This window comes from Quercus robur, chromosome 9, assembly GCF_932294415.1.
Source record: "Quercus robur chromosome 9, dhQueRobu3.1, whole genome shotgun sequence".
NCBI classification, from domain to species: Eukaryota; Viridiplantae; Streptophyta; class Magnoliopsida; order Fagales; family Fagaceae; genus Quercus; species Quercus robur.
In genome coordinates, this window is record NC_065542.1 from 55,932,025 (window position 1) to 56,076,203 (window position 144,179).

The window sequence follows — 144,179 nt, forward strand, 5'->3', positions numbered from 1 at the left end:
CAAAGGCGCTCAAGATGGTTCCCCATTTAGCTATTCTCCCAGTGTAGTCGGCGCTACGGAGGACTGATTTCAATGGAAGTTGGGTTAGCACAACCACTGTATGCGCCTGAAAATAGTGGGGAAGCTTCTTTGTAGCTTGCACGACAGCCAATATTGCCTTTTCGAGGGGGAGGTACCGGGTCTCTGCCTCCTGTAGCGACTTGCTTACGTAATACACGGGCCGTTGCGTGCCGTTGTCCTCTCGGATCAGTACTAGGCTAACCGCATGATCGGCGACTGCGATGTATGCATAGAGTACCTCGTCGGCCTCGGGACTGGACATGATCGGAGGTCGGGCGAGATATTCCTTGAGCTGTTGGAATGCTACGTCACACTCCTCAGTCCACTCGAAACCCTTCCACTTGTGCAATAGGAGGAAAAAAGGTCTGCATCTGTCCGCCGAGCGGGAGATGAAACGGTTCAAAGCTGCTATCATGCCGGTAAGCTTTTGGACTTCTTTCGGATTCCGAGGAGGTTGCATACTATGAATGGCTCTTATTTGGTCAGGGTTAACTTCGATCCCCCGGTGGGTTACCATGTAGCCAAGGAATTTCCCCGATCCCACTCCAAATGAGCATTTGGATGCGTTCAGTCGTAGCTTGTACCTTCTCAGAATGTGAAACACCTCGCCAAGGTCCCTGATGTGGTCGGTCACCAATTTACTCTTTACTACCATATCGTCTATATACACCTCGACAGTTTTTCCCATCTGTTGTTCAAACATCCTAGTCATCATCCTTTGATAGGTCGACCCGGCATTCTTCAGGCCAAAAGGCATCACCTTGTAATGATAGTTGCCAATTGGGGTGACAAAGGCAGTTTTTTCCTGGTCTTCCGTGGCCAAGGATATCTGATGGTAGCCCTGGAAAGCGTCCAAGAAACTCATTCGGGGATGGCCGACAGTTACGTCGACCAGTCGGTCTATCCTCGGCATTGGGAAAGGATCCTTCGGGCAGGCCTTGTTTAAGTCCGTGAAGTCCACACAGACTCGCCATTTCCCGCTCTTCTTCTTCACCACGACTGTGTTCGCCAACCATTCGGGGTAAAAGACTTCCTTGATAGCCCCAGCTCTTTTCAATTTTGCCACTTCTTCCCTCACAGCGTCTGCATGCTCCCTTGACGGGCGCCGAGGAGGCTGCTTCTTTGGGGTAATAGCCGGATTAACATTGAGGTGATGGCGTATTAGGTCTGAGTCAACCCCAGGGGCTTCATAAGGATTCCAAGCGAATACGTCCTCGTTTCGACGCAAAAAATTAATTAGTGCCGACTTCTCCTGTGCTGGAAGCTCCGAGCCAATCTGGAAAAATCTCTCGGGGTCTGATCCGACGAGCACTTTCTCCAGCTCTTCACAGTTCACCTCCATGGCCGGCCCTTCATTACCCGTAGCTAGGACCGGGGTCCTTGATTGCTATAAGGTATTCCCGGCTGAAGTGGAGGGTCCGTTGCTTGATTGTCGAGCTATTACCGATACCATGCATTGCCTGGCCATTCCTTGATCCCCCACTATCTCTTTGATTCGGCTCTCTGACGGATATTTCACTTTCTGGTGCAGGGTAGACGACACGGCCCCTAGTGTATGAAGCCATGGCCGTGCCACAATAGCTGTGTAGGGTGAGTATGCGTCCACAACAATGAAGTCCACTTCCATTATTTCTATGTCTGTTTGCACTGGCAACCTAATCATGCCTTTAGGGATAACGATTTTTCCCTCAAAGCTAAGCAGGGGGGAATCGTATGGCGACAGGTCTTCCTGCTTCAAGTTCAGCCCCCTATACAAGTCTGGGTACATCACCTCCACGGCGCTGCCCTGATCAACTAACACCCTTTTCACGTCATAACCTCCTATTCTGAGCGTCACGACTAGGGCATCCTCGTGGGGTTGAATAGTTCCCTCCTTGTCCTCCTCCGTGAACCCAATTAATGGCGGGGCCCTCCCTCTAGCACTCCTGGACTCCCGTCCACCTGGCTCTGTCGGGGACTTACCCACTGACATTACTCTGTACGGGCCGGAACCGGTTCTCCCAGGTGTGGCAAGAATGACATTTATCGTGCCTATTGGTGGCCTCATGGCGCTCTGCCTAGTATCGACATTTGATTGCTCAGGGCGTTGCAACAGATGCCTTAGCTTTCCTTCTCGGACAAGCCGATCCAAATAGTTTTTCAGGTTCCTGCATTCGTCAGTAACGTGACCAGGCTCTTGGTGATACGCACAATATAAATTCTGATTGCGTCTTGAGGAGTCGCCTGCCATCTTATTCGGCCATTAGAAAAAGGGTTCGTGCTTTATTTTCTCCATGATCTCGTGTAATGGCTCTCGGAACACAGCGTGGACTACCTGAGCCCCTGTAGATCCCGATTGTTCCGTATAATCTCTTCTCGGCTTATTGCTGCTACTGAAACGGTCCGACCTGAAGTCCCTTCTCTCCTGAGGGACAAACTTCGCCTTTCCCTTCCCTGTTTGCTGGTCCTCTTCGACCCTTTTATACTTGTCTATCCTGTCCATGAGTTGCCGAACGCTGGTGGCTGGCTTCCCAGTAAGAGACTTTCTTAAGCCATGCTCTGTCGGCAAGCCCCTTTTAAAGGCACTGATAGCGACGTCATCGTGACTTCCTTCTACCTCGTTGTGCATCTCCCAATATCTGTCCGAGTAGGCCTTCAGCGTTTCTCCTTCTCGCATGGACAGGGATAAAAGGGAATCGAGGGGCCGAGGGACTCTAGTGCTGGTGATGAAGCGGGAGCCAAAAGCCTGCGTCAACTGTTTAAAGGAGTCTATGGAGTTTGGTGGGAGGGCATCAAACCATCTCATGGCCAAGGGCCCCAGGCTGGATGGAAACACTTTACACATTAACGCCTCGTCCCTGGAGTGGACAGCCATCCTTTGGTTGAACTGGCTCACGTGCTCCACTGGGTCAGTTCGACCATTGTACAGAGTAAACGTTGGCTGATTAAATCGCCGAGGGAGCACCGCCCGCTCTATTCTACGGGTAAATGGCGACTGGGAGATTCGATCCAGGGCCTTGCTCATGGCGTCATTGACCAAGCCTTGGTAAGGTGGGCTTTTGCGGCCGCGTTTGTGAGGCCTCTCTTCCTCATAGGAGAACGTCTCGCTCGGAGGGGTCCTCGTCCTTCGTCTGTATTCATCATCCTCACCACTGCTAGTATCCGAAATGGGCAAAGGATGTTTTTGCTGGGCTCGACGCAGCCTTTTCTTCAAATCTTCAATCTCTTGCTGTAGAGCCTTCTGCTCGTTGTGCTGGTGGGACGCATGATCTTTCCCTTTCGAGCGACTTCTACTCGTGTGAGAGGTGTTCACACTGCCCTTTCGTTGATCATTTTGGTCCTTCGCTCGTTCAAGGTTTACAAAGTTGTCCTGTCGTTGAGATTCTGTACGTCCAGTTTGGCGCGAACCTGATCCTTCCATCCCTTGCTGTTTCACTTGTCGAGACACAAGTTCTCCCCACAGACGGCGCCAATTGTAGGGGCACGATTTTGGGGTTCAGGCCCAATAGGCAGGAGATTCTGGCCTAAAAGTCCCTTAACAATGAATTTGTAGAGAGTAAGTTACAGAACTAGGTCTTTGACAGAGGAAACGCAGTTACGACCATGCCATGCAACCAGTTGGTCGTAAGGATATCCCTTCAAACCTTTGGAGTAATGGTCCCTGGGGATGTTTCATATACTTCTATCTCTTTTCTCTTTCTCTATCTTTCTCTATCTTTCTCTTCCTTCCTTTCCTTCTTTCAGCTTGTGATCCCCTTTCTATGGGGATCTTCTTCTCTTATATAGCATTCTTCCTAAGATCATGACCCTACACTTGTCAACCATCTGACCCTCCACTTGAGTGCCTGTCCCATAGGTTATCCTTCCTCTTTTCTGTGAGTTGCACTGGCCAAGGTGATTCTGCGTTCCTGTCCCTTCCACATTAATGCGGCTGGAAAAGTAGTTCCTTGGCATTTAATGCGGCAGTTGTGGTTGCCCCCCCCCCCCTTTCCTGGACGTCACGCTTTACTCCTTCGTATTGGGTGACCTTTCGCCAGGTATGGAGTGAGAATTTGACACTTACTTGGCGAGTCCGAGGAGGTACTCCTCCTCGGACGCCCCTTAGCAAGCCCGGCCCATCATGGTTAGGATGGGATATCCTACGCCCATGCCTTCTCTTCTTATCGTGATTGGGCTTGGTACATGAACTACGACCCAACATCAGCTGACAGATTTTACCCCCCACAATGTGTAGTAGTGGTACACTCTTGGTTGCTCCAGAAGCTTATAAACCTTGAGTGGGAGGGTTCTCTAACCGATGTGGGACAAAGGTGAGCCTAGGTGTCAATCACTTCATGGCAAAAATCCCCCAACCACACTCGGGGACGAGGACAAAACCGTGAGGGACTGGCTCCCCAAAGCGGACAAAAGCCTTCTAATGTCCCCACAATAACATTATTCATATTTTTGTTACTCTTATCTCATCATTCTTTGTTTCCACTTATCTCTTATCAATATATATATACATATATATTTTTTCTTTTTCCCTTTTTTTTTCTTTTTTTCTTTTGTCAGTAGAAAGAAATTTATATATATATATATATATAAGCAAAAACCTCATGCGGGAGAGCATGAGATTCTACCATGTGCCGCTTTGTATAAGTAGTATTCCATTTAGCCTTTCACCTCACTCCATCTTCTTATCAATGACCAGTTTAAGCCATAAACAGAGAAGATTAAGAGATTTGGCTCCACCACTTTTTCCAACTTTTTGAACACTTCCACTTTAATTTACATCAATTTCAAAAATGAAAGATTTTATTTTATTTTTTTTTTTTTTTGGTATTCAATGTTAGTTTTTCATGTTATGACACCTGTTATTTTATATATTCTAGTTTCACAAAATATTGAAGGGCCGAGAGAGAGAGAGAGAGAGAGAGAGAGAGAGAGAGAGAGAGAGAGAGAGAGAGAGAGAGAGAGAGAGAGAGAGAGAGAGAGAGAGAGAGAGAGAGAGAGAGAGAGAGAAGTAATTGGCTTTGGTTGGTTTTAGATGCATATGATCTAAACCTCTCAACAACACTATCAAAGCTTGATATAGTGCTTCAACAACATTTGAAGTTTCTAAAAGGTATGTTTAGGGAAGACATAGAGTTTTTGTATGTGTTATTTGTGTTTATTTTTATTTTTGGGAAGTGCTTAATTCTTATAAGTGATTGAGGTACTTAGATGCATGTAAAATTAAACTTAAGATATGAAATAGTATAATTTTATATTTCTCTGCTTAATTGTTGTCGTAGTTTTAATCTCTTGACATGTATATTTAATTTTGCAAATTAAAAATGACAGGCCAAAAAAAATGTATTGACCCCTTTGGTAACTTAATCAATTAATTAGCCGAGTGAAATTAATTAGATTCAATTACATGCAATAAGCATGGTAGCATAAACAAATCACCAACTAAGTTAAATGTAGCGGAAAATAAATTTGACACAAGTAATTTATTTACGAATGGGGGAAAACCATCGAGGCAAAACCCTACTGGGTGAATTTAAGGTCACCACTCCCAAAAATCCACTATTATCAAAACAAACAGTTACAAGTAAAATGAATCTTAGTACCTAATATCAACCTACAGTTAAACCCTTACCCTAATACTCAATTGGACTTATGATGTAGCGGCAATTCTCTCATTTCAATGCACGAATCCTAGTTCGTGACTAACCAATGATGCATGAATCCCAGCACGTGACTGGCACACCAATTTGAGAAGGATTGTTGGTTGCAAAGTTCTTCAATTCATCAACGATGAAGATCAAGAAGCTCCTTGGTCACAAAACCCTTGGCGCAAAGATGCAGTAGCTTCTATAGAGAGAAAGATGAACTAGGGAAAATTGTCTCCGGTTATAATATGCATGTAACGACAAGTGTAACAACCTAGTAACGGTCCTTAAAATAATCCTTATATATGTTTAGGGTTGTGAGAAAAGAAACCCTCCACAAATACACATAGATATGCGTGAAATCAAATTTGGAAGTTTTGATTTCGTAATTCTCGATAGATACAGCTTCTATCAAGTTGCTGTCAAGATCCATCATTAAATCTCAATAACTATGAATCTGTCGAGCTATCTGTAGAGTTTTAATGAATAGCTTTTCTTCACTTGTTTCTTGGACAGATTTGCATGACTTCAATATTAAACTTGAATTCTTATTCTTTGAAGTATTAAACTCATCTTAGATCTACCCAATTACAAGTAAAATGTGTTTTGTCAAAGAATTAGCTAATTTATATAACATATATATCTAACAAGTCTCACATATGTCCTAACAAAAAATTAAAAATCTTAAATCTTAAATGTTCAGCATTCAAAAGTTCACGTGTTTTCTTTATATATAAAAAAAAGAAATAATAAGAATTTTTATATTGAAAACATCAAATGTAAGAATCAACTATACATGTACACTTGTTTCTCAAAAAAAAAAAAAAAAAAAAATATATATATATATATATATATATATATACACACATGTACACTTCATAAAAAAAATTCAATAGCCATGTAGTGGCATTTTTAGGGTCTAATTAATTATAGTTACTTATATATGGATATATTGTATTACAATATTAATTAACTAGACCCATTATTTACTCATTTTTATTTTGAGTTTAGTGAAATAATATTGAGATATGTTTTAGAATCTAACAAAAATTTGAAAGAAATAAACTTAGAAATTCTTTTAAAAATAATAAATTACTCTTTTAATCAATTTTTTTATTAAATTAAAAATGATTCAACTAAAATATAAGAATATTTTAAAGAGTTTATATAAGAATTTGTGTAAAAATATTTCAATATGTAAAAACTCATGTATAGTAGATAATAAATTAATAAGCACGCGTATGCACAGGACTTCCACTGGTTGTAATATAATTGATGGTCAACCTTTTCCACTGCATGGTAATGGTTTCCGCGGTCCATCTTGGCGACGCTTTACAGTGTTGAAAATGACTAGTCATGACTTAATGGGTTTTTTTATCTAAAAAAAAAAAAAAACCCGACAAACTTTTATTGAGGGGACGTCTCCAACCACATAAGTACATCAGCATTCTGTCTTCTCATAGAAATCCCAGCTACGACGGAGCACAGACAGATATAGGACGTTGGATAATTCATATCGGAGATTCTCTTGGAAATGACTTTGAATTTTGATTACGTTCGATTTGATATTGGATTAAAAAGTATTTTTATTTATTTATTATTTAGTTTATATTTGTTATTATTTATAAGTTTTATTATATCTTTTGGTATTACATATATGTCTCACTATACTATTTTAACTATTTTTTAGTTTTATGTACAATATTTTCAATAAAAAATGTTCAATTTCAATTAATAAGCTGTCCTAAACCAACTCTTAGGTTACGTTTGGTAAAAATTATTTTTGTCAGCTTATTTTTACTATTTAGTTTATTTTTTTACTATTCATAGGTCTCACTGCACTTTTTGTTACTATTCATGGATCCTACTGTATTATTTCAGTTAATTTTTACATTTATTTACAATACTTTCATTACAAAGTTTTCAGTTTCAGCAAAATAAGCGGACCTTAAACGGATCCTTACTGTGTGTTCGACTCCAAATTAAAAGCCAGTTTATTTTACTATTTAACTTATTTTTACTAGTATTCATGGGCCCTATTGCATTTTTTGGTACTATTCATGGGTTCAATTGTACTATTTTAGCTAATTTTTACCTTTATTTATAGTACTTTCAGCAAAAAGTTTTCAATTTCAGCAAAATAAGCAGATCTCAAATAGACCCTTAGCATGTGTTTGGCTCCAAATTAAAAAGTCAAACTTATTTTATTATTCAGCTTATTTTTGTTACTATTTATGAGCTTCATTGCACTTTTTGCACTATTCATGGATCTTACTGTACTATTTCAGCCAACTTTTACCTTTATTTATAGTATTTTTAGCTAAAAGTTTTCAGTTTCAGCAAAATAAATAGATCTCAAACAGACCCTTATCTCTAAAATTCAACTCCACCCTTCATTTCTTCTCGAGATCTACCTCGTGCAGAGTCTATGACCATCCCTAACCTCTTCTTGACCTCATGACAATATCAATTAAGTTTTCAATTTTCTTTAGAATTTTCTCTTCAAAAGTAGGGCCATTTGGTTCACTGTTTTTGTCAAAAAAAAAAAAAAAAAAAAAACACTTGTGATTTCAAAACAAGACATTTTCGTTGTTTTTTTTTTCCCCAAAAAACACATTTGCGATTTCAAAACCAGATATTTTCCAATTTTGGATATTTATTAAGATTTTCAAACAGCGAGATTGCATATTTTCAAATAGCACCAAAAAGCTTATCTCGACATTGGACCATTTGAGGTGAATTTCCAAAACACACGGTTGCTTTCCATGTTACCATCCCTAACCTCTTCTAGACCTCATGTCAATATCAATTAAGTTTTCAATTTTCTTTAGAATTTTCTCTTCAAAAGTAGGGCCATTTGGTTCAATTTTCTTTAGAAATACTGAATGATTGTATTGTATTTCTCTAGTAATAGAATATACATAAGTGCCTTTATATAGGAAGCAGAGTGTGCAGTACAAGTAAGTGTGCTATACAAGTAAACAAGGTGGGCCCAAAACCCACATACCCTAATACACGTTAACAACCCCCCTCAAACTCAAGGTGGATGTGAGACCAACTTGAGGTTGTCAACCAAAGTGCGAAGACGTCCCTTAGGATGTGACTTGGTGAAGATATCTGCAAGTTGATCTTTAGAAGAAACTGAGATCAGCTTGAGAGCACCATGGACAAGATGATAACGGATAAAATGACAATCGATCTCGATGTGTTTAGTCCCTTCATGGAAGACATCATTGTGAGCAATATGAATGGCACTTTGGTTGTCACAATAAAGAACAGTAGCAGAGGATATGGATACACCTAAGTCTTTGAGAAGCCACCATAGTCAAAGGAGCTCAGATGTGGTATCAGTAAGGGCACGATATTCTGCTTCAGTACTGGAGCGGGCCACATGAGTTTGTTTCTTACTTCGCCAAGAAATCAGAGAAGAACCAAGAAGAAAGCAATAACCAGTGGTGGACCTGCGATCAGTGGGATCTCCTGCCCAATCAGTATCAGAAAATGCACGGAGAACAAGAAGAGACTGAGCAGAGTAGAAAATACCATGGAAGAGAGTGCCCTTTAGGTATCGAAGAATGCGTAGAACAGCAGCATAGTGAGTCGATCGTGGAGCAGACAGATACTGACTCACCTGGTGAATAGCATAGAAAATGTCTGGATGAGTGACAGTGAGATAAACTAGGCTGCCAACCAAGCGTCTGTAAAGAGAGGGATTAGACAACGGTTTCCCCCCTGACGGAGTCAGATGCGCATTAAGCTCAACTGGAGTGTCAACAGTCTTGCTATCAGTGAGTCCAGCTCGAGACAAGAGTTCAGAAGCATACTTGGCTTGAGTAATATAAAGTCCATCTGTAGAATGAGTGATTTCAAGACCCAAGAAGTAGCTGAGATGTCCAAGATCTTTCATCTTAAACTGCTGACTGAGAAAACCCTTGAGTTCTTGAATGCCACTAAAGTCATCACCAGTTATGATCATATCATCCACATATAGGAGAAGTAAAATAGTGCCTTTGTCAGTCCGACGAAGAAATAAGGCAGAATCATAATGACTGGCCATGTAACCTAAGCGAGAGATGGTAGAGCTGAATTTGGCAAACCAAGCTTGTGGAGCTTGTTTAAAGCCATAAAGAGCACGCCGAAGGTAACAAACCTTATTTGATTCAACAGAGAGACCAGGAGGAGGTTGCATATAAACTTCTTCACTTAAATCCCCATTAAAGAATGCATTTTTGACATCCATCTGAAAAACGTCCCATTTTCTGGCAGCAGCAACATCTAAGAGAGCTCGAACAAATGATATACGAGCAACCAGAACAAAGGTCTCTTCATAATCAATCTCATACTCTTGTGTAAAACCTTTTGCAATAAGACGAACTTTGTAGCGCTCAATAGACCTATCAGAGCGAGTCTTAATATTGTAGATTCACTTACAACCAACCACAAATTTCCCAGGGGGGAGAGTCACCAAATCCCAAGTATGGTTTTTAGATAATGCATCAAGTTCCTCTTTCATTGCAATCTGCCACAAAGGGTCAGTGGAAGCCTCACGATAGGTGTGAGGCTCATGCAGTGTAGCAAGGGCAGTGTAATAATGATAATCAAGTAAATGTGTAGGAATGGATCTTACCCGAGTTGAGTGATGAGGTGGAATGTCTTGTGCAAGATCTTCAGGCGGAGCATGAGCAGGGGACCCAAGCTCAGGGTTGGGTAGCTCATCTTCAACCTGTGCATCTTCCACCTGTTCATTAAAAGGTGAACTAGGAAAGGGATCAAAGGTATCTGGTGGTTGGACAGAGAAGTCTATAGGAGGATCAGGAGCAACTACAGGAGGATCAGAAGCAGTTACAGAAGGAATATGTGCCTCATCTGGAAAAAGATCTAAAACAAAGGAGGAAGATAGGGAGGCACGAAAGTGAGAGAGCTCGACAAAGGAGCGATGTTCCCAAAAGACAACATTGCGGGAGATACGAAGACGATGAGAGACAGGATCATAACACCGATACCCCTTTTGAGTTTCGCCGTAGCCAAGAAAACAACAAAGCCTTGACCGAGGCTCAAGTTTGTTATGCTCATGTGGCTGAAGAAGAACGAAACAAGCAGAACCGAAGGAGCGAAGGTGGTGATAGTCTGGAGGTGACCTAAAAAGGCGCTCATATGGAGTTTGATTTTGAATAACAGGACTTGGAATGCGATTAATAGCATGAACAGCATGAAAGACAGCTTCACTCTAAAAAGGAGCAGGAACTTTAGCAGAGAGAAGAAGAGCACGAACAGTGTCAAGAATATGACGAAGTTTTCGTTTGGCTCTACCATTTTGCTGAGAGGTACCTGGACAAGTTAGTTGATGAACAGTGCCATAGGAATGCAAAACAGCTTGGAAAGCATATTGAGTGTACTCAAGAGCATTATCAGATCGAAAAATTTTGATACGTTTGGAAAATTGAGTTTCAACCATTTTTGCAAAATTAGAATATACTTGCAATAACTCAGAACGATGTTTCATATTAAAAATCCAGCTATAGCGAGAGTAATCATCAACAAAGACAACAAAATATCGAGACCCACCAATACTAGAGACAGAGGAAGGCCCCCAAACATCAGAATGAATAAGGTCAAAGATATCAGTGGATATTGATTCACTAGTATTGAAAGGCAAAGCTGGTTGTTTTCCTAATTGATATGAAACACAATCAAAATTTTCTGTAGACACTGAACCTAACAAACCTCTAGAAGCCAATTGTTGTACATGAGAGGAAGATGCGTGACCAAGTCGAGCATGCCAAAGTGCAAGGGAAGGAGTAGAAGAAACTGCAGTAGCTGTAACAACAGAAACAGGAGCAACAGGTGGAAGACGAAGGTTGTCCACGGGAAACATATGTCCAACTCTGGGACCGGTCCCAAGCTCCTGTCCCGTCCTTGGATCTTGCACAATACACCCAGAATAATCAAAGATAATGTAATAACCTAACTCAGTTAATTGTCCCACAAAAAATAAATTGTAAGAAAGGTCAGGAACATTAAAGACACCAGGAACCGAGAGATTGGAGGTCAAAATGGAACCTATATTATGACCAGACATAGTTGAACCATTTGCTTTGTGAATATTAAGAGGGTGTGGTGCAGGTTTAAGTTCAGAAAATAAGGACGAGTGAGGAGTCATGTGATTGCAACAAGCAGAATCCATAAGCCAAGAGGAAGGAGACATATCAGATAAAGCTGAGAGAGAAGAGGAATAAGATGCATTACCAACCATACGAATGACATTGACGATGATATTTTTAAGGTCATCTGTGGACATGGTGAAAGTGCGTCCTGAAGATTTAAACTGTGCAGAGATGGGAGCCATTGGTTGGACACTCTTGGTGTTAGCAACAGTAGCAATGGAAATTGACACAGCTGATTTGTTGCGATGATAGCAAGTCTCAATATTGTAGCCAAAACGTTTGCAAAAATTGCAAAAACGTTTGCTGGATTGTCGGCGACGATTATTGCAACAAGAAGAAGACCTGTCCTTATTTTTCATTTAGAAGCAAAATATGCAGAAATGGACTGCAAAAATGAAATCTATGCGAAAAACTGGGTAAGGAGCACCTGGACCGCAAAAAGTCAACTTTGAGAAAAGTCAACGGTCAAAGTCAAAGTCAATGGTCAACAACTATGATGACGTTAGCAGGATGACGTAAGCTGAAGACCTCAGCTAGGCTGATGTGGATGATGACGTCAGCAGGTGCATAGAGGCACGTGGAGCGCGTGAGGCGCGTGAGTGAATCTCGCCGGAACTTTGGTCGGCGCGTGAGGGCGCGTGGAGAGTACGATGAGGCCGATTTTTCTCTGGTTATGTAGATCAGAGAAAGAAGATTCCGATGACGGCGGAGGTGAGTTGATCGGAGCAATACTGATGGCGCATGAGGCATGTGGACAAGCTACGGAATCTTTGATTGGCGCGTGGAAGGGTGTGAATGGTCAGCTGGTGATGATTCCAGCGGATTTGTGTAGATCGGTTGAAGATCTACCCGATGATAGGTCTTATGTCTTAATCGAAGATCCGGTGTGGAAGATCCGACGGAAGCAGTGATCTTGGTGGCGGTGATCGAGCTTCTGGCGGTGAAGATTCAACCTTTGCATCTCTGACGGCGGTGGAACAGTCAGGAGAGGGCACAGAAAAGGTTTACTGACCGATGAAGTCGAGGCAACGGAAAATACCAACGAAGACAGGACTGCAAGACACAAGAAAATTAGAGCGATGGCTCTGATACCATGTTAGAAATACTGAATGATTGTATTGTATTTCTCTAGTAATAGAATATACATAAGTGCCTTTATATAGGAGGTAGAGTGTGCAGTACAAGTAAGTGTGCTATACAAGTAAACAAGGTGGGCCTAAAGCCCACATACCCTAATACACGTTAACAATCTCGACATTGGACCATTTGAGGTGAATTTCCAAAACACACGGTTGCTTTCCATGTTACCATCCCTAACCTCTTCTAGACCTCATGTCAATATCAATTAAGTTTTCAATTTTCTTTAGAATTTTCTCTTCAAAAGTAGGGCCATTTGGTTCACTATTTTTGTCCCCAAAAAAAAAAACACTTGTGATTTCAAAACTGGATATTTTCATCGTTTTTTTCCCAAAAAAAACACATTTGCGATTTCAAAACTGGATATTTTCCAATTTTGGATATTTGTTAAGATTTTCAAACAACGAGATTGCACATTTTCAAATAGCACCAAAAAGCTTATCTCAGTATTGGACCATTTGAGTTGTATTTCCAAAACGCACGATTGCTTTCCATTTTACCATCCCTAACCTCTTCTAGACCTGCATGTCAATATCAATTAAGTTTTCAATTTTCTTTAGAATTTTCGCTTCAAAAGTAGGGCCATTTGGTTCACTATTTTTGTTAAAAAAAAAAAAACACTTGTGATTTCAAAACAAGATATTTTCATCGTTTTTTCCCCCAAAGAAAAAACACATTTGCAATTTCAAAACCAGATATTTTCCAATTTTGGATATTAATTTGTTAAGATTTTCAAACAGCGAGATTGCACATTTTCAAATAGCACCAAAAAGCTTATCTCGATATTGGACCATTTGAGGTGCATTTCCAAAACGCATGGTTGCTTTCCATGCTACCAACTTACCATTGATTATTTTGCATATTGTCCCCACATTATCCTTAGCCTAAGATGGCGTTTAGATGTCTGTCTTAAGAAAGGAATGAGTCACAAAATGAATTGTAAGCCCCAATACCTTCCTATTTATTGCACATACTAACTATTCTAATATATAAGAAAATTTTTTACATACTGCTGATGTGATGAGCAGTTACTGGTAAATAAAAAAAGTGATATTAATGGTTGGTTCAGATGAAAACCAATAAAAAGTTGATCACAACATTAGTTTGTAAAAATGTTACAAAATAGTTTGTGACTGGTGTAACATTACTCAATACAGTTTTCAATACATAAACTGGAAGCAATATTAATTTAAAGTATACAATAATACAATCCTAAGAACAAGCTGCATGAGGCAATAAAGGAAGATACCCATATAATATGCATACAAAGATAACATGGAAGTACATATGAGAAACAATACGAGGAAGTCTTATTCTCCCGAACTTTTATAGTGCACAACATATTGTGCTTATTAGCATACAAATATAACATACGATGAGTACATATTATCAATAGTACAAAGGAAGTCCTACACTTCCGAATAACTTTTATTTTACACAGCATATTGTGCTTATTCTTCTTCTTCTTCTGGTTTTTTTGCTAAAACATATTGTTCTATTTCATATGCATCATGCTATAGTCTTTTTTTCTAGCTCCCCCAGGGTAAGATATGCATCAATTTCTGTGGTTACATCAATTCCAAACTGAAGCATTGCATTTGGATCAGGAACATCTGCATTGAGTTTCTCATATATTAAAGTCCAACGGACCAAACACCCCTCATCCTTTGGAGTGGCTTGAACAATAAATTTGAAACTCTGGTAAGACTCCTTGAGTACTCCTCCAATTACATTGTATGTAACTAGGGATGGCAAATTGGTGGGTTTGGAGTGGGCATAATTGGGTTGGATATGTAAAACTCATTTACCCATTAATACCCATTTAACTAATTGCTTTTAACCCAAATCTAACCCAACCCAATTATTATGGGTAAACTCCAACCCACCCAATTACCCAATTATCAAAATTACCAAAATGCCACTAAAGTGAAAATGACCAAATTACTCTAAAATCTTAAAAAATGACCAAAATCACTCTATCACCAAAAAAAAAAAAAAAAAAAAAAAAAAAAAAAAAAAAAAAATCATAAATAAATAGAGAAATTGTCAAATTCATTTCAAATTATTAAAAAAATCAACGGTTAATAAGCAAATTTATACTCAAAAGGATATCATTTTTGAAACAAGCAGAATTTCAATATTCATAAAAAAAAAAAAAAAAAAAACTCAATCACAATGATAAATACATGCTAAATGTGCATAATTAGATTTGAGCTATGCTTTTTGTGGAAGTGATTCTTGGTAAAATTCTCGCAAGCCGCCTCAATCTCGGTGAGTTGTTCCGGCGACCCGAACTTGGGATCGAACTCCCAAACTTGTCGTCCTACGTGACCGTTCAGCGTCCTCAGCTAGTGGCGACGCTACTCAGAGTCCAGGGTGTTCCTAGGAACACCCTGACTTGAAAAAAAAAAAATATATATATATATAATAATAATTTAAATTTTTTTATTTGTTTACCCTTAAAAAAAATAGGAACACCCTCAAACAATATTAGGAACACCCTCAAAATTTTTATGCCAAACAAATTTTGAACTAAAATCTATAAAATAAAAAAATAAAAAATTGTAACAGAGAATCTGAAAAGAAAAAAAAAAGGGCCAAAATCATCAGTTTTTGTCATCACAGCCACTCACCACCACATCGCTGGTCACTTCCATGTCTCCAGCCACTTCCATTTGGTCAATCATAGTCTCCCCACCTGCTTCAGCTTCTTCTTCCTCGCCTTTTCTTCTCCGTTCTCTGTTTTTCTTCAACTTTTTCGCTTCTCTGTTCTTTGGTATTTCTAGTTTTGAATGCCAATTGTCGTGTATTGTTTTGTACACTAGAGTCCCACTCCCCACGTGAATACTGAAGTCATTAAATGAGTCAAAAGTCTTTAACTTTTGCACATTGATTTTTATTTCTTTTGTTTTTTCATTACTGCATTTAGTAAGTACATGTACTTGGTAATATTATTAAACTACAACTCTTCTTAAAAAAAAATTATTATACAACCATAATTATTACTAATATTTAAAGGAATTATTATGTCAGACTTTAAAATCATTTTATATTTTTAAGAGAATATATAAAATTTTTAAGAGAATATATATATTTAGTGGTAATTTCAAAACGGTACACCGGTATTAACCGGTATTGAAATATTTCGTTTCTCTAGCTAAACCAAAATGGCCTCCGGTATGATATCGGAGACGCAAGGGTGTGTGCACACATGAGGTATGTGCTAGTGTGTGCTAATGCATAGTGGGGTGTATGCTAGACTGTTAGTAGTTAGTAAAAAAAATTAATGAAGCAACTAAACATCAATAATTAATAATTTAATTAATTAATACATTATAAAAGACAAACAAATTAAATTATGTTAGGCTAAACAACAATTAATAATTTAATAATTAATGAAACAACAATACAACAAATTATAGTTTATAAAAGAAAAACAAATTTATGAAACAACTAAACAACAATAATTAATAATTTTATTAATATTTCAAATAAACTTATAGTTTATTGTACAGGTACTTTTGTTCATTTCTTTTCTTTTCATTTTTTTTTCCTTTTAAGGTTTTTCAGTGTACAAAATGCAAATTTGTTTTGGTTTTAAGAACATTTTTTTTTTAAGCACAAACTTCATGCTGGCCAAATCTTGAATTTCAGTCGGTATTTACCAAAACGTCCCCAAAACAGACTGAAATTACCCGAAATTTTTTCAAAGTATAATAGGAACACCCTAGACAAAATTCCTAGAGTCGCCACTGTCCTCAGCCATGGACTCCCTCCCTCAGCGATCTTCAGCTTCCACATTTTCAGCTACTATGCACAACGCAACAAACAATTAGCAGTGCAACTCAGAGAAACAAAATTTCGAGAGTGTAAAAAAGAAATTGACAATGGAGAGTTTTGCATTTTACTTTCCAGTAATTGAAAACGGAATGTGCATGTGAATGAGAGAGAAGAAATATCGAGAGAAAGTTAAGAGTGTTTGGTTCTCGAGAAAATGAAAGAAAGAAAATGCGAGAGAGAGAGAGAGAGAGAGAGAGAGAGAGAGAGAGAGAAAGAAAGAAAGAGGAAAAAAAAGAAAACGCTGGGTTTTTTTTTTTGGGTGGGAAGGGTTGTGTTGAATTTGGATGTATTGTTTTTGGGTTAAATGGGCTTCAATGAGTTTTTAGTTTAAACCCAATAATTATTGGATCTAATTGGATTGATGCCCATTTAACCCAACTAATAATTGGGTGGGTTTGGGTTTAATTAGAGTAGATGGGTGGGTTTGGGTGGGCAAATGGGTTTGAACTTACTTTACCATCCCTATATGTAACTGACTGGTTTTCATTATCCACCTTTTCAAGTATCTCCCTAGACATTACAGCTTTCCCATCTACATCTCAAACAAAAACAATTAATTGTAAAAACATCAAAACAAGAATGGACATGATATTAAACTTCAAACTTTTTTATTCTTGTTCACTTTAAAACTCAATTTGTAAAGGAAATTGAAAATAGACAAAAGACTGTTTTCAGTTTCTAGTTTTCAAAGCCAATGAAAGCATGAGTCTGATTTAATGAATCTATCTCAATTAATGAGTTAGCGCCAAGGTTCGAATCCTAGTAACAACATATTTCAATTTTCTCTATTTTTTTCTTCAAATTTTTTTATTTTTGAATTTCAACTAACCAAACATGTTTTTTTTTTTCAAAAATATAAGAATTTTTTTTTCTATTCCCAAAAATAAGTTTTTGAAAATAGAAAACAAAAGCTATTACCAAACATAACCTTAGTTTTTGCTCATATGTGTTTAATTAGTTGAAAGGATAAAAAAGTAAAGGAATAGAAAACTCTTTTATTAGATTGGGATAAAAAAATTAGATGATAGAAAATGTAACTTGTATAAACTTACTCTCATGTCCCTATTACATAATAATAATAATAATAATAACCCCAATTACATAAAATAATAATAATAATAATTTTAGTGGAAAGTTTTGTTCAATGAGGGAGGAGACAGGTAATCGATTTTTGTTCTAGATAGTACTCATTTTAAGCAGCAAAAATTCTCTTTAGAGAGTTATTCTCGTCGATGGTTGCTCTAAAGAAACAGTCAACCAAGTAAAGTTTCAGCTTTCCATTTACATAAAAATGCTGGGTGTGTTTTAACAGTTATAAACATGATAATTTTCTCCTTGTACACTTCCTTTACCTGTGAGATTAATCATCGAAGTATATCACAGAGATGTATATATTTATATCTTTAGGATTATCCATCTGTATGTGTAAAATTCAGTTATCTTCTTGTCATTTATTCCCCTTCTAAAATGATAGAACTAGACCCAATATTCCTACAAACTCACATGTTCTATAAATTTGATCTTAGGACCTCCCACGAGTGGTATATCAAAGTGCTGTTTGGTCTACATTTGATGACCTGCAGTCAGATTATGACTTAGCATCTATGGTTTTATTATGTTGCCTTCATCTCTCCCTCTATAGGAGGGAGGGGAAAGTCTTCATGGACGTGTGTTTACTATTTGTTGTTGTAATAATTAAGTAATTGAGAAGTTGCTTCTTTTGATTTGTTTATGTGGGTGCCCATTTTAGACTTGGACTTGGAGGACCAAATGTACTTAAAATATGGCAATCATGCCCGGCGTGCTTGCTCGCTGTGACAGGCTTTAAGGGAAAGAAGAAAAAATAAAATGAAAGGAAGAAAAAGACAGCTCAAACGCCTTTATTTTTTGTCAAGTTCACATACTATAGTCTTTCTATGCCTAATGCCTTCAAGGTTTTAGAACATAGAGGCTGGTTTTGGTATGATGGCATTTTATGTCACTTATGTTTTCAATGCTTTGGGGTAGTGCGTTTGTATTATCTCCCAAAAGCTATGTCCATGTGGGGTACAAAATACAAATAAGCTAAGCCAAGGAAACTGCAATGTTCCAACCTTTCATCCAAATAAATTAAAAAAAGGAAAGTGCAGTGTGTGGTACTGCTTTGGAGTAAATGTTGGGTAGGTAAATTTACTTAACTCTATTAAAATAAAGACAGGATTATAGCCAATTCAAGCATGGAGCATTACATCAAGAACGTGTTCAATAGTCGATCTGTGGTTTAGGTAAAATATAATGATATACTTAGTGTTTTTTTTAAAAGAATATACTTATTATGTTGATCTTACTTATAAGTCAAAAGAAATTGAATGATTTAATGTGACAAGCCGGGCTAACCCATTTTTCATTGGTCAAAAAAAAAAAAAAAAAAAAAAAAAATTCAATAATGTGATTTCTTGATTCCATATGTATTTAGATTACATTTTGTCAATACGTAGGATGTGATAGTCATGGTTTAATTTTGGTAGAATATATTTATTGAATCATTCTTTATAAAATCATTTTGCATTTCTCATATCCTGAATCATTTCAGAACATGCTAGGTTTATAAGATTCGGACGTTCAATGAAATGATTTAGATCATGGCATGTGAAATTTATGTCATGTCATTTAACTTCAAGCATGTGAAATGATAATTACTAGTTTTAAGCATGTGCTCATGTGTGTGCTTAGAAGCTTTTTTTTTTTTTTTTTCCCTAAAGGTTAATAATTTTTATTAATCATAATTCGGAGTTGCAACATTCTTCAATCACAAAAAAACCTAAATGTGTGATGAGATTTATGCATTTGTCGGTAAAATAATTTTTATTATATAAATCTCACTATACCCCTAGATATTCTTATGATTGAAGAATACAGTAACCCCAAATTATTATTAATGAAAATTATTAACTTTTAAAAAGAAAAAAAAAATAGAAAAGCTTCTAAGCACGTTCATTTCAATCATTAAAAAACTTAGGGTTGTGATGAGGTTGCGCAATAAAATTTACATCCACATAATATACATTGAAAAAGAAGATCTGTAACTCAATATTCCTCATCACCACACAGAGTACCACAATGTTGTTGGTTAAGAATTTCCGTGCGATCAAGGCTCCATCATTTAGGATAAAATTTGTGAAGCATTAACAAAGTTGAAATAGTTTTAAGTAATTTTTGGGTCTCTTTCAAGGAAACTGCGCTTATAAACCAAGCCAAAACTATCTTTTCCCAAGCTTGTTAATTACTAAAAAGTAATCTATCTTGTCTCTGAAATGATCTAAAAAGTTTGGATTTGGCAACTGGCCTACGTTTGAGCTTTGCGATGATGATGAGTTTCTTGTTCAGTCACTTGTGATGGGATTTGGTTAGTTGGTTTCCATCTAAGTTCTCTTATTAATGTATTTTTTCTCTCTAATTTGTGAAATTTACTCTGAATGCTTTAGGGATTGTATTTGTTAAGTGGAACTTTGAATTCAAAACTTTGTGAATTTGGTGAAAGTGTAGATGGTCTTATGCGTATGATGATAAACTAGGCTTTAGGTACGCCATTGCTTTATTGGTTTTGTTGGAAGTGCTTACGAGTCCTGAGGGCACATTCAATGCAAAAGAGAATTGGAAATCAGCTTTTTGGATTACACTCGCAGGAATCAGTTGTGATAACAATGTTCATTGCTTTTGACTTTTATGTTATGGTTGATAATGTCGTGGGCATCATTTTAGCTGCTAAATTCAATTGGGTCTTCAATTATTTTTATTTTCAACTCACTAGAAAATTTGGTATTCACAATTTGGCACATAATGTGAATTAGAATGTTCACCTGTGCATTTTATAGTGGTGGAAGGTTTCTGCAAGTGTTTGTCACAATTGGACATTAATGTAATGGAGAACTTTTTTTTTTTTTTTTTGCATGCTTTCTAACATAATTAACTTTACTCCATCTCCTGTATAAAACCTTGACATTGAAGGACTTCTGGGAATATCTATTTGAATGTAAAAATGTTGACTTGGTGTAGTTGTTGAGTTTGAATGATCTGATTATTTTTATTGATTAGTCTATGAGTCTGTAAACTTTAGGAGCAACACCAAGATCTTTGGGTTCCAACATCAAAGTTCAGAGTTGTCAAAATATGACTTGATTATTGATATTCAGTTATACTACTGGCTGACGACAATAGCAAAAACATTTTATTTTTGTGCGTAGTATCATGTAATGTCTAAATTTTGGAGATACTACTGCTATATGTGTTGGGCTTATGCCCTCATTGAATTCTCAAGTCTGACATATTTTGAGATTTAATTTGGGTTCTTTTAAAACTAATGTGGCGGTACAGGTGTCATGGATAGAAACCAACTTTGTAATTTACCCAAAATAAAAATAAAAGAACGGGATAAATAATTCCTTATATATATATTGTCATTTTTTGCAATTTACACCTAAAATCATAATTTTGATAAGTTCTTACGAAACACTCAGTTTTTTCGAAAAGCAATGTCTAACACCTTTTACCAAACATTATGCTTTTTTTCTTTTTTTTTTGGGTAGACGAAAGATTCACTCATTCATTAATATGTAAACAGTCATAATGCAAAGCTTCTACAATAGGTGGGGGCTCATCCTCCATCCAATACAAAACATCCACAATGTTCCTAGCAAATCTAGCTAAGGAATGAGCCACCATGTTCCCTTCCCTTTTAACACAGCTAATACCAACAGATTACCAACCCAAAGAATAAGATCTAATGTCATCAACTACATTATGCTTTTAAAATAAATAAAAAACACAATTTCATACAACACTTTTTAAAACTACCACACTTTCAAAAACCACAATTTCAAAAAGCTGAACCAAACTCACTCATAGTTAATGTAAGAGACTTTCAATACCTAAACCCAAAAATATAGTGGCAGAGAAATTAATTATGGTTTTAGAAATCAATCAGTCAAATGAGAACCAACTACCGATTTAGTTTTTAAAACCCATGAAATTGGAAAACTCATTTCATTACTCAGAACCAACCCAACCCCATTCAATCTAGATGGTTTGCTAAACCAAGAATGGGTTTTCCCCTATAAAAATTTGAGCAAAAAATATAGCTGATAGTCTTCATTCTCTTTCATCACTACCGAACGCTAGAAGATGGCGTTTGGTGTTGAAACATTCCAACGTTTGGTTGTATATCACACAAGGGAATCAAATGCTGGAGGAATTTGGCTTCCCACACAATCCCTTTTATGTGAGAATGTGGATTCCCTTTTTAAAACATGAGTATCCACATTCCTACTTGAAAAAATTTACATTTTTTTTTTATAAACTGACAATTTTGCCCATTTCTTTCTACCATTTAACCAATATAAATAAAGTTAAAAAAATAATTATTATTATAAATTGACAATTTAAATAATTATTTTTGTATTATACATATCATTAAGAAAATTTTGTTCTATAATTTTATTGAATTTTTCAAAAATTTTATATTATATTATATTTCATTTAATTTATTTGGAGGAAGATAAAATAAAAATAAAACTTGATACGAATCAAAAGTTTGGGAAAATTAATAATTCTTATAGGATTCATACAAATATATCAAATATAAGCATCGCATATTCTCAAGATTCTTATTAGATTCCTAATTAAACCAAACATAAAAATAGTCATATTCTCAAGCATCCAAATTGCTAGCCATCACATTCCATGGAATATGAATATGACGAGAGTAATATAGATTCCCCTAAACCAAATGCCATTGAAAGCTTCGAGTCGTTTGCCACCAGTAACCTATCAATTTTCTTCCACCATCTTGGACAACATTGTGTTCCCACCATTGACTAAATGTTGCCTAACCACCTCTACCGTCGACTCCCCACCCAATTTTGGTCAAAGAGGATTAGAGGAGAGAGAGAAGGAGAGAGTCAAAGAGATTATGTTTTATTAGTTATTATTTTTTAAAATAAGTACTAGGAGGATTTGCATTGCTAGATGAATCTCCACCTTAAGATCTCTTACCCTAATCTCCACAAATCCTACCATTGGTTAAAATATGTGAAAGACCGCTCACAGCCCACTTGTTTTTGGTTGGGTCAAATCTGCATGAACCAATGGAGTCATGTTGGAACCTCTCATAATGGTGATTCAACTGATTGTATTTTCACCATAAATCAAGGGTGTTACATGGAGTTGCCAATTATTTTGTTGACTAGAAAAAAATAAGAAAATCATAATTGAAATAAACATCTTTATTGAATAATTTAAAAAATAAATGCTTGTTGAAGTAACTATAAACTTTACATGGCTTTGATCTAGATACAATCTAATAGAAAAATACATGGCTAAGAGTCCTAGTTACATTCTATAAAGATAAAATTACATGGATAAGAACTAATCAAGAACCATTGATCTAAATTCAGAGGCTAAGTTGCTAGATGAAAAGGAGTTAGGCACTTGGCTTGTTTGGTGAAACTGGTCTTCTAGGCTATAACAGCTAATGATCACATTACATCATCCGTATAACCAAATATTTAATCAATCAATTGCATGTTATTGCTTGAAAGTAATTGTGATATGCAATCTTGCTTGAAATTAAATGTTTGCGCACAATGAGAAACCCTAATGTCATTACGTTCATTATCTTATTTAGATTGAAAGATAAAATCTAGTGATTGTGTGTGATTGGTGAGATTCCTAGATTTAAGCAACTTGGAAAAATAACATGGTGACTGTGTGTGATTAGTATTACCCTAGATCTAGCATATGAACATGTTACAAGACATTAAGAACTAACATTTTATTTCATGATTTTGACTAAATTTAAGATCAAATTCTAGTGTATGCATGAATATGTGAAGAACAAATATGAACATTCAAGATTAAATTAACAGCCTAACATGCTTTGATCCTAATATTCATTACAAATGCATAGACAAACATGTTTTTTTAAAGACAGCTAACCAGCTTCCTCATCAAAACATGAAGAAACAATAAAGTTTTAAGAGATAGGCAGAAAAGAACTCACTTAATACCTTAAATCTCAGAAGAATACGACAAACTTTTTCTACTTCCCTTAGAATTCTTGGAAGAGAGGGGTGCCTTGAATTGGTTTAAAATAATCTATTAATAGTGGAGGGAGGAAGATTCTGGAGAGGGAATGCATTAGAGTTGGGGTTCATAAAAGTAGCGGAGGGAAAAGGAGAGGGGGAAAATTGAAATGGTATTGTTGTCAATATATTAATCGATGTCTGTCTTAAGAACACTAGACCGAAGGAATGAGTCACAAAGTGAATTATAAGCCCCAATACATTCCCATTTATTGCACATATTAACCATTCTAATGCATAAGAAAAATGCTAGAGATATAAATTTTTTTACAAAATTTTTTACATATTGCTAATGTTGTGAGAGGTTATTGGTAAATAAAAAAGTGATGTTAGTAGTTGGCTCAGATGAAAATCAATAAAAAGTTGACCACATGCAACATCAATTTGTAAAAATGTTATAAAATAGTTTGTGACTGTAGTATTAATACTTAATACAGTTTTCAATACATAAACCGAAAGCATTATTAATTTAATGTATACAATATTACAATCCTGAGAACAAGCTGCATGAGGCAATAAAGGAAGATGCCCACATAATATGCATATAAAGATAACATGACAGTACATGTGAGAAACAATACGAGGAAGTCTTATTCTCCCGAACTTTTATAGTACACAACATATTGTGCTTATTAGCATAGAAACATAACATACGATGAGTACAGATTATCAATAATACAAAGGAAGTCTTATACTCCCGACCTTTTATTTTACATAGCATATTGTGCTTATTCTTCTTCTTCTTCTTCTGGGTTAAAACATATTATGCTATTTCATATGCATCATGCCATAGTCTTTTTTTCCAGCTCCTCCTGGGTAAGATATGCATCGATTTCTGTGGTCACATCAATTCCAAACTGAAGCATTGCATTTGGATCAGGAACATCTACATTTAGTTTCTCATATATTAAAGTCCAACGGACCAAACTCCCCTCATCCTTTGGAATGGCTTGCACAATGAATTTGAAACTCTGGTAAGTCTCCTTGAGTACTCCTCCAATCACATTGTATGTGACAGACTGGTTTTCATTATCCACCTTTTCAAGTATCTCCCTAGACATTACAGCTTTCCCATCTACAGTCTCAAACAAAAACAATCAATTGTAAAAACATCAAGACAAGAACGAACATGATAAACTTCACCCTTTTATATTCTTGTTAACTTTAATAAATATATAATAATGTAGTTTTCCATACATGTTAGACACGTTTTAAACATACTGCTGGCCAAATACATACATATATAATAAAAGTAAAAACCCACACAACACACACTTCTCAATCAAATCCGTATAGATCAAGGATATATAAAAATAAAATTATAAATATATGCTATAATAATACAGTATATATAAAAATACTGGTAAGAGAGAGAATTGTTTTAGGGATGGTAGTAGAGTGTATATATAAAAAATATAAATTATAAATATGATATTTATAACATAGATTAAATTATATGTAAATAAATTAAATATATATTAAATCAAAGATATCTATAAACATTTGGGGTTGAACAGGACATGGTGAGCAAAGGGCAAAGGAAAATCTCCAAGGAAACCTCACTTTCTCAGAGACAAAAGGCATTCCCAAATAGTTTGTTCAGGTTTGTTTTTAGACTCATTATCATTTGCTCTTTCACCTTTGCGACTTCTTGTCCTTTTCTCAGATTCAACTGTGGTTACGTTTGATGAAGTTCTTCGGATTAAAGTTGACTAAAAATGTGTAGAAGAGGAGAATGTATATTATACAACGTAAAAGCTTTTCATGCAACCTTGACATGTAAAACGTTGAAGAATCTAAAGATACATGATGAAGAAGATGAACAACAAATTAAAAATCTTAGTTATCTTACCAATGACAAAATACCAGCACGTGACAGAGCCCTCTCCTCCCCATTCACCTTCTTTTAAATCAATTTTCTGAAAATACTTGGGGCAAATTTTGGCTGTCTCATGTATTCTCTTGCTGTTAACCTCGTGGAACTTATAAGCAGGAGCCTTAGCCGCAACTTCAGTCTCTAGCCTACCGAATACAGGCATTTTTTTTTTCCAAGTTAATGGTAGCAGCTAGGAACTCAATTCTAAAGTTTTGTTTTTAAAAAAATAGTATATCAAATATCGGGTCTGATCCAATGTTTATATAGAAGACAAAAAAGAGAATGATGAAACTAAAAAAACAAAAGAGTGAGGACCCTTTTTCCTTTTTAGGCGGCTGTGGAAATCTTGATTTAACAGTCTAACTACTCTAGCGTCTGTTCAGTACCCTTTTTTACAAAGTCAAAGTCTAATTCTACCAGTCTCCTTCGTCGTTTCCGTCAATAGATCTCTTTCATCGTTTTCTATTTTTAAATTCTTAAAACTACTGAAAGTTTTAAGAGGTGGCGAAAATTTTCCGCCGGCACTTTATCTTTTGTTTGTTTAGGGATGGAAAACGGTGGAATACTCCTTTGAAACATGGAAAAGTGTGGAATTTTCCGCCCCTCAAGACATGATCATGGTGATTGATGGTTGTAAAATATAGTGGGTATCACACTATCTAAGGGAAATGTTAATATTATCACCTATTAATAAATTACTTTATGTCATATCATTGTATTGTATTTTATATCAGATATTTTTATAAAAAATTTAGGTTATATTTGGTAATAATCTTTGTTTTCAATTTTCAAAAGCTTGTTTTTAAGAATATAAAGAAAAAACAATTTTCTTATATTTTTTAAATAAAAAACATGTTTGGTTAGTTGAAATTAAAAAGATAGTTTTTTGAAGAAAAAATAGAAAATACTAAAATATGTTGTTATTAGGATTTGAACTTTAATGTTAACTCATTAAATGAGCTAGATTCATTTTATTAAATGCATGTTTTCATTCACTTTTGAAAATTAGAAACTAAAAACAACATTTTGCATGTTTTTAGTTTCCTTCAAAAATTGAGTTTTGAAAATAGTTTTTGTTTTTTGCCCATTTTGAGTTGCCAAACAAGTTTTTTAGTCTCAAAAATAGAAAATTGCTTTTGAAAACAGAAAATAAGGAGAAAAAACAGTTACCAAACATACCTTAGTTTTATTAGCTTTACACTCTATAAAATTAGTCAAAAAACTGATATAAACTACAATGATGTAACATAAAGTAGTTTCTTAGGGAAATGATCCTAGATATTTTGATCGTTTTCAAACATTAATTGCAATGGAGAAAATTGTTTGCCCTTTAAGATTGATTGACTGACGCAGGGGATGGAAAAAAAAAAGTTTTCACTCATGCATATTTGATTTAAATGATAGACAAGTGAAGGGATATGATCCGGGTGATTGATTGTTGTGAAATATATTATTGTAGACACCTTATTTTGTGGTTGTGCCCGCAATTATGCATCATTGCCTATTACATAAAGGAAATGTTTTGCTGCATACACGTATGCAACAATTGTTGTTTATAGGTTTATGCGGCTGCAAAAAGAAAGGGACAAGTGTTTAAGAGTCTTGCTAATAATATGTACATTGCACATAACCCTTGAACACATGTTGCTTTCTTTTTGCTGCCACATAACAATGTATGCAACAAAACCTTTCCCATTTCACAAATAGTCATTGAAATTTTTATTTTTATTTTTCAAACATCAAATCCTTAATGTACTAATAGTTTTCAAATATTAATTGCAATGGAGAAAATTGTCCACCCCTCAAGATTGATTGACCAACACTTTAGGCTGTGTTTGGTTGGGATGGAAAAATGTGTGTGATATAAAATAGTGAGGTGATAAAAAAATTTAGGGTATGTTTGTGTGGGGGAGTGGACCTATATCTGCCCCGAAGAACTTAACCCAAAAAGGAAGTCCTGAGAAACCCCATCCGCGGAATGGGCCAAACCTAGGGGCCGATGAGGGATAAAAGGACCTCCTATTAAAAAGAGATCATTTGGGCCCACTACAAAGGTAATTCGTGAAACCCATCTTCCAGAGGAAACATGGCCTAGCCGAGAAGCGGTCATTCTTTCACCAAGGACACCCTTTAGTCACCTACTTTCTCGGGGAGCACGTTGAAGAAAACACAAAGCCCAATGTAATAGTCACCTCCGCATTAAGGGCTTTCCTCACCTAACGTTAGCCACATTGAATGTTGAATGAATGGCCTGGACAATGGAAACACCCACAAAAATCTATCTTCATGATCAAGAAATGGCAGGAGAAGATGCTGATGTGACAAATATCCCCCTAAATCCAACTAAGAGCTGGTTAGCTAGAAGAAGAGGAGGATAGCTAGAAAAGAAAGAGGAGAGCAACAGGAAGGGAGATCTAGAAAAAATCAAAGGAATAACAAGAGAGAGAAAGTGAGAAGAATCTTCACTTATATCTATCCTTTAAAACCTCTGTTTCTACACTGAGAATATGGTTTCTACCCATATAAAGCCTTAATTCAATTATATTTGTCGCCAATTATCTTTGTGATCTTCCCCTTGTGGATTTTCATCTCCCATCCTCAAGAAATTAGTTGTGTTGATCCTGAATTCAAAGCCAGTTATTGTAGCTTTGTGTTTTTGACCCCCCACAGTTTGGTAACTATTTTTTTCCCAGTTTTCTATTTTCAAAATTTGTTTTCTATTTTCTAGACTTGAAAACTTTTTTGGTAATTGAAAACAAATAGGAAAAAAAAAAAAAAAACAGTTTCCACATCTAAATTTAGAAAGGAAACTATAAACAAGCAAATAGGTGTTTTTAATTTTCAATTTCCAAGGGAGCTTGAAAACGCAAAGTGAACAAGTGTAACTATGCACTTAAGTGAAGTTCAAGCTTCAAATCTTGGTGGGAACAAAAAAAATAAAACCAAAATCTTTACATTAAAATTTTGATTTTGAAAATAGAAGAGTACTATTTTTTTTTATTTCTGTTACTAAAAACAAGTTTCTAAAAACCAAAAAGCAAAAAACAAAAGTAATTACCAAACATAACCTTAGTTTTCGCTCATGTGTTTGTTGAACGGATGAAAAAGTAAAAGAATAAAAAAATCTTGTTGGAATGGGAAGAAAAAATAAAATGATAGAAAATATAACGTGTATAAATTTACTCTTATGTCCCTATCACATAAATAATAATAATAATAATAATAATAATAATAAAATAATAACCCCAATTACATATAATAATAATAATAATAATTTTAATGGAAAGTTTTGTTCAATGAGGGAGGAGACAGGTGATCGATTTTTGTTCTAGATAGTACTCACTTTAAGCAGCAGAAATTCTCTTTAGAGAGTTATTCTCATTGATGGTTGCTCTAAAGAAACAGTCAACCAAGTAAAGTTTCAGCTTTCCATTTACCATGATCTTATAACTTTATTTTCTATTCTAAGTTTCACGTGAACTTCTGATTCATCTACGTTTCCCAAACTCTAGTTATACTAACAGCTCAAGGAACAAACGTAAACAAATAGTTCAAAAATTATTAAGCCCCAACATTAGTAAATCCTCGAGTACTGTCAATTTGAACCTCTCGACAATTTGCTTCCAAAAGGCACAGGATGTAAACCCGAAGGCAACAACAAAAATTTGCATCCATAATCAGCAGTACCTAAAATGCAGTACCCAAAGGCAACTGAATCCCATTTTTTCGGTACTAAACCTTACATACCACTCTGGTCAGTGGTCACAACAAAAATGTGGGTAAGTCTAAAATCATATTTTGCCACCTTAACCGAAATTCAAAATAATAACGTTAAAATATTCAGTCTAAATTTATATGGTACATATAAAGCCTTGCCTCTTTAACCCTGGGCAACCCTATGCTCTCCGGTTTATCCATGTGCTTCATACACTTGGTGATTGATTAAATTCCTCTCTATTTTTTCTTTTTCCTTTTAATGCAAGTACTGAACTTTGCGCTGACTGGACCACATCAGATTATCGCTACAGTTGAGATGAGACTGACACTGGAAGAGGATGGTGTGAAGAGTGGAGAGAGCAGAAAATATCAGAATACACAGGCTTGGAAAATAATGGCTTTTACAATTGTAAGTCCTTAATTCAATTATCACGGTATGTATAACAGCTTTTACTTCACAGCACAGAAATTCCAGAAGAAATGCAGAGCTTTGAGTCAGCAACACAGCTAATTACGCTGTCACCCTTCCACCAGTCAGTGATTTCAATCGGCATGGAAATAAGGTGTTCAATATAAGCCCACTTCAAGAAATTTTGATAACCAAACACACGCTCTCTCATTCCCACCACAGATAAACTAGCAACTTTGTTTTTAACTTTTGTGATGTAATTGCCTAAAACAATTAAAAAACAGAAACAGATAGACAGAGATAACTGAAGGATATTTGCACTTACTATGTCCGACAAATTTTTGCCAGTCTCGGCATCCCATAATCTAACAGAATGATCCCATGATGCAGAATATATTGTTTCCTGCTGTGGCCGTACCACAGAAGATGCGCAATGTGTATGGCCTACAAGTGTAGACACAGCCTCCGCCCTAAAACATAATGATAACAAAAATTACTTTCCACGAAACATATAATTGGAGGGTAACATCTTAAACTCAACCTATTTATGAAAAGATTGTTAAAAAGGACAAAATCTACCTAAATCAAAGAACAAAAAGGCAAACAAACAAAATAATGAATGAAATTATAATCAGAGTTCAACATGTAAGAATGTTCTACAGCTCTATCGTCTTTGCTAAAAAAAAAAAAAAAAAAAAAAAGAATGTTCTACAGCTTTCCACAAGAAATAGTTTCTTTACAACTATATCAATGAAAATACTAGCCTTTCAATGATTAAGTGACATCTCTCTAATTTGTGAAATTTACTCTGAATGCTTTAGGGACAGTATTTGTTTGGTGGTACTTTGAATATAAAACTTTGTGAATTTGGTGAAAGTGCAGATGGTCTTATGTGTATGATGATAAACTAGGCTTTAGGTACGCTATTGCTTTACTGGTCTTGTTGGAAGTGCTTACAAGTCCTGAGGTCACATTCAGTGCAAAAGAGAATTGGAAATCAGCTTATTGGATTACATTCGTAGGAATCAGTTGTGATAACTTATGTTCATTGCTTTTGACTTTTATGTTATGGTTGATAATGTCGTGGGCATCATTTTAGCTACTAAATTCAATTGGGTCTTCAATTATTTTTATTTTCAATTGTTTAGAAAATTTGGTATTCGCAATTTGGCACATAATGTGAATTGGAATGTTCATCTGTGCATTCTATAGTGGTGGAAGAGTTCTGCAACTATTTGTCACAATTGGAAATTAATGTAATGGAGAACATTTTATTTTATTTTTTGCATGCTTTCTAACATAATTAACTTTACTCTATCTCTTGTATAAAACCTTGACATTGAAGGACTTCTAGGAATATCTATTTGAATGTAAAAATGTTGACTTGGTGTAGTTGTTGAGGGTTTGAATGATCTGATTATTTTTATTGATTAGTCTATGAGTCTGTAAACTTTAGAAGCAACACCAAGATTTTTGGGTTCTAACATTAAGGTTCAGAGTTGTCAAAATATGACTTGATTATTGATATTCAGTTATACTACTGGCTGAGAACAAAAGCAAAAACATTTTATTTTTAAGCATAGTATCATGTAATGTCTAAATTTTGGAGATTCTACTTCTATATGTGTTGGGCTTATGTCCTCATAGGATTCTCCGGTTTGACATATTTTGATTATGTTTTTATTTCATAGATTTGGCTGTTTTTACTTAGTTCCTTTTTTTCCCCTTACTAGGGAGATAGATTAAAGGGAATAGAGAATTAAGTTATCTTTGTGTTTAAGAAATTCTGTTAAGAGAAAAGATAGTGTGGTCTAACCGTCTAAGGATGTTGAGTACTGTTAATCAGAAATTGATTATTGGAAACATTGATAGCTTTAGCTCTTTCATGTCTTGTTATTTAATTGGGGTTGTTCAACAATTGATAGTATCAAGATATGATATTTTGCACTCAATCTTGAATTTTATTTCCTTCTTGTTAAACGTTAGAACTTAGTAAAAAAAATTAATATTTAAAATTTGCTTGAAATAAAAATCTAATGCATGTCAAGTAGATGGTAACTTAGAACATTGATCTTCTATGGATTGCTTTGGCTGATGAAAATTCCGAGGTTCCTTTGGCTTTCCTCGGTGAGATAATAGCTTCAAAAACTTGTAGTGAACTTATAATGAACACATTTCAGCCTATGCTGACATATATCTTTGTTAGTGTTTCAAGGAATGATATATTGCTAAGGGAATTTTATTCTTTTTCATGTAGAAGCTTAATTAGATGGAGCTAATAATGAGACTTGACCAGTACAAGGAAATCTCTTAGTCGTGAGACTGAAGTTGCTATCTTTGGGCTTTATGGTTTTGATCTAGACAATCATATTCACATATGGTTTACATGTAGTATGAAGATATTATTGATATAAACTCTTACTTTTTTTGTTTATATATATATATATATATATATATATCATTGTATAAGGAACAATGCAGATGTTTATATGTGAGCGTCAAGTCCACCGAAAAGGCCATTCTTTCTCTTTCTCTTCGATTATACACATTTTCTAAATGTTTTGTTAGCAATTGCGATGTTCGCCTTTTTGGCTAAAACAAGAATATCCTGAACCACAGATCGGTACTTTTGCATCAATTCCATTGCTCTACTATAAATTTTGCAGGTTGTCATAACCTTGTCATGGTGTTTTGCATTTTGATTGCTCCAAATGCACAAAGCAACAATCGCAAAAATTTCAGCCAAGTGGTCTTCTTTTATTTGGAAAATGCCAATCATTAGATGACATAAAGGCACAAATATTTCCCCACAAACTTTTATTAGATCTTTTAAAAATTTTATTAACACAGTTTTAACTAGAAGATTTTTTAATTAATTGAAAATTTTAATATTAAAGTTTCATTTAAAGCAAACTATTTTAGTAATTTCATTTAACATATATTTAATATAAAAGAAAAAGAAAAGAGGAAACCATCGTTTCAACTTGGACTTTACAAAATATTGTTAAAGTGTTGGGCTAACTTAATTGAATTTGAAATTATTCCAACTTTTAGAAGCACGTACATGTGCTAGGTCAATGGGCCTAAGCATACATGTTGTCCCAACCATCACCGTTAGCATCAAGCTTAGCCCAATCAAAATCAAGGCCAAGAAAAGCTTGGGATTTTTGTGATCATCATCATCACTGTCAATATGGGTGTTTGAGTTATTTCAAGGTTTTAGGGATATTTTACTCCTTTTAAATGTTTTTGAGGGGTATTTTGGCTATTTACTAACTTGCACCCAACACCTTGATCAGACTGATGTCAACTTTCCAATATGTTCTCGGGAAACAAATGGAATAACAAAAGAATTAGAAAATTTTGCAGATTGAAGGGGAAAAGTACTAAAATTTATAATATGAAACTAAGGATATACAATTTTTTTTAAGATTTCGAGGGAATTTTGATAATTTTTTAGGTTTCGGGGGTATTACAATTTTTTTTAGGTTATAAGGGTATTTCAGTCATTTTTTAGGTTTCAAGGTCATTCCGATAATTTTTTAGATTTCAAGGTCATTCAGTCATTTTTTAGAATTTGAAGGCATTCTGGTAATTTTAGAGAGTTTCAGGGTATTTTGGTTACTTTATAAGTTTCGAGGGTATTTTTGTCATTTTTTAGGTTTTGGGGGGTATTTTTGTTATATATATTCGTTGATTATTGGATGGATTGGGTTAGGTTGGATACGGTTATATCATATGTGATATTGGTAATGCTTAATGTGACAATTGAACTGTCAAATGTGAGTAAAAAAAAAAACAACTACAAAATATGACAAAAATACAATTATATATGATGTTGAAATTGCTTAGTACCCGTTTGGATACAGTTCATATTTATCAGCGTTTGCATTTTGGCGTTTTCTTTTTTTTTTTTTTTTTTTTTTTTGGAGAAGAGCGTTTCACATGAGATTATGCTTTTCCAATGGGTCCTGTGCACTGTTCATGGGACCTACAAGTACTTTATTAAAAAAAAAACTTTAAAACTGGATCCCACAATACTATTCACACATTTAAAAATTATTTTGCTACAATGTTTTCAGTTTTTAGCAAAATAAGCGGTATCCAAACATACCCTTAATGTGACGATAGAATCATCAAATGTGAGTAAAAAATAAAATAAAATAAAAAAACCACTAAATGTGACAAAAGTATGGTCAGTTGTAATATTGATACTACCCAATGTAACCCTAAAACAGTTTTGTTATAGTATTTGTAAGGACTCGATTCGTAACGACCCAAAATGATGTTGGGTTCGCACGTAAAAAGGCTCAAACAATATCATTTATAGAGCGTGGGTTTGAAAGGCTAAGTTTTGGTCACCAAACGGTGGATAGTCGTGGTGTACATATAGAATTAAATCGTGTTCTCTCGAGGAGTCTTTCTCCTGGAGGCGGGCTAGGAGGCTCTAGTTCTTGGCCTTTTTTCCCCGCCCCTTCCTTGGTGCATCAACTTTCACATTATATAGCCATTCTTGGTTGATCTTAGCCCTCCACTTGTTGATCAGGCAGGTGCCTACTTCAGTACCCGTCCCATCAGTTGTTCCTCCTTACTTTTTGTTAGTTGCGATGATCGAAGTCACCCTGTCCAGGCGTCTTTTCTCATTAACATGGTTAGGACGTTGGCGGGTGCATTTAATGCGGAGGGGACATATTTACCCTGAACCAGTTTCGCACCGTACCCCCACGTGGGCCCCATTCTACTCGCATCTCCTTCAGGGGGCTTTTTGGGGGCAGCCTTCAACGAGACGTTGCTCTTCCCTTTGAAGTCTTGGAGTGCCGAGGACAAAGTCATCCTCGGTTGTGTCCCCGGCATTTCGACCTTTCTCCATTCGTCCTTGACAAATACCCTCCTCGGCACGGGCCTTAGGCCCTATTAGAGCGTGGGCCGAATCATAAGTTCCCTGGCCCCACAACAATCCCTCAAAATCCTGCTATTCGGCTCCTCGGACGGATAGGAGAGTTTTGATGACATCAGATATCTGTCAATGCCTATCAATCCTTATCACCTATCGGTTCCCGAGACTTTTCATCTGCCCGAGACACGTTCTTGGAGACTTTGGAAGGTGAAGCGTGGCCTCATGAAATGCGGGCGGCTCTGTGTTTCCCACGTTCTACGGCATGATGGAGATCTAACGGTGGAGATTCCTTGGCCTTTATGGGCGGGAAAATTCGTGCAGTTACTCTCAATAGGAAACATAAATGTTTTTTGGAACGGATTTGTCTCTTCAGTTTTGCACTTAAGAGTTCTAGCGCGTATACCCTGGGTTCATCTGAACTTTCGTCCAAACTCAAGTCTATCTCCAGCACAAAAAGCCTGTCCGAAGCGTCTTTCCTCTTTTCTGTAAGTTCCTTGCCTCCATTAACTCGTGCTTTTTCTTTTTTGGGTTTATTTTTCTTTGGTTCCCTTTCTTCTCCCGTCGCTGGTTGAGTTTGTTTAGTAAATCGTAGAGATGGCTAAATTGAGACTGAGGAAATTAGTCGATACTGAAGAGGCGATGAAAAAGTTCATCGCCGATTATAGGATTCCTCCTAACGTAAGTCTGAGGCATTGTAAGATGGGGGAGTGGTACTATATGAGGGAAACGGGCGAGGTGGTAATTCTCCTCCTCGCCTTTGTAGAGGGGGGTATGAGAATCCCTATGGGGCCGCTAACGAAGGGTTACCTCAGGCACTTCCGATTAGCCCCCACCCAGTGCATCGGCAACATGTTTAGGATTTTGGGTTGTGTGGATGCTTTAAATGAAAAGATGGGGCTAAGACTGACCCACCATGACGTAAATTGGTGCTATAATCTCCAAAATTTGAAGGGGAAATCCTACTACATGAAGACGAGAGACGAGAGGGTTCGACTAATTCAATGCCTCCCTGATTCCAACAAGGGATTAAACAAGGATTTCCTTATCATCTCCGGTGAATGGCATGATGGCACTCCGTGCCCCATGGTAGAAGGAGAACCAGGTGGGGTATAGGGAATGGAAGGGCGCCGACCCTTTGCGCTATTCTAATCTGATGTGGTTCGGTAACTAACCATGCGTATGTGTTTTTTTTTTTTTTTTTTGCAGATCCACACGCTTTTCAACGGCATTTTCACCTAGTTAACTGGGTTAACTTAGAGACTGTTCTACAAGCGGCAGTTTTCGTAAATGATGGAGATGGTCAAGTCCGAGCTGCTCACAAAATATTAGGGTACGCTCCCCTTCAGAAGTCATTTGCCGACCCTAGGCACGTGATCAGCGCCAGCCGTCCTCGGCTTCCAAAAATTACCGTGGTCGAGTTAGGATTTTTAATCTCCGAAGGATCATCTGTCCCAGAGGGCATCCCACTGGTGGACCTCTCCTCATCTCATCAAGGAGCGGAGGACGAAGGCGAATTAGATCAGTCCGAGGAGGGATTTGGGGTGTTTGACCTAGCCGACCAATTCGAGGATCCTTCTGGTGATATAGGTGACCCAGCCTTGTCAGAGGCAGAATTGTCATCAGTAGGCACATCTTCCCAAGCCGAGATTAGACTTAAGAGAAAGCCCCCGACCAGCTTATTCGACGTCCTCGAGGGTCAACCGGGGAAGGGTGCGCAGGGAACGCCGCAATCCAATGCTTCGCCCCCACCACCTCAGCCCCAGACTATCCAGACTAGGTCATCTTCCACAAAGTCACAGCCACAATCCCCCCGCTCCAAACTTCCTGCTCCTCCCCAACCAACTCTGCCTCCTCGGCCGGAGAGCACTGATTCAAAGAGAAAGAGGAGTCCCAAGGGCAAGGAAACTTTGGATGGGGGAAAATCCCAACCTTCTAAGGAGAGGGAGGAAGCCCCGCGTGCGAAACAATTGAAGATTGGGCACCAAAGCAAGGGTAAAGAGACCGAAGCCCAATCTTCCCAAGGCAAGGGAAAGGGGATCAAGGCCCAATCCTTGCCAAGCGCCTGGCTTCCCGCCCCAATGCTCCACGGGGGGCCACTGCTGGAAACTGCGTCCATGAGAGACCTTGGAGATGGCGAGGGTGGTTATGTGGCAGACGCACTAGGGAGAACCATGCTACTTCCCATCGACGTGGATGGGTTGAAGAAAATGAGAATGCAGGAGGTTTTCCTCAGTACGAAGAGGTACTTGGGCATGGTAAGGCTCTTGAAACCTAAAACTTTATTAATTCTTACTCCGGTCTGTCATTCATGATGTATTTATCTCCCTTGATAGGCTCTCCAGGCCACCTATAGGACGGAGGAGGTAGTGAACAAGCAGAGTAAGACGGCCGAGAATGAACGCTCCAAGTGCTTAGAGGCCACGCGGACTCTCAAAGCTTCCGAGGACGACCTCGCCAAGGCCAAGGCTGCCTTAACAGAAGCTATTCGAGATAGGGATAGCGCCTCGGCGGGTTTAGCTGGCGCCCAAAAACAGGCCGAGGACCAAATAAAACGTCTGCTTGAAGCCGAGGATCAGTTGCGAATAGCCAAGGAGCAGATCAGTGATTTAAATAAAAGACTGATCTTGGTAGAGAATGACAAAGGTGTGGCGGAGTATGCCCGGGACGAAACCATGAGGGCCAAGCGAGAGGCTGAGTTGACTAGAAACGAGGCTGAGGCTGCCAAGGAAACGGCTGAGGATGAGGGTTACAACGCGGGGGTAGCTGACACCCAAGCCTCCCTTAAAGCCCAAATTCCCGGAGTATGCAGGCTTTATTGCTCCCAGGTTTGGGAAAAGGCCTTGAAGCGAGCTAGGGTGGACGCCTCGTCTGATTTGTGGAGAGCGGAGAACATATTCTACCCTACAGCCATCCGTGAGGCCACCTCCACTAGCTCCGAGGCTGTGAGCGACCAACATGAGGGAGGGGTCACTCAGTCGGCAGTTGTACAGGTCGGTGCCTCTCCTGGCGAGCCGCTTAAAGGGGGAGAGCTTTAGGATGTGATAGAAGCATCTGAGCGTATGGATCTCGAGGTACCCAAAGAGGTTCCTGAGCCTGTGGTCGGCACTCAGATGCCTAATGCCGAAGAGCCAACCATACTTGCCCAGCCCCTACAGGCAATTCCCCTTGCTGTGGTCCCCAAGAGCACCAACACCGATCCTGCTCAGTCTTCCCCAGAAGGGACTGTTCTCTAGGGCGCCGAAGCTGATCCCGTTCCGCCTTCCCAGGATGTGGCTGACGCAGAATTGAAGAAGTAGAAACCCCGGCCAGGCTCCGTATTTGTTTTTAGTTTAATGATTAACTAGTTTCCCTTTTTTTTTTTTTTTTTTTTTATTGACACAACTTTGTAGTCTGCTGGTAGTTTGAACCTGTTGACCACATATATGAAATTCTTTTCTTCCTTTTTCCTTTTGGTTACTTGTTAGTTGCCCTCATCGATACTTACTACTGTTTATGATTTCTGAACTAATTATCGTAACATGTATGCATGGTTGCACATATGACATGTTTAGGACCCTGTTTCAGAATACTAGCACGCCCGCCCCCATAGGGTATTGAATTCGTGTTTGGTCCTATTTCAGCGGGTACATAGGCATCACCTAAAATGTCATATGTGCCATTAGTACCAACTTGGTGTCCAAATTTCCTTTAAGCAGTTGGTTTCCCCATAGGTTTGAGTCCGAGGACCATGCAATACCTTGGTTCTGTCAAAAACTTGATTTTCAAGTAGTTGGTTTCGCCATAGGTTTGAGTTCGAGGACCATGCAATACCTTGGTTCTGTCCAAAACTTGATTTTTAAGTAGTTGGTTTCCCCATAGGTTTGAGTCCGAGGACCATGCAATACCTTGGTTCTATCCAAAACTCAGTTTTTAAGTAGTTGGTTTCCCCATAGGTTTGAGTCCAAGGACCATGCAATACTTTGGTTCTATCCAAAACTTGATTTTTAAGTAGTTGGTTTCCCTATAGGTTTGAGTCCGAGGACCATGCAATACCTTGGTTCTGTCAAAAACTCAGTTTTTAAGTAGTTGGTTTCCCCATAGGTTTGAGTCCGAGGACCATGCAATACCTTGGTTCTGTCCAAAACTTAGTTTTTAAGTAGTTGGTTTCCCTATAGGTTTGAGTCCGAGGACCATGCAATACCTTGGTTCTGTCAAAAACTTAGTTTTTAAGTAGTTGATTTCCCAATAGGTTTGAGTCCGAGGACCATGCAATACCTTGGTTCTGTCCAAAACTTAGTTTTTAAGTAGTTGGTTTCCCCATAGGTTTGAGTCCGAGGACCATGCAATACCTTGGTTCTGTCCAAAACTTGATTTTTAAGTAGTTGGGGGAATTAACCTCTCGGCTATGGCGTGGGACCTTGGTTTAGGGGGGTTAGCTCCTCGGGTAAGCCCCTAGAACCATTCGTGCTGCTAACGCTACGAATCGTAGCCCCTAGTGAAGAAACGTAGCCCCTAGTGGAACTTTACGCTAGAACACTACATCCGGCTGTTGGAAATGATGTGAGGGATTGTCTCAACCCACCACCTGTGCCAAGACACAAGCCTTCCCCACAGACGGTGCCAATTGTAAGGACTCGATTCGTAATGACCCAAAATGATGTTGGGTTCACACGTAAAAAGGCCCAAACAATATCATTTATAGAGCGTGGGTTTGAAAGGCTAAGCCTTGGTCACCAGACGGTGGATAGTCGTGGTGTACATATAGAATTAAATTGTGTTCGCTCGAGGAGTCTTTCTCCTGGAGGTGGGCTAGGAGGCTCTAGTTCTTAACCTTTTTTCCCCGCCCCTTCCTTGGTGCATCAACCTTCACATTATATAGTCCTTCTTGGTTGATCTTAGCCCTCCACTTGTCGATCAGGTAGGTGCCTACTTCAGTACCCGTCCCATCAGTTGTCCCTCCTTACTTTTTGTTAGTTGCGATGATCGAAGTCACCCTGTCCAGGCGTCTTTTCTCATTAACATGGTCAAGACGTTGGCGGGTGCATTTAATGCGAAGGGGACGTATTTACCTTGAACCAGTTTCGCACCGTACCCCTACGTGGGCCCCGTTCTACTCTCATCTCCTTCAGGGGGCTTTTTGGGGGCAGCCCTCAACGAGATGTTGCTCTTCCCTTTGAAGTCTTGGAGTGCCGAGGATAGGGTCATCCTCGGCTGTGTCCCCGACATTTCGGCCTTTCCCCATTCGTCCTCGGCTAATACCCTCCTCGGCACGGGCCCTGGGCCCTATTAGAGCGTGGGTCGGATCATAAGTTCCTTGGCCCCACAGTATTGTATGTATATAATAGTAGGCCAGTTTACAATTTGCACCCAACACCCTAATTAAATTGATTCAGACTTACCAATATGTTCTCGGAAAACAATGGAATAACAAAAGAATTAGAAATGAAATAACAAGAGATGAGACTTGATGCAAAGAGATTATGATTGAAATGATAAACTTCGAACAGAGAGAGAGAGAGAGAGAGAGAGAGAGAGAGAGAGAGAGAGAGAGAGAGAGAGAGAGAGAGAGAGAGAGAGCCATGTCTTTAACATGAATTGAAGGGTTTAAGGATTTTAGTAATTTAATAAATAAATAAAATTGCGTGCAATGGTTCAGACATCGAATTTTGCTACTTAACTACTAAAGGGATTTTCATTTTTATTTATTATTTATTTGTGTTTTTTATGTGTGCATCTCCTTCCTGGTAAGGACAAAATTATTTTGTTTAAATTTTTTAAAAGGGCTAGGTTGTTCGTTTTTGGTAAAATTAGTTAATTAAGCTTAATTGTTTTTAACTTTACTATTAGTAATTTTTGTTGTTGGGCTAATTTTTTTTAGTGTATATTTTGTTTTAGATTTTAAATCTATAAATTTTTTTTAATAGCTTTTAAAATGAGAAAAATGCTAAAGTTACAATTTTTTTTACAAATTTCTATTGTGATGAGTGATTATTAGTAAGTAAAAAAGTGATGTCAGTGATAGGCCTAAATGTAAATCAGTAAGAATTTACTATCTCAAAAGTTTTGTAAAATTATTGTAGAAAAGTTTGTGGACTGTTTGAAGTCGGGCCATCAAAACTATCAGGAATTAGGGCATGTGTACGCATGAATCAAGGGTGTGTGCGCACCCTCAAAAGATGCATATGTAGGCCAATTTTCTGGGCAATGGAACTTCGTTTTTAAGGGCCCAAAACATCATTCTTTGATGTGAGCCAGCCCCTAGACCCTTGGGAATATCCAAAGACCATTAACAAGCCTAGAAAACCCTAATTTTAACTTATAAATACTCATCTTATATCTCCAATCAAAACCCTAGCTAGAGAGAGTGATTTTTTGGCCTCCATCTTCTCTAAAACCCTATTTTCTCTTTTCAAATCCCTAACACAACACCTTTGCACATTTTTAACAAATAAAAAAGCTCTTTTTAGTTAGTTCCATGGCAGAAAGTTTGTTTTCCAAATTTTTTTCTAAAACCTTTTCAAAATCTTTTGTTCTTGAGTTTTGATTACTAACCATTGTTGTATTCTTTAATTATTCTTGTTCCTTCAATCTAATATTTGTGTTGTAGGCATTGAGGGGTCGGTTAAACTATCTCAAATTTGTGATTCTAAAGCAAGGTGAGTCTCTTTTCCATGGTTTCTCACTTTGCTAAATAGGATTCACATGGTTCCTTGTTTGATGTTATCATAAGTGTTCTTATCATGTTTGATTGATGTTATGATGTTTTTGATATGTTGTAATCTAATTTTAGGTTGTTTATAATTTGTTCTTGTTGTTCTTGGTTTGTTATTTTAGTTTTATGTAAAGTTTAACATGTTTATTTATTTAATGTAGTCTAGTTTAATTCTTTGATTTTGTTTCTAAATTATCTGTTTATGATGATGTTTGTTTTATTTGCTTCATGTTAGTTTAGTGTTTAGGGTTCTAACATGCTTGTTTGATCTCACATGTTATATCTTTGTTTGATTAATTTCTAAAAATGTAATTTTTTGGATCTATGCTAAAGGATGCATATGCATCCATCGGGTATGTGTGCGCATGGTTTAACCATGCATACGCATAGTTGAGTATGCGTGCGCATCCTGAACCCAGGTTAGGGAAAAATTCTTATTGTTGTTTATTTAGTTATTTTTCACATGATATTTGATTATGTTTAACTATGTTTAGGTTAATTAATTGTGTTTAATTATTTTTCATGTTTGTTTGAATCTTTTTGCCATTTTTGGTTTAATTTATAATCTTTTTGCCATGTTTAGTTTATTATGCTGATCTTACTTAAATGGGAGATTTATTTTCCATCATAATTTTCATTAAGGACATCTATTAATGAACCATTTCAAGAAACTTTTTTATATAGAAAATTGAAGAAGCTAAAAAAAAAAAAAAATTAATTGCTTTTTTTTATTTTTCCCATAAAAAGTTCCTAAGGGGTGACTCTTAATAAAATCCATGTTAAAAAACTTTGAAACCAATAGGTCCATCCTCACCATTAACAACGATGCCATCCAACCAATCATGATCCTTCAACTTAAAGTTGTCAAATGTGACCATATTAGGGGCTCAAATCCGTCTATATGGCATGAAGTCAAAATAGCGTGCAAGCTTTATTACATTCAATCAAATGGAGATTGATCTGAGTTCTCCATATAAAGGAGACAAACGACATTATTGAACTATAAGCTCCTTGCATATGCAAGCTTATTGAAAACAAATACTTTTGGAAAGCAAGGTTTATATTTTTGTTTGGGATTGATAGAGTTTGGAAGCAAGGCGTGGAGTGAGAAGAACTTCAAGGGGAGTTGCCTTAGGTAAGGTAATGCCCAACCCTTCCGTCATGTCTACCAGCATATTTGATGGTGTCATGAACTCAAATCCCTGAAGCAAGCGAGCTAGTGCCAAGTAAGATACTTGCAATGCAAATGTGTAACCTGGACAGGCTCGTCTCCCAGACCCAAATGGTATGAACTCAAAATGTTGACCTGAAGCATCTATACTTGCATGGCTTGTGAGGAACCTCTCTGGTAGAAACTTTTCTGGGTCCTCCCAAATTCTTGGATCTCGGTGCAACTTCCACACATTAACAAGCAAACGAGTACCCTTTGGGACGTAATAGCCACAAACATGACAATCCTCCATGGCCTCATGTGGAACTGATAGGGGGCTTGGTGGGTACAAGCGCAATGTTTCCTTCACTATGGCTTGGAGGTAAACTAGATCTTTGATATCATGGTCGTCCACCCACCTGTCTCTACCAACCTTGAGATTGAGCTCTTCCTGAGCTTGCTTCAAAGCGTGCTTGTTATTCAATAATATGGACAGGAGCCATGTCAAGTTTAGAGATGTAGTGTCAGAGCCAGCCAAGATGAGATTCTACAACATGAAATTGAGGCCACACTTAATTAGAATTGCACTGGTTATTAGTTATTATACACGGAGTATGTAACAAAATTTTTCCCTTATTAGAAAGCAATGTTTCTTTATAGGGTATAATATTCTTTGTAAATAAAAGAAAGTACTATCATTATATGATAAATTAGAATGAACACGGGTCAAAGTCACTAAATATATATACCCAATTGATTTTAGGTGTAGAAAGGGTTCAACCTATATCTCTTATTCGACAATGTAAAAAAATTTACCAATTGAGTCAACTGTAACCAAAAAAACAAAATAAAAACATGGTTGATTAATTAAGTAGTGCGATAAATGACTATAACTTACCATTGCTGTTGCTTTTATAATGGTTTCACGTGTATGGCCAAATGCATCATCCTCAATTTCGGATAACATGACATCGATGAAGTCCGGCTTGTCGGTTGGTTCACTACCCTTCAGCCTTCTCATACTATGTTCTTCAACCCAACTTCCTGCTACAGAGTCCAATTCCCTTGCAATACGCTTCATAGATTTTACTTGGCCCAGCAAATCAAAACATCCTAGAAATGGAATCAGATCCGAAATGATAGGGACACCAGCTGCGTACATGAAGGCTTTAATATTTTTCCCAATACGTTGTGCCTCTTCATCATTTCCATGATTGAAGCTATCAAAATATCTCTTCCCTGCAATCATTTTAGTAATAATATTAAAGGTTAGGCGCTCAACCCACTCACTAATCACCACGTTGGCTTGGTTGCCCTCGTTGCTCTTGCAGAGAGTGTACAAATCTTTAATCACAGTTTCCACCTCGAATACTTGCACATTCTTTAGTGTTTCAAGCCGACGACTAGAGAGGAGTTCTAGCTTGGTTAGCTTTCGCATCATGTGCCAATATTTTCCATAACTGGAAAAACCAAATACTGCATAGTTGTAGCCAAGGTGCTTTCCTTGGCTAGACATTGGACGTGCAGCAAAAGCCTTGTCATTTGTAGTGAAGCACTCCTTGACTGCCTCATGACTGCTAATCACAAGTGCAGGTTTCATGCCAAGTCTGATCATGAAGATGGGACCATCTTTATCAGCCATAGCACCTAAGGTTCGTGCAATTGGGTTTTGGCCGCGTAGTTTATGAAGGTGACCTATGATTGGCAAGGCACCTGATGGCTCTGGAGCCAACATACCCTTAATTTTGCGACTACCAATTCTCACCCTCCATTGATTGTACAATAGAGCCAATACAAAAAACCCCGCAATTGCAAGTAGATGGGAAGTAATTTCCATGATGTCCTCAAACCTGAGGGAATGGAGAATACTATGAACTTTTCACCCACAACTTGGTAGTATTTTATAATGGTGAGAAAAAAATCACGGGCTGATTTTTGTCACTCACGTTGCTTGACTGGTCATAGTTGTAGACCTTTCCTTTTTTGCTGAAAGTCATAGTTGTGGACTTGTTCGGCGCTCAACTGTCATGGCAGGAGATTTGTATTCGTCAAAGTTATAAATTTTTTTTTTTGCTGAAAGCCGTAGTTGTAGACTTGCACTGCCTCTCAACGGTCATGGTGTTGAGTTTCTTGATTTGGGTTCTCATCCTATTTAATTATGTTAAATATATTAACAAGGCACTATACCATGTTATAAAATTCTTTTTTTTGCTGAAAGCCATAGTTGTAGACTTGCACTGCCTCTCAAATGTCATGGTGTTGAGTTTCTTGACTTGGGTTCTCATCCTACTTAATTATGTTAAATATATTAACAACGCACTATACCATGTTTTATATACTAGAGAGGATGCAGAAGGGGAAATATAGAATAGGAACACCGAGAACACAAGGGTTATGTGGTTCTGTCTTGTTGGTCTACGTCTATAAAGGAAACCCTTAAAGACTACATCTTTATTGTATAAGAGTGTAGTACAATAACTTGTTTTACAATGATCTATAACATGAGTATATATAGACGATTAAACCCTAAATTACTAGTAAAAGTAGGAGTGAGTTTGGGCCTATTACATTGGGCTAGCTAATATGTCTAATATATTTTTAACAAATTGGAATGGATGATGTCAAGAGCTCATATATTTTAGGTGGTCTTGACTTGCCAAAAAAAAAAAAGTATATGTATACTTGGAAAAACATTATATACCAAAGCAACTAAAGTAATCTAATCTATTTTAACCATTTTAATAAAATATTAAATATCTTAACTTGAGAATCACAAGAATTTGAGTTCAATAAAAATAAGAGTAATGCTACGTTCATAACATTTTTCACAATAAATCCCATATAGTAACTAGTAAGCAATTACTAATTCTAATTAGCAATTAATATTGACACCACTTTTAACCCACTAATAACATTTCATCACATAAGATTTATAGTGAAAATATTGTAGATATAATATTACTCTAAAATAACTTTGCTCCCTCAAACAAAATCCTTAACCCCTTAAATAAATAAATAAAAGGTTTAAATAATAACAATAAAAATTAGTCCAAATAACAACAAAGATAACTAAGGGTGACTCTAGAATTTTTTTAAGGTGGTCACTAAGAAATTTAAGTTATACAAAATCTCATAAAGAGATAACTTATATGTATCAACATCACCAAAAAAGAAAACAAGTTACAATTTCTTTATACTAACAAAGAGACAAAGAGAAAAGGGACTTATAACAAATGAAGTGAGAACTAAGAATGCTAAGAAGAGAGTAATAAAGTGAGAGATTCTGAAATGATAATAGAGAAGAGAAAAAAAAAAATATATATATATATATATATTTATATATATTTATATATATTGCTACAAATGGGAGTTCAGTTGCTGAAGAGAGAAAAATTGTTTTGATTGCAAAACCAAAGAAAGCATGACTACTATCACCACCAAGGAAATAAAATTATATATTATTTTTATTGAATGGGTGAACGAGTTACAAATTTGAATGATTACAGGTTTTTTTTTTTTTTTGGTTCACTTATTGTTTGGTTGTCTAGTCTTGTTTTTGTTTGGGTTATTTTTGTTGTTATTTAAGCTAATTTTTATTGATATTATTTAAGCCCTTTTTTGTTTGTTTGTTTGGTTAAGGGGTTAAGGATTATATCTGTTTGGAGGGTTAGCATTTGTTATGAATTTATTGTAACAATATTGTGAATATAACATTATTCTTATTTTTGTTATGAATTTATGTTTGGAGGGCTAGGATTTTTATTCTTATTCTTCGTTTCCACTTATCTCTTATCAATATATATATATATATATATATATATATATATAGCAGAAATCACATTCGGGCGAGCATGAAATTCTACCATGTGGCGCTTTGTATGAGTGGTATTCCATTTAGCCTTTCACCTCACCCCATCTTCTTATCAATGAATAGTTCAATTTAACATAGATTAAATATATATATATTAAATTAAAGATATCTATAAACATTTGGGGTTGAACAGGACATGGTGAGCAAAGGGCTAAGGAAAATCTCCAAGGAAACCTCACTTTCTCTGAGACAAAAGGCATTCCCATGGTTTGTTCAGGTTTGCTTTTAGACTCAATATCATTTGCTCTTTTACCTTTGTGACTTCTTGTCCTTTTCTCAGATTCAATTTTGGTTATGTTTGATGAAGTTCTTCGGATTTGTTGGATTATCAATAAAATTTTTCAGATTTTGGGCTTGGGCTATTTTTAATTTTTGTTCTAATATATATATATATATATATATATAATCGAAGCCTCTGAAGCTCTCATAATTTTCCACGTCAGCACAATATTAAATAAAAAAAAAAAAAAAAAAAAAAACTTACGCAAAATTAGAGAAGCCCTAAATTTAAATTCGATTGGCCTCTCTCACAAAAAGAAAAGGAGAACACGCACACTACTCCTAACGCAAAAACCCTAGAATGCCTAATTTTTTTCAAGGAGACCATAAGGAGCTTCTATGCTAGAGCCTATCCTACGCCTTGGTTTTTGTTGCATCCTCAACTCCTGCTTAACCAGGTAGAGCCTTTTCATTCAACCATACAACTGTTGAGTTTTTTGTGAGTTTGTGCATGGTGGTGGTGGTCTTGTAATTGTGGGATTATATTGTTTTTTACTTTTATTTTTTGGGATTTAATCTTTGAGATGATTCATAATTTACTTTGTTGTACACGGATGTGTTGATGTATGTGGTGGTGGTGGTCTTGTAATTGTGGGGTTATATTGTTTATTATTATTATTTTTTTTTTTTTTTGGATTTTATCTTTAAGATGATTTACAATTTATAGTTATTTGAATTGTGGGATTAATTCTTTGATTTTTTAGGATTTTTTATGTTCGTGAACTATATTGTTTTAACAATATTAAACATGTACTTTGGTATCAACTAGGATTTTGACATTCACCTATTAGCCAGTGTGAGATGAAAAGGAAAATACAAAAGAAAACTGTAGGGAGAGAAAGAAGGAAAAATATTCATAAAATATTTGGTATTAGCCTTTAGTTACTTACCATTTGGTATTTGCTTGTGAAATTATTGTAGAGCATTATATCACTTTAATTTATGGCTGTTCAATACTATCTCCAAACCAATTCACAGCTATTCAATTTATAATTCTTTGTACATTTGTGTTGTTCCTTCCCTGCAACAAATTTAAAACAACAGATTTCAATGAATACCAAAAAGCAACAAATTTAATTCTTTCTACATTCATTTGATGTTTTAAAGCAGGTTTAATTTTTAATTTTTGTTCTTCCATTCACTTTTATTTAGATTCGAATGGAGGAAAAGATTGAAGAGAAAGACAATAAAAAACCTGAGCATCTAACACTAAAAGCACAATTGGTATCAAGGCCAGTTTGTGCAGTTAGTTGCAGCCTAATTCATTGGGGAAGCTACCTAAACAGCTTTTGGAGTTTTAAAATCAATGGGTGTCAAATTGCTTCCTACTTTAGGATCCTCTCGAATTGATGTAATATTAAATAATAATTGATTGAGATCAAAGTATGAATCCCTTTACTGTTTATATATATGTGTGTGTGTATTATGTATTGTGTAATGCTTGAGTTCTAAAGATCTAATTTATTATAATTTTGTATAGATTATAAACCACCAGCTTTATGCTTTAACTTCCTTATTATCTGAATCAAATCAGGTACTATATTTATAGCTTTTAAATTGCATCTTTAATAGCTCTGGACTCTTACTGTGTTAGTCTTGATTGTTTCATTTGACTTGAATTGTCTTTTGCGTTGCTTTAAAATTTTTTTTGTATTTTTAGAACCAATTTTGTAGTCAACATATGATCTCTGAGTTAATTACAGTTTAATTGGACTGTAGTGAAAATTGGAGTTCTTATAAAATAAAAAGAATAGAAGAAGAAAAACATTTTGAATTGGACTATGCTTAAAAAATTGGTCAGATAAGGGTAAGTATGTTATGGAAATATTCTTAGATAAGCACATATTTCTATGATTACATTATATGGCAGATACATTACAAGGCTTTTGTTTTTAAACTATTGATCACTGTGTGTGATAGATCTCTCTATTGAATTGGCTTTTACATGTAATTTCTTCCTTCTAATTTGATATACAATTTAAAGAATCTATGTGCAAAAAGTGCCTGAGACCATCTATCAAGTTACATATTAGATGAAAAGGACGAATAGATTCTCTATTATTATTATTATTATTATTATTATTATTATTATTATTATTATTATAAGTTCCTCTCAATGCAAATTTAGCATTGGATTTTGTAGTTGGAAGAGTGGAAAAGAAGACTAGCTTATTGGAAGCATGGTAGTACTGAAGGAGTATATTCCATCTCATTCTTTATTGTGATGTCTTTGTGATCTTCTTTCAAAGCAAAGTTGGTAATATCATATTAAATTGGTACTTTTCTGTAGAGTTTTCTGATCTGTTAGATAGAGAGGTTTTTCTGTGCTTTCTGTCTAATTTATTGGTCTCTGTGATGTTTCTAGCAAGATGGTTTTCCTTTATTGGTGACTTTTATTGGCTTTACTTACACTAAGTTTTGTTTCTATGCCTGTTAATCAAATAGTTCGATGAAAGCAATAGACAATTTAAATAGAATTTCATAGTGGGTTTGTGTGATTGTGTATGAAATTGTAATTTTAAGATAGATTTTTTTGATTTTGATTGCTTGAATTTATTTTTCCTAAAGTAAATGTATCAAAACAATATTTTTTGGGTTATTGGTATTGTTGGGTTCCTTAGAATAATGGTTAGAACTCTAAGCCATATGGTTGTGGTTGTAAGAAAATGTTTGCTCTACTCTCTGCCCTCTACAACACTCTAATATGTAACATTGGTTACACATTTTGGATTGGATATTAGCTTTAGGATGTTGATTATAATGACAGAATTTTGTATAACCTTATACACATTTTTATGCAATGACCACATGGCACTTCTTAAAACTTTTGAAGGATAGAAGGATGCAAACCGTGATGAAAAGAGTCATGTTACCTTGCAAATGACAAAGGATATGAGAATGCAATTTGTAAATCTATTTAGCATTGGCTTTGTAAACAGATTGATGAGTGCTAATGTAAGTTCTTTAAGATTTTCAAGTTTTAAAGCATTTGATTTGATAAAATCTTATAGTTACTAAACACTTTCTCATGCATCGCCCAAGTTAGCAACTAGTCATTTTGAATACGAAAGCAAATCCCTATTATATATAATTTTTCTCATTTCAAACCACCTAGATAGAATTTTAGTTTTAAGGCGATAACTTTAAGTAATATATATAGAATTTTTTTTCTAAATAACAATAAATATTAAAAAATTTAGTTAATTGTCACGTTTCAAAACAATTTTGAAAACTAGCATCTCGAGTGTCTAAAACTCGAGTTCCAAGATAAAACTCGAGTTTTTAAGTCTCGATTTGTAAGTGGATAAAGAAAAAAATCAGGCTGAAAATCAAGTTTTAAACACTCGATTTCCATTAATTGAGTAAAAACGCCGCTATAGGTCTATAAAACGTCACTATATGGCTTAAAAACGCCACTATAGGACCCCTAAACCTGTACTTTAAAAAAATTTTGCAGGAAAACGCCGCTATAGGGCTTAAAAACGTCACTGTAAGGCTTAAAAATGCCACTATAGGTGAAATTTTTTTGCATGGAAATCGCGTTTTAAAGACTCGAGATCTATGTGGCATTTTCACACTCCCAAAATGAGTCTTTTGGACTCGAGTTATAATATGGATCTCGAGTTTCTAAAACTCGAGATATTAGTTTCCTTAATTCTTTGAAAACGTTCCTAACTTACTATTTTGAATGACTGATGGATGATGTTATGCACAATACCTCAATATATATATATATATATATATATTCGGTTTATTTGTGTGATTTTCACTTAATTTTGTGTTATATATTGTTTTTTGCTAATAAAAAAAAACTTAAAAATAAAATCCTTCACAAGTAATAGGCAAATTCACTTAAAATCAAATTAAGAATAGACTTTTAAACAACAATTGTATATAAAGCACATATTATGCAAAACATAAAATAAATTTATTTATCTTAAATATGACCTGTGATAATAAGTTTAAGGTTAAAAGAGAGAAAAAAAGGGTTTGATGAAACTTGTTGACAAGAGCTACAATATTATTTTTTTGATAAGTGCATGTATTAAAGTGACTAGTTGAAAAATATACTTTTTGAGAGAGAGAGAGAGAGGAGTATTTTCTTTTGGGTTCCATTCAAGTTGAATTTTTTTAATGTAATCTATTGGTTCTAGGAATCGAGTAACTTCTAGTTTAAAAGTTATATTTTTTTTAGTTTTTACTATTTCCCATTGTAGGTAGTACATGTCGAAACCATCTCGATGAGTACAAAATGACATTGGTTACCATTTTTTTTTCAATAATGCTACGAACTCGAATTTTTTGACAATAAATTTCGCAATTGTTAAAGTGATTGACTGTAAATAATGGAGGCATATGACACTCATGCATGTACACACAACTTCAGCAATGATGAAATTTGTTTTGAAAAACATAAAAACTGTGTTAACCACATTACTTCTTCTTTTTTTCTTTTTTCTTTTTTTGCCTTAACCAATTTCTAAGAAATTAAATTTATCAAAAGGAACGAATATATTTTATTTCAGATATTATATAAGACAATTGGCAGTTTTTCATAAATAGATAAAGAAATTAAGCATTGTATTAACACTGAGAGTTGACGATGGTACTTAAATAACAGAGATGGTGATGATAATAACATCAACAAAAGTATTAATAATACCAATAACAAATTAACAACAACACAACATAAGAATTAAAGAAATCATTAAGTTCTTAGGGTTTATTATTTATTGTGATAATGAATATATAAATAGTGGTTTTGAGTAATTGTAGTATTAGCAATTGTTGTTGCAGTAGTAGTACTGCTAATAACATTAATTAAATAATAAAGAAATATCTATCATTCAAATTCTCCCAGCCTCAACTATCGATGTATCAAAAATAATAATAGGAATGATGATAACAACAACAAAAACATAAAAATTACAATATTACTAAATTCATAGGGTTTATTATTTACTATGATAATGAAAATGTAAATAGTGGTTTGGAGTAATTGTTGTAGTAGTTGCAAAAATAATGATTATGATTATACTTAAATAAAAAATAAGATTACTAATTATTATTATAGTTCTAAGTTCTAACTGCTTCTAATACTAATACTAATAATACTACTAAGTACTAACAACAACAATAATAATTACAACAATAACAACAACAATAAGATATTTATTATTCTATGAATTCTAGTTAATTCAATTGGTAAAATTTTTGATGGTTGAATAAAAGAGATCTGAGGTTCAATTATCTCCTACACCAAAAATCTATTGGTATCTTGGTCCGATAATAAATGGCTATCATTAGAAGCGGCCGTCATAGGTTGAAACTCTCTCAAAAAAATATTTATCATCTATATATATATATATATAACCGAAGCCTCTACTGGCACCACAATTTTCCACGTCAGCATAATATTTAAAAAATAAAAAATAAAAATAAAAACATTATAACACCTCAAAACCCTAGCAACCTAACACCTCAAAATACTAGCAACCTTACCCCTCTCTCAAGTTAAGAAATATAAAGCCACAGTTTCTGCAAACTCTCTCTCTCCAAACGTAAATATCAAATTCAACCCCTTTAATTTCTCTTTATACTTTTGAGGCTTCTATAGAGTTATAGTGAGTTATGCTGATTTTGTTTTTTTTTTTTTTTTTTGTGTATAGATGGTCATAATACTCCGGTATTCCAAGAAAAGTTTGTGTTTTCGTTAATTGAAGGCCTTAGAGAGATAAGTGTTGCACTTTGGAACAGCAATACAAAAGACGATTTTATTGGCAGCGGAAAGTAATTACTTTGTCTCATATTTTTGTTTTTTGAATTGATTTTGTGTGCTTTTTAGACCCTTTTGGATCAATTTTGTTAATTGGGTGTTTTTTTTTTTTTTTTTTTTTTTTTTTGATAGGGTCCAATTGGGGAAAGTTCTTTTAAAGGGTTACAACGACCGCACTTGGTATCTGTATACTAACAGTGGGGGGTAAGTGCTATAAATTACTAACCCTTTTAAGTGTATAATCTGTTTCTAAAATTATCTATAATATTTTGTCCTCCGAAAATTTTATCTCTTTAATTTTATTATATTGTGTTTCTTAAACTATAGACAGATTTTCTTTGTTTCTTATTTTCAATAATAAATCATTTTATTGCAATACTGGTAATTGTTTGAGAAATCCAATATGTTCATATCTCTATAGAATAGAGAATAGTAGAAGCCAATTTTATTACAACTACTTAAATTGAGTTGACTTAATTCCGTACAATTACAAAGTATAGCATGAAAGATAATGGAATTAATTGTTGTAATTTTTATTTTCTTTCCATGTTTTAAATTTCCATAATTTTATTGTTGATGAGAAATTAAGGCTCAGTTGCACAATATGTGTAAATTCTTCAAAAGGCTACTTTAAATAGTAAGTCAATATGTCTCTTACATTTGGGTATTAGTTAGAATTATTTTCAAATGATTATACCAATAAAAGTGAATGTGTATAAATTTTGTTTAACTATCCCGTGTATCGCACGGGTTAGCGACTAGTTCCTATTATAAATAAAGCTAATAAATAATAATAATAATAATAATAATGATGATGATGATGATGATGATGATGATGATGGTGGTGTTAGTAGAGAGAAAAAAGAGTTTGGATAATAGAAAAAAAAAAATGGACATCCAGATTTCCTTTGGAAGAAATATTTTTATAAAAAAAAATTGAAATCCGCTTCTTTGTACATCAGAATTCCCTTTTTTGGAGGAAGAAAAAGTGAAACCCATCCTTTCAAGATCCGGATGCACTTTTACTTAAAAAAAAAAATTGGAAAAAAAATCTTGAAGATTTGGATTCGTTATATGTATAAATTGTTTCATTAGAATTAGAATTATTAATTTTCTTTGTCTATTAATAATAATTAGTGTATAACCTCGTGCATATGCGTGGGCACAATTAAAAACAATCGCAATTATATAGTTTAAATTATACATTAAAAGGTGTTCAAATTATATATAGTATTAGTTTACACCTTTTTAAAACCATACATTTATAAAAATATATAATAGTTTATATATATATATATAATTTATAATTTAATTGGATTTAAACTCTTCGTTTTTTACAACCAATAGTTCACTAGCTACAAAAATTAAAATATTAAATAGATGCGTGACTCAAAATTGGACTCCAATTGAAATCCAATTTAGAACTAACCGGATTTGAATTCTTCAATTTTTACACTTAATAATTCATTTATTATAAAAATTAAAAATTATATAAGACACATGACACAATCTAATTGGATTTTATCTGAGTTTTGAGTCTTTTAACTTTTAATATATATATATATATATATATATATAGAATTGTCAATATCCACCATATATAGAAGAGGAGAATATTGTATCTTCTACACAACTTAAAAGCTTTTCATGCAGCCCTGACATATAAAAACGTTGAAGAATCCAAAGATAAATGATATCGAAGATGAACAACAAATTAAAAATCTTAGTTATCCTACCAATGATAAAATACCAGCACGTAACAGAGCCCTCTCCTCCCCATTCACCTTCTTTTAACTCAACTTTCTGGAAATACTTAGGGCAAATTTTGGCTGTCTCGTGTATTCTTTTGCTGTTAACCTCGTGGAACTTATAAGCAGGAGCCTTAATTAGCCTCTACTTCAGTCTCTAGCTTACCGAATATAGACATTTTTTTTTTCAAAGTTAATGGTACGAATTCACCTTTACATTATATATCCAACTGCATGATATATAAAGAGAAAGAAGCGTGATAGACAGAATTTTGTTTTTGCGAAAGAGAAGCGCACAGTGATTACTGGGTTCTTTTTTGTTTTTTTACTTATATATGTAACTTGTTTAATAGGTAGCCAATATTTACTCTAAATTACTCCAAATTTTTTTTTTTTTTTTGAGAATCAACATCAAGAACTTTTATTAACTAGTTGCAGAATCTAAAACAACGAGCTGCTCAACATCAAATGGAACATACTCCATCCACACTAATAAAGGAAAAGAAATAATAGCTCTCTTAGCTAAAGCATGGGCAACACAGTTTCCCTGCCACCTAGTATGAGAGAAAGAACAGGTTCTGAGTGAACCCACAATAGACAGTGTGTCTTTTATAAATTACTCCAAATTAAATGAATGGTTTGGATTAAATTTTTATTCATTTAATGGTTTAGATTTAGGTGGGTACCATATCCAAAAAATAAAGAGTATGGTAGAATGACCTGAATTGTTAAAGTTGTAATATACCCAATAAAAGAAGTTACCTTTTAATAATAATAAAAATTCCATTAAAATTACTATTATATAGCAAACTATTTTAACAAATAGTCAAATAGAGGTAATAATAATAATAAAATAAATAAAAGGGCCCTTTTCTATGAGATTTGCTTCTCTCCCGCTTGCACAACACAAGAACAACAGCCAATCTTCCAAGCTTGGCGTTCTCTCATGCCCCCTCACACCCACCTTCTCCAACAACCCCAACATGTTGCTCCACAAATCTCAATTTTCTAGGCGGCTGTATATTTTCTTGACTTGACCGTCTACGCTACTCTAGCGCCGCCGTATCCTGTTCAGGACCCTTTTTTCCAAAGCCAAAGTTTAATTCTACGGTTTCTACCTGATTTCTTTCATCGTTTTCGATTTTTTAAATTCTTAAAAGCACTGAAAGTTTTAAAAGGTGGTGTAAATTTTCCGCCCCGTCAATATTAATCTGCCGCGGACCCTTTATTCTTTGTTTGTTTATTACAGGGATGGAAAAGTGTGGAATACTCCTTTGAAACGTGGAAAAGTGTGGAATTTTCTGCCCTCTCAAGATGTGATCCGGGTGATTAGTGGTTGTAAAATATAGTATGAATCACTGCCTATTAGGCTATTACATAAACTAACACAAAGGTACCGCAAGTGGCTAAAGTGGCTATATTAAGGGTCCGTTTGAATAAATTTTATTTTGCTGAAAATTGAAAATATTATAGCAAAATAATTTTTAAATGTGTAAATAGTAACGTGGGACCTAATTTTAATAAAAAAAGTTATTGAAAAAAGAGGTTTGTGGGTCTTGTGAACAGTGCGCGAGACCCACTGAACAGTGCCATTCCAGTGCAAATTTGGTTGTCAACGAGGTGGTGGGTCCCATGCACAGTGCACGGGACCCACTGGCAAGTCTGTGTTCACGTGCTTCTCAATTAAAAAATAAAAAAAAGGCGTGAAACGCCAGAAATGCAGATGCAGGGTAGAATAATTTCTACCCAAACGCATACTAAGTATCTGTTTATCAACAGTTTATTTGGTGAAAATTAAAATTTTTTTGTTGAAAATATTATAGAAAAAGCTAAAGTAATACAGTAGAACTTATGAATAATATCAAAAAGTACAATAAAACTCATAAATAATAGTAAAAATAAACTAAATGTTAAAAGAACTATCCAAGCTTAACTCAAACACAACCTAGGTACTCAAATTCTTCGGTCAATATTTTTTTATTGTAGGATGCGAGAGGACACTCAATAAGTCAGACCCACGTTGTTGTACTCCTTTTAACATCCCATCTACGCTACATTCAAAATTCCACTCTATCATCTTTTTCCAGGAACGTGGAGTGAGCAAATAAGATAAAGTGAATTTTTAGCTAAACGTTAATATTATGAAGTCTAAAACCGACCCAAAAAATGTAATTATATACATTAAGATGCATAGTATAATTCTTATATATATAATTAAATATTATTGATAGTCATTTTTTTTTTAACTTTTTAAAAAGTCCTGTAATAAATATTATTAGGTATAAAATATAAACTATTCATATTTATTTATTACTTCTTAATTTTTGTTATTATGAAGCACTTTTTTTTTTTTTTTTTTTTACAATTCATTTATTTTAAACTCTTTGATTTTTGTACTTAATAACTCACTTAGGTGAATATTTATGATGTGGTCTCACATTTGATTCTAAATTAGAAAATAAAACTTTCTTTAAAATAATTTAGGACACATGGCGCAAAATTTAACTTTAATTCGAAATTTTAATTAGACTTTCTCTAAGTTTTGCCTATTAATATATATAGAGAGAGATATATAATCCTAGAAATTTTGATAGTTTTCAAACATTAATTGCAATGGAGAAAATTGTCTGCCCCTTAAAGATTGATTGACCGACACTTTAGACTTTGTTTGGTTGAGGATGGAAAAGTGCGAGATATAAAATGGTGAGGGGATGAAACGTGGGGGAAAGAAGAAAAAATAGTTTTCACTCATGTATGTTTGATTTAAATGATAGAAAAATGAAGGGATATGATCTAGGTGATTGGTTGTTGTAAAATAAATTATTGTAGACACCTCATTTTGTGGTTGTGCCCACAATTATGCATCATTGCCTATTACATAAAGGAAAGGTTTTGCTGCATACTTGTATGCAAAAATTGTTGCATATAGGTTTATGTGGCAGCAAAAAGAAAGAGACAAGTGTCTAAGGGTCTAGATAATAATATGTGCATTACCCTTAGATACATATTGCTTTCTTTTTGCTGCCACATAACAATGTATGTAGCAAAACCTTTACCATTACATTAATAGTCATTAAAATTTTGATTTTTTTTTTCAAACATTAAATCCTTAATGTACTAATAGTTTTAATAATAATTGTCATGGAGAAAATTGGCTACCCTTCAAGATTGATTGACTGACACTTTAGGCTTTGTTTGGTTGGGATGGAAAAGTGTGTGTGTGTGTGTGTGATATAAAATAGTGAGGTGATAAAAAAGATTTAGGGTATGTTTGTGTGGGGGAGTGGACTTATATCTGCCCCGAAGACCTTAGCCTGAAAAGGAAGTCCTGAGAAACCCTATTCGTAGAATGGGCCCAGACTAGGGGCCAATAAGGGATAAAAGGACCTCCTGTTGAGAAGAGACCAATTGGGCCCACTACAAAGGTATTTCGTGAAGCCAATCTTCCCAAGGAAACGTGGCCCAGTTGAGAAGCAGTCATTCTCCTCGCCAAGAATACCCTTTATTCACCTACTTTCTTGGGGAACATGTTGAAGAAAATGTAGAGCCCAATGTAATAGTCACCTTCGCATTAAGGGCTTTCCTCACCTAATGTCAGCCACATTGAATGTTGAATGATTGCCTTGGACAATGGAAACACTCACAAAAGTCTATCTTCATGATCAAGAAATGGCAAGAGAAGGTGTTGATGTAACAAGTATCCCCCTAGATCCAGCTAAGAGCAGGACAGCTATAAGAAGAGGAGGATGGCTATAAAAGGAGGAGAGCAACAAGAAGGGGGATCCATAAAAAATCAAAGGAACAACAGGAGAGAGAAAGTGAGAAGAATCTTCACTTGTATTTATCCTTTGAAACTTTTGTTTGTATCACGAGAATATAGTTTCTATGCATATATAGCCTTAATTCAGTTATATTTGTCTCCAATTATCTTTGTGATCTTCCCCTTGTGAATTTCCATCTCCCATCCTTTAGAAATTAGTTGTGTTGATCCTAAATTCAAAGCTAGTTATCGTAGCTTTGTGTTTTTGACCCCCACAGTTTGGTACGTATTTTTTTCCTAGTTTTCTATTTTCAAAAATTGTTTTCTATTTTCTAGACTTGAAAACTTGTTTGGTAATTGAAAACAAATAGGAAAAAAAAAAGTTTCCACATCTAAATTTACAAAGGAAACTAAAAACAAATGAATAAGTGTTTTTAATTTTCAGTTTCCAAGGAAGCTTGAAAACACAGAGAAAACAAGTGTAACCATGCACTTAAGTGAAGTCCAAGCTTCAAATCTTGGTGGGAACAAAAAATAAAACCAAAATCTTTACATTAAAATTTTGACTTTGAAAATAGAAGAAAACTATTTTTTACTTCTATTACTAAAAACAAGTTTCTGAAAACAAAAAAGCAAAAAACAAAAATGGTTACCAAACGCAACCTTACATTATGTTTGATAACTATTTTTTCCTCTTATTTTTTGTTTTCAAAAACAATTTTCTTGTTTTGAGACTAAAAAACTTGTTTGACAATTCAAAAAGGATAGAAAACAAAAACTCAATTTGTAAAGGAAATTGAAAACAAGCAAAAGGTTGTTTTCAGTTTCTAGTTTTCAAAACCAATGAAAGCATGTGTCTGATTTAATAAATCCATCTCAATTAATGAGTTAGCGCCAAGGTTCGAATCCTAGTAACAACATATTTCAGTATCCTCTATTTTTTTCTTCAAAAAACTTTTTTTTTTTTTAATTTTAACTAACCAAAAATGGTTTTTTTATTTCAAAAATATAAGAAAATTGTTTTTCTTTCTATTCCCAAAAACAAGTTTTTAAAAATAGAAAACAAAAACAATTACCAAACATAACCTTAGTTTTTGCTCATGTGTGTTTAGTTGAAAGAAGGAAAAAGTAAAGGAATAGAAAATTATTTTGTTAGATTGGGATGAAAAAATAAGATGATAGAAAATGTAACTTGTATAAGCAGCAAAAATTCTCTTTAGAGAGTTATTCTCGTCGATGGTTGCTCTAAAGAAACAGTATAACCAAGTAAAGTTTCAGCTTTCCATTTACATAAAAATGCTGAGTGTGTTTTAACAGTTATAAACATGATAATTTTCTCCTTGTACACCTCCTTTACCTGTGAGATTAATCATCGAAGTATATCACAGAGATGTACATATTTATATCTTTAGGATTATCCATCTGTAAGTGTACAATTCAGTTATCTTCTTGTCATTTATTCCCCTTCTAAAATGATAGAACTAGACCGTACCCAATATTCCTACAAACTCACATGTTCTATAAATTTGATATTAGGACCTCCCACGAGTGTATATCAAAGTTCTGTTTGATCTACATTTGATGATCTGCAGTCAGATTATGACTTAGCATATATGGTTTTATTATGTTACTATTTTTTGTTGTTGTAATAATTAAGTAATTGAGAAGTTGCTTCTTTTGATTTGTTTATGTGGGTGCCCATTTTATACTTGGACTTGGAGGACCAAATGTGCTTAAAATATGGCAATCATGCCCGGCGTGCTTGCTTGCTGTGACAGGCTTTAAGACTCCGTTTGGGAGTTCATAAGGGAAGAGAATGGAATGGATTGGAATGATCATAAGGAAATGGAAAAGAATGGAATGGAATGAAATGTATTTAAATAAGAGAAAGGAATGGAAAAGAATGGAATTAAGTAATCTTGATTGGATGTTTTAAAATAAAAGAATGAAAATTAATGGAATGTAAGTAATCTTGTTTGGGAGCAACATGGAGGGAATGGAATGAAATCATTTTATGACAATATTACTATTAGACCCTTATTTTAAAATAAAGAATTGAATATATAGAGGTATTTTGAGAGTTCTAGTAAAAAAATCATTAAATCTAATTTCATTCCCTCTCATTCCTCCCAATCTCGGAAGGAATGAAAATTTAAGGTTTTAAGAAAACAGAGATGAATGAGTGTTCCCTCTTACCCATTTCATTCCCTCCTACTTAGACTCTCAAACAAGGAAATGAACTTTCCATTCCCTGCAATAAAACTCCCAAAAGCCTTTATTTTTTGTCAAGTTCACATGCTTTAGTCTTTCTATGCCTAATGCCTTCAGGGTTTTAGAACATAGAGGCTGGTTTTGGTATGATGGCATTTTATGTCACTTATGTTTTCAATGCTATGGGGTAGTGCGTTTGTATTATCTCCCATAAGCTAAGCAAAGGAAACTGCAATGTTCCAACCTTTCATCCAAATAAATTAAAAAAAGGAAAGTGTAGTGTGTGGTACTGCTTTGGAGTAAATGTTGGGTAGGTAAATTTACTTAACTCTATTAAAATAAAGACAGTGATAAGCCTTGTCTGATAGGATTATAGCCAATTTACGCATGGAGCATTACATCAAGAACGTGTTCAATAGTCGATCTGTGGTTTAGGTAAAATATAATGATCTACTTATTGTGTTTTTTTTAGAAGAATATACTTATTATGTTGATCTTACTTATAAGTCAAAAGAAATTGAATGATTTAATGTGTCAAGCCGGGCTAACCCATTTTTCATTGGTCAAAAAAAAAAAAAAAAAAATCAATAATGTGATTTCTTGATTCCATATATATTTAGATTACATTTTGTCAATATGTAGTATGTGATAGTCATGGTTTAATTTTGGTAGAATATATTTATTGAATCATTCTTTATAAAATCATTTTGCATTTCACATATCCTGAATCATTTAAGAACATGCTAGGTTTATAAGATTTGGACGTTCAATGAAATGATTTAGATCATGACATGTGAAATTTATGTCATGTCATTTAACTTCAAGAATGTGAAATAATAATTACTAGTTTCTAAGCATGTTCTCCCGTGCATGCTTAGAAGCTCCTTTTTTTTTAAAGGTTAATAATTTCTATTAATCATAATTCGGGGCTGCAATATTCTTTAATCACAAAAATACCTAAATGTGTGATGAGATTTATGCGTTTGTCGGTGATATAATTTTTTATTATATAAATCTCACTACACCCCTAACAAAGCTTCTAAACACATTCGTTTCAATCATTGAAAAACCTAGGGTTGTGATGAGGTCACGCAATAAAATTTACATCCACATAATATACATTGAAAAGGAAGATCTGTAACTCAAAATTCCTCACCACACAGAGTACCACAATGTTGTTGGTTAAGAATTTCCGTGCGATCAAGGCTCCATCATTTAGAATAAAATTTGTGAAGCATTAACAAAGTTGAAATAGTTTTAAGTAATTTTTGGGTCTCTTTCAAGGAAACTGCGCTTATAAACCGAGCCAAAACAATCTTTTTCCAAGCTTTTTAATTACTAAAAAGTAATCTATCTTGTCTCTGAAATGATCTAAAAAGTTTGGATTTGGCAACTGGCCTACGGTTGAGCTTTGCGATGATGATGAGTTTCTTGTTCTAGTCACTTGTGATGGGATTTGGATAGTTGGTTTCCATCTAAGTTCTCTTATTAATGTATTTTTTTATCTCGAATTTGTGAAATTTACTCTGAATGCTTTAGGGATTGTATTTGTTAAGTACTTTGAATTCAAAACTTTGTGAATTTGGTGAGAGTGTAGATGGTCTTATGCGTATGATGATAAACTAGGCTTTAGGTACGCCATTGCTTTACTGGTTTTGTTGGAAGTGCTTACAAGTCCTGAGGGCACATTTAGTGGAAAAGAGAATTGGAAATCAGCTTTTTGGATTACACTTGCAGGAATCAGTTGTGATAACTTATGTTCATAGCTTTTGACTTTTATGTTATGGTTGATAATGTCATGGGCATCATTTTAGTTGCTAAATTCAATTGGGCCTTCAATTATTTTTATTTTCAACTCTAAAAGCTCAAAAATGTGTTAAAACACAAGAGCTTATTTAGACCCCCAATTAAAAATTATGGCTAGATTACTTTTACTCTAACTTATCTAAATGCGGAAACAAGAGTAAATGAAGCGCAATCAACGGATACTACTCTAGTGCATAAACATGAACAACAAATAATAAAAGTAAAGTACAAGAGTAAGGGATAAGAGATGCAACCACAAGATAACACGACGATGTGTTATCGAAGAGGAAACCGAAGAACTCAGCGAAAAACCTCTCCGCCGCCCTCTAAGCGGTAAATCGATCCACTAGACAATAAATTGGGATACACGAATAGCAAGAGACCCTCCAAACCTAATCTACCCAATGTACCTAAGCCCTCCAAGCTCTTACTCCAACAAGGTTTTTCGAATTGTGTCTTGTCTAGCTTTCCAGATCCCGCAATACGCCCGATTGCATCAACCAAGCCTCATCGGCTTCTTTTGGCAAATCCCCAAAGCTTCCCAAGCTCCAAAACACTCTCTACTCTCTAAATAGGTGTGGGTTGTGTTTGGGTATAAATCTCCTCTCAAGGTATGACAATGGGAAAGGGAAGGAGAAGAGGCTAGAATGATTTCTCACTAAGGATGGGTAGCTCTCTCTTTAAAAGATGGGTGTATGTGTTGTAGAAAACCTATCTAGGGTTTTTTCTCTCTTAAATGGCCTCCTTTACATTTGTGGGTAATGAGGGTATATATAGTATGGGTAAAGGGTAAGAAAGTCACACTTGAAAAACCTCCAGGTAGAGAGTCTCGCAGGTATCTTGCGAGAAGGCCTTACCCGCGAAATATTCGCGAAATTGATAGCCGAGCATGACTCTTCAGCTTCCAGTCATGTGCTTCTCACATGCCCCTTTCGCAGGAAACCTTCTCGCGAACTTCTTGCGAAATGCACTGATCTTCATTTAAGCTTGAGTCTTCACCAACTTAATACTAAACTCAATACAATAAAATCCCACAAAATACAAGCAACAAAATTAAAACAATTACAACACTTTTTGTCATGGAATAAAGCCAACATAAAACATAGTTATAAATCACAACTTTACAAACTCAATAGAAAATTTGGTATTCACAATTTGGCACATAATGTGAATTAGAATGTTCACTTGTGCATTTTATAGTGGTGGAAGGGTTTTGCAAGTGTTTGTCACAATTGGACATAAATGTAATGGAGAACCTTTTTTTTTTTTTGCATGCTTTCTAAAATAATTAACTTTACTCCATCTCTTGTATAAAACCTTGACATTGAAGGACTTCTAGGAGTATCTATTTGAATGCAAAAATGTTGACTTGGTGTAGTTGTTGAATTTGAATGATCTGATTATTTTTATTGATTAGTCTATGAGTCTGGAAACTTTAGGAGCAACACCAAGATCTTTGGGTTTCAACATTAAAGTTCAGAGTTGTCAAAATATGACTTGATTATTGGTATTTAGTTATACCACTGGCTGACGACCATAGCAAAAACATTTTATTTTTGTGCGTAGTATCATGTAATGTCTAAATTTTGGAGATACTACTGCCATACATGTTGGGCTTATGCCCTCATTGAATTCTCTGGTCTGACATATTTTGAGATTTAATTTGGGTTCTTTTAAAATTGATGTGGCGGTACAGGTGTCAAGGATAGGGACCAACTTTGTAATTTACCCAAAATAAAAATAAAAGAACAGGATAAATAATTCCTTATATATATTGTCCTTTTTTGCAATTTACACCTAAAATCATAATTTAGATAAGTTCTTATGAAACACTCAGTTTTCTTGAAAAGCAATTTCTAACAGCTTTTACCAAACATTATGCTTTTAAAAAAATAAAAAACACAATTTCATACAGCACTTTTTAAAACCGCCACTTTTTCAAAAACCACAGTTTCAAAAAGCTAAACCAAACTCACCCATAGTTAATGTAAGGGACTTTCAATACCTAAACCCAAAAATATAGTGGTAGAGAAATTAATTGTGGTTTAGAAATCAATCAGTCAAACTGAGAACCAACTACCAATTCAGTTTTTAAAACCCATGAAATTGGAAAACTCATTTCATTACTTGGAACCAACCCAACCACATTCAAACCAGATGGTTTGCTAAACCAAGAATGGGTTTTCCCCTATAAAATTTTGAGCAAAAAATATAATTGATAGTCTTCATTCTCTTTCATCACTACCAAACACTAGAAGATGGCGTTTGGTGTTGAAACATTCCAATGTTTGGTTGTATATCACACAAGGGAATCAAATGCTGGAGGAATTTGGCTTCCCATGCAATCCCCTTTATGTGAGAATGTGGATTCCCTTTTTAAAACATGAGTATCCACATTCCTACTTGAAAAAATTACATTTTTTTTTAATAAATTGACAATTTTGCCCATTTCTTTCTACCATTTAACCAATATAAATAAAGTTAAAAAATAATTATTATTATAAATTGACAATTTAAATAATTATTTTTGTATTATACATATCATTAAGAAAATTTTGTACTACAATTTTATTGAATTTTTCAAAAATATTATATTATATTATATTTCATTTAATTTATTTGGAGGAAGATTAAATAAAAATAAAACTTGGTACGAATCAAAAGTTTGGGAAAATTAATAATTTTTATAGGATTCATACAAATATATCAAATATAAGCATCGTATATTCTCAAGATTCTTATTAGATTCCTAATCAAACCAAACGTAAAAATAGTCATATTCTCAGGCATCCAAATTTCTAGGCATCACATTCTGTGGAATATGAATATGATGAGAGTAATATAGATTCCCCTAAACCAAATGCCATCAAAAGCTTTGAGTCGTTTGCCACCAGTAACGTAGGAGGATTTGCATTGCTAGATGAATCTCCACCTTAAGATCTCTTACCCTAATCTCCACAAATCCTACCATAGGTTAAAATATGTGAAAGACCGCTCATAGCCCACTTGTTTTTGGTTGGGTCAAATCTGTGTGAACCAATGGAGTCATGTTGGAACCTCTAATAATGGTGATTCAACTGATTGTATTTTCACCATAAATCAAGGGTGTTACATGCAGTCGCCAATTATTTTGTTAACTAGAAAAAATAAGAAAACCATAATTGAAATAAACATCTTTATTGAATATATAATTTAAAAAATAAATGCTTGTTGAAGTAACTATAAACTTTACATGGCTTTGATCATAGATACAATTTAATAGAAAAATACATGGCTAAGAGTCCTAGTTACATTCTATAAAGATAAAATTACATGGATAAGAACTAATCAAGAACCATTGATCTAAATTCAAAGGCCAAGTTGCGAGGTGAAAAGGAGTTAGGCACCTGGCTTGCTTGGTGAAACTGGTCTTCTAGGCTATGATAGCTATTGATCACATTACATCATCCATATAACCAAATATTTAATCGATCAATTGCATATTATTGCTTAAAAGTAAATGTGATATGCGATCTTGCTTGAAAATAAATGTGTGCGCACAATGAGAAACCCTAATGTCATTATGTTCATTATCTTATTTAGATTGAAAGATAAAATCTAGTGATTGTGTGTGATTGGTGAGATTCCTAGATTTAAGCAACTTGGAAAAATAACACGGTGACTATGTGTGATTAGTATTACCCTAGATCTAGCATATGAACATGTTGAAGAACATTAAGAACTAACATTTTATTTCATGATTTTAACTAAATGTAAGATCAAATTCTAGTGTATGCATGAACATGTGAAGAACAAATATGAACATTCAAGATTAAATTAACAGCCTAACATGCTTTGATCCTAATATTCATTACAAATGCATAGACAAACATGTTTTTTTAAAGACAGCTAACCAGCATCCTAATCAAAACATGAAGAAACAATAATATTTAAGAGATAGGCAGAAAAGAACTCACTCAATACCTTAAATCTCAAAAGAATACGACAAACTTTTTCTACTTCACTTAGAATTCTTGGAAGAGAGGGGTGCCTTGAATTGGTTTAAAATAATCTTTTTATAGTGGAGGGAGGCAGATTCTGGAGAGGGAATGCATTAGAGTTGGGGTTCATAAAAGTGGAGGGAAAGGAGAGGGGGAAAATCGAAATGGTATTGTTGTTAATATATTAATCGACGTCTGTCTTAAGAACACTAGACCAAAGGAATGAGTCACAAAGTGAATTATAAGCCCCACTACATTCCCATTTATTGCACATATTAACTATTCTAATGCATAAGAAAAATGCTAGAGATATAAATTATTTTACAAATTTTTTTACATATTACTAATATGGTGAGAGGTTATTAGTAAATAAAAAAGTGATATTAGTAGTTGGCTCAGATGAAAATCAATAAGAAGTTGGTCATAACATCAATTTATAAAAATGTTGTAAAATAGTTTGTTATTGTAGTAATACTTAATACAATTTTCAATACATAAACTAAAAGCATTATTAATTTAATGTATACAATATTACAATCCTGAGAACAAGCTGCATGAGGCAATAAAGGAAGATACCCACATAATATGCGTATAAATATAACATGAAAGTACATGTGAAAAACAATACGAGGAAGTCTTATTCTCCCGAACTTTTATAGTACACAACATATTGTGCTTATTAGCATACAAACATAACATACGATGAGTACATATTATCAATAATACAAAGGAAGTCTTATACTCCCGACCTTTTATTTTACACAGCATATTGTGGTTATTCTTCTTCTTCTTCTTCTTCTGGTTTTTTTGCTAAAACATATCATACTATTTCATATGCATCATGCTATAGTCTTTTTTTCCACCTCCTCCTGGGTAAGATATGCATCAATTTCTGCGGTCACATCAATTCCAAACTGAAGCATTGCATTTGGATCAGGAACATCTACATTTAGTTTCTCATATATTAAAGTCCAACGGACCAAACTCCCCTCATCCTTTGGAATGGCTTGCACAATGAATTTGAAACTCTGGTAAGTCTCCTTGAGTACTCCTCCAATCACATTGTATGTGACAGACTGGTTTTCATTATCCACCTTTTCAAGTATCTCCCTAGACATTACAGCTTTCCCATCTACAGTCTCAAACAAAAACAATCAATTGTAAAAACATCAAAACAAGAACGGACATGATAAACTTCACCCTTTTATATTCTTGTTCACTTTAATAAATATATAATAATGTAGTTTTCCATACATGTTAGACACGTTTTAAACATACTGCTGGCCAAATACATACATATATAATAAAAGTAAATACCCGCACAACACACACTTCTCAATCAAATCCGTATAGATCAAGGATATATAAAAATAAAATTATAAATATATGCTATAATAATACAGTATATATAAAAATACTGGTAAGATAGAGAATTGTTTTAGGGATGGTAGTAGAGTGTATATATAAAAAATATAAATTATAAATATGATATTTATAACATAGATTAAATTATATGTAAATAAATTAAATATATATTAAATCAAACATATCTATAAACATTTGGGGTTGAACAGGACATGGTGAGCAAAGGGCAAAGGAAAATCTCCAAGGAAACCTCACTTTCTTAGAGACAAAAGGCATTCCCAAATAGTTTGTTCAGGTTTGTTTTTAGACTCATTATCTTTTGCTCTTTCACCTTTGCGACTTCTTGTCCTTTTCTCAGATTCAACTGTGGTTACGTTTGATGAAGTTCTTCGGATTAAAGTTAACTAAAAATGTGTAGAAGAGGAGAATGTATATTATACAACGTAAAAGCTTTTCATGCAACCTTGACATGTAAAACGTTGAAGAATCTAAAGATACATGATGAAGAAGATGAACAACAAATTAAAAATCTTAGTTATCTTACCAATGACAAAATACCAGCACGTGACAGAGCCCTCTCCTCCCCATTCACCTTCTTTTAAATCAATTTTCTGAAAATACTTGGGGCAAATTTTGGCTGTCTCATGTATTCTCTTGCTGTTAACCTCGTGGAACTTATAAGCAGGAGCCTTAGCCGCAACTTCAGTCTCTAGCCTACCGTATACAGGCATTTTTTTTTTCAAGTTAATGGTAGCAGCTAGGAACTCAATTCTAAAGTTTTGTTTTAAAAAAAAAATAGTATATCAAATATCGGGTCTGATCCAATGTTTACATAGAAGACAAAAAAGAGAATGATGAAACTAAAAACACAAAAGAGTGAGGACCCTTTTTCCTTTTTAGGCGGCTATGGAAATCTTGATTTGAGAGTCTCACTACTCTAGCGTCTGTGATCAGGACCCTTTTTTACAAAGTCAAAGTCTAATTCTACCAGTCTCCTACGTCGTTTCCGTCAATAGATCTTTTTCATCGTTTTCTATTTTTAAATTCTTAAAACTACTGAAAGTTTTAAGAGGTGGCGAAAATTTTCCGCCGGCACTTTATCTTTTGTTTGTTTAGGGATGGAAAACGGTGGAATACTCCTTTGAAACATGAAAAAGTGTGGAATTTCCGCCCCTCAAGATATGATCATGGTGATTGATGGTTGTAAAATATAGTGGGTATCACACTACCTAAGGGAAATGTTAATATTATCACCTATTAAGAAATCACTTTATGTCATATCATTGTATTGTATTTTATATCAGATATTTTTATCAAAAATTTAGGTTATATTTGGTAATAATTTTTGTTTTCAATTTTCAAAAACTTGTTTTTAGGAATATAAAGAAAAAACAATTTTCTTGTATTTTTTAAATAAAAAACATGTTTGGTTAGTTGAAATTAAAAATATAGTTTTTTGAAGAAAAAATAGAAAATACTAAAATATGTTGTTATTAGGATTTGAACTTTAATGTTAACTCATTAAATGAGCCAAATTCATTTTATTAAATGCATGTTTTCATTGACTTTTGAAAATTAGAAACTAAAAACAACATTTTGCATGTTTTTAGTTTCCTTCAAAAATTGAGTTTTGAAAATAGTTTTTGTTTTTTGCCCATTTTGAGTTGCCAAACAAGTTTTTTAGTCTCAAAAATAGAAAATTGCTTTTGAAAACAGAAAATAAGGAGAAAAAACAGTTACCAAACATACCTTAGTTTTATTAGCTTTACACTCTATAAAATTAGTCAAAAAACTGATATAAACTACAATGATGTAACATAAAGTAGTTTCTTAGGGAAATGATCCTAGATATTTTGATCGTTTTCAAACATTAATTGCAATGGAGAAAATTGTTTGCCCTTTAAGATTGATTGACTGACGCAGGGGATGGAAAAAAAAAAAGTTTTCACTCATGCATATTTGATTTAAATGATAGACAAGTGAAGGGATATGATCCGGGTGATTGATTGTTGTGAAATATATTATTGTAGACACCTTATTTTGTGGTTGTACCCGCAATTATGAATCATTGCCTATTACATAAAGGAAATGTTTTGCTGCATACACGTATGCAACAATTGCTGCATATAGGTTTATGCGGCTGCAAAAAGAAAGGGACAAGTGTTTAAGAGTCTTGCTAATAATATGTACATTGCACATAACCCTTGAACACATGTTGCTTTCTTTTTGCTGCCACATAACAATGTATGCAACAAAACCTTTCCCATTTCACAAATAGTCATTGAAATTTTTATTTTTATTTTCCAAACATCAAATCCTTAATGTACTAATAGTTTTCAAATATTAATTGCAATGGAGAAAATTGTCCACCCCTCAAGATTGATTGACCAACACTTTAGGCTGTGTTTGGTTGGGATGGAAAAATGTGTGTGATATAAAATAGTGAGGTGATAAAAAAATTTAGGGTATGTTTGTGTGGGGGAGTGGACCTATATCTGCCCCGAAGAACTTAACCCAAAAAGGAAGTCCTGAGAAACCCTATCCGCGGAATGGGCCAAACCTAGGGGCCGATGAGGGATAAAAGGACCTTCTATTAAAAAGAGATCATTTGGGCCCACTACAAAGGTAATTCGTGAAACCCATCTTCCAGAGGAAACATGGCCTAGCCGAGAAGTGGTCATTCTTTCACCATGGACACCCTTTAATCACCTACTTTCTCGAGGAGCACGTTGAAGAAAACACAAAGCCCAATGTAATAGTCTCCTCCGCATTAAGGGCTTTCCTCACCTAATGTCAGCCACATTGAATGTTGAATGAATGGCCTGGACAATGGAAACACCCACAAAAATCTATCTTCATGATCAAGAAATGGCAGGAGAAGATGCTGATGTGACAAATATCCCCCTAAATCCAACTAAGAGCTGGTTAGCTAGAAGAAGAGGAGGATAGCTAGAAAAGAAAGAGGAGAGCAACAGGAAGGGAGATCTAGAAAAAATCAAAGGAATAACAAGAGAGAGAAAGTGAGAAGAATCTTCACTTATATCTATCCTTTAAAACCTCTGTTTCTACATTGAGAATATGGTTTCTACCCATATAAAGCCTTAATTCAATTATATTTGTCGCCAATTATCTTTGTGATCTTCCCCTTGTGGATTTTCATCTCCCATCCTCAAGAAATTAGTTGTGTTGATCCTGAATTCAAAGCCAGTTATTGTAGCTTTGTGTTTTTGACCCCCACAGTTTGGTAACTGTTTTTTTCCCAGTTTTCTATTTTCAAAATTTGTTTTCTATTTTCTAGACTTGAAAACTTTTTTGGTAATTGAAAACAAATAGGAAAAAAAAAAAAAAAAAAACAGTTTCCACATCTAAATTTAGAAAGGAAACTATAAACAAGCAAATAGGTGTTTTTAATTTTCAATTTCCAAGGGAGCTTGAAAACGCAAAGTAAACAAGTGTAACTATGCACTTAAGTGAAGTTCAAGCTTCAAATCTTGGTGGGAACAAAAAAAATAAAACCAAAATCTTTACATTAAAATTTTGATTTTGAAAATAGAAGAATACTATTTTTTTTTTTTTTTCTGTTACTAAAAACAAGTTTCTAAAAACCAAAAAGCAAAAAACAAAAGTAATTACCAAACATAACCTTAGTTTTCGCTCATGTGTTTGTTGAACGGATGTAAAAGTAAAAGAATAGAAAAATCTTGTTGGAATGGGAAGAAAAAATAAAATGATAGAAAATATAACGTGTATAAATTTACTCTTATGTCCCTATCACATAAATAATAATAATAATAATAATAATAATAATAACCCCAATTACATATAATAATAATAATAATTTTAATAGAAAGTTTTGTTCAATGAGGGAGGAGACAGGTGATCGATTTTTGTTCTAGATAGTACTCACTTTAAGCCGCAGAAATTCTCTTTAGAGAGTTATTCTCATTGATGGTTGCTCTAAAGAAACAGTCAACCAAGTAAAGTTTCAGCTTTCCATTTACCATGATCTTATAACTTTATTTTCTATTCTAAGTTTCACGTGAACTTCTGATTCATCTACGTTTCCCAAACTCTAGTTATACTAACAGCTCAAGCAACAAACGTAAACAAATAGTTCAAAAATTATTAAGCCCCAACATTAAAGCAACATTAGTAAATCCTCGAGTACTGTCAATTTGAACCTCTCGACAATTTGCTCCCAAAAGGCACAGGATGTAAACCCGAAGGCAACAACAAAAATTTGCATCCATAATCAGCAGTACCTAAAATGCAGTACCCAAAGGCAACTGAATCCCATTTTTCCGGTACTAAACCTTACATACCACTCTGGTCAGTGGTCACAACAAAAATGTGGGTAAGTCTAAAATCATATTTTGCCACCTTAACCGAAATTCAAAATAATAACGTTAAAATATTCAGTCTAAATTTATATGGTACATATAAAGCCTTGCCTCTTTAACCCTGGGCAACCCTATGCTCTCCGGTTTATCCATGTGCTTCATACACTTGGTGATTGATTAAATTCCTCTCTATTTTTTCTTTTTCCTTTTAATGCAAGTACTGAACTTTGCGCTAACTGGACCACATCAGATTATCGCTACAGTTGAGATGAGACTGACACTGGAAGAGGATGGTGTGAAGAGTGGAGAGAGAAGAAAATATCAGAATACACAGGCTTGGAAAATATGGCTTTTACAATTGTAAGTCCTTAATTCAATTATCACGGTATGTATAACAGCTTTTACTTCACAGCACAGAAATTCCAGAAGAAATGCAGAGCTTTGAGTCAGCACCACCACTAATTACGCTGTCACCCTTCCACCAGTCAGTGATTTCAATCGGCATGGAAATAAGGTGTTCAATATAAGCTCACTTCAAGAAATTTTGATAACCAAACACACGCTCTCTCATTCCCACCACAGATAAACTAGCAACTTTGTTTTTAACTTTTGTGATGTAATTGCCTAAAACAATTAAACAAACAGAAACAGATAGACAGGCAACTGAAGGATATTTGCACTTACTATGTCCGACAAATTTTTGCCAGTCTCGGCATCCCATAATCTAACAGAATGATGCCATGATGCAGAACATATAATTGGAGGGTAACAATTTAACATCTTAAACTCAAAACCTATTTATGAAAAGATTGGTTAAAAGGACAAAATCTACCTAAATCAAAGAACAAAAAGGCAAACAAACAAAATAATGAATGAAATTATAATCAGAGTTCAACATGTAAGAATGTTCTACAGCTCTATCGTCTTTGCTATAAAAAAAAAAAAAAAAAAAAAAAAAAAAAAAGAATGTTCTACAGCTTTCCACAAGAAATAGTTTCTTTACAACTATATCAATGAAAATACTAGCCTTTCAATGATTAAGTGACATCTCGCTAATTTGTGATATTTACTCTGAATGCTTTAGGGACTGTATTTGTTTAGTGGTACTTTGAATATAAAACTTTGTGAATTTGGTGAAAGTGCAGATGGTCTATGTGTATGATGATAAACTAGGCTTTAGGTACGCTATTGCTTTACTGGTCTTGTTGGAAGTGATTACAAGTCCTGAGGTCACATTCAGTGCAAAAGAGAATTGGAAATCAGCTTCTTGGATTACATTCGTAGGAATCAGTTGTGATAACTTATGTTCATTGCTTTTGACTTTTATGTTATGGTTGATAATGTCGTGGGCATCATTTTAGCTACTAAATTCAATTGGGTCTTCAATTATTTTTATTTTCAATTGTTTGGAAAATTTGGTATTCGCAATTTGGCACATAATGTGAATTAGAATGTTCATCTATGCATTTTATAGTGGTGGAAGAGTTCAGCAACTATTTGTCACAATTGGATGTAATGGAGAACATTTTTTTTTTTTTTTTTTTTGCATGCTTTCTAACATAATTAACTTTACTCTATCTCTTGTATAAAACCTTGACATTGAAGGACTTCTAGGAATATCTATTTGAATGTAAAAATGTTGATTTGGTGTAGTTGTTGAGGGTTTGAATGATCTGATTATTTTTATTGATTAGTCTATGAGTCTGTAAACTTTAGAAGCAACACCAAGATTTTTGGGTTCCAACATTAAAGTTCAGAGTTGTCAAAATATGACTTGATTATTGATATTCAGTTATACTACTGGCTGAGGATAATAGCAAAACAATTTTATTTTTAAGCGTAGTATCATGTAATGTCTAAATTTTGGAGATACGACTTCTATATGTGTTGGGCTCATGTCCTAATTGGATTCTCTTGTCTGACATATTTTGATTCTATTTTTATTTCACAAATTTGGCTGTTTTTACTTATAGTCCATTTGGATTGAGGGGGAGGGAAGGAGAGAAGAGTAGAGTAGAGTAGATTTAGCACAAAATTAGCTTATTTTTAGCAAACTCTACTTTACTCCCCTTCACTCCCTCTATCTAAACAGGCCATTAGTTCCTTTTTTCCCCCTTACTAGGGAGATGCAAATAGTGCATTGGAGTAGAAGTCCGACAACAATAGATTAAAGGGAAGAGAGAATTAAGTTATCTTTGTGTCTAAGAAATACTGTTAAGAGAAAAGATAGTGTACACTATTAATCAGAAATCGATTATTCAAAACATTGATCTTTCATGTCTTGTTATTTAATTGGGGTTGTTCAACAATTGATAGTATCAAGATATGATATTTTGCACTCAATGTTGAACTCAAATATTTAAAATATTAGCAAAAATTGAGGTAAATACCAAGTCTTGAATTTTATTTCCTTATTGTTGTTAAACGTTAGAACTCAGTAAAAAAATTTAATATTTAAAATTTGCTTGAAATAAAAATCTAATGCATGTCAAGTAGATGGTAACTTAGAACATTGATCTTCTATGGATTGCTTTGGCTGATGAAAATTCCGAGGTTCCTTTGGCTTTCCTCAGTGAGATAATAGCTTAAAAAACTTGTAGTGAACTTATAATGAACACATTACAGCCTATGCTGACATATATTTTTGTTGGTGTTTTAAGGAATGATATGTTGCTAAGGGGATTTTATTCTTTTTCATGTAGAAGCTTAATTAGATGGAGCTAATAATGAGACTTGACCAGTACAAGGAAATCTCTTAGTCGTGAGACTCAAACTGCTATCTTTGGGCTTTATGGTTTTGATCCAGACAAACATATTCACATATGGTTTACATGTAGTATAAAGATATTATTGACATAAACTCTTACTTTTTAATTTTGTTTTTATATATATATCACTTTATAAGCAACAATACAGATGTTTATATGCGAGCATCAAGTCCACCAAAAAGGCCATTCTTTCTCTCTCTTCAATTATATACAGTTTCTGAATGTTTTGTTAGCAATTGCGATGTTTGCCTTTTTGGCTAAAACATGAATATCCTGAATTACAGATCGGTACTCTTGCATCAATTCCACTGCTCTACTATAAATTTTGCAGGTTGTCATAACCTTGTCATGGTGTTTTGTATTTTGATTGTTCCAAATGCACAAAGCAACAATCGTAAAAGTTTCAGCCAAGTGGTCTTCTTTTATTTGGAAAATACCAATCATTAGATGACATAAAGGCACAAATCTTTCCCCACAAACTTTTATTAGATCTTTTAAAATTTTATTAACATAGTTTTGACTAGAAGATTTTTTTAATTAATTGAAAATTTTAATATTAAAGTTTCATTTAAAGCTAACTATTTTAGTAATTTCATTTAACATATATTTAATATAAAAAAATAAAAAATAAAAAATAAAAAAAGAAGAAGAAGAAGAAGAAGAAGAAGAAGAAGAAGAAGAGGAAACCACGTTTCAACTTGGACTTTACAAAATATTGTTAAAGTGTTGGGCTAACTTAATTGAATTTGAAATTATCCCAACTTATAGAAGCACGTACATGTGCTAGGTCAATGGGCCTAAACGTACATGTTCTCCCAACCATCACCGTTAGCATCAAGCTTAGCCCAATCAAAATCAAGGCCGAGAACAGCTTGGGATTTTTGTGATCATCATCATCACTATCATTATGGGTGTTTGGGTTATTTCAAGGTTTTAGGGATATTTTACTCCTTTTAAATGTTTTTGAGGGGTATATTGGTTATTTACTAACTTGCACCCAACACCTTGATCAAACTGATTTGGACTTTCCAATATGTTCTTGGGAAAAAAAAAATGGAATAACAAAAGAATTAGAAAAAATGCAGATTATTGGGGGGGGGGGGGGGGGGGGAGTACTAATATTTATAATACAAAACTAAGATATACAATTTTTTTTTAATGTATTTCGATAATTTTTTAGGTTTCGTAGGAAATTACAATCTTTTTTTAGGTTATAAGGGTATTTCAGTCCTTTTTTAGGTTTCAGGGTCACTTCGGTCATTTTTTAGGTTTTAAGGTCATTCGGTCATTTTTTTAGATTTTAAGGGTATTTAGATTAAAAAAATTTAGCTTCTAAAGGCATTCTGGTAATCTTAGAGTGTTTCGTGGGTATTTTAGTTATTTTATAAGTTTCGATAGTATTCTAGTCATTTTTTAGGTTTTGGGGGGTATAATTGTTATATATATTCATCGATTATTGGGTGAATTGGGTTAGGTTGGGTACGGTCATATCATATGTGACGTTAGTAATACTTAATGTGACAATAGAACTGTCAAATGAGAGTAAACAAAAAAATAAGGAAACCATTGAATATGACAAAAATATGATTATATGTGATGTTGGAACTGCTTAATATAACGATAAAACCATCAAATGTGAGTAAAATAAAATAAAATAACTGCTAAATGTGATAAAAGAACGGTCAGTTGTAATATTGATACTGCCCAATGTAATCCTAAAAAAGTTTTGTTGTAATATTGTATGTATATAATAGTACGTCAGTTTGCAATTTGCACCCAACACCCTAATTATACTGATTTAGACTTACCAATATGTTCTTGGAAAACAATGTAATAACAAAAGAATTAGAAATGGAATAACAAGCGAAGAGACTTGATGCAAAGACATTATGATTGAAATGATAAACTACGGAGAGAGAGAGAGAGAGAGAGAGAGAGAGAGAGAGAGAGAGAGAGAGAGAGAGAGAGAGAGAGAGAGAGAGAGAGAGAGAGAGAGAGAGAGAGAGAGAGAGAGAGAGAGCCATGTCTTTAATAGGAATTGAAGGGTTTAAGGATTTTAGTGATTTAATAAATAAATAAAATTGCGTGCAATGCTTCCGACATCCAGTTTTGCTACTTAACTACTAAAGGGATTTTATTTTTTTATTTTTTTTATTTGTGTTTTTTATGTGTGCATCTCCTTCCGGGTAAGGACACAATTTTTTTATTTTTAAAAGGGCCGGGTAGTTCTTTTTGGTAAAATTGGTTAATTAAGCTTAATTGTTTTTAACTTTACTATTTGTAATTTTTGCTATTGGGTTAATTTTTTTTTTTTTTTTTTTGAATGAATATTTTGTATTAGATTTTAGATCTTTAAATTTTATTTATAGCTTTTAAAAGGAAGAAAATGCTAAAGTTACAATTTTTTTTACAAATTTCTATTGTGATGAGCGGTTATTAGTAAGTAAAAAAGTGATGTCAGTGATGGGCCTAAATGTGAACCAATAAGAATTTACTACGTCAAAAGTTTTGTAAAATTACTGAAGAAAATTTTGCAGCTTTCGCATAACTCTTAAAATAATCCATAATATTGTTAAGGGGGTGTAGACACCTCATTATGTACCCGTTAATAAATTTTGGTTCCTGACTCCAATAATGAGCTTGACATATGTCAACCAAAGGTATTTAGAGAGTTCACAATAATTTGGAAGTAATCACAATTCACAACTTATAAGTGCTCAAATCGCGTTGAAAACAATTTTGAAAAATGACCTTCACTCACTGTTTTGACCATAACTTTTGATCCACAAAAAAATTTTTAGTGAGGTTTGTTTCATTGGAAAGTAGAATCCTGGGCTTCAATTTGAAAACAAAATTTTCCTAATTTGGATATATATTGAGTAAGTTATGACCGTTTGAAGTCAAGCCATCAAAACTATCATGAATTAGGGCATGTGTACACAAGAATCAAGGGTGCATGCGCACCCTCGAAAGATGTGTATGCAGGCCGATTTTCTAGGCAGTGGAACTTCATTTTTAAGGGCCCAAAGCATCATTCTTTGATGTGATCCAGCCCCTAGACCCTTGGAAACGTCCAAAAACCATTAAAAATCTCCGAAAATCCTAATTTTAACTTATAAATACTCATCTTATGTCTCCAATCAAAACCCTAGTTAGAGAGAGTAAGTTTTTGGTCTCTATATTCTCTAAAACCTTATTTTCTCTTTCCAAAACCATAACACAACACCTTTGTACGTGTTTTACAAATAAAAAAGTTCTCTTTAGTTAGTTCCAAGGCAAAAAGTTTGTTTTTCAAATTTTTTTTTTCTAAAACATTTTCAAAATCTTTTGTTCTTGAGTTATGATTACTAACCATTGTTATGTTCTTTAATTATTCTTGTTATCTCAATCTAATATTTGTAATGTAGGCACAGAGGGGTCGGTTAAACTATCTCAAATCTGTGATTCTAAAGTAAGGTGAGTCTCTTTTCCATGATTTCTCACTTTGTGATATAGGATTCACATGGTTCTTTGTTTGATGTTATCATAAATGTTCTTATCATGTTTGATTGATGTTATGATCTTGCTTATATGTTCTAATCTAATTTTAGGTTGTTTATAATCTGTTGTTATTGTTCTTGGTTTGTTATTTTAGTTTTATGTAAAATTTAACATGTTTATTTATTTAATGTAGTTTAGTTTAATTCTTTGATTTTGTTCCTTAATTATTTGTTTATGTTGATGTTTGTTTTATTTGCTTCATGTTAGTTTAGTGTTTAGGGTTCTAACATGCTTGATTGATCTCAAATGTTATATCTTTGTTTAATTAATCTCTAAAAATGTAATTTTTCGGATTTGTGCTAAAGGATGCGTACGCATCCATCGAGTATGTGTGTGTATGGTTCAACCATGCGTACGCATAGTTGAGTATGCGTACACACCCCAAACTCAGATTAGGACAAAATTCTTATTTTTGTTTATTTAGTTATTTTTCACATGATATTTGATTATGTTTGACTATGTTTAGGTTAATTAATTGTGTTTATTTATTTTTCGTTTTTTTTTTAATCTTTTTGCTATATTTGGTTTATTTTATAATCTTTTTGCCATATTTGGTTTTGAAAGTTCAAATAGTGTATAAAACACCTTTGAACGTTTAGACCCCCAAATACAAAATAATCAATTCAAGCTTTATGACAAACAACTAGTGTGCGGAAAATTAACACAAACTATAAACAGAATTGGTAATCAATCTAAGCCAATTAAAATCACATCCACAGTAAATAATAAAAGGCAAAGATAAAGGGAAGGAAGATGCAAACACAAGGACAACACACGATGTGTTATCGAAGAGGAAACCAAAGCCCTCGGCGTAAAACCTCTCCGCCGCCCTCCAAGCGGTAAGTAATCCACTAGAAAATGTAGTTGGGATACATGAACACCAATAGACCCTCCAAACCTAATCTACCCAGTGTACCTAAGCCCTCCAAGCTTCTTGCTCCAACGAGGTTACGTCGAACCTATTTCTTTTCTAGCTTCCCGAATTCTGCTACTTGACCATAACATCAACCAATATAGATTGGTTTCTTCCTAACTGCTTCCCAGAACACCAAACAGCCCTCTCACAGTAATGGATATGGTGAGAAAAATGTTTTGGTAAAAAGCTTCTTAAGGATTTAACAATGGAGAGGAAGAGAGTTGAGGAATTTGAAGAATCTCTTATGTAAAGATTGTGGATGAATCAATCTTATTTTACTCTAGGGTTTCTCTCTCAAAATTCTCTCTGGAGGCTCTCTTTCTTTTGTGGGTATAAGGGGTATTTATACTGGGGTGAGAATGGAATGTGAAAAGTCAGGTTTTTCAAAATAGGGCTGGTTCACAGCTTGTCCTCATGGCTTGACTGAGTCGCGAGATCCAGCCGTGAGGTAACAGAACGGCCAGTTGTCCTATTTTGTCCTGTAGTGCTCCAGCTAGCATGACGCTTCAACTTTTGGCATGCTTGGCACGTGTGCTGCTTCTGGTGGCTTGAAGCCGCGAGTCACTCGCGAGATCAAGTCGCGAGTCTCTGTTTTCTTGCACACTCTTGAGCATTTCAACACTCTATCTCACTCACTACCCTTACAACAATTCCACCTAAATACAGGGTTACTAAATGCTGAAATACAAGTAAATTTGACACGGAATAAAGCTAACAAGATGGTTGATTAAATTCAACCTTATAGGTTTATTATGCTGATCTTACTTAAATGGGAGAATTATTTTCCATCATAATTTTCATTAAGGACATCTATTAATAAACCATTTCAAGAAATTTTTTTATGGAAAACTGAAAAAGCTAAAAAAATAATTTTTTTTTCTTTTTTCCAAAAAAAAGTTCCTAAAGGGTGCCTCTCAGTAAAATCCCTGTTAAAAAACATTGAAACCAATAGGGTCATCCTCACCATTAACAACGATGCCATCCAACCAATCATGATCCTTCAACTTACAGTAGTCAAATATGACCATATTAGGGGCTCATATCCATCCATATGGCATGAAGTCAAAATAGCGTGCAAGCTTATTTTCCTTTTATAATTATTATTACATTCAATCAAACGGAGATTGAACTGACTTCTCCATATAAAGGAGCTAGACAAACGACATTATTGAACTATAAAACTCCTTGCATATGCAAGCTTATTGAAAACAGATACTATTGGAAAGCATGGTTCAAGGGGAGTTGCCTTAGGTAAGGTAATGCCCAACCCTTCCATCATATCTACCAACATATTTGATGGTGTTGTGAACTCAAATCCCTGAAGCAAGCGAGCTATTGCCAAGTAAGATACTTGCAATGCAATTGCGTAACCCGGGCAATAGCTCAAGCTTAGCCCAATCAAAATCAAGGCCAAGAAAAGCTTGGGATTTTTGTGATCATTATCATCACTGTCATTATGGGTGTTTGGGTTATTTCAAGGTTTTAGGGATATTTTACTCCTTTTAAATGTTTTTGAGGGGTATTTTGGTTATTTACTAACTTGCACCCAACACCTTGATCAAACTGATTTGGACTTTCCAATAAGTTCTTGGGAAACAAATGGAACAACAAAAGAACTAGAAAAAATGCAGATTGAAGGGGGAAAAGTACTAATATTTATAAGACAAAACTAAGATATATAATTTTTTTTAAAGGTTTTGAGGGTATTTCAATAATTATTTAGGTTTTGGGGGCATTACAATCTTTTTTTAGGTTATAAGAGTATTTCAGTTATTTTTTAGGTTTAGGGGTCACTTCGGTAATTTTTAGGTTTCAAGGTCATTTGGTCATTTTTTAGGTTCTACGGGTATTTAGATAATTTTTTTAGGTTCTAAAGGCATTTTGGTAATTTTAGAGGGTTTCAATGGTATTTTAATTATTTTATAAGTTTCAAGGGCATTTTAGTCATTTTATTAGGTTTTGGGGGGTATTTTTGTTATATATTTGTCGATTATTGGGTGGATTTGGTTAGGTTGGGTACGGTCATATCATATGTGATGTTAGTAATGTTTAATGTGACAATGAAACTATCAAATGTGAGAAAACAAAAAAAGAAGAAGAAGGAAACCATCAAATATAAAAAAAATACAATTATATATGATGTTGGAACTGCTTAATGTGATGATAGAACCATCAAATGTGAGTAAAAAAAAAAAAAAAAAAAACCGCTAAATGTGACAAAAGTATGGTCAATTGTAATATTGATACTGCCTAATGTAATCCTGAAAAAGTTTTGTTGTAGTATTGTATGTGTAAGGACTCAATTTGTAACGACCCCAGACAGGTGTGTTGGGTTCGTAGGTTAAAAGGCCCAAACAATAAAATTTGTAGAGCGTGAGCTGAAAGGCTAGGCCCTGGTCATCGGACAGTGATTAGTCATGGTTTTCCTGATAACTTACATGAGGGAGACCTTGGCGTATCTGACTGAACCCTTTTCCCGACACGGTTTAGGGGGCTCCGGTCGTTAGACCTCATCCGAGAATCTTTTGGAGCTCATGCTCTTATTCTCCTCCTTTTTTAGGGTTCTATGATTTGGGAGACGATTTGTCCCGCCCCTCTGAATTGCCTCTCTTTCTTTTTTATACTAGCATTTACCCTCACTCCAATGTCCACGTGTAGGCTCAGCTTTCTAGGGTTGATACTTGTCCTATTAGCCCATACCTAGAGTGGTTGGGGGTGGTTATAAAAGTTGAAGAGCATGGTGAAGAGTATGGACCTGTCAGGTGCAGAATTCTTTATTGCAGTATTGGCAGCCTTTTGCTTGGGCTGCTCTTACGCTGAGCTCGCACCTTCTTTTAGGGGCACTTTGGGATGCCGAGAACAAGATCGTCCTCGGTCATATCCTTAGGTCACTTAGACTTTCATTGTGTGTCCTCAGTAATATCTCTCCTCGGCTCGGGTCTTGGGCCTTAGTATAAAGTGGGCCGGGGTCATAAATTCTCTGACCCCACAGTTTGTATATAATAGTAGGTTAGTTTGCAATTTGCACCTAACACCCTAATTAAACTGATTTAGACTTACTAATATGTTCTTGGAAAACAATGGAATAACAAAAGAATTAGAAATGGAATAACAAGAGAAGAGACTTGATGCAAAGACATTATGATTGAAATGATATACTACAAAGAAAGAGAGAGAGAGAGAGAGAGAGAGAGAGAGAGAGAGAGAGAGAGAGAGAGAACCATGTCTTTAACAGGAATCGAAGGATTTAAGGATTTTAATGATTTAATAAATAAATAAAATTGTGTGCAACGGCTCCAGCATCCAATTTTGCTACATAACTGCTAAAGGGATTTTCATTTTTTATTATGTGTTTGTCTCCTTCCTAGTAAGGACAATTTTTTTTTTTTAATAATTTTTAAAAGGGCCGGGTTGTTCCTTTTTGGTAAAATTGGTTAATTTAGCTTAATTGTTTTTAACTTTACTATTAGTAATTTTTGTTGTTGGGCTAATTTTTTTTAAACAAATATTTGTATTAGATTTTAGATGTATAAATCTTTTTTTATAGCTTTTAAAAGGAGGAAAAATGCTAAAGTTACAATTTTTTTTTTACAAATTTCTATTGTAATGAGCAGTTATTAGTAAGTAAAAAAGCGATTTTAGTGATAAGCCTAAATGTGAATCAATAAGAATTTACTACATCAGAAGTTTTGAAAAATTATTGAAGAAAATTTTGTGGCTTTAGCATTACTCTTAAAAGAATCAATAATATTGTTAAGGGGGTGTAGACACCTCATTATGTACCAATTAATAAATTTTGGTCCCTGACCCCAATGATGTGCTTGACATATGTCAACCAAAAGTATCTAGAGAGTTCACAATAATTTGGAGGTAATCACATTTCACAACTTAAAAGTGCTCAAATCACGTTGAAAACGATTCTGAAAAATGACTTTTGCTCACTGTTTTGACCATAACTTTTGATCCACAAAGAATTTTTGAGTGAGGCTTGTTTCATTGGAAATTAGAATCCTAGGCTTCAATACGAACACAAATTTTTCCTAATTTGGATTTACATTGAGTAAGTTATGATCATTTGAAGTCAGGCCATCAAAACTGTTAAGAATTATGGCATGTGTACGCAAGAATCATGGGTGCATGCGCACCCTCGAGAGATGCATATGCAGGGTGATTTTCTGGGCAGTGGAACTTTATTTTTAAGTGCCCAAAATATCATTCTTTAATATGGACCAGCTCCTAGACCCCTAGGAACGTCCAAAGACCATTAAAAAGCCCCGAAAACCCTAATTTTAACTTATAAACATTCATTTTATGTCTTCAATCAAAATCCTAGTTAGAGATGATAGTTTTTAGGCCCCTTAAAACAATTAATTTAACCTACGTAATTAGCCAAGTTGTTACTTAGTTCAATTTAACAAGTCTAGGTTATCACAATAACAAAGATCAAATCATGAAAAACAGCGGAAAATAAATAACACAAGATATGATCCCCTAGGAAATCAAACCGGTAAAAACTTGGGGATGATTTGACCTAGCTATCCTCAAGGTAAACTTGAATCCACTATCTTGAAAGAATCAAAGTTCATACAATAAGACTTACAAGCCCCCACGCTCGACTTTTTATTGCTACCAACCAGTAGAATTTACTGACATGATCACGTGCAAACTCTGAATCCATGGACTCTTTCTTTCTTGGATTCACCACCAGATACAAGCACACCCGCTTGTGTTTTCTTTAAGTTTCAATGGTAGTAACTGAGTTGATCATCAGGGTGTAGATAAATCTTCTCCTTGAAAACCCTAAGTTTGTGTAAAGAAAAGCTCCTCTAGATCTCACAAGAGATTTACACAAACCGCAATATGAGTAACACTAAAATGTGGCTAGGGTTTACCCTTTATACTTAGGACAAATTAGAAATCCTAAAAACATTTTAAAATAACTAGGGCTGAGTTGGAAATTCTGCAGAAAAAATATTCTGCCCGATCTTCGATTGATCGTGCCAGGTCGAAATGCATAATGCTTTCCTGCATTAGCTCAATTCCAACTTCACATAAATGCACAAATTTGAGCAAGACTAAAACACTTCTAAACACATTATTTTGATCATGGTTTGCCAACAATACAAATTAGAGTTCTAAATATATAAAATCCTAAGTCTTTAGAACCTAACAAGAGAGAGTGATTTTTTGGCCTCCATCTTCTCTAAAACCCTATTTTCTCTTTTCAAAACCCTAACATAGCACCTTTGCACATTTTTTACAATTATAAAAGCTCTCTTTAGTTAGTTCCAAGGAAGAAAGTTTGTTTTTCAAATTGTTTTCTACAACATTTTCAAAATATTTTGTTCTTGAGTTATGATTACTAACTATTGTTGTGTTCTTTAATTATTCTTGTTCTCTCAATCTAATATTTGTGTTGTAGGCACTGAGGGGCCAATTAAACTATCTCAAATCTGCGATTCTAAACCAAGGTGAGTCTCTTTTCCATGATTTCTCACTTTGCTATATAGAATTCACATGGTTCTTTGCTTGATATTATCATAAGTGTTCTTATCATGTTTTGATTGATGTTATGATCTTTTTTATATGTTCTAATATAATTTTAGGTTGATTATAATCTGTTCTTGTTATTCTTGGTTTGTTATTTTAGTTTTATGTAAAGTTTAACATGTTTATTTATTTAATGTAGTTTAGTTTAATTCTTTGATTTGTTTTCTAAATTATTTGTTTATGTTGATGTTTGTTTTATTTGCTTCATGTTAGTTTAGTGTTTAGGGTTCTAACATGCTTGTTTGATCTCACATATTATATTTTTGTTTGATTAATCTCTAAAAATGAAAATTTTCAAATCTGTGCTAAAGGATGCGTACGCATCCATCGAGAGTATGCGTACACACCGCGAACCCAGATTAGGACAAAATTCTTGTTTTTATTTATTTAGTTATTTTTCACATTATATTTGATTCTGTTTGACTATGTTTAGGTTAATTAATTGTGTTTAATTATTTTTCATGTTTTTTTAATCTTTTTGCCATATTTGGTTTATTTTATAATCTTTTTTCCATGTTTGGTTTATTATGCTGATCTTACTTAAATGGGAGAATTATTTTCCATCATAATTTTCATTAAGGACATCTATTAATAAACCATTTCAAAAAAAAATTATGGAAAATTGAAAAAGCAAAAAAAAAAAAAAATGTTTTTTCTTTTCTTTTTCCCATAAAAAGTTCCTAAAGGGTGCCTCTCAGTAAAATCCTTGTTAAAAAACATTGAAACCAATAGGTCCATCCTCACCATTAACTACGATGCCATCCAACCGATCATGATCCTTCAACTTACAGTTGTCAAATGTGACCATATTAGAGCATCTCCAGCAGCCTCTCCAAATTTTTGCCTAATTTTTGCCTGTTTGGAGAATGAACAGTGACATTTAGCTTTTAGCTACCCACTTTTTAAAATACACTTTCCAACAGACTCTCTATTCTTTCTCTATCTCATTTAAATATTATTTCTTCATTCTTTCTTTATTATTTCTTTAATCTTTCTTTATTATTTTTTTATTCTTCCCCAATAACTATATTTTTCAAATTTCTAACAGCTATATTTTTAAACTTCCCAACGGTAACATTTTCAAAATTTTCAAAACTTTTTCAAAATTTTCAACAATTATATAGGCTTTTTTTTAAGGGTCATATTTTTCAAATGGTAATATTTCTCAATAGTCATATGTTTCAAAAAACTTGATAAATTTTAAGATTTACATAGTTTTGATAAATTTCAAATTACATAGAATTTTTAAAGTACCTGTACAAGACATATAGTCATGAAGATCAAGCTACAGTTAGAAGTATTCATGAAGATCGCATAGTCACTCATTTGTTGGCTAAAGCAATGTTGTTTCAGCTTAAGAATAAAATCTAGAACTGAGCTTAAGAATAAAATCTAGAACTGACACACAATTGTAAAAAACATTATGTATTAAATTAACCCCACTCCTCCTGTCAACAACCAGCAAATAAGCGATGATACCAATAGGGACTAGTCATGGGAAGCATATATGAATCTCACCAGTACTACATTAAAGAATAAAAACATCAATACAAAAGAAGTTTGACATTTCACAGTTAACATTAAATACTAAACCTGCCTGTTTCATTGTAACAAGCTACTGATACAAAAGAAGCTTTACATTTTAAAAGCTAATGAAAATTAGCTGTAAAGTTGAACATCATCTTGGATACATGTATATAGTACAGTAGGATCACATTGCAACAAAAAAAAGTGAGTGACCCAACATGTATCCTTAGTCAGTAGAATCATATTGTAACAAAAAAAAGTTTTAAACGCTCTCTTAATCATACAAAACAAGAGCATTGATGAATATAGTAGTCTAATGACTAGACCTTCGTTTTTCAAGGATCTCCATTTGGCGCTGATGAATATATTCTTGCTGCATTGAAGACAACGTACTTACATCCATCATCATAATCTCTGTTTCCTCCTTCACTTGTTTCATTCTAATTTTCTCCATTTCATTGTCCTCCTTCAATCTATCCAATCTCATTTTTTCCATTACATTTGCCTCTTTCAAATTTTTCATAGCCAATTCTATTTTCATTTTTTCCGTTTCAAGTTTTTTATCCTCAAGAAGAATTCGAGCCATCTCCTGCTCATGGTCTGCAAGACGTCCTTTCTCAATACAAGCCATTTTCATCTCATTCATTTTTCTTTTTTCTTCCATCATAACATTCAATACATCTTCTATGTGAGAAGTCGTACCTTCTTTGCATTTTTGTTTCTTCAATCTTTCTTTTTCAGCTTTCACCCCCGGTGGTCTCTCCAAGTTTACAATCGGAACTTGTAGAGCATCATCATCCTCTAAATGCTCAAACTCCATATTAGAAGGTGAAGATGGCTCAAATCTCCTTTTTTTCATTTTTTTTGGTTGTTGATTGTTAACAATAACCAGCCACTTTGGTGAGTGCTTTAACAAATTCCAACAATGCTCATACTGAAATTTGGTGCCCTGGATTGCATTATAAAGGTTTCTTGCTGCAACAAGCTGAACAATTAACAAATAGATTATAGTTACTATCTTGAAACAATTGGAATAAATTAGCAAATTAACACAAATTTCTTTATAAGATTTACCTTGTCTTCTTTAGTCTTACCACTCTCATTCTTCGATTCAATTTGTGACAAAAACCCACAAAACTTATTGGTGGAAAGTTGAATCGTTGACCATCGGTTCATAAGAGAACCCACCGTACGCTCGGAAGTGAAGGTCTTCCACTTGTGGTAGTACTCCCAAATTCTCGTCCAATATGTTTCGCGTTTTTGGTTATTACTTTTCACTACATCTTGGTTGACATTAAGAAAGGCAGACACAAGAAGGATGTCTTCTTCTATGGAGAAGTTGATGCCACGTTGTGATTTCTTGGTTGTGGATTCAACTTGGGGTGGAGACATTTGGCTGAATGTTTGGGCTTGTGGAACACTGTCTTCATCACTAATATGTGAAGATCCAGACATATAATCATTAAAGCTATCTTCTATAAGATCAGTGAATGATGTGCCTCTTGGAATACCCGAATCCATCCCTAGTAACAAAAACAAAAAATAAAAACACATAATGCTAATGAATAAACATAGCAAGCTCTCTTCCATATGCATTTAGTTGATAGTTAACACTAATTACTTATTACAACTTATTCCATCACATGACATTATTAATAAGCATGTATGTCAAGACTGCCTTTAGCAGATAAAACTAGTGCAGCAACAAATGCAAAAATAAAGGCAATATTATGAGCATTTTTCATCCCTAAAAGCTACCTTATTACCCTCCAATTGTAACTCAATACCCTCTTATTAGCAATGTGGAATTACCACGATTATATAGGATGCTTGCACTGTGGAATTACCACTTCATCTCTTTGCAATCTATTGTATCACCCTTGCAACTGAAAATTATATCCAATCTCCAATCTTTTAGGTTCCGAAACATAAAGTATGATAAAGACATATAACAGAACATGGAAAAAAAGCTCACACACTCCCTGAACTTTGAGATGAATCAATTCAATTGGAGATGACAAGGGAGTATGAATCAGTTCAATTGAGATGGAGAGAGAAAGTTTTAGAGAGAGAGATAGACAAACTGTAGAAGGCGCCCACTGTAAAAACAAAATTGGTACCAATACCATAAAATGCAAAAAACAGACGAACATAAAAAAATCAAATCAATGAAAATCAAATCGAAACAATCAAAGAAAATGCATCACATATTTATAGATTCTAAACATTAGCTCAAAACAACAGAATTGAATTGAGATTAAAACCAATACTTTGGTTGAAGGCACAAAGATAGACCCAAAAATCCCAGATGACAAAGAAGATTCTTTAATTGGACCTAAAAAGTTCAGAAGTCAAGGAAGAAGATGACGCCGTTTTCTTATTCCCGTCCATTGCTTCTCTCAGAAACCTCTCTGTTGGTGTGTGTCTATATATATATATATATATATATATATATATATATATATATATTCAACAACTACTGTCTAAGAAAAAATTTCCCAAGTTTCCCCTGCCTTCTCTATTTTCCTCAGAGCAAGATTTCAATCATATTACTGTAACACATGAATCAAAATGCATTGAAAAAAAAATAAAAGAACAAGAAGAAGGAAGGAAGAAAGAAAGGGATTAAGCTCTGTATCAGGGAAGGCCTTAAGTCGAACAGTTGGCATGCAAAAATAGAGATGAAGCCAAAAAATTTATTAAAAAATAAGAAACTAAAAGGAATCAGATTAGCTTATTGACTCTAAATAAGATTGATTAAATAGCTATAGATGAGATCAAGAAACAGAGTGAAAAGAAAAACACAAATCAGAGATACATAGAAAAAACCCATAAATCCAAAACTAAATCCAGACAGTAGCAATAGCAAATCATGCAAAACCACCAATAAATTCAAACATTATTCAAAAAAAACCATGAAATCAAATTTTGGGTACCGATTTCCGTTGTTGACCGATATTCTCAGATTTCCATTGTTGACCGATGTTCTCAGATTTCCGTTCTTCCTCACTGGTGGTTGAGCCACGATTTGGGCTTCAAAATATCTGGGCAGATCGTTTTGTGAGAGAGAGCTTCGTCGATTTTATGCTTCACCGTCGTTTTCTGATGAGAAGCAAAGAGAGAGTTTTTTTCTAAAGAGAAGCAAGAGAGAGACGGAGTGAAGAAGAAAGAGAAAGGAAGGAAAGAGAAAAAACTATTTTTTTAATTCAACCGGTATTAGTTTAATGAGAAATATTTTTTGCAAACGCTACAGTGATTGCTACAGTGCTCTCCAGACCTGGAGAGTCACTGTAGCAAATCTAAAAAAAAAAATAGAGATAGAGAGGCTGCTGGACTTCATTTTGGGCGTGAATAGTGGTTTTTTTCTCCAAATTTTAGATATGCCTAGTGCTGTTGGAGATGCTCTTAGGGGCTCATATCCATCCATATGGCATGAAGTCAAAATAGCGTGCAAGCTTATTTTCCTTTTATACTTATTATTACATTCAATAAAACGGAGATTGAACTGAGTTCTCCATATAAAGGAGACAAACGACATTATTGAACTATAAAGCTCCTTGCATATGCAAGCTTATTGAAAACAGATACTTTTGGAAAGCATGGTTTATATTTCTTTCTAGGATTGATAGAGTCTGGAAGCAAGGCGTGGAGTGAGAAGAGCTTCAAGGGGAGTTGCCTTAGGTAAGGTAATACCCAACCCTTCAGTCATGTCTACTGGCATATTTGATGGTGTTGTGAACTCAAATCCCTGAAGCAAGCGAGCTGCTGCCAGGTAAGATACTTGCAATGCAATTGTGTAACCCGGGCAGAATCGTCTCCCAGACCCAAATGGTATGAACTCAAAATGTTGACCTGAAGCATCTATACTTGCATGGCTTGTGAGGAACCTCTCTGGTAGAAACTTTTCTGGGTCCTCCCAAATTCTTGGATCTCGGTGCAACTTCCACATATTAACAAGCAAATGAGTACCCTTTGGGACGTAATAGCCACAAACATGACAATCCTCCATGGCCTCATGTGGAACTGATAGGGGGCTTGGTGGGTACAAGCGCAACGTTTCCATCACTATGGCTTGGATGTAAACTAGATCTTTGATATCATGGTCGTCCACCCACCTGTCCCTACCAATCTTGAGATCGAGCTCTTCCTGAGCTTGCTTCAAAGCGTGCTTGTTATTCAATAATATGGATAGGAGCCATGTCAAGGTTAGAGATGTAGTCTCAAAGCCACCCAAGATGAGAGTCTACAACATGAAATTGAGGCCACACTTAATTAGAAGTGCACTGGTTATTAGTTTTTACACAGTGTATGTAACAAAATTTTCCCAAATTAGAAAGTAATGTTTCTTTATAGAGTATTATATTCTTTGTAGAAAGGGTTCAACCAATATCTAGGGACGGAGCTAGAGCTAGGAATTTAAATGAGGGGGGGGGGGGGGGGGGGTGGAGCATTGAATAAAACTCATTTGTTAATCAATTTTTTATAGTTTTGCTTAAGAATTTTTGGAAATTGAGGTATTAAAATTTTATGGAATTGAAATATCAACAATTTATTTGAATTGAGATCAAGATTTTGAATTTTATTTCAGCTTTACTATTGAAATGAAATATTTTGGTATTAGTGTGTACTGATATACTATTTCGCAGTTAACATCAAATATAAATATTAACACACGCCCATGTAACACACACCATTATTAAACTAAATAAAGTATAATTTATAATGAATTTAATATACTGTTTTACAAAAATCAAATAAAATGATTAGATTGCTATTAAAAATAAAGCAAATATGGTATTTTTGTAAATAAACAAACTCGTAGGGTATTTTGTAAACTACAAATAAATCACTTTCTCTGTTCCCAATCCCACCGATTCTTGTTTTTACTGTTTACCTCATATCTGGTCTTTAAATAGGAGTTACTCACTTTTTTGATATTTGCTTGCTCTTCTTTATCAGTGTGCTTTCTAAAGATCTGTTTGGATACCACTTATTGTTATTGTTAAAAACTGAAAATATTATAGTAAAATAATTTTTAAATATGTAATTTCATAGGACCTAATTTTAAAGAAAAATTTATTAAAATCCATAGTTACAGGTCCCCTAAACAGTACACGGGACCTACACAAAAAACGCAGTTGCCAGCACAAAGGCAAACGCGTTTGTATCCAAACTAACACTAATAATCTTCTTCTTCATCTTTTTTTTTTTTTTTTTTTTTCCAACTTCTCTTGTTTATGTTTTTGTTAAATCATGTTTTTCATATTGTTCTCACCTTCCTTTCTCTCATTGTGCCTCTTGATTATTTTAGTCAGACTCAGATCTTTCATATTTTTTTCTCCTCTGCTTTAAACAGAGATGAACTGCAAGCTGCAGCATGTGCAGTGGTTAACAGAGTGGCCAATCATAAATTTATTTGGATCCAAAATGTCAGGAGTGAGCTGATAGTAAGCAAAAAGAGACCAATCATGACGAAGTTTTTCTTTTTTTGGGGGGGCTAATTGAAAATTAAATATACCTATAGAAAATTTTTTCTCAAAATCCAGGGGAGGGCATGGCCCCCTCACCCCTGCTCTAAGAGTAGCTCCATCCCTGCCTTTATCTCTTATTATATTTGACAACATAGAAGAATTTACCATTGAGCCAATTGAAATTACAAAACAAAATAAAAACATGGTTGATTAATTAAGTTGTGCGATAAATGACAATAACTTACCAATGCTGTTGCCTTTATAATGGTTTCACGCGTATGGCCGAATGCATCATCCTCAATTTCGGATAACAGGACATCGATGAAGTCCAGCTTGTCGGTTGGTTCACTACCCTTCAGCCTTCTCATACTATGTTCTTCAATCCAACTTCCTGCTACAGAGTCCAATTCCCTTGCAATACGCTTCATAGATTTTACTTGGCCCAGCAAATCAAAACATCCTAGAAATGGAATTAGATCCGAAATGATAGGGACCCCAGCTGCGTGCATGAAGGCTTTAATATTTTTCCCTATACGTTGTGCGGCTTGTGCCTCTCCATCATTTCCATGACTGAAGCTATCAAAGTATCTCTTCCCTGCTGTCATTCTAGTAATAATATTAAAGGCAAGGCGCTCAACCCACTCACTAATCACCACGTTGGCTTGGTTGCCGTCGTTGCTCTTACAGAGAGTGTACAAATCTTTAATCACAGTTTCCACCTCGAATACTTGCACATTCTTTAGCGTTTCAAGCCGACGACTAGAGAGGAGTTCTAGCTTGATTAGCTTTCGGATCTTGAGCAAATATTTTCCATTACTGGAAAAACCAAATGCTGCATAGTTGTAGCCAAGGTGCTTTCCTTGGCTAGACATTGGACGTGCAGCAAAAGCCTTGTCATTTGTAGTGAAGCACTCCTTGACTGCCTCATGATTGCTAATCACAAGAGCAGGTTTCATGCCAAGTCTGATCATGAAGATGGGACCAACTTTATCAGCCATAGCACCTAAGGTTCGTGCAATTGGGTTTTGGCCACGTAGTTTATGAAGGTGACCTATGATTGGCAAGGCACCTGATGGCTCTGGAGCCAACATACCCTTAATTTTGTGACTTCCAATCCTCACCCTCCACCGATTGTACAATAGAGCCAATAGAAAAAACCCTGCAATTGCAAGTAGATGGGAAGTAATTTCCATGATGTCCTCAAACTTGAGGTAATGGAGAATACTATGAACTTTTCACCCACAACTTGGTAGTATTTTATAACGGTGAGAAAAAATCACGGGCTGATTTTTTGTCACTCATTGCTTGACTAGTAATAGTTGTAGACACTTTATTTTTTTGCTGAAAGTCATAGTTGTAGGCTTGCACTGCCTCTCTACTGTTATGGTACAGGATATTTGTATTTGTCAAAGTTGTACAACTTATTTTTTTTGCTGAATGTCATAGTTGTAGACTTGCACTGCCTCTCAAATGTACCATGGTGTTGAGTTTCTTGACTTGGGTTCTCATCCTATTTAATTATGTTAAATATATTAACAACACAATGTGCTATACCATGTTGTATATACTAGAGTGGATGTAGAAGTGGAAATATTGAAAACATCAAATGTAAAAATCAGATATACATGTACACTTGACTAAAAAAAAATTATTAAGCATATAGTGACATTTTTAGGGTCTAATTAATTATGATTACTTATATATACATATATCATATTACAAATATTAATTAATAATGAGCACGCACATCGCACCAGACAACTGCAAGTTGTAATATAATTGATAGTAATGGTATCAGCTGTCCATCTTGGTGAGGGTTGGAAATGACTTAAGTCATGACTTTTATTGAGGGGACGTCTCCATCTAGATAAGTACATCAGCCTTGTGGCTTCTTATGGAAAACCTAGCTTCTACGGAAATGATTTTGAATTTTGATTAGTCTCTCAAATTCAAATCCGCCCTTCATTTCTTCTTGAGGCCTACCACGTGCAGAGTTTATGACCATCCAGGGACGGACCCAGGTAGAGGGCTAAGGGGGCCCGGGCCCCCCCTGGGTCCAAAAGAAAATTTTTTTAGCAAGTAAAATTTTCAAAAAAAAGGGCTTAGGCCCCTGAGTTTTTAGCCCGGCCCCCCCTGAGTTTTTAGCCCAGCCCCCCTCACAAAAATCATGAACCCTAGCCCATCATCTGGCCAGCCCAGGAGCCCATGACCCATGTAAATCTTTAAAAAAAAAAAAAAAAAAAAAAAAAAAAAAAAAAAAAACTCAGCTCTCACTCTCAACAGTCCAAAACTAAACAGAGAAAGCAAAACACGAAACGAAGGAAACAAAAGAAAAAAAAGAAACGGAAGTGAGAGGCGAGACAGAGAGATAGAGAGGCAAGACAAAGTAGAGATAGAGAGTACTCAGAGAGACGGAGACCCACTCACCCACGCCGTGACGCCGCCGCCCACTCCCACACCGTGTCGCCGTGACGCCGTGACGTTTGCGAGTTGCGAGACCCATCTCATACTTCAACGGCTTTCCGTTCTCGTACTTCAACGGCTCCACCAAATTACATCTCTGAAATTGAAAATTTTTCAAAGAAATGGGGTTGTGTTAGTTGAAAAGTCTGTTACCTCTAACAACCGTTGTAGTGCCTCTAATGGCATAGGCATCCAAGTCCTTTTTCCCAGGTCTAGGTTTGGCCATGAGTAAAGACAGAGATTAAGGATGTCTGAAAATAAAAAATGTAGGAGTTTTTAACAAAATGAGAGGGGTTTTTGTTTTTTTTGGGTTTTGGAAGTATCAAATTTTGAGAGAAGAAGAGAAAGGAAACCCAAAAGTCCTCTCTTTCATGGAGGTGGAAGGAGGAGACAGAGAGAAAGAGAGAGAGAGAGAGAGTGACTGTGACACTTGACTAAGTTATTGTGACTTTATTGGTACAAGAGCGAAGCATCGTCGTTTCAACTCCCCATGTTACTCTATAGATTTCAATTTTTATCAAACGGAGCAATTTTTTGTAATTGCTATAAAATAAAAAAGTGATAAAATTTCAGAGTCCCCTTGATAAAAAATTTTCAACCATAATATAGCAATTTTTTTTTATAGGTTGTTAGATGAAATTCAACGGGCTTACATTAAAAAAGGTCCACAACAACCTCCCGAAAATTTTTTTTTTTCCGCTTATTTCTGGCCCCCCTAGCTTGAATTCCTGCGTCTGTCCCTGACCATCCCTAACCTCATATCTAGACCTCATGTCAATATCAATTAAGTTTTCAATTTTCTTTAGAATTTTCTCTTCAAAAGTAGGGCCATTTGGTTCACTGTTTTTGCCACACAAAAAAAAACAAAAAAAAAAAAAAAAAAAAACTTGTGATTTCAAAACAGGATATTTTATTTGTTTGTTTTTTTTTTTTTTTTTCCCTAAAAAAACACATTTGCGATCTCAAAACGTGATATTTTGAAATTTTGGATATTTGTTAAGATTTTCAAACAATGAGATTGCACATTTTCAAATCGCACCAAAAAGCTTATCTCGATATTGGACCACTTGAGGTGTATTTCCAAAACGCACAATTGCTTTCCATGTTACCCACTTACATTGATTATTTTGCATATTGTCCCCACATTATCCTTAGCCTAAGGTTCGTGCAATTGGGTTTTGGCCACGTAGTTTATGAAGGTGACCTATGATTGGCAAGGCACCTGATGGCTCTGGAGCCAACATACCCTTAATTTTGTGACTTCCAATCCTCACCCTCCACCGATTGTACAATAGAGCCAATAGAAAAAACCCTGCAATTGCAAGTAGATGGGAAGTAATTTCCATGATGTCCTCAAACTTGAGGTAATGGAGAATACTATGAACTTTTCACCCACAACTTGGTAGTATTTTATAACGGTGAGAAAAAATCACGGGCTGATTTTTTGTCACTCATTGCTTGACTAGTAATAGTTGTAGACACTTTATTTTTTTGCTGAAAGTCATAGTTGTAGACTTGCACTGCCTCTCAAATGTACCATGGTGTTGAGTTTCTTGACTTGGGTTCTTATCCTATTTAATTATGTTAAATATATTACCATGTTGTATATGTTAGACTGGACACAAGGGTTACGTGATTTAGTCTTATCAGCCTACATCCACAAAGAAAACCATTAAGGGCTACATTTTTATTGTATAAGAATGTAGTATAATAACCTATGTTACAATGAAATATAACATGATTATATACATAGTATATATGTACGTGGTGAGCAAAGGGCTAGGGAAAATATAACCATTTTTTTTTTCAATAATGGTATGAACTCAAATTTTTTCGCAATAAATTTCACAATTATTAAAGTAATTGACCATAAATAATGGAGGCATATGACACTCATGCATGTACCCACAACTTAGCAATGATGAAATTTGTTTTGAAAAACATAAAAACTGTGTTAACCGCATTACTTCTTTTTTTCTTTTTCTTTTTTTTTCTTTTTTATTGCCTTAACCAATTTCTAAAAAATTAAATTTATCAAAAGGAATGAATATATTTTATTTGAGATATTATATAAGTATGACAATGGGCAAGAAATTAAGCATTGTTGTTATTTGAGATAAAGAAATTAAGCATTGTATTAACACTGAGAGTTGACGATGGTACTTAAATAACAGAGATGGTGATGATAATAACATCAACAAAAGTATTAATAATACCAATAACAACAACACAACATAAGAATTAAACAAATTATTAAGTTCTTAGGGTTTATTATTTATTGTGATAATGAAAATATAAATAGTGGTTTCGAGTAATTGTAGTAGTAGCAGTTGTTGTTGCTGTAGTAGTAGTACTAATTGTAATACCCAAAAGAAAAAATAAAATAAAAGAAGGGTATTTATGTAATTTTCTTTTGTGGGTTAATTTTATAATTTATAATTATAAGGGAGTTTTTAGAAAATGAGACTGAAACCCTAATTATATATAAGTTTATTAGGTCAACGTATATGAAAAGATATTTTACGTGGTATTAGAGATTTTTTATTTATTTAATATTTTGGTCAAGAAGTGAAACTATCTAAATATCTAGTGAATTTTATGATCTGAATCGAAGAAGAGATTAAATTATATTCTCGATATCTGTACTGTTTCGATAATAGATATTCTTTTCCTACGCCAGTAATGCGTTAAGTATGGATGGATCTGTAGAAAATTAGGTATGGTCATGGTGGTCCAGTTCTACACAGTTTTTGCCTTAAAAAGTTGTACTTTTGGTGAATAGGAAAGTCGATGCAGAAGCAGCAGCGTCATATCGATGATGTGAGTGTGTCAGTATAGATGAGGGCTAAAACAAAAAATAAGCAGCCTTAACAACTTTTTATTATGGATTTTATTAATGTATGTCTTTAGGGCATATATTAATTTCTATTTTTGGAAAAAAAAATTTGAGAATTGAAAAAATAATGACAGCTTTTTCAATTTCTAAGAAAATATATCTAAAAATAGAAAGCTTAATATGTACCTTAAGGACACATATTAATTGGACCATTTTATTATTATATTTTGTTTATTAGTTTTGGTAGGGTGAATAGGGAGCCAATGAAGTTTGACAAGTCATATATTATAGTAAATAAAATAAAATAAAATAATGGCTGTTTTTCCGTAGGGCATATGGCCTAGCTTGTACTTGGAGTTGTCTTTATCTCAAAATATGAAAATGGCGGCAGGTGGCAGAAAAAAATAAACGTGTACCTGAAGAGGAGTTCACATGTTGCTCTTCTTTTACAAGCGACTTTTACCCATATCCATTCTTCTATAGGTCTAATCCTAAGGTATTATTAGTGGCAGAAAGTAAAGAAAATATATACGGTGAATTAGTACCGGCTCAACAGGTGATGTAATTTTTTTTTTTTTTTGAGAAGAAACATGTGATGTAATTGATGTAATAAATTAAGGGTCTCAAATAAAAGAAAATATTATTTAAAAAAAATTATATAATATATTTGTCTATATATTTTAATTAAAAAAAATTTAAGTATTTTTATTGATTAATAAAATGCATTTAAAAAGTCTCATTCTATCCTAAAATACAAAAAATTAAAAAGAAAAAAAATAGTCAAATTTCAACTAATAAAATTAAATTTTTAGAAACAAATTTATTAACTCATTCTTGAAATATATTAAAATCAAAATTAATACCAAGTAAACTCATTAATAATACAACGTAATTATCTTAAAATATGTTAAAATAAAGATTATAAATTTAAAAAACAAAAGAGAAATCTCTCTCATCTCTCTATTTCTCTGCCTCTCCATCCTTATTCTTACCTTTCTTAATCTTTCTTCATAAATTCAGTCAATCAGTCGAGCTTGAATTTTTTCTACCAAAGGTAATCTTCTTCAGTTCTATGACTTCTATCTCTCTCTGTCTTTCCCAAAATGAAGACTCAAAGTCTTCTATTTATTTAACTTAAATTATATATATTTTTAGTTTATTGCATTGATGGGAGTCCCATCATGAGACACGTTTTTTTTGCTAAGACCCTTTCAACTTAGGACACGTTTTTTGCTTTAATAGTCATAGAATGATAGCACAGGCCCTGCTGGCCTGGTCACATGAGTCACATCTGCACTGCACAGGCTGCACAGTGCGCAACTGTGCAGGGCAGCCCACAGTTTTAAATTATAACACGGTTTCTCACTTTTTTTTTTTTTTTTTTTTTTAGAACACGGTTTTTCACTTTATCTATTATTATAAATTGTTATAACAATCAATAATTTAATGTGTATCATATCAACTTATTTATATTATAATGATATTAATTTATTAAATTATGTATTAAATTAATTTTTGTTTGTATAAGTTTAGACTTTAAATATAAAAATGTCACATTTAAAATTTTTGTCTAAGACCCTCAAAATTGTTGAGGCTGCCTTACGGTGAAAATGTGGATTTTCGTGTTGAGATAACAGTGGAAAATTATAGGATATTCTTAGTAGCTTTTCTTCTGATCGGCTACTATTATACATTTTTCTTAACTATTTGATTATTGAAAATTGTTCAGGCTGATATTTAAGGATTTTAGACGTAGTGTTAGGGGAAAGTTCTTTTTGAAATAACTTTTGGAGGTAAATAATCTTATCTTAATTAGGTTTTATTTTATTTATATTAATGTATTTTTAACTATTGAAAATTGTTTATAATTGTTAGAATTTTTATTTCTATTGCATTACTGATTTCAAGTAAATGATTATTACAAATATATTTTAATATTAAGTATATGATTTTTATATACATGCTTGAATAAGATATATTTTTGTTAGAAACTATAGTTTTATATATATGATTATGGACAATCTAACTATGAATTGATTATGATACCCAAACTAATGGGAGTTATTCATTGGTACTCTGATACCCAAACCAATGGGGGTTATTCATTGGTACTCTGATACCCAGCCAATTGGGGTTATTTATTAGTACTCTGATGCCCAATCATGAGGATATAGCGTGACCATAGTCATAAGATTGTTAAGAATATGAATTACATTTGAATATTTGAACTGACTATTTTCTAAACCATCTATGATATATTTGTAAGATTAAAGTATGTGATCTATGTGCAACTTATTATTTTAAGACTATAAAACTTCTTCAGTTATTTTAAAAACACATAGTATATCATAACTTTTGAAAACACATATTACATCTTATACTTTACAGATTTATTGCTTGATAGAACTTATTAGGATTTTGGTTACTTATTGAGTTGTCAACTCACCCTCCCCCCCCCCCCCCTTTTTTCCCTCCTATTTTAGATTGTGAAAAATAGCAAGTTTTGGGAGTTTTGATGTTGTGTTGTGAGCAGGAAAAGAAGCTCAGTGATTTTGAAATTAGATGGTCTTCTAATAGTTTTATATATATTGTCCAATTGGCATTATGTACATGAGGTTTGGATTTTGTTCCTATTAAATTATTGGAGATCTATTCATAAAGAAATTGTATTTTGTATTTATTTGATTTAATTTTTAAGGATAAGTTTTAGTTGCTAAGAAGGCATTGCACGCTTGTAGAGTGCTTACTTTATAAGTGTGCGGCGGTTGTCACGTGCCTATCTTTATAGTTGGGTTTGGGGCGTGACAATTTTAATGGTATCAGAGCTTGGGTTATGATCTTGCATACTCTATACCAGGATTTGATTTGGAATAAGGTTTGTGCACTAGGGATTACAGTTATAATCATTGTTTATGAAGGTTATTAAGCCATATATAGTGTTCTTTTGATGGCTTGATGAGAAGTGTAAGTAAGTTTCCATCATAGGATGATTTGTTAGGTCATATTTGAAGGATTTGATACTTATGTCTATGTGGTTATGCATACGTGACTTATAAATACAAAAGGGAGGATTTTAATTGATATACTTCTATGATCTTATACTAGTATTAAGTGGGTGTATTTTATTCTTGAAAATTTTGTAATTGATCAGATTGGTTATTAAAACTTCTTCTTCTTATCAAAAGGAAAAGAGAGTGAGAAAAGAACAAGCAAAGGAAATCTTCCTGCTGTTTTGTGACTGATCTTTTGAATGATAGTTTACTTTATGCCCTATTCAGAATTTGGAGTGCTTTTAGGGAATTGGAAATTGCAGAACTTTATTTAGGGGTTAAGGTTTGATGTTAGAGCTATGATTTCTTGATTTTAGTTTATATGGAGTAAGGAAATTAGCGGAAAGTTCGTAGTGTGAAGGAAATTAATTTGTGGTTATTGTAGTTCACATTATATTATATGTTATTATATAAATTCTGAGGGTGTTTAAAGAATTCAATAATATATTGGTGGACTTCCTTGGATTCTAATGTTAAGGACCAACCTTCTTTTGGATCACTGTTCTTGTTAGGGTTGACCTACATGGATTATCATAGCCTAATTTATGTGTGAGGTAGTCCCTAAATGTTTTTGAGACATGTTCTGTTACTTCGAAGTTTGAGGTCCTCAATTTCTTTCTATGGACTTGGAGGATTGTTTAATATCTTGGGGAAATAAGTTTTGATGCCAGAAATGTAATTCTTTGAACTTAACTGATAAGAGTTAATGGATTGGCTTAATAGAAAATGAAGTGGATAGAACACAAGTACGTGGTAGTACTGAATTGGACTAGTGAACCATATTTTTGATTGGATATTGAAGGAGTTGGAATGGCAAGAGAGTTTATTTTGAAAGACTATTACAATTTGAATTATAGTCAATTGTTGTACCTTTTGTTTTATATTGGCAGATGGTTAATGATTATAAATTGCAGTGTACTCTTAAGTTCTAGATGCTAGGACTATTATTTGCAAGGTAGAAAAAAAAAGGGGGTTGAGATACTTCATGGACTATTCCCTTCTTGCCGATGTATACTTAGAGATTTGTTTTCATAATAGGCCATGTAATTATAAGGAACCCAGCTCTTCAATGAGTTCCAGCCCAAGTATCATTTGGAGATTAAAGGTGAATAAATGTTACTTATATGAGAAGATAATTTATGGTTAAGATAAAGGTTCTATGAAAACCTTATACCAATGCTCAATTGATTATTTATGGAGATTTTGGAATTTCTTTTTCTTACAAAACTTGAGGAAGAAAAGATATAGTGATATATGCAACTGTTGTAAATTAGTTTTGAACTTAGGAAGGATTGGAACCTTGGATGCACTACTTAATTTTGAGGTATAAAATTAAACGGATGCTAGCATTCAATGGTCTATGGTGAATCTCAAGATTGTGGATTTCCCTTATTGTAATTTTTGGAGACTACTTAGGCCTTGGAATTTTGTTGAAATTAATAATTGATGAAAAATCAGTTATTGGGGTTAATCTAAATGAATGGGCCTTGGAACTTTTATTCATATTGAAAGGAACTTAGAGGGCTATTTAGACTAGAGATATGTATATCTTTAAAGAATCTTATATTTTTTTCGTCATAAGGTTGTTCTTAAACTATGGGTAATTGAGTAAGAGATTTTATAGTGGTATTGTATTAGGTAGTGGAAGCATCATGGCTTCATTTGCTTTGGAAATTTTTATTTTACAAATCTTGGGAAGGAAAAGTCTATGCATATGTTGTGAAATAGTTTTGAACTATGGTGATGAGTGATAAATTTGTATAGATCGATACAATTGTGGCTTTAGAGTAGCGCAGTGGAAGCGTGATAATTTGTTCAGCTCGTAATGAATTCAGATGACTGAATTCTTATAAGTGGGGGAGATTGTAATACCTGAAAGAAAAAAAAATTAAAAGGAGGGTATTTAAGTAATTTTCTTTTGTGGGGCCAATTTTATAATTTATAATTATAAGGGGAGTTTTTAGAAAATGAGGTTGAAACCGTAGCTATATATAAGTTTATTAAGTCAACGTACATGGAGAGATATTTTGAGAGAAAAGACTACCTAGAGGACTAAAGTAGAGAATGATTGACTATGGTAAGAGCTTAAAAAATCTTGTTCTTTGGTCAAATTTAGAATTTATGTGGTATTAGAGTATTTTCTTTTTATGTGGATATTTTGGCCAGGAAGTGAAACTATTTAAATATCTAATGAATTTTATGATTTGAACCGAAGAATGGATTAAATTATATTCTCGGTATCTGTATTGTTTCGATAATATATATTCTTTTCCTACGCCACTATTGTGTTAAGTATGGATGGATCTGCAAAAAATTAGGCATGGTCATGGTGGTCCGGTTCTACACAGTTTTTGCCTTAAAAAGTTGTACTTTTGGTGAATAGGAAAGTCGATGCAACAGCAGTAGTGTCATATTGATGATGTGAGTGTGTCAGTATAGATGAGGGCTAAAACAAGAAACAAGCAACCTTAAACTTCTTTTTATTATTATATTATGTTTGGATTTTGCTAATGTGTGCCCTAAAGGCACACAATAACTAACCATTTTGAGAAAAAAAAATTTTGAGAATTGAAAAAGTATTGACGGCTTTTTCAATTTTCGAGAAAATGTTTCCAAAAATAGATGTCTTAATGTGTGCCCTTAGGGCACACATTAACCGGACCCTATTTTGTTTATTGGTTTTGGTAGGAGTGAATAGGGAGTCATGAAGTCTGACAAGTCATAAATTATAGTGAAAAAAAAAAGGATAATTACACTTTACCCACCTGTGGTTTACCTCTAATTTGATGTGCCTACTCGTGGTTTAAATTTTGACACTTTACCCACCTGTGATTCTCACCGTTACTGTGTCGTAACCCACCTCTCCCTCACCGTTACTCTAACACAGAAATATGTAAAAAACAAAAGCTCCACAGATAAAAAAGTTAGGGTTTTTGATTGCTTAAGAACTTCTATGAGAACATATGCCCAGAAAAATCAAGCCTAAGTCAACCACTATAAATATCCTATTTTCCTTCTCTACGTGTCTCTTTCCTCTCACCTATTCTTCTACAACATTCTCTCTCTCTTCTCTTTGCTCTCTCTCTCCGATGGTGGAGTTAAGGAGGACATCGGCCACCACAACAACGGGTTTCATTTTCCTTCATTCTTGCTTCATGGGTTTCATTTTTTTGTGGTTTTGGTTGTGGGTTCATCTGATTTCCTTCGTTCTCGTATTTGATTTGGTTTTAATTTTTGGTTGCAGTGGCTACGGGTTTATGTTCAAAATTAATGGGTTTAATTTTTGGTTTATGTTCAAGATTTATGGGTTTATGTTCAAAAATTCTGGGTTTAGTTTTTAGTTTCTAACTCCTTAATAGAAGCTTGATACAAATAGCTATAACAAAATTTTGCAATGAAAGCATGTCTAGAAAATGCAGGAGGCGGATAATCCAACAAAGTTTAACAAACATAATACCAACATGGATGTATCTCATCTTCGTTCTTTGCTTGTATTTGGAGTCAAAGATCTGCCACCTAAGTTGTCCATTTCAAAATTATTTTATGCTAGATTCAAGCTGCTCAAGGTGTTGGATTTGCAAGGAGCTAAAGTGACTGAACTACCACAAATTTCAATAACCCTAGCTTTTTGATCTGTTTGAGCTTTTTTTTTGGACACATTTCTGTGTTAGAGTAACGGTGAGGGAGAGGTGGGTTACGGCACAGTAATGGTGAGAATCACGGGTGGGTAAAGTGTCGAAATTTAAACCACGGGTAGGCACATCAAATTAGAGGCAAGCCACAGGTAGGTAAAGTGTAATTATCCCTGGCTATTTTTCTGTAAGGCACATGGCCTAGCTTGTTCTTGGAGTTGTCTTCATCTCAAAAGATGATAATGGTGGCAGGTGGCAGAAAAAAAAAAAAAAAAAAAAAAAAAAAAAAAAAAAAAAAAAAAAAAAAAACTGTGTACCTGAATAGGAGTCTATATGTTGCTCTTCTTTTAGAGCACTCACAGCAGTGGTGTTATATAGGTATATTGGTATATTTTAGCTCCACTGTAGCAGTGGAGCTAAAAAAAAAAATTATTATTTTAATCAACCGGTGATTAAAATAATACACACTTGCCTCTCTCTCTTTCTCTCTCTCTCTCTCTCTCTCTCTCTCTCTCTCTCTCTCTCTCATCTCATCTCTGAACATCTCTTTCAAGCTCACTCTTTCACTCCGGTCTCTCACGTCGGCCTCTCACTCTCTCTCACTCTGGTCTCTCACTCTCTCAACTTCGGTCTCTCACTCCGGTCTCTCACTCTCTCAACTCTAGTCTCCCAAGCTGCCGACCCAGCTCGCCGACGTGATCGTTTTTTTTGCTTGGGGTGGGGTTTTTTTTTTTTTTTTTTTTTTTTTTTTTGCTGCTGTGGACTAGTGGTGGTTGTGGCTATGGTTGTGGCCGTGGCTGAGGAAAAAGATTGGAGATTTGGGTTATTTTCTTCTTTTTTTTTTTTTTTTTTTTTTTTTTTTTTTTTTTTTTTTTTTCTTGCTGTGGACTGGTGGTGGTGGTGTTGGTGGTGGTTGTGGCTGTGGCTGATGGTAGAGGTGGTTGTGGTTGGTGCTATGGATGTTTTTTTGGGTAGTGGGATATATTATTTTATTGTAGTGGTTATAATATTTTATTGTAATGTTTATATTATTTTATTGTGTTGAAAGCTAAAATAGATCCACTGCTGCAGAATATGTGTAGGTAAAATAAATAAAGTAATTTTTGGTGGAGCTAAATAGCTAAATATTTAACTCCACTGCTGTGGATGTTCTTACAAGTGACTTTTACCCTTATGCATTCTATAGGTCTAATCCTAGGGTATTATTAGTGGCAGAAAGTAAAGAAAATATATACGGTGAATATGTGAATTTTCGCGTTGAGATAATAGTGGAAAATTATAGGATAATCTTAGTAGTCTCTCTTTGATCGGGAACCGTTATACATTTTTCTTAATTATTTGATTATTGAGTATAGTGCTTGAAAATTGTTCTAGGTGATATCTAAGGATTTTAAGGAAGTATTATGGAAAAGTTTCTTTTGCAATAGCTTTTGAAGATAAGTAACATTATCCTAATTGGGTTTTATTTTGCTTATATTAATGTATTTTTAACTACTGAAAATTGTTTATAATTGTTAGAATTTTTATTTCTATTGTATTACTAATTTCAAGTAAATGATTATTACAAATATATTTTAGTATTGAGTATATGATTTTTATATACATGCTTGAATAAGATATATTTTTGTTAGAATCAATGGTCCAATGTGAGTTATTCATTGGTACTCTGATACCCAGCCAATGAGGGTTATTCATTGGTATTCTGATACCTAAACCAATGGGTGTTATTTATTGGTACTCTGATACCCAGCCAATGAGGGTTATTTATTGGTACTTTGATGCCCAATCACGGAGATATAGCGTGACCATAGTCATAATATTGTGAAGAATATGAATTACGTTTGAATATTTAAACTATTTTGAGTCACTAAAACTGCTTATGTGTTTTTGAAACCTATTGTAAGTTATAGCTTTTGATATATGGAAAACTGACTATTTTCTAAACCATCTATGATATATTTGTAAGATTAAAGTATGTGATCTATGTGCAACTTATTATTTTAAGACTATGAAACTTCTTCAGTTATTTTGAAAACATATAGTATATCATAACTTTTGAAAACACATATTACATCTTATATTTTACAAATCTATTGCTTGATAGAACTTATTAAGACTTTGGTTACTTATTGAGTTATCAACTCACCCCCTTTTTTTCTCTCCAGTTTCAGATTGTGAAGAATAGCAAGTTTTGGGAGTTTTGATGTTGTGTTATTAGCAGGAAAAGAAGCTTAATGATTTTGAAATTGGATGGTCTTCTAATAGTTTTATGTATATTGTCCAATTGGCATTATGTACATGAGGTTTGGATTTTGTTCCTATTAAATTATTGGAGATCTATTCATAAAGAAATTGTTGATGTATTTTGGATTTATTTGATTTAATTTTTGAGGATAAGTTTTAGTTGCTAAGAAGGCCTTGCACACTTATAAAGTAAGCACCCTACAAGTGTGCGGCAGTTGTCACGTGCCTATCTTTATAGTTGGGTACAGGGCGTGACACTAATAATATTAATTAAATAATAAAGAAATATCTATCGTTCAAATTCTCCTAGCCTCAACTATCGATGTATCGAAAAATAATAATGGGGATGATTATAACAACAACAAAAACATAAAAATTACAATATTACTAAATTCATAGGGTTTATTATTTACTATGATAATGAAAATGTAAATAGTAGTTTGGAGTAAATGTTGTAGTAGTTGCACTAATAATGATAATGATTATACTTAAATAAAAAATAAGATTACTAATTATTATTATAGTTCTAAGTTCTAACTGCTTCTAATATACTAACACTAGTAATACTACTAAGTACTAACAACAACAATAATAATAACAGAAATAACAACAACAATAAGATATTTATTATTTTGTAGGTTTCAATTAGCTCAATTGGTAAAGTCTCTGATTATTGAATAAGAGAGATCTAGAGTTCAATTCTCTCCTACACCAAAAATCTATTGGTGTCTTAATCTGATGATAAATAGTTATCATCAGAAGCAGTCATTATAGGTTGAAACTCTCTCAAAAAAAAAATTTATTATTATTATTCCTATTATTAATAAAGCTAATAAATAAATAGTAATGATGATGATGGTGGTGTTAGTAGAGAGAAAAAAGAGATTGGATAATAGAAAAAAAAAAATCAAAAAATGGACATCCAGATTTCCTTTGGAAGAAATTTTGTTATAAAAGTAAAAATAAAAATTTTGAAATCCACTTCTCTGTACATCAGAATTCACTTTTTTGGAGGAAGAAAAAAGTGAAACCCATCCTTTCAAGATCTGGATGCACTTTTACTTAAAAATGAAAGAGTATTATTACAAACACAAATTATTTTACAATATTTTTATAAATTGTTGATGTGGTTTTAGTATTTTCCAATAGTTATTACAAGTAAAAATGTGATGTTAGTGATAGGCCCATATTAGAATTAGTAAGAATTTGTCACATCAGTAGTTTGTAAAAATGTTGTAAAATAGTTTGTCTATAACATTACTCAAAATAAAAATAAAAAATTTGGAAAAAAAAATCTTGAAGATTCAGATTCTTTTATACGTAGAAATTGTTTCAATAGAACTATAATATATATATATATATATATATATTTTTTGTCTATTAAGAATAATTAGTATATAACCTCGTGCATATGCATGGGTAGTCGGGTACAATTAAAAACAATTACAATTATACGGTTTAAATTATACATTAGAAGGTGTTCAAATTATATATGGTATTAGTTTACACCTTTTTAAAACTATACATTTATAAAATATGTAATAGTTTTTATATATATATAATTTAGAATTTAATTGGATTTAGACTCTTCGTTTTTTACAACCAATAGTTCACTAGCTATAGAAATTCAAAAATTAAATGGACATACGGCTCAAAATTGGATTCCAATTGAAATCTAATTTAGAACTAATTGGATTTAGACTCTTCAATTTTTACACTCAATAATTTACTTATCACTAAAATAAAAAATTATATAAAGCACATGGCACATTCTAATTGGATTTTATCAGAGTTTTGAGTCTTTTGACTTTTAATATATATATATATATATATAGAATTGTCAATATTCACAAAATATAGGGGCATTTGGTAATGTTGTTCTAGTAATGTTATTTGTATTTTTTGGAAATACGTGTGTGTAAAAAAATGTGTGAAAATGCGTGTAATATTATTTAAAAACTAAAAACATGTGTTAAATACATGTACCAAACGAACCCTATTAGCTAAAAATATGTAGAAGAGGAGAATATTGTATCTTCCACAACGTAAAAGCTTTTGATGCAGCCCTGACATATAAAACGTTGAAGAATCCAAAAATATACGACATCGAAGATGAACAACAAATTAAAAATCTTAGCTATCCTACCAATGATAAAATACCAGCACGTGACAGAGCCCTCTCCTCCCCATTCACCTTCTTTTAACTCAGCTTTCTGAAAATACTTAGGGAAAATTTTGGCTGTCTCGTGTATTCGCTTGCTGAAAATACTTAGGGCAAATTTTGCTGATCATGTCAGATATCTAGCGCCGCCGTATCCTTTTCAGGACCCTTTTTTCAAAGCCAAAGTCCGAAAGAGTTTTATTAGAACATGGTGAATGCAGGCTTTTTTTTTTTTCAAGTTAATAATAGTAACTCACTTCTAAAGTTTTTTTTTTTTTTTTTTTTTAAAGAAAAGTATATCAAATGTGAGGACACTGTTTAGGCGGCTATGAATTATCTTGATTTGACCGTCTAAGTCTAATTCTAGCGTTATTGTATCCTGTTAAGGACCCTTTTTTACAAAGCCAAAGTCTAATTCTACGGTTTCTACCAGATCTCTTTTATCGTTTTCGATCATTAAGCATGTGTTTGCCTCAGGGATAGACCTAGGATTTTAAGCTGGGGAAGGTCGGAGATAAGCGAAAAAAAAAAATTTAAATACGCATCCATATAGTATTAATAAATTATCAACCAAGACAAATATCCAAAAATCATTGTTTCTTAATATATTAAGATACAATCATCTACCAACAAAAACAAAAGATACGAAACACTATTGTTTCCTAATACAATCATCTATGAAAAAGGAACTTGATGCTCTTTCAAATCTTCAAAATCATCTACGATTGAATCCAAACTAAATGTCGAAACTATATCCTTTTCAATGTATAACATCAAAGAGTCCGTCAAAAAATCATTTTTTATTTTGTTTCGAAAGTTAGTTTTGACAACTTTCATAGCTAAAAATGCTCGCTTTGTAGTAGCAGTAGAAACTAGAAGAATAAGCACAAGTCTCACCATTCTATAAACAAGTTTGTAGTGTTCTGAATTTCCAGTTTTCACTAACCATTGACATAACTCAGATAAACTTTTTAATTTTTTGAACTCTGGATCCTGGACTACATTATGCTCAAAATGATAAAGCTCATTCTCCAACACTTGTTTGTCATAATCTGTGAAATCTTGTGGATAGAAATAGGCACAAGTGAATCACTGTTATTTTCTTAAATTTGTGTGACAATTTTCTATATTATATGATTTGTTTTTTTCTTTTTGTCTTTGGTCTGCCTTTATTTATCACTTTGTCTTTGTGTTGTCTCCATCTTTCTGACATTGACCCACTAACCCAATCCCACTACCGACACTATAAATTTATTCTCCACTACTAACAAAACCTTTTCTTAACTTTACCTTCTTCTTTTTTTCTTTTTTCTTTTTTTTTTCTGTCACTTGTCCCTATTATGCCTAACTACCAATCAACAAAGAACAAACAAACAGTCAAACAAATATTCTCTAATTTGAGTAATCTCTACAAACTCTACTCTCTCTATCTCTCTTATCTATATAATACAAGAGAGAGAGTCACAAGCACAAAGCGACAGAGAGTCACAAAGCCAAAAAGCCAAAAAAAAAAAAAAAACCACCACAGGCAGCACAAATTCAACTCATAATCACCAACATCAGTTCATCACTTATTAGTAAAAACACAAACACCACAAGTCCACAAGCACAGATTGTTAGATTCTGAGATTCACAAACATTTTATAAGGTTTTGAAGGAAATGATAGATTAAATACATGTGAACTATGAAGGCTGGAGCAACAACGTTGGGCTGGGCAGATTGAGTAACCGACGACAGCGGCAAGATAGGTCTCACGTGGGCGGCAGCGACAGCTGAGACTCTCGCGTGATGATGGCGACGTCGGCATGGGTACTGGGTAGCAAGATGGGTCTCGCAAGCGTGGGCGTGGGCGTGGGCGGCGGCGTCACAGCGTGGGTCTCTCTCTCTCTGACTCTGAGTACTCTCCATCTCTCTGTCTTGCCTCTCACTTTCCTAAGTTTCCTTTGTTTTTCACTTTCTCCGTTAGGTTTTGCCGTTTTGGACTATTGAGGTTTTTTTTTTTTTTTTTTTTTTTTTTTTTTTTTTTTTTTTTTAATATTTACATGGGTCATGGGCTCTTGCCTCCTAGGCTAGCCGGTTGGGCTAGGAATTCATGATTTTGGGAGGGGGGCCTAAGCTAAAAACTAAGGGGGGCACAAGCCTGTTTTTTTTTGTTTTTTTTTTTGGGGAAATTGAACCTGCTAAATTTTTTTTTTTTTGGCCCAGGGAGGGCCTGAGCCCCCTTAGGCCCCCACCTGGGTTCGTCCCTAGTTTTCCTAGCACGTGTAATGTGTTTTGCGTTTTAAAACTGAGACTCACGTTTAACGTGTTTTGCGTTTTAAAACTGGGACTCACGGCTACTGTTCAGCCAACAAATGAAAAGTCACAGCAGTGTTTTAAAATTGGGACCCACGGCTATTGTTCATGTTTTAAAATAATTTTACTACAGTGTTTTCAGTTTTCAATTTTCAGCAAAATAAGCAATATCCAAACAGACCCTAAATTCTTAAAAGTATTGACAAGTTTTAAAATATGGTGAAAATTTCCACCCCCTCAAGATTAATATGTCACCGACACTTTATTTTTTTGGGTCTGTTTGGGATCCGCTTATTTTGCTAAAACTGAAATTTTTTTACTGAAAGTACTGTAGATAAAGGTAAATGTTAGTTAAAGTAGTATAGTGGGACCTATGAATAGTATCAAAAAGTGTAGTGTGACCCATAAATAGTAGTAAAAATAAGCTGAATAGTAAAATAATTTGGCAAAAATTAAGTTAGCCAAACAAACACTTTATCTATTTAAGGATGGAAAAGTGTGGAACATTTGAAACGTGGAAAAGTGTGGAATTTGGAAAAGTGTGGAACATTTGAAACGTGGAAAAGTGTGGAATTTTCAGCCCCCCCCAAGATATGATCTGGGTGATTGGTCGTTGCAAAATGGCATCACACTACCTAAGGGAAATGTTAACGTTAATGGGCACGGGAATGTGCCCATAAATCACATTATAGTATTTTATGTCAGATTTTTTATTAAAAAATTAGCTTTATTAGCTCTATATTCTATAAATTGATCAAAAATTCGATATAAAATACAATGATGTGTGTGGTGGGCCTTTTTTGTGTTTTGGGCTTGATTTCTCTTGGTGTGCCATGACCTGTGATTCTGAGGTAAGAGAGTTAGGACTGGCCTAATTGAAACACATCTAAAGCCAGCTTATGCACAAGTTGGGTCATCCCCATATAGACACGCCCTAGCAAGAGCCTTGAATGTACCGCGTGCTCATGGCAAGAACGACTGTTACAGATATTACAGTAGGAAGCACGATGCGGCAAGATAACTAAAACATTCCTACTAATAACAATAATACGTGAATAACATAGCAAGAGAGAATAGAGCAATTCAATTACGAATAACAAGATCACGACAAAAAGTTTAGCAGTAAGATAACAAGTTAATCATTTATCAACTAAAAAGAAAGGATTCGTCTACCAAAGAAATAGGTTTAGCTTTTCGGCAAACACAAACCCAAATAGGAGCCAATCTCAAATGTGGGTAACCTTAAAGGGAGTTCCTGTTGTAGAGATTACACACTTTGGAAAAAGGACCTAGATGGCTTAAGCTTGAATTTTTAGCTTATCAGAGAGTAGGTCTATTGAGAATGAAAGAAATGGGTAGCCTATTGATACATGCCTCTATTTCTAGCACTCATGTTTCTTCATTTCTTTTGGGATTTCTGTATCTTTCCTTTTTCTTTTGTTTCTTTTGTTTCTTTGTTTACTTTGCTTTCTTTTCTTTCTTTCTACCTCTCTTTTTTGTTTGTCGTTGTGCCTCCCTTCTCCCTTTTTTCATTATTCACACCTATGGCCTTTTATACTACTTGCCATGACAAGATTTATCATTTTTACCCCTTAACCGCTTTTGGCTCATTGTGGGTGTCCTTCCAAGATTGCCCACTAGCCTACCAGCTGCTCGGTCACTACCATTACACTGTGTAGGCTGCACCACACCTCATTCGCAGACAAAAATGTTTTTTGTTTTGTCTCTCATCTCTCTTAATACTCTCATCTGGATAAGGATTAAACCTCTCCCTTACCTACCTCTATGGCATGCATCTAGTGATTCCAGCTCAGGTTTACTTCTTTTGGGTGAGATGTCATCCCAGCAAAACATATCTCCCCAAAAGAATTTGAGCAGGAACCCCAAAATAGGCTCCCCCCTTCTCCCCACTGCTAGACCACACCCTCTCATACCTTTGACCCGTGGCCCACCTCCCCTGTATTGGCTGGGTACAAGTATATGGTGCCTAAGCCCTGTGTGCATGCTTCACTTCTATCTGAATCCATTGCTTTTCTGGCCTTCACACATTTGCCATTGCCTCCACGTTTGTCTGAATTCATAGATAGCTTACCTTCTTCCATTAAGAATTTTCCAATTTTGTTATTACAACTTGAGCTATGCATTTTTTGCTTGCCTATAAAAAAGGATATAAGTGCAATTTATGAAAGTTAGAATAACAGTTTGTTATCATTTTTCTTTATTAAATGAAGATAGAAGAAAATTTGTTATATATTTTTTAGTATTTCATAGATACGTGTTTGTACATGAGTTTGATTAATTTTATATTTCTGTCTAATTTATTGGTCTCTGTGATGTTTCCAGCAAGATGGTTTTCCTTTTTTTGGTGACTTTTTTTGGCTTTACTTACACTAAGTGTTGTTTGTATGCCTCTTAATCAAATAGTTCAATGAAAGCGATAGACAATTTAAATAGAATTTCATAGTGGGTTTGTGTGATTGTCTCTGAAATTGTAATTTTAAGATAGATTTGTTTGATTTTGATTGCTCGAATTTATTTGTCCTAAAGTAAAAGTATCACAACAATACTTTTTGGGTTATTGATATTGTTGGGTTCCTTAGAATAATGGTTAGAACTCTAAGCCATATGGTTGTGGTTGTAAGAAAATGTTTGCTCTACTCTCCACCCTCTACAACACTCTAATATGTAACATTGGTTACACATTTTTGGATTGGATATTAGCTTTAGGATGTTGATTATAATGACAGAATTTTCTATAACCTTATACACATTCTTATGCAATGACCACATGGCACTTCTTAAAACTTTTGAAAGATAGAAGGATGCAAACCATAATGAAAATAGTCCTGTCACCTTGCAAATGACAGAGGATATGAGAATGCAATTTGTAGATCTATTTAGCATTGGCTTTGTAAACAAGTTGATGAGTGCTAATGTAAGTTCTTTAAGATTTTCAAATTTTAAAGCATTTGATTTGCTAAAATCTTATGGTACTAAAAACTTTCCCGTGCATTGCACATGTTAGCGACTATTTACATAAATAGTCATTGAAATTTTGATTTTTTTTTTCAAACATTAAGTTAAATTCAAATTATGAATATTTTAGGTAAAAAAAAAAAAAGTGAATACTAACTGTGAGAGTGCTGGGCCGAGCCGAGCATTTGGGCCAATCGACACTTGGAAAGTGCTGATCGGCACCTGCCATGTGCCAATCAGCACTCCAAGAGTGCCAACTGGCCCTCTTGGGTTCTAAGCCCCCTTTTCAATTTTGGTTCGATTTAGACTCCTTTTTGAGGATTTTTTAGTCGGAAATTGCACCTAGACGCGTTTTTAATTCATATTCTGAAAATTAATCCATTTTTCTTGATATTCAGGTCTTTAAAGTGATAATTATCTTATAGATAAATATTCTAAAAAAAACTTAATTATCCACAATTTCTTTGTTATTTGATTTTCCACTTTATTCCCATGCAAGCAGGCTTATTTTTGACAGTAACCAAAAACCAATCACAAAATTATTTAATTAATTTTAATTGTTTACCCAATCAGAATTAATTTAAATTAATCATACTTGATCGGTTCCACCCAAACAAAATGCATGCAGACCGTGAAAACTTGATCATGTGATATCTTTCAATCCGACAGTCCGATTTGGGAATCAAACATACCATCGCGACCGTTAGAATCTCAAGATCATTTTTATAATATGCAATGAATGAATTAATGCATGTAATGCAACTCTAAATTTTGGGTATATGAATGGTCACTCTAGTCATCTTCCAAGATTAAATTATGGGTGCAAAATCGAGTGTCTACACTGACCACCACAATAAATGTGTAGGCAAATCAATAAATTATTGACAAGTATATATTTTTTTTATTAGAATAAAACATGCAGTACAACTCATAATTAAATATTTGTTATTCTTCATGCTCTTCCGCTGGTTCTAGTTGATAGACAAACTTCCACAATAGGACTCGAAATGATGGGCAATGACTATTTAGACAATATGAAATGCTCAAAATAAATTTTATTTTGAATATATCCAAACTCACCCCAAGTCTATTCTTGATGGAGTACTTGGTTTTCAGGAGTACCAAAGGTTGGTTGGCACTTGGTAGCTGCTCAATCAAGCAACTAATGGTTGATCGTGTCCTTTTTTGTTGCTGCATATTATGTATGATCTTGGCCTTCTTTCTTGTTTTCTGAATAAATGTTTTGTCTACAAATTAGTTTTTGTTCTCCCCTGAGTGAAGGCTTACAGGGTTATTACATTTTGTATTTTTTTTCTTATCAATAAAATTTCTATCTATTATCTTAAAATTTTTTTTTTTTTATTCTTTAACATGTGTCCTTAGGACTTAGGACACTCATTAATAGGATCTTACTTTTTTTTATGTTAAAATATAACAGTATTTTGTGTCAAATGTGCCATGATGTATCATTATATAATTACATTTGTGTGTGAAAAGCATATGGATAGTGTTTTGTGTTCATGTTATTCTACTTAGTTAAAGCAATGATGGGACAAGTATCTAAAAAAAGATCAACAGCTCTCAAAGTGGAAGGCTGGGATGCCATTCAAACGGCTATAAATAGGAAGGAAGATCCTCCTTGATGGTGATCGAAAAAAGTTCGGAGAGGGAAATAGGGAAATAGAGAGAGAAAGTGATCATTGTAAAACCGAGAAGTGTATTCCTAAAGAACAGTTGCTCCTTGGCCTACTCGAGAAAGGACTTAAATAAGAATTTCTCTTTCCTAATATAACTCCTAATCTGTATTGTCATCCTAGCTAATCTACTTTCTTTATTACCAACCCGTGGCTACAAGAGATCAAAGTGTTCACCTTGACCATCCACCTCTACAAATTAGTTGTATTAGGCTTTTATACTTAGCCCAATCTCATTCGGGTTGGCCTGGTTGTTAGTTACACCCCCTACACATGTCAGTTTGAAAATTTAGACTATTGTTTTAATGAATTTGTCATCATTTATAGTTTATATTTTGTTTGTCATTAATTATTTGGAGGAAATTTTTTAAATAAAAAAAAAATTGATATTGAATTTATAAGTATAAGAATAGTATGGGAAAAATAAATAATTCCTTTAATAGTCCTAGGAATAAACCAAATATAAGAATAGTTACATTCCAAAGCATCCAAATTGCAAGACATCATATTCCATGGAAATCGGATGCCAGGGTAATGTGGATTACCCCGTACAAAATGCCACCTTAGCCTTTTTTTGAATCTCAATTTTATCCAGATCTCTAACAACAAAATATATAGTGACTCACTAGGTGGAGTGGGGAGTTGGAAGTGGCGGCATAGTGAAGGAGATCATTGAAATGGAAGGCCAGATTGGAGTTGTAAAGGCCGAGGCTTGATTTGTGGGTTTGTTTGAGGATTTCATGGTTGGGTTTATGTGTGGGAGTGAAAGCTAAGGTCTATAACTATGGCATGGTGGAGCTTATGTGTTAGTGGTTTGGTGTTGCAATGTTGCTCTTCATTTTGGGGCAGAGAGAAAGAGAGAGAGAGAGACCCGTGTGGCTGTATGTGGAGGAAGGTGAAGAAAATGAAAGATAAGAAGATAAGGAAGAAGCAAATGAGTGGATGAGAAAAAGAGAAGGAAAAAAAAAAAAAAAAAAAGATATATGTAACTTGCAACATTGATAATGAGATTATCATCCAACAATTTAAAAAAAAAAAAAAAATCGTAGAAGAAAATTGTAAGACTCCATGTATTTGGGTTTTTTTTTTTTTTTTTTTTTTTTTTTTTTTTTGCTTTTAATTTTAGTTGTTGTCAATATATGAATTTATATTTTTATTATATTTTGTTTCATTTAAGTTCCTTTATGACCACCCTGAAAAAAATTCCTAGAACCGCCACTGGCACATGACCCTTGGACACATATTGCTTTCTTTTTGCTGCCACATAACCATGTATGCAACAAAACTTTTCCCATTACATAAATATTCATTGAATTTTGATTTTTTTTTTCAAACATTAAATCCTTAAAGTACTAATAGTTTTCAAATATTAATTGCAATGGAGAAAATCGTTCGCCCTTCAAGATTGATTGACCGACACTTTGGGCTTTGTTTGGTCGGGATGAAAAAGTGTGTGTGTGATATGAAATAGTGAGGGGATAAAAAAGATTTAGTATATGTTTATGTGGGGGAGTGGACCTAAATCTACCCCGAAGAACTTAGCCCGAAAAGGAAGTCCCGAGAAACCCCATCCGCGGAATGGGCCCAACCCAGGGGCCAATGAGGGATAAAAGGGCCTCCCATTGAGATAGACCATTTAGGCCCACTACAAAGGTAATTCATGAAACCCATCTTCCCAAAGAAACATGGCCCAGCCAATAAGCGGTCATTATCATAGCCGAGGACACCCTTTATTCACCTACTTTCTCGGGGAACACATCGAAGAAAACGCAGAGCCCAATATGTAACAGTCACCTTCGAATTAAAGGCTTTCCTCAAAGTCTATGCACTTTCTGCTTCCTCAAACATATGAAAATTTCATCATCCATTGTATCCACGTCAAATTCAAATATAAATGGGAACATGTTCCAAACATCCAACGAATGCTTACCAACCCAATTTCTCCATCCAAACAAGAGGTCAACGACCTTTTCCAATAAGTCACACTCACGGAATCCACAAGAATCTAAAAACAAAGCTCCACAACATTTGCAACAAGGATGCCACCTTTATTATTCTTATATACATTCTACACTATATTCATATGTTTTGCACTTTCCATTATCTAATAATGATTGTCAGACTACCCATGAACAATAACAACCAAGTCTTAGTGCAAAAATTTTAAAATCAATGGCCACATATATTCTTTTCCACCATTCTCTTTTATCCAAAGTCAAATTCTTTGTTATCTTCCTAATAAACATGGAGTATATTTTGCGATTTCCATCATATAAGCATCTCGTAATCTAATAAATATTTATGGAGTACCCATGAACAACAACTTTAACAACTAAGCTTCAATCCCAACAAACTAGTCATATTCTCTGTTACATCCTTAATTGACATGTCTGTTTTTACTACTAATGCTTACCTGGGATCCAAAACATCGACCGAGCTTACCCATTCATCATGCAATGAAGGTTCTTCTTCTTTCCTTGGGGCCACAGCCTTTATGTATTCAATTTCCAATATCTTTTCCTATAATAATAAACCAAAAAAAAAAATCAAATTGTTCGTTTCTAAAAAGAAAGGAAATTAAAATAAATAAAAGTGATGTTACCGCAGAAATGGATTTGGCAAGAAGGAACTTGGCGAGGGACATTTGAACGAGTTCACCATCGATGAGAAAATCAAAGCGCTGAGTATTCCAATCAGGATTTCCATTTTGGATGAGATTGTTGACGAGAGAGGAAAGCCCTAATCTTGTGAGGTTACTAGGGATTGCAATTGGTAAAGGAGGAACTGTCAGAGGTGGTTTGAGCTTCGTCACAAACCGTACTTGGGCTCACCTTAAATTCTCTTCTTCGTTAACCCCATCAATATCCATCTCTCTCTCTCTCTGAAGCAAAGCTAGGGATTTTGTGTGTATATGTGATTTGAGTTAGAGTCAGAGAGGTGCCAGGGTTTATTGACAAGAGGGGTTTTATGATAAAGGGCAACCTCAGTGCCTCATACGCAATGCACCATTTTGCTTTCTTCTTTGAGTTTTTAGTTTTCACACAAGAAAAAGGGGCTTGGTTGGGCTTCAGCCCCAGACCAAGTTCCTGAATCAAGTCCACTATCCAGCTGATAATGCCTATTCGAAGGGGCTTCTTTTAAAAATAAAAATAAAGTGTTTTTTTTTTTTTTTTTTTTGGAACTTGTAAGACACAAGTTAAACTCAAATTTTGAATACCGACGACCACAGTGAATTTGTGTATGCAAATCAAATAAATTATTAACAAGTATATTTTTTTATTAATAATTATATATATATTTACCATATGTTCCTAGGAGTTAGGACACTCGTTAATGGGACCCTACTTTTTTTTTTTTAATGTTAAAATCTAATAGATGTGCCATGACGTATTATATGTTTACATTTGTGTGTGTAAAGCACATTGATAGTGTTTTGTGTTCACATTAATGTTTAATTTAATTCGAATTTCCCATGTTGTTGCAATCTCACTTCTAACCACATAAATGTTTAATTTAATTCGAATTTCCCATGTTGTTGCAATCTCACTTTTAACCACATAAATGTTTTATTTAATTTGAACCACCCATTTTGTTGCGATTCAAAAACTTCACTACACCATTTAGGGTTTGTACAGTATACTAGTCAAGGCATGGGAGAATGTCGATGTGGCTAGACTTGGACCTTACATGTGGAATGGCTGTGAACAAGAGAAAGGAAATTTTGGCTGCAAGATATTATCCTTGGCCCATACCAAGGGCGTGATTGCCTTGGAAAAGAAGGAAGATATGCATCTGACGTGGGTACTCAAGCACTCACAAAAAAGGAGATAATGAACTCCTAAGGTCAAGTACTATGGAAACACCCCTTATTGGCTAAGTGTATATTGGACCACTTTGGACACACATGTATCATCTTCAACACCTTTAATGTCCCTCTCATTGCTCAAGGATTGTTCTCCATGCAATGGCAAAGTCACCTACCTATGCCACAGTTTTGATATAAGCGTTCTCTCTCCTCTAGCCTCCAAATAATACCTTAGCTGTAGTAAGGTCCAAAAAAAGGAAATGATGACTTGATGCCTGTCTTTGTACTCAGCCAAATTCCTCAAACTATAAGAGGAACATGCTGCTAGACTATTAAGACAAGAACCTAAGTAGATCTTTTGAGAAAAGAGTATAACCTGTCTTGCTGCTGATCATATGAGGTGTGATAACTATGCTGCCACTTATGCAGATAAATAAGTGGAGTTATATCTCATTGTCACATTGATTAAGTATTAAATGAAACAGAGATTATATTTGGATCTATATAAACATCACGAGTATAAAAGGAAGACTTGCAATTATCATTAAGTCAAGCCTCTGAAAAGGGCCATTAGATTACAAAAGGTTGACTTGATGACAAAGCTTTGAAACAAAAACAACAGTAAAAAAAGAAAGACAATTTATGACTTCATTTTTATTACTAGCTTATCCTTTGAATTCTTGGGAGGTTGGGTGGAGGCCGCCGTGGTGGATGTAGGTCCTTTGCCTTTGAGGTCTTCCTTGGAGGGTATGGGGAGAATTGCAAGCACGATCTCCATGCTTTGGGAAGCCTCTTTCTCCTTGGGGGGCTCCTTGGGGGCGTTTGGAGGCAGGTGGGCATCTTGGGCCACTTCCTTGGTGGTGTCTACTGCCTTCTCAGCGTCCTTGGATTGCTTTGCCGCCTCGGAGGAGATGTTGGCTGTGGGAAGAGCTTTGCTTGGGCTTTCCCTGCCTTCATCTGCCTCCTTGGAGACCAAGTCAACCTTGGAGCCTAAGGATCCCGAGATGTGGATGGCTAGAGGGTAGTACACATTCTCTGCTCTCCTAAGGGCAGAGGAGGCCTCAACCCCAGCTTGGTCGAGGGCCTCGTTCCACACTTAGAGGCAGTAGAATTTGCACACCTCCACGACCTTAGACCTGAAGGCTTCCTCGATCTTAGTCACAACCACCTCGTACCCTTCTTGCTCGGCTTGCTTTTTGGCCTTCTTGGCCTCCTCCAATTTCTTAGTTAAGTCCTTGATCTGGCTTCTAGCAGCAGCGAGGTCGTCCTCAGCTTGGTGGAGCAGCTTGCATTGAGCCTTTACTTGCCTCTCCACCCCTTCCATAGTAACCTCGGCACTTTTCTTTTCCCAATCAGCTTCTACTAGCTTAGCAATGAGGTCTTGTGACTTCTTCTCAGCTAGCTCAAAAGCTTTCACAGTGGCAACGCGCCTACCCTCCTCTTCCTCCATTAAACTATGAGAGCTAATAAGTATCTCCTCAGTTTTGCGGCCAGCTTGGACAACCTTTAAAAAAAAAAAAAAAAAAAGTGATGAACTCAGTTAAAGTACAAATATAAAAGAGATTATTGCTATGATAAATGGAAAAGGAAGGGTTGTTAATGGACTTACTAGGGCAAGGTCCCTCTTCAAACTGAGGAACACTTCATGCTTCCTCATCGTTCTAAAGTCAGCCATGTCCCTAGGGAGCAGTAAGGCCTGCTCCACTGCATCAGCAACATAACCAACCCTCTCTTGTTGGAAGTCTCTGATCGAGGCATTAGTAGGCAGGGGGGCTCCGTCCAGTACCATGGCTGGAGTCCAGACAAGTGTCCCAACTTGAGCTTCAACTCTCTTATCTACCAAGGTTGGTCCTATCCTGGCTTGTTTAGCTCTTCTCTAGAGCTCGACCTCCTTAGGTAAAGGGCCCTTCCCCCTTTCCACCACTTCGTGGCCCTTCTGATCCCTCTTCCTCTTGTGATCAGTAGGATTAAGTCAGAGGGGTTGAGTGGGTAAAGGGGGAGGGAGCTGGGCTTGGGTGGTTTTCTCGGGCACCTTACCCCAGTGGAAGACTCCATCACTTCCAAAAGGCTAGTCCTCTGCTTGCATTTTATCCCTATGGCTTTTGGTACAGAAGAATCCCCTTGTGATTGGCTTACTTCGGCTGATGGGAGGTGACTAAAGTCACTGGCAGGGGCCTCCGGGGATTTAGGTCGGTTGAAAACCTTGAAATCTTCCTCGGATTCGTCCTCGGAGTCAAGTACTTCAACTATTTTTTCTCCTTTTTCTTCTTTTTCTTATTCTTCCCCTCCGGTGGTTAGCTGTGAGGAGGTGGCTGTGTCCTCGGCTTTGTATTGAACGATGGGTTCTACTTTCAATACACCTTGTGGTCCCGGACCTGGGTTGAAAAAGCCAGGCACGGCAACATTGATTAAATGCAAACGGGGATCTCTCGCCTTTATCTGACACTTCAGTACTTGAAAGCTGGACGAGATCGGGATGTAGTCTAGAATTAGATAGGCCACTCTCAGTTGACTGTCTATGTGGACGAACACCTCGGCCTTCAGTATCTTGTCCAAGCTAGGCTGATTGACAAGATTGAAGTTAAGGATGGCAGAGCGCTTGTCTGTAAAACCATTTGAAAAACAAGGAAAACATCGTTAGCAAAAAAGGGTACAAATCAAAGGAAGAACTCAAATCACAGGCATAAACATAAATTAATGGGAACAGAATATATCAAGGTAGGAAGAGGTGATTTTCAAATAGTAAACCTAAACCTAAAACCCCACCTGGTGTCCCCTCTCTTGTCGGGCAGAGAAGGCCATCGTGCCACTCCCCCGAAATGATGAAGAAGTCCTTGTTCATGCCCTTGTTTGAATCGGGGAGGCATGAGATAAGCTTAACCTCGGGGTGCCTAGTTTTAAGGTAATACCCCTGCCCCTTTAGGTGGTGAAGATTGTAAACCCAATTGACATCGTGGTGGGTAAGGTTTAAGCCCATTCTCTCGTTAAAGACATCTACACTACCTAAAATCCTAAACATGTTTGGGGCACATTAGGTAGTAGCTAATCTATGAACCTTAAGGTAGTCCCTAGTAATTGTGCCCATAGAGATTCTCATCCCTCCCTCTATAAAGGCAATCATTGGGATTACCACCTCTCCCTCCTGCCTAGCCTCGTGCCATTCTCCTTGCTTACAATACCTGATGGAGACTCCTAGCGGGATTCTATACTGAGCTTCAAAACTCTCTATACCCTCCTCGGAGTCTACCAAATAGGCGAACCTACCCATTCCTAAAAGAGGGTTGAAGGTGCTAAGAAGATCAAGAGAAGGAAGAAGAGCCGAGGAGAAATAGACACAGAGAAAAGAAAAGTAGATGGAAAAATAAATGAAAAGATTTATAAAGACTTATGCGAAGAAGAAAACTCTCCTCGGACTGGCTCTTGGTATTTGTGAGGGCACGAGTAAATTGTATAAGTATGCAAGTTCAATGTATGAGTGCTAAAGTGAGATGAATGACATATTCGGCAATATTTATATCAAAGAGAGAGTTATAAGCGGGAAAATTCCCACCCACGTTCCAGTAAGATCCTCAGCCGTTGGATCTGTATCGCACCATAGAACGTAGGGAACAGGGAGCCGCCAAAATTTAATGAAGACGCGTCTCGAATGCCGAAGCGTCAGGAGCGTGCTTTGGGCAGTTAAAAAGGCATCTGCGCAATTAGAGGTTATGTATGATAAGCGTGGGGGTAATGGTAGTGACATCGAAATCCTCCTCTCTTCCCGAGGAGCTAGAGAGAAGAATTTCGAGGGGTTATTGTAAGGGTGATAGGTATAGGAATATATATTTATGTGTATATTGGGCCAAGGGCCCAGTCTAAGGATGGTAAATATTGTCATAAGAATCTGTGTTGGCAAGTGAAGAGGTGAGGTCTAATCATAATGGTCCTAAAGAGTGGTCCGAGGAGGAATTCTTTCTCAGCTGAGCAAAGCCAAGGTTAGAAGGTGCGGTCTACCATCAAGAGCAACGTTTCGGACCATTCCACTGATGAAGATAAGTATCAGGAAGGAACAGGATAGAGAGAGAGGCTATGAAATATGTAAGGGAAAGCTGCTACCACCGCATTGAATGCTCCGTAGCTAACTCTCTGACCGCATTAATGAGGAAGTGATACCTAAATAGTAGTTTTCAGCCTTATAGCTACTACCCAAAGACTTCAGAAAGGTTCTGATGGGACAAGGATCAACACCAATAATCTGATATGCACGTGGAATGTGGAGATGAAATAGAAAGTTGGTATAAAATAGAAAAGAGACCCTGAGAGAAGGGGATCATAGAATTAAAAGAGAAATACTGTAACAATAAGAATTATACTTGTAACCAAATTCAATGATATATACAAGAACTGATCTTCTCGGACTATGCCGATAACGATTTTTTTTTTTATAAAACCTTTCTATTCTTACTTTATTGTCATTTGGATCCACTATAATTGCTATTGAACTCATTAAAGCCTAATTTTCCAACCCACTCTCTACAAATTCATTGTATTGGGCTCTTTGGGCCTAAATCCTTCTATCTTTTAGGCTTATGACTCAAATTGTGTCCTTACATTGATAATTATGATAACAAGAATGGTAAATTCAAATTATAGTTTTGAGGTCAAAAATTATAGTTCATCCACGATGATGTCAAAATTAATTAATATTAGGGATAATTACAGCAAACCCACCTGGGATTTGGCTCGTTTTCACTTTGCCTACCCGTGGTTCAAAACTTTACACTTTGCTCACCTGAACTTCAATCCATTACCCATCCGTTACCCACATTTGGCTTTTCCGTTAGAAAACAACTTTTACAACCAAAACATAACATAACACAAATCAAGAAGTTAGGGTTTGAATTTTTTTGAAAGAGCTTGGAGGGTTTTGTGTCTCTATACAAGGACAAAGATAGCAACACATGTTTCCAGAGTTGAGTTCAAGGGTATGGTTCTGTGTAATGATCTATTTCTTTAACAATTAACATTAATCTTTCTTGTAAAATATTTAGCATTGGAAAAAAACAAAATCATGTGATAAAATTATAAATAATAAAGATATTCTTTGAAGTTAGCACTGTACTAGTTGAAAGCAAAAAAAAAAAAAAAAATTGCTAAATTTATTTCTCTGTTGTGAAATAAATTCTAAATTTCTATTTTTTTTTTCCCCAAACACCTCAATGACCCCCATCAAAAAAAAAAAAAAAAAAAAAAAAACCACCTCAATGGCCAAACCAAAAAAAAAAAGAGGTATGAACACTCTTCACTCTTCAAACAAGCAGTGGGAGCAGTAGACAAGGTATGGCTAAAGCCATGGCAGCTGATCAGATCTCTCAGGCCGTTTAGTCTTTGTTTTGTTTTGTGCACCGCATACTGGCAGCAGCGAGCAACGGCTCAAACAGAGAAGGCTCAAACAGCAGCAGCGACCCAACACCAACAGCCAAACAGTAGTGACCCAAACAGCAGCGACCAAACACCAACGGCCAATTGGACCACTGCGTGGTGGCAGCAGCAAGCAACAGTGAGAAGGCTCGAGATATATAGGTCTGGGGTTTGGGCGAAGAAATCCATGGCTAATCCACCTTTCTCTGGCCTTTGCTGGAACTCATTTGAAATCCTTTGATTCTCTCCTGCTACTTTCAATCTGTGAATGAGATTGGGTTTTATGTTGGGTTTGGTTTTGGGGGTTTGTTAATGCTGGGTTTGGGTGAATTTTCTAGAGGGTTTTCTTGCGTTGGATAGTGAATTAAGTTTTGGTTTGATAAAGGGGTTTGATTGAAAGGTTGGGATATAAAAATCTAAAATGGGTACAAAACCCCCCTCTTTGATCTTGTTTGTTTGAGTTTTTTATGTTATTTTTTGATTTTAGAGGCGAGAGACATAACAGTGAAGATAAAATACATTTTTACCCCTGATTTTAACAGAGGTGGGTAACGGATTGAAGCTCAAGTGGGCAAAGTGTAAAGTTTTAAACCACGGGTAGGTGTGAAAACGGGCCGGTAAAGTGAAAACGGACCAAACCCCTGGTGGGTTTGCTGTAATTATTCCTTAATATTAACTAAATAAAAAATAACAATTTTGTAAAAACTAGTAACCTTAATTAAAAAATTATCAACAAAAATTTGAATATTTTACAAACATATTACATGAATTAAAAAAGAAGATAATGTTGTTAATATTTTTAAATATAAGATAAATTTTGTTATTTATTTTATATTATTTTAATAGTATATCATAAGAATTTTTTTAGTAATCAAAGTCGGTAGACAAGTCATACTTGCATGATGTGTCTTGAGCTGTATAGCATAATTTTTCCATGACTTTTTTTTTTTTCTTTTGAAAATTCATATGACTCATTATAAATAGATTAAAATTGGTAATATGGTTTAAAGTTTTGAAAATAATATTTTATTTCGAGAGTAAAAATTAAAAAAAAAAAAACATATTTTTTAATATGTATTAATTTACATCCATTATAATTTGTGATTACTACATTTCCAATCACAAAAAACACCTACAGGAATGATGAGTGTTATGCGTTTGTGGGTGAAATAATGTTTTTATCACACCCCTTGGTATTTTTGTGATTGAAAAATATAGTAATCCCAAATTATAATAAATGTAAATTATTAACATTTACAAAAAAAAAAAAAAAAAAAAAAAAAAGCCTCTGAGCACACGCTCATATTATCACTTACTTCTTAGAGGCTCTCTATTTTTTTAAGAAATTACTACACTTTCTAATCATAAAATACATATGATGAGTATTATGCGTTTGTGAGTGAAATAATTTTTTCCATCACATCTCTAGGTATTTTTACAGTGCTATCCTCAAGTTTTGTATGGTTCGGGTTATTAATACTTATCATGCACGTGCCCAATTACTTCAATTATATATGAGAAATTCCCATTTTTTTGAATATAATGAATCGTACTCAGAGGCCCTTCTATTTTTTTTTTTTTTTTTTTCCTGTAGGCTAATGATTTATGTAAGGGCCCGAAAATTAGGGGCCTAAACCCACTTAAAGTTGTGAGGCTTACACCACCCAATTAGGCCCAAACAGATAAATATTTGTTAAGAGAGTAGGGAAAACAAGGCGGGCTCAAGTCCGATGATTCAAATAGGAAGAGAATGAATGGAAGTCAAAAACAAATAGCATTAATGGTTCTTCTCAAGTCCGCCCGAGGATGATGTTCTTACACAGGGATATACACTCCTTTCTCTCTCTTTCTCCCTACTGTTCTTATTCTAATATCTTCTCCTTGATTTTTTTGGGATCCCTTCATTTGGAAGTTCTCTTCCTTTATATACTTCTATACTTCTTGTATCTTAATCCTCCATCTGCAGTCCTCTAGGTCCTTCTTAGAACACTTGTCCCATTAGACTCCTGTTGAAGGTGGTAGAAGGGGCTGCTTAGCTGTGAATCTACTATTCAGGTGTCATTTCCTCATCAATGCAGTTGATAAAACTGTTGCCAGTCATTTAATGCGGAGGTAGTAGGTGAGCTTTCACAGGAAACTTCTTTCAACTACCTTGACTCTCTTTTTGAACGCCATTCTCTCCACTCAGGTTTCCAGGAGATATTTTGTCTCTTCCCCCCTTCTCTACGGGCAAACCCACTCCTTGGGTTTAAAGTGCTTCCACCTAAGGAACGAATGATGGTCATAGTGGTCTTAGTCTTCCTCGGTCCTCGGGTCCCCACAATTGACATTCATTATAATTTGAAATTTCTACATTTTCCAATCACAAATATAACTAGGGTGTGATGAGAATTATGCAAAAAAAAAAAATACCCAAAATGCATAAATCTCATCACACCCTGTGTATTTTTGTAATTGAAAAATGTAGAAATTCCAAATTATGATGAATGTAAATCATTAACCTTAAAAAAAAAAAAAAAAAAAAAAAAAAAAATAAGTTTCTATTTGGTAATATAATTATTCAAATTAGACAATATTAAGCAATCCTAAAAGGAAGAAGCAAAACTCGTTATTGCTCTCATCCAATTGAAAAGTGACCTCAAAAAAAAAAAAAAATTTCAATTTAAGCAATTGGACTTCAATTCCATCAAAAATATGCCAGGGGAATAAATACTTTACATGGAACCTAAGTCTAAAAAAATAACACATATAAAGAATAAAGAAGGTTGTTCCGTCAATCCCCTCTATTCCCCTGTTAGATTGGAAAGGGCACGAAAAAGCTTGGTATAACATTATTCACAAGCTTATTGGAAAGAGAAACAAATACTTAACAGTTAATTAAAGTAAAACAAAACATTATCCACAATTTTAAACCTTAAGTTATTATTTTCTAATCAGATATGTGGTATTAGCATGGTTTTGAATTGAGATCTTACATAGGATTGATAAGATAGTCTTTCAAATTGGATTGAAAGTTAAATAAAAAAAACCATAAGATTCTTTTTTTAAAAGACATTAATAATAAAGTGAAAAATCATCGGCAGCAATGATGTATTCCAACATATAACAATGATAATTTATGATATATCAAGTAATTTCAAAAAAATAAAGTATAAATCATTAAATTTAGATCCTACCCCAAACACACTAATAAAAGTTGGACAAAGTTTAGCTTAAAAATTAGTTGTAGCTTTAGGTTACAACCTTACTCAATATCTTTTCATTGGAGGTGAATTTTGACAAATCTACCATTGGATGACATTTTCTTCTTATATTCTTCATGCTTGCAAAATTTCTAAAAAATTAAATATTGATAGTTATGTCATCGATAAATTGTTCAAATTGCAAGTTTTTGTACTTTAAAATTATGCATAAAATATAAGCTTATAAATCATATAGTAAATAATATCCGATTGACACAAAATTTGACATGTATATTAAGAACATAAAGAGTATGCAATTCAACTGTAAGATTTTCAAAATAAGTAGTAATGTCTATTTTATTGAGTAAGATTGTAATTTTAGGTTACAACCAATTTTGTAGTTAAACTTTGTCCATAAAAGATTATAGTGCAAGTTAAATTGTTTGATAATCTACAATCATAAGTTATCTTACCATCCTCATTGGGATTTTATTAATTATGGGTGCTATTAATGCATTTGAGTTAAATTTGTTCCATTAGTTCATTAGTTTATGTATAGTATTTTAAAGTGATTTTCTTTATGTCACTATGACATGTGCTTCATGATGATTGTTTTTTTATCATTAAATCAAGACACTAATTTGTTTTGGGTGTAGTTGAGATTCAAATATAGGTTCCTTATTTGATGACAAAAAATTTTTCGAGGTTAACTCCAATTAATATATACTGTACTTTTGTCAACTTTCAACTTACACGCATATATATTACAATGCATGTGATATAAATAACTATCTACGAAATTTACAAAACAATGTTATTTTAATAAAGATTTCAAATCAACTCTATTTTGAAATTATTTGAGAATTTATCATTTTCTTCATCTTTTTAATATGTATTTTTTTCTAATGATAGTAAAAATTAAAAAAAAATACATTTTTTTTTAATTTTATTGAGTTATGCTAATTGACACATTTGATGTCTCTAAATATGCTCAATGTTTGAATTCACCATCCTTGTTGTCATAACTATCAATTTTTTGAAAGTATATAAACAAAATATGTATGTATTTTTTGTTTTTGTTTTTGAAAACTTGAAATATCTACTAGTTTTAGAATAAATGATTTTATTTTCCATATACATTGAACATGTTGTGCTGCAATCTACTGGTTCTTAGGTGGAGTAACCCTTGCTCATTGGTTTGATCCCCTTGGTAGCTTATCTTTCTTTAAAATAAATAGAAACCATGAAGAAACTAACAGAACAAAACTAACAGAACCAAAAAAAAGAAACTAATAGAACCAAAATAACAATTGAATTTTGGCAATCCAATTCACGATATTAATGAGAATTTTTGTCCATTTCTCTCTCCTCTTTTTTCTTGAATTTTGGCAATACCAAAATATCAAAATTAGGTCAAACTTATTAGTTTGTCTCTCTTCTTTTACTTGTATTTCGATAATACCAATACTGAAATTTGCATCTCTCTTCATTTAGCTAAAAAAAACTTTGCACAGTACACATAAAACCAAACTCTAATTTTTACAATATTTAACCAAGAGAATCAGGTTTTAGTGCTAAAATAACAATATAGCACTTTTCACACATTTAGGCTACGTTTGTTTTGGCGTAAAACCATTTTAGGAAATGATTTTACACCTCACCGTGTGTTTGGTTGCGCATGGAAAATTGAATTTTCCGGAAAAGCATTTCATTTGACCATAAATATTATGGCTTTGACCCGAAAATTCTTTTACATTTCTATTTTCACTTCAAACCATTTCTGGACTCAAACGCGTAGAGAGAGAGAGAGAGAGAGAGAGAGAGAGAGAGAGAGAGAGAGAGAGAGAGAGAGAGAGAGAGAGAGAAAGAAGAGATCACTGGTACTCTCCCTCTCACTGAGCTCCCTCACACCGAGCTCACTCACTCACACCGAGATCGCACCAAGATCGCATCGGCTTGTTCGCACCCACTCAACCTCACCGCCATGCTCCACCACTGCATGTCTCTGATCCACCACCACCATCACCACCCCCCGCCATCATCCAAGCTACCCTCCTCCATGAGCTTCGATCCACATCCAAGCTACCCATCTACCCACATAACCCAATCCCCATTTCGGCAAACCCACACCCACCTTGCCCGATCCACACCCACCCGATCTAGCTACCGCCGTCTTCCGTTGGTACCGATCTCTCTCTTTCCCGATCTGGTCGCCACTGTCCTCCGTTGGTACCGAGATCGCACTTTCCCGATCTATCTCTCACTCTTTCTTCCTCCTCTCACTGAGATATATTGTGAATAAATGGTTTTATTTTGATTTTTGGTTGTGTTAAATGTGTATTTTGAAATTTTTTGTTATAAAATTTGTTTGGAAGCTGAAAAAATGACTGAGAAAATATGAAGCATTTGTAAGAAAATAGTATTTTCAGAATGTTACAAAACACCGAAAATCGTTTTTCAGATTATTTTCCATTGCAGAACCAAACACCCGAATTTCATTTTCTTTATGAAAATTTATTTCCTCCTACATTCATTTTACATTCGAAATTCAATTTACATCTAATCTAACCAAACACAGCCTTAGTGGGAATGCTCTTATCTGTATATATTAAGAGGATTCAGAAAGTTAGTTATTACTTTTTTCCCTGTCAAAAATACCCCTAAATTAATTAACCAACAACTTAAAAATGGGGTTAAAATAGTAAATTGGCAAAAGAAAGGTAGTTATTGGTTTTTTTACAGTCAAAAATACCCCTACCTAAAACTTAAAAAATGGGTTAAAATAGTAAATTGACAAAAATAATAAATTTCTACTTCTACATTGAAATACCTTCCTGCTTCTAATAAATTCCTACTTTTATGTTAATTTAAATTCTTACTTCTACTTTCTAACTCCCTACAAAATAGGATCACTCTTTTGTTAGTTTTAAAACTCCTTTAATCTACAAAACTCACCCCACGTATTCATTTTTTTTTTTTTTTTGTGATTGAAAAAAATAGAAATTCCAAGTTATAATAAATGCATATTATTAAAGGCTAGTAAAACTTGCTTGCATTGGTTTGGAAGAAAAGATAAGATTTGGCACCAAACTCAATAATTAAAGACGAAAAAAATAAGGGGAAGGAAATTGCATTGGATGTGATCTGTCGGTATTTCTGCCAAAACCCAGGCCCCATATAATTTTTTTTAATCTGCGTGCAATGTGGGCCCCTTTTCCTTCTTTGAGAAAATGTTAGAGCCTGTGGGCCTAAATTCTGAAACAATGAACAAAAGGACACAGACATTAAATTCGGTAATTTAATTCCATTTCCATCAAATCCGAAACTCCCTATGGTTCACAGTTTCCCCGTCTCAATTCCAACGGCTACTAAACTGATCACAGAACCAAACCCAACTTTCACACAAAACTCTCTTTTCCTTTCTTTCTTTCTCAGTGACTGTGTGTGTTGAGTTGGGAATTCGAATTCCCCACTGAAATGGTTTTCCCTCTGAGGCTTTTTTGTGCGGTTGCGATTGCGGGGTTCATTTTCGTTGACGGCGGAGGAGTGAAGATCCCGTCGACTCTGGACGGTCCGTTCGAGCCGGTGACGGTGCCGTTCGACCAAAGCTTACGTGGCAACGCCGTGGATTTGCCAGACTCCGATCCCAGGGTTAAGCGCCGAGTCAAAGGCTTCGAGCCTGAACAGATTTCAATCTCGCTCTCCGCACACTACCACTCCGTCTGGATCTCATGGATCACTGGTATATCTATCTCTTTCTCTCATTTCGATAGTTTTTCATCCAAACCAATGCCAAACGAATCTCCTCCAATTCATTACTCACTTTACCTTTGTTTTGTTTTTTTTTTTTTAGCTTTTGCTATTTTTCTTTCTGATTTTACTGATTCTGTAAATATACATATATAGCCAAAAGACATATCATGAATCGTCATTTTTGTCCTTAATTTTTTTTTTTTAATGGGTATTTTTAATTTTTTTTTCTTTTTTAATGGGTGTTCTTAAAGTTTTATTTTTTTGTCATTTTTATGGTTAGCTTTAACGTTTCTGTCATATTGGTGCTTCTGTCCATTGTCTTTACTGTAAAACAACATCGTATCACATAATGAGAATAGTGTTTTGTTTTATAAGCTAAAATGAAAGAATTGTTGAAGTTTCACTTTAGGGATGGAAAAACAATTCACCCAAACTTAAAGTGTGTAATTTAGATTTTAGCTTATGTAATGATAAATTATTATTATTATTAATTTTTTTGTTGGTAAATAGCAAGTTACACATCTTTAACCCTCCGCCTAAAATTTATAATTGAAGGAGTGATGCAGGAAAATTAATAGAAAAATAAAAGAACAAGATAAATTATAATTGAAGGAGGAGTGATGCAGGAAAATTAATAGAAAAATAAAAGAACAAGATAAATTATAATTGAAGGAGGAGTGATGCAGGAAAATTAATAGAAAAATAAAAGAACAAGAAAAAGTAAAGGATAAACCTAAGAATCTGCACTTAGTCGCTTGGAATCAGCACCTAAGACGCCTAGGAATCAGCACCTAAAGTGTTAGGACCCTTAGGAATCAGCACCGCAGCTAACAACTAGAAAAAGATCTAATCTGAATTTTCATTAATCACGTCTATTCTAAAAATACAAATAAACTAGTTTCTTATGTAGAGTTAGAACTGGAAAATAAAGAGATAAAGATAACAACATACCAAAACTAATCCTAACTAAACTCAAATACTAATCCCTATCTAATCTCAAATCTAATCCCTATCCAAATAAAAGTCTACAATTATCCAATTTTCTATAAGATAAATACAAAAATCTGAAAATATAAATTCTAAAATAATTTTAGTTTTGCTCCTACATTAAGGAGCCAGTTGAGCTAGAGCTCATTGGTAATTATAAATTATTATCTTAACACTTCCTACATCATGTGAGGTCCAATCTCCTTTTCATAAGACGGGGATACAATGTTTTGAGTTCAAAATTATTTGCTCTAATATTATAATAAATTATTATTTGTTCCAAAATTATCTGCTCTCCTCAAGTCATGTAAGGTCTAATCTCCCATTTTCAAGACATGAGACGGTGTTCAAACTCAATATCACTTGCTCTAAAATTATAATAAACTGCTATGTATTCTAAAATTTTAAGTTGACAAGAAATGGTAAAATTCAATATAAGACTATGATTGTCTTGGATTTGATGTGTTATGATGGCAATTCTCTAGAATTTTCACTATTGAATCTTTTTTTTTTTTTTTTGCTAGAAAAAAAATAGAAAAAGAAAAGAAAAGGAATGGAATTTTATAAAAGTCTTTATTGGCTCATATGGTTGTAACCTGTAAGTTTCAAGTCTGACTAACTAGAAAACCCTCTCTCTTTTTCTTTTTCCTTTTGTTTTATTTATTTTTATTATCAATTTCTCTTTTATGAATAAAGGCTTAGGGGTGTATAATTGGCTAATGGCTGTAAGTATCTTCAACTATGGAAATGGTTTTATATAAATTTATTTACTTTTTGATAAGTAGTAAAACTTAATAAACAAATTTATTTATTTTTCCATCTGCTCGTAAATAGAAGAAGGTATCTTTTAGTGTGGAAGTTTATTTTTTCAATTTGACTCTTAGGAAATTGTGGCTACCTTAATTTTAATCTTGTTTTGTTGCTGCTTAATTATGGTAATTGATTGTTGGAGTTTGCAGGCGAATCCCAAATTGGTTACAATATAAAGCCATTAGACCCTAAAACTGTTGCGAGTGTAGTTCGTTATGGGATGATAAGACAACCATTAACACATGAAGCCACAGGCTATTCTCTTGTTTACAATCAGCTCTATCCCTTTGAAGGTCTCCAAAATTATACTTCTGGAATTATTCATCATGTTCACCTTACAGGTATATATACTATTTGGTATTACTAACTAACTTGGTTTTTTAATGCTGCTTAATTGAAATGGAAGCTTTTTTTTTTTTTTTGGTAATGTTCAACCGGACACATACCGGGAGATTATGTTTTAATATTTGTTACTTTAGTGTTCATCTTTGATTAAATTATTGTTTTCCTCAAGTAGCTCTCTTTTCAACTATGAAATTTGTAAGGAAACTTATTAGATCAAAATAAAGAGGATAAATTGACATTGTTCTGAACATATTACAAAACGGATCAGTGACAAAAATGTCTACATCTTTACTGTTCATATCTTTTAATAAATTGATGCTTCATAATTTTTTTCAGAAATAAACAACGCATGACTTTTCTGTTGACCAATTCTGAAGTTTCAGTATCTGCTTGCCTGTTCAGTTAACGCCAATATGACACACAAATTCAACTCAACCAAGCCTTAATCCTTATTAAATTGAGGTTGGGTTCATAGAGAAATTATGTAATTTATCTTTCTTTTTGTGGGGGTGGGGGGAGGGGGGGCTGTTCCAAGACTGGATAATTTGAACATTATAAAATCATTAAAAAAATCAATCTCTACACTCTTCAGTAAGTGATCAGAAAATGACTTTAATGGTATTCCTGGCATTTGCTGCAGGGACATTGAACTAGATCTGGTGAAGCAGATTATTAGAATGTTATACCTCAAATTTTTTGACCATCTTGAACTTTTCATGTGTGTTTAATTTGCTTCCTCATTCTGTCCTCGTAGGGTTGAATCCAAACACTCTATACTATTATCGATGTGGAGATCCCTCTAGACAAGCCTGGAGTAAAGTTGACTCCTTCAAGACTATGCCAGTTTCTGGCCCAAGAAACTATCCGGACAGAATAGCAGTTGTTGGAGATCTTGGTCTTACTTACAATACAACTACCACCATTAGTCACTTGATTAGTAATAAACCCAATCTTGTTCTGTTGGTCGGTGATGTTACGTATGCTAATTTATACCTCACAAATGGAACCGGCTCTGACTGTTATTCTTGCTCATTTCCACAAAGTCCCATACATGAGACGTATCAGCCTCGTTGGGATTACTGGGGAAGGTGAAAACTCCGAACTTTTTTTCCTTTCCTTTTTTTCTTTATCCTCCTTTAATTATGTGAATTGGTTACTGTTAACTCCTTTCTGATAAATTCTAGTACTTGTGTCACTATTACACTTACCAAAAAAAGAAAAAAACTTATGTCACTGTCACTGAACATTTCTTTACAGGTTTATGCAGAATTTAGTGTCTAAAGTTCCAATAATGGTGGTAGAAGGGAACCATGAAATAGAAGAACAAGCTAGAGGCCAGACATTTGCAGCTTATAGTTCTCGCTTTGCATTCCCATCTGAAGAAAGTGGATCTTCATCCACATTCTATTATTCTTTTGATGCAGGGGGGATACACTTTGTCATGCTTGGGGCGTATATTGCATACAATAAATCAGGTACTAGGATATTGTTGCCTTAAGATCTTGTATGTATATGTATATCCATCCCTATTGTCAAGGTAAAGATGGATCTTGAGAAAACTAATTAAAAACAATGAAGAACATATAAAAAGATGGAAATCTTTTTAAAAGCTAAACATTGTGAGACTGGTCAAAATTGTGTAATCTCAGGCAGCCATTAATATGGCTTTTACCATTTAGTGGATGTATTATAAAGTAGAACTTTTTTATTAGTGGCAATCGGTGTACGTTTATACTTTAAAATCTAGGTGTTATAAAATGAAATAATGATGTTGAATTCATCTTCATCTACAGGTATAACAGATATATTTTGAGACTAAAGACATGAAACTCGTGTGTCAAATATCATCAATGTAATCGACATATAAGAAAAAGGGGGAGAAAAATGAAAGAAGTGAACTTATATCTAAATGCTATGTAAAACAGAATGGAGAACCTAAAGCAAAAAGGATCTGTAAAATCAGTATTTTTATTGGTGATGCAATCTTCTTCTACTTGTTTAATTATTCCTGTTTTAGGATGTAACTGTAAGTACATGTTTTTTTATTTACTTTCACATTTGTTGTTCCAATATGAAGCAATGCAATCATTTTGCATTACTACCTTTTTCTTTTCAATTTGAGCAGCTTCTCACTATGGTTTGGTGTTTCTTGATAGAGAATCAATACAAGTGGCTAGAGAGAGACTTGGCTAATGTCGACAGATCAAAAACTCCATGGCTGGTAGCCACTTGGCACCCACCTTGGTACAGTTCCTATAAAGCTCATTATAGAGAGGCAGAGTGTATGAGGGTGGCAATGGAAGAGCTGCTTTACTCTTATGGTGTTGACATAGTCTTTAATGGACATGTAAGTGATGATGGCTTTTATTTTATAGTTAAAACATAAAAATTATGTTTAGCCATGCATGTGGATCAGATAGTATTATTATTAATAGGATTTCTAAGGATAACAGCAATGTCCTTTAGAATGGATCTTTTCCATAAATGATTAGAGGTAACCAAAAAGGTATAGTTTGTAATGTTAAAGTGTTACTATGCAGGTGATGAAATAGACTAATTTTTAAACTGGACCACGAAAAACAGTTGGGATGGCTTCATATCTTTTTGGTATCCTAATGTCTTTTAAGTAATTTTGGACCTAGCATTTTGTCATTGGGTCATGACATATGTCTCAAAAACTCGGCAACAAGTGTTAAATTACCAATTCTCCCAAAAGCTTAAGTTATTAGGAGATGATAAATTTAATCATTTAACTAAATAATTCTAACACTCCCGATGAGTACATGGCAAATTCTTTTAAGTATTAGAGAGTTTATGATTTCAACTTAAGTCCAAAGTTCAAGGAGGTTTGGTGGCACTTTTGAAAAGACGGAGATAAACTATAATAGGTTTAACCATAGGGAGGTAATCTATAACTTACCCTTATTATATTGGGATAATCACAGCTCTATCTAAAGAGATTATTTCTAGTGTGCTGAATGTTATTTGCTTAAAGATCTCCAGGTCCATGCTTATGAAAGGTCAAATCGAGTTTATAATTACACATTAGATCCCTGTGGTCCGGTATATATCACAGTTGGAGATGGGGGTAATCGAGAAAAGATGGCAGTTGAACATGCTGATGATCCTGGCCACTGCCCAGAGCCATCAACTACTCCTGATGAGTACATGGGTGGCTTTTGTGCTACAAACTTTACATCTGGCCCAGCAGCTGGCAAGTTCTGTTGGGATCAGCAGCCTGAATACAGTGCCTTAAGAGAAAGTAGCTTTGGCCATGGGATCCTAGAGGTACTCTCTCTCTCTCTCTCTCCTGCACACACACACACACACACACTAAACTTCCCAGTAATTTTTGTATTTCACAAAAAAAAAAAAATATATTTACAATTTATATTATATTACAGGATATACAATCAAATAACCCATGATATTTATGTTCAGAATTTTAGAAGGGGCACTTATTCACGTGTTAAGTTTGATTTAAGATGTTAAATTGTAGATGTTTAATGTGGATGCATATGAATCAGCTGTTTGGGATTGATTGGGTCATGTCAGGTTCGGTTGTAGACTTACTTTGTTGTTGGCACCATTGGCTTGGGAAATATAATTCCGATATTTGGAATTTGGTACCAGGCTTTTTAATGTGGACTATTTGGATTGAATGTAATCGGCGTTCTTTTGAGGATATTGAGAAATCAATGACTCAATTGTTAGATTTGTGCCAGCAGACTCTCTTCAATTGGTCTCGGTGTTGGGGTCTTTCGGATTGTTCTACTATTACTAATTTTCTTTTGTCTCTTAGAATAGAATGTTGATTCCTTTATTTCTTTTTGTCGTTGTGGTTCTTTGTTCACTACCGTTAACTCTTTTTATCTTTTTTTCTCTTCTAGTAATAATATTACTTTCTTACCTATCAAAAAAATAGTTAAATTGTTAGTGCTAGTAGTTCTTTGTTGGCTGTAGCGCATATGGACCTCTAATTTTAAGATAAAGATCACTTCTAGTATATGTACGGTGATTTAATATTTTTGCCTTGGGGGTAAAAAACCATTTTGAACTTGGAAAACAAATAAAGTAAAGGTAACTAAAGTGATGTAAATATATTTGCATTCAAGATAGAAATCTTCTATTGCTTTATTTTTTGCTGGGGTGCGTGTTCCAAAATTATTTGTCTATTCTCAACACTTCTTTAGATTTTTTTTTTTTTTTTGGGTAGAAGACACTTCTTTAGATTGACTTGGAGAATGTGTAAGCTCCTCCTCTCCTCATAGCATATTTAGAGTCACCTGCAGTCTGCAGAAGTACAATCTCAAAAGAGTTTTCAATATGTGTTTTGCAGGTGAAGAATGAAACTTGGGCCTTGTGGACATGGTACCGAAATCAGGACTCTTACGGTAAAGTTGGGGATCAAATCTACATAGTGAGGCAGCCTAATAAGTGCCCTGTTCATCAACAGAGAACTGCACGTTGGTTTGCAGCCTCTTAAACAAACGTGGTAAAACCAGCCTCTAGCCCTTTATGCAGGTAATGGAAGAGCCATGAAGTAATGGGTATAGACGGATAAAAAAGTATAGGATGGGGTGGCATCTTGTCTTTATGACTAGGCCTTCCCCTTATACAATTCACTTGAAAAAATGCTTACTGCATTTCTGTATTGTAAATAGTAAACAAATTACAAGCTGTTGTTATAAACTGTAACTATACGTTAGTCTCCAAATGGTTATTTTTCGAGTAGATAATGCAAGAATCAAGAAGTAATGGAAATTGATGAATAAAAAAGTATAGGATTGGTGGTATCTTGTCTGTGGCCGGGTTGCCCTCTTTTACAAGTAACTTTATTTATTTATTTATAATTTTATAGTTAAAACAATGGTGAATGAATGATTCAAATCCTAGTTCTCATAATAAAAGTGAACATGCTATGTCACTAAACTACAAGACTATTGGCCTTTTACAAGTCTTTTGTTTTATAGAATCTTTGTCAAGTCAATTGAAAGATGTAGTTCACTACATTGCTTTAACTATATGTCAGTGTCCAAATGGTCACCATATTGTAGGACTAGAGGAGGAGAAAAGGGGAAGAAGAATGTTGATTGAAGACTTATTTTGATCCCAATTGGTTGGGATTAAGGTTTTTACTTTTTAGTTTTACTAGTAGGTAACCTGTGCAATTCACTAGAAGTTTGATAATTAAGATAGTTACTATTAGACATTTATTATGATTGTGTTTATGTATGTGACTATATATTCTACCATTAAAAAAAAAATCATGTGATGAGATTCTAATTAAGGGTTTCAATATAGAATGAAATTTAAATTTAATTAAAAAAATATTATATAATTTTTAGATATCAATATGACGAAGCTATTAAAATAATGACGTATAAAATTGTGAGGTCTTAAAAACTTATGTGGCAAAATATTACGAGGTCAACCATATATTATAAATTGGGCAAAATTTAGCTACAATATATATTGAATAAGGCTACAACCTTATTCAATATCTTTTTATTAGAGGTGAATTTTGACAAATCCACCATTAGATAAAATCTTCTTCTTATATTCTCTATACTTGCAAAATTTCTAGAACATTAAAGATCAAGAGCTATGTTATTAATAAATTGTTTAAATTGCAAAATTTTATATTTTAAAATTATGCATAAAATATAAGCTTATAGATCATATAATAAATAATATCTAATTAACACAAAATTTAACATGTGTATTAAGAGCGTAAAGAACATAAAATTCAACAGTTAAATTTTCAAAATATATAGTAATATTTATTTTATTGAGTGAATTTGTAGTCTTAATTTACAACCAATTTTGTAACTAAACTTTGTCGTTAGAGTTTTAATTTTTTATGTTTTCAATGAATCTTTGTTCTCATATTAGGACTAATGCCTATAATGGTTCTTACACGAGGTTTAATACTAAAAGGCCTATAAACCTTATATATTAGAAAAGCAACCTACGTCCCTTGAGCTATTATACCAAATACCAAATGTGCCTTTGTCACTAAGCAACCTCTCGTACAAATTGTCTCAAAAATCAAGTTACTTTTTTAAGACAGGATTTAGGGTTAATGCCTATAATTTTTTTTCCTTCTTCAACAAATATAATAGCAACCTTCTGTTTTGTAGATTGTCATACCAAATTGGAAATTGGAAAAAAGGGGTAACAACAAGAAATGTTTATTGGTCACTAAGCTATCTTGCTTTTGGAGTTCAAGCGATAATTATCAGTAATGACAATTTTTGTGGTATCTCATATTTGCGGTTTAAACATTACCTCTTTCTTTTCCATTATTGTTGTGGGAACATGTGGAAACTGGTGGATCCATCCGTTTGCATATCAAAATCAAAATTGTCATCTATATTCATAGGAATGAAGCTATTATGGGAACATGTTGAAACTTGTTAATCCATTCATTTGCACATCAAAATTAGGGATGACAAACTTGGGAAAGACAAAAATGTGATTGGTCCTACTCTACCTGAATCTCCCTATCATGTTCTGTCCTGTGTTGAGTTTCTTGCCCTGAAATATATATATATATATATAGATATATATATAATTAATATAATTTCATCTTTTTTTTTTATATATATATATATATATATATACATATTCTATTTGTTATTTATTTATTTTTTACATATTTTACTACCATCCCTCAAAAGTCAAAAACACTTATATCTTCCTCTCTCTTTTAAGCAGTCTTTAACAACTGTACATTTGAAACCAAATTAATCATGACAAAATACCTCTAACCCACCCTGACCCCAATTTCTGCCCTGAAGAGGGAACAGGGCAAATATGGACTCCCATGATTTAATAAATAAATCATCCATCCTTCTTATTGTTTCTGTTAATGACAAAATTTTCCAGAATTGTTCCTGGTTGAACAAATCCAGCAAATTAATACTAAAAAAAAAAAAAAAACGCCAAATTCAAGGACATATCATCATTGATCAACAAGAAGAGGCATCATAAATAAAACAAAAAACCAGAAATAAGCTTTATAGGTTTTAGCTTACAATTGAATTGTGAACCATGACTTTCCAAACAAGAGGCCACTTACAAATACTAAGTAACAATGTATTCTGAGACTTCCTCCTAAAATTGTGATAACACTCATATTTTACTTTTAAAATGAAATATCTAAAAAGAGATTTAAAAAATTCATGATCAAAATAAGCTTTTATCCTTGCTACAATGCCCATAAACGAAGTGCTTTGTTTCAGATCAATTCCTCGCTGCAATTGCTTCAAAATGCGAACTTTGGTCTCATTTCACCCAAAAAAAAAAAAAAAAAAAAAATGGAAGAGGGAAGTTCTATATATCCAAGAACAAAATGCATTTACAAAGAGATGATAATCACTAAAATATTGAGTTGGAACCAGAGATCATTTATCACATGAAAACCAAACCTCACTCTTTTTTTGTCATTGAAATTAATGACTCAATTCTAAAAATAAAAAATAAAATTAAAAAAAACAAAGCAATTTTATCTTCAATGACGATCATATCACACTATGATACAATTGTGAGAACCCAAATTATAAGGGAATTAAAAAATGTCAAGGATTTCCAAGATGAAACGGTTGCAGAGAGGGCAATTTCCCCTACTCACCATAAGCTCCCTTGAACACAACCTGCAAAACGTGTGTCCGCACGGTATAAAAGCCGAGCCTTTGTGCCTTACCATGCACACGCAGCACTTGTACTCTCCTCTTTTGCTTCCGCTTCCGTTCTCTTCTTCCGCCTCTTCTTCCTTTCCTTTTCCTTCGTTTCTCTCGTTCTCCTCCCCTTCCTCCTCCTCTTCCTCCTCCTCCTCGTCATCGTCCATGTTGTAGTCCATCAAATCCATCAACGACATTCTCACCGGCGGCTCCGCCGTCGTCGACGAAGTGTTGAGCTGCTCTTGCCTCTCCCTCTCCGCCGCTTCCTGCGCCGCCACCGCTTCTCTCGCCGATAAAGCTCTCTCCTCCGCTAGCACCACCGACAGCCGCCGCGTCGGCGTGTGAGGCGCGATTTCGGAGTCTCCTTCTTCCTCGTCGGAGGAGGAGGAGGAAGAGGACGAGGAGGAGGAGATTTCGGTGTTCCTGTGGTGCGGGGTGCCGACGAACCGCGTAGCGTTGTGGCGCGTGGCTTGCGGTACGAAACTCGTAGACTCGGAGTCGGGGAACTGAGTTGACTCGGCGGGAATCAGGTCTCCGGGACTGTACCGAGTGGAGTTCCGGCGCAAGATCTGCGGCGGCGGCGGCGGCCTAGACAAATCTTCGGAGGACTGAGTCAACTCGGCCGAGCTACGGAAGCGGACCGAGTTACGGCGCGAAAGCGAACCCTGCTGTTGGATAGGGATATCAGAGGCAGGGATAGGAACAGAGGAGGTCCAAGCAGCCCCGGCACGCTTCAAACGGAGCTTGTCTTTGAAGGTTTTCCACGATTTCTTATCTCTGCTATTATTCGTATTGATATTGAGCCCCTTGTATGCCGACCTCGCAGCATTCGGATCCTGCTCCCGGATCACATCCAGCAGGGTCCGATTACTGTGCCGAACCTGAGGCTGAGGTTCCGCCGCCGCCGCCGCCGCCGCCGAAGAAGGTTGCTTATCCGTGGTGCACAGAATGTCGCAGAGAGTCGATCCGGAACTGGACTCTCTGTTCACGGCGCCTTCTACAGCAGACATCTGATCCCACAATGTAAGTCTCCTCCTCCTATCACTGTTTCTTTCACCTCCTTCCATATTACAACACCACCACCACCACAAACAAATATATCAGAGAGAGAGAGACAAACTCATGGAAAATGGATCTCAAATTTCTATCAGAGAGAGAGAGAGAGCATAGCAAATAGCAATAGCAATAGCAATATAAACATAGGATACCGTTGCTTACGTTACGTTGTGTGTGTGGGAATGTGAATGTGATGGATGGATAATTTTGTTTTTATTTTTTATATATTTTTAAGTTTTGATGAAAGTGAGGGTCAGATCTGATATTCGGTGCAGGCTTCAATTACTTTAAATTTGGTATAACTGTAAAAGAATGGTTGGTATCACAATGAGAGAGACAAAGGTGGAATTAATAAATGAGAGTCAAAAAGAGAGAGAGAAAAGAGATACCTAAAGTAAAAAAAATTGATGCAGTGCAGATCTGTATTCTGTAAATAAGAACTTTCTCCCTTTTGTTGTCTGTGTGATCTGCATCTGTATGCTTTTTTGTTTTGTTTTCTATCAAAATCTTTATGTCTATGGTGTGACTTTCTCTTTTCTTAAAGGAATGAAAGAAAGAAATATAAGTTGAGAAATAATTAAGGGTTTAGAGTTTGGAAAAAAGAACGAGTCTTATGTATGGGAATATATTTGTGCCTCTACTTCTTCCCTTTATTTGTGGCTATATTTGATATTTAAAATAATCCACAACCGTACCTTTTATGCCACAATTTTGATACAAATCTAATGCGATTGGTTAGGAGTGGTAGGAAAAAAATGATAAGTTAATATAAAAGAGATATAATGTATTATGGGTACAATTATTTAATACAGACTTTACCAATTGAGCTATCTGAAACCCACTTAATCTAACTTAAAAAAAAAAACAAAAATTTATAAAGTGTGCAATTACCCATCAAATGAAAGAACAAAAAAAAAGTTCAATTGACCCTAGCTGGCCTCACATTTGTCTTCTTTTGTTCTTTTTGGTTTTTACTTCTTTCTTTCTAAAGCTTCTATCATTTTCATCTATCATCTATCATCTATTTGTTTTATTGTCTCGACCACTCATATGCAAAATGGTCCAAATCTTTTTAGGAAAATAATGTGGTTTCTTTTGTCATAATCACTACTTATTAACCGACAACAAGATAATTAATTAATAAAGATAGAAAGAAAAAGTGTCTAGTATTTTTCTTAATCTTTCTACATATTTATGAAGTTTCATAGATAACTTGTTTTTTTGGTTTTGTATATAAAACTATATCAGTTAAAACGGAGTCCATGACACTTTTTGTTATATCTATTGGTTTATAAAATCTGCATGTTGAACCATGTTTATAAATTATTATTTTCTCAAAATATTTTTATAGATAAACATAAATATACATGTTTATTTAGCTAGAACTTATAAGCTTAACTTTTAACTTGTAGTTTTTATGTATAATTTTTTAGAATTTCATTTTTTTAAAATATAAATATAATTTAGCTCACTTTCAACAACAACAAAATTAAATAAATTATTATCAAAAATTTGTAAAAGAATTTTAATCATCATATAGCCACTAGGGGTGGCAATTTTTATCCATATCCATGAACCCACCCATTACCCACCTTATTTGGATAAGTCTTAACCCAACCCATTTGAATATTTGGGTTAAATGGGTAAAGACCCATTTGGTTATTTAATTAGATGGGTCTAAATGGATAATCCCACTAATACCCACTAAACCCATCTAAAATTTAAATAAACAACATAAAATCTAAATTTCTAAAAAATGACTAAAATACCCCTGAAACTTAAAAAATGACCAAAATACAACCAAAACCCAAAAAATAACCAAAATACCCCTAAAACCCAAAAAATGACCAAAATACCCCTAAAACCTATAAAATGACCAAAATACCCCTCAAAACCTAAAAATGACCAAAATACCCCCAAAACCAAAAAAATGACCAAAATATCCCTGAAACCCAAAAAATTATCAAAATACCTCTGAAACCCAAAAAATGACCAAAATACCCCTAAAACCTAAAAATTACTAAAATACCACCAAAACCCAAAAAATGACCAAAATACCCCCGAAACCTAAAAATGACCAAAATACCTCCAAAACCCAAAAAATGACCAAAACACCTCTAAAACCTAAAAATGACCAAAATACCTCCAAAACCCAAAAAATAACCAAAATACCCCTGAAACCCAAAAAATGACCAAAATACTCCCAAAACCCAAAAAAT

The 144,179-nt window shown here is 34.4% G+C and overlaps 7 protein-coding genes and 2 long non-coding RNA genes across 15 annotated transcripts; 1 reads left to right on the forward strand and 8 right to left on the reverse strand.

Annotated features, from left to right (window-relative positions):
- Positions 1–24,369: 24,369 nt before the first annotated feature.
- LOC126699191 (MLP-like protein 34) lies at positions 24,370–26,049 on the reverse strand. Its single transcript, XM_050396861.1, has 2 exons — positions 25,790–26,049; positions 24,370–25,012 (listed from the first exon to the last, which is right to left on the reverse strand). The coding sequence occupies exons 1-2, from the start codon at positions 25,974–25,976 to the stop codon at positions 24,720–24,722; spliced, it is 480 nt and encodes a 159-aa protein (XP_050252818.1). The 5' UTR covers positions 25,977–26,049; the 3' UTR covers positions 24,370–24,719.
- A 3,719-nt stretch (positions 26,050–29,768) lies between these two features.
- On the reverse strand, positions 29,769–30,032 carry LOC126699193 (uncharacterized). Its single transcript, XR_007646709.1, has 2 exons — positions 29,985–30,032; positions 29,769–29,858 (listed from the first exon to the last, which is right to left on the reverse strand). It is a non-coding gene; the product is annotated as an uncharacterized LOC126699193 (long non-coding RNA).
- Positions 30,033–42,356: 12,324 nt separating this feature from the next.
- On the reverse strand, positions 42,357–95,512 carry LOC126699188 (cytochrome P450 CYP82D47-like). 3 transcript variants are annotated; one of them, XM_050396858.1, is made up of 3 exons: positions 95,408–95,512; positions 43,576–44,527; positions 42,357–43,224 (listed from the first exon to the last, which is right to left on the reverse strand). In XM_050396858.1, exons 2-3 carry the CDS (start codon positions 44,512–44,514, stop codon positions 42,586–42,588), a joined length of 1,578 nt encoding a protein of 525 aa, XP_050252815.1. In that variant the 5' UTR covers positions 44,515–44,527; positions 95,408–95,512; the 3' UTR covers positions 42,357–42,585. The 3 variants fall into 3 exon arrangements, with proteins under 3 accessions (XP_050252815.1, XP_050252814.1, XP_050252813.1); XM_050396857.1 differs by lacking the exon at positions 95,408–95,512 and adding an exon at positions 92,792–92,940; XM_050396856.1 differs by lacking the exon at positions 95,408–95,512 and having other exon boundaries at positions 43,576–44,616.
- Positions 66,724–68,252, reverse strand: LOC126699192 (MLP-like protein 34). Its single transcript, XM_050396862.1, has 2 exons — positions 68,018–68,252; positions 66,724–67,240 (listed from the first exon to the last, which is right to left on the reverse strand). The coding sequence occupies exons 1-2, from the start codon at positions 68,202–68,204 to the stop codon at positions 66,948–66,950; spliced, it is 480 nt and encodes a 159-aa protein (XP_050252819.1). The 5' UTR covers positions 68,205–68,252; the 3' UTR covers positions 66,724–66,947.
- LOC126699190 (glutathione S-transferase T3-like) lies at positions 86,166–89,447 on the reverse strand. The gene is made up of 3 exons (XM_050396860.1): positions 89,051–89,447; positions 87,189–87,637; positions 86,166–87,099 (listed from the first exon to the last, which is right to left on the reverse strand). The coding sequence occupies exons 2-3, from the start codon at positions 87,633–87,635 to the stop codon at positions 86,428–86,430; spliced, it is 1,119 nt and encodes a 372-aa protein (XP_050252817.1). The 5' UTR covers positions 87,636–87,637; positions 89,051–89,447; the 3' UTR covers positions 86,166–86,427.
- LOC126699189 (xanthotoxin 5-hydroxylase CYP82C4-like) lies at positions 89,548–92,794 on the reverse strand. Its single transcript, XM_050396859.1, has 2 exons — positions 91,831–92,794; positions 89,548–90,357 (listed from the first exon to the last, which is right to left on the reverse strand). The coding sequence occupies exons 1-2, from the start codon at positions 92,776–92,778 to the stop codon at positions 89,731–89,733; spliced, it is 1,575 nt and encodes a 524-aa protein (XP_050252816.1). The 5' UTR covers positions 92,779–92,794; the 3' UTR covers positions 89,548–89,730.
- Positions 95,513–117,189: 21,677 nt separating the features above from the next.
- Positions 117,190–118,032, reverse strand: LOC126699194 (uncharacterized). Its single transcript, XR_007646710.1, has 2 exons — positions 117,540–118,032; positions 117,190–117,457 (listed from the first exon to the last, which is right to left on the reverse strand). It is a non-coding gene; the product is annotated as an uncharacterized LOC126699194 (long non-coding RNA).
- A 12,586-nt stretch (positions 118,033–130,618) lies between these two features.
- On the forward strand, positions 130,619–138,015 carry LOC126699195 (purple acid phosphatase 15). Of its 3 annotated transcripts, XM_050396863.1 has the most exons (7): positions 130,620–131,066; positions 133,024–133,215; positions 133,974–134,307; positions 134,477–134,694; positions 135,376–135,566; positions 136,223–136,507; positions 137,559–138,015. In XM_050396863.1, exons 1-7 carry the CDS (start codon positions 130,802–130,804, stop codon positions 137,703–137,705), a joined length of 1,632 nt encoding a protein of 543 aa, XP_050252820.1. In that variant the 5' UTR covers positions 130,620–130,801; the 3' UTR covers positions 137,706–138,015. The 3 variants fall into 3 exon arrangements, with proteins under 3 accessions (XP_050252821.1, XP_050252822.1, XP_050252820.1); XM_050396864.1 differs by lacking the exon at positions 136,223–136,507 and having other exon boundaries at positions 130,619–131,066; XM_050396865.1 differs by lacking the exon at positions 137,559–138,015 and having other exon boundaries at positions 130,619–131,066; positions 136,215–136,407.
- Positions 138,016–140,535: 2,520 nt separating this feature from the next.
- On the reverse strand, positions 140,536–142,538 carry LOC126699196 (E3 ubiquitin-protein ligase complex slx8-rfp subunit slx8-like). Of its 3 annotated transcripts, none has more exons than XM_050396867.1 (2): positions 142,350–142,538; positions 140,536–141,964 (listed from the first exon to the last, which is right to left on the reverse strand). In XM_050396867.1, exon 2 carries the CDS (start codon positions 141,912–141,914, stop codon positions 140,793–140,795), a length of 1,122 nt encoding a protein of 373 aa, XP_050252824.1. In that variant the 5' UTR covers positions 141,915–141,964; positions 142,350–142,538; the 3' UTR covers positions 140,536–140,792. The 3 variants fall into 3 exon arrangements, with proteins under 3 accessions (XP_050252824.1, XP_050252825.1, XP_050252823.1); XM_050396868.1 differs by lacking the exon at positions 142,350–142,538 and adding an exon at positions 142,123–142,323; XM_050396866.1 differs by lacking the exon at positions 142,350–142,538 and having other exon boundaries at positions 140,536–142,106.
- Positions 142,539–144,179: the final 1,641 nt, after the last annotated feature.

Excerpts from the sequence above, each read along its gene's own strand:
- LOC126699190 (XM_050396860.1), bottom strand. The coding sequence starts at position 87,635 with ATGGATTCGGGTATTCCAAGAGGCACATCATTCACTGATCTTATAGAA. Across the intron at positions 87,100-87,188 it reads GTAAGACTAAAGAAGACAAG|CTTGTTGCAGCAAGAAACCT; the intron begins GTAAATCTTATA and ends TTAATTGTTCAG.
- LOC126699188 (XM_050396858.1), bottom strand. The coding sequence starts at position 44,514 with ATGGAAATTACTTCCCATCTACTTGCAATTGCGGGGTTTTTTGTATTG. Across the intron at positions 43,225-43,575 it reads TTATAAAAGCAACAGCAATG|AATCTCATCTTGGCTGGCTC; the intron begins GTAAGTTATAGT and ends TTCATGTTGTAG.
- LOC126699196 (XM_050396866.1), bottom strand. The coding sequence starts at position 141,971 with ATGGAAGGAGGTGAAAGAAACAGTGATAGGAGGAGGAGACTTACATTG.
- LOC126699191 (XM_050396861.1), bottom strand. The coding sequence starts at position 25,976 with ATGCCTGTATTCGGTAGGCTAGAGACTGAAGTTGCGGCTAAGGCTCCT. Across the intron at positions 25,013-25,789 it reads GTGCTGGTATTTTGTCATTG|ATGGGAAAGCTGTAATGTCT; the intron begins GTAAGATAACTA and ends TTGAGACTGTAG.
- LOC126699195 (XM_050396863.1), top strand. The coding sequence starts at position 130,802 with ATGGTTTTCCCTCTGAGGCTTTTTTGTGCGGTTGCGATTGCGGGGTTC. Across the intron at positions 133,216-133,973 it reads TCATCATGTTCACCTTACAG|GGTTGAATCCAAACACTCTA; the intron begins GTATATATACTA and ends CTGTCCTCGTAG. Across the intron at positions 135,567-136,222 it reads ACATAGTCTTTAATGGACAT|GTCCATGCTTATGAAAGGTC; the intron begins GTAAGTGATGAT and ends AAAGATCTCCAG.
- LOC126699192 (XM_050396862.1), bottom strand. The coding sequence starts at position 68,204 with ATGCCTGTATACGGTAGGCTAGAGACTGAAGTTGCGGCTAAGGCTCCT. Across the intron at positions 67,241-68,017 it reads GTGCTGGTATTTTGTCATTG|ATGGGAAAGCTGTAATGTCT; the intron begins GTAAGATAACTA and ends TTGAGACTGTAG.
- LOC126699189 (XM_050396859.1), bottom strand. The coding sequence starts at position 92,778 with ATGGAAATTACTTCCCATCTACTTGCAATTGCAGGGTTTTTTCTATTG. Across the intron at positions 90,358-91,830 it reads TTATAAAGGCAACAGCATTG|ACTCTCATCTTGGGTGGCTT; the intron begins GTAAGTTATTGT and ends TTCATGTTGTAG.